This window comes from Pyxicephalus adspersus, chromosome 5, assembly GCF_032062135.1.
Source record: "Pyxicephalus adspersus chromosome 5, UCB_Pads_2.0, whole genome shotgun sequence".
Taxonomy (NCBI): Eukaryota; Metazoa; Chordata; class Amphibia; order Anura; family Pyxicephalidae; genus Pyxicephalus; species Pyxicephalus adspersus.
The window spans coordinates 37,225,548-37,359,547 of record NC_092862.1 but is presented as its reverse complement, the minus strand read 5'-3'; the positions used below and the strand labels follow the sequence as shown (position 1 = coordinate 37,359,547).

Here is a 134,000-nt window from a genome sequence, read left to right as displayed (position 1 = left end):
ATATCCAATAAAATATGAATATTAATTCAATAATAATTCCTGCCGTAATTTCTGAGATGGTCATCAACAAAGGAAAAAACACACAACAATTGTGGATAAAAATGGTATATGGGCAGCACGGTGGACCAGAAGTCAGCATTCTGGTCTTTGCAGCGCTAGGTCCCAGGTTCGAATCTTGACCAGGACACTATCTGCATGGAGTTTGCACGTTCTCCCCGTGTCTGCGTGGGTTTCCTCCAGGTAGTCCGGTTTCCTCAAACATTCCAAAAAACATGCAGTTAGGTTAATTTGCTTCCCCTCAAAATTGACCTTAGAATATATTAAAGACAGATGACTACGGTAGGGACATTAGATTGTGAGCTCATTTGAGGAACAGTTAGTGACATGAGTATGAACTTTGTACAGGGCTGTGTAATATGATGGCGCTATATAAATACTGCATAACAATAATAATATTGTTAACCAAATCATATATGCAGGAGTTATATAAACACAAATATATATAACAAATACCAATATTGTAAACAAGACCTACAAGCAATAGCTAACTTCCCTTGTCCATAACCATTTTGTGTCACCTGTCTTCTGCTTCTTCCTCCTGTGTTGGTTCTCCGTGTTCCAAACACCATCTTTTATCCTGGTTTTACAACCCCTTTTTGTTGTGTAATACATCTCCCCAGTGTCATGTCTCTATCAACATAAACCATGAGTCCATCACCTACGCTTCCATGGGTTTGTCAACACTGATGACCACATAAAGATTCTTTATCCAAGATATGATAATAAGATACTGGAATTCCAACTGTTCCCTCCAAATGTGACATTAAACACTGGATTTATTAGGTTTCTACCCATCTCAATGATCACTAAGATAGAAAGACAGAAAAACTTGGATGCAAAGGATCTACAAACAAAAGATACAAACTCTTGTCAACACAATGAATACACTATTACAAGCCTGGTTAACACATAAACAAAGGGTATATAAAATTTATATTACAAGGGTACATGACATAATAATATTTAGCCATACCCTGAAAATCTTACAATGTGTATGCAAACCTTCTTCACCTGGTAGTTTAAGATATACAGACCAAAACTTACAATACCATTAAATCCCCCAAAACCATTTTATTTTAAAAATTTTCATGTTCACACAGGAAAAAAATCACTACATTTCAGCCAAAATGGCCTTAATCAATACTTAAATATCTTTTTGCTTTGCTGAGTGCAGTGTGTACATGTTGTCTGATGCTTCTCTCCCAATTCTCCCTGTGCTAGTATCATTGTGCGTGTCTTGTTCAATATTCTTTTATCTCTCTCTGTGGTGATAGACTCGTGTTCACAGTATATTGTCTCGGTCAGTACATTTTTGTAATATAGTGCCCTGGAAGTGGGGGGACAGTCATAGCACAGCACAGAGACACAGGCATTACACTGTGATATGCTGGACGCTGAAGATTTTAGAAACTGCTATAGCTAAATCAGTGCTGATGTGAATGACAAATATGTTTTTATAATCTGTGCTTTTCTATCATGAATGTTGCTTTATATCTGAGAAATGTATATGCAAATAGTGTCTACTATTTTTCTAATAGAGAATTCAATCTTTTAACATATTGTGCCAGCATACTTATAGGTAGGTAGTTAGAAAAAAATACATATATATAATATGGCCTAAAGTTTCTAGACACCAATCAAACTTGTAGGAGCTTGCTGGACATCCCATTTCAGAACTTTGGGCATTGATATGGGGTTGCCCCAAAATATAACATAAAGCAGATAAAGACAAATCTTTAAAATAGTTATATTCTATCAAAGGCCAGATACAAGTCGCTTCCTTACTTCTACTTTAAATGAACAAAAAAACTGTGATTTGGTTTTAGAGATTAGAAAACCATGGGTGAACCTTTTTCTATGTACCTTTACAAGTTTGTAATCCTATGCGATCCCTTTAGAGATTCAGATGAATTGTCACCAGTAGCATGAAAGAATGTGACACATTTTTAGCCTTAACATCAGTCCAAGCAGTTGTAATAATACCAGAAAATGACCTGGCATCTTTACAGCAGTGAGAATGTTAAAAGCAACTAGTGAAAAATAAAACACATATGGCATGCATGCATTTTTACTTCAAGCCCTGTGCAGATTTTGTGAAAAACGATCAGCCAATTGCACAAACCATGTGCCATATTTGCACTAAAGCAACATATTTATTTTTGTTAGTTTTACAAAGTCATAGTGGATGTAGACTGATAACAAGAAATACTTTTCAAAAAATTGGATCACAAAAGGTATAAAATAGACTCTATTCAATAGCTTTATTATTCAACTGACTCTCCAGAGGCTGCTAGGGGTTCTTTGAGTAATGAGCAATTTGTGGCTCTCAGGTCAGTTATCACTAACACCCATGATCTTTTTGGCTAATATTATTATTATTATTAATAAACAGGATTTATATAGCGCCAACATATTACGCGGCGCTGTACAATAAATAGGATATCTTTAAGCGTGCCATTCTTCCCACTGATTACCACACTAATATACTGTAAGCTGTGGATATAGTAATTTTTGTAGGGGTTCACTAAGAAACCTGAGGGTTTTTTCAAAGGTCCCCTGTATTAAAAAAGTTGAAACACTGCCCTGGAGAATTAGTATTGAAGTTTTCCAAGCATTAAAGCTCATGCTACCTGCTGAATATAAAGAGACAATTGCTTCCACACAGAGTAAAGCTACGTACACACGTCAGATTTTTATCGCCTGATAATCGGCATCGGCCAATTATCGGGCGAAAATCTGCCGTGTGTACAGTCGGTGTCGTCCATCGTCCGGACGACCGACCTGCCGGATCCACGGACGATGGACGACAGCCGATCCTAATGAAAGGGAAGGGGAGAGCGCGCAGCAGGGTGCCGCTCCATCGCTCTCCCCCTCCCCTCTCCATAGAGCATGAACGGTGCTGTATGTACAGCACCGTTCATGCATCGTGCACTCCCTTGTCGTTGGAAAGGATCGTGAAAGATCCTTTCCAACGACAAAAATTGCAAGTGTGTACGCAGCTTAAGGGTCATTGTTTACAGAATAATGGCAGAGACAATTATTTTTAATTGTTGATGCTTTCTAAAAGAAATAAACTGTAAGACTTTGAAACCAAACTATACCTACCTAACCTTAAGGAATGCAAAAGTAACAAGCTCCCTCCCCAGCACTGTATGCCTCTACTGCATTAAAAAGCCAATCTGTGTGCAGGTTCAGCTTTATACACTTTTTGTTTTACAGGACTCGGAATGTATTTAGTTAATTTAAATGAAAAGTCGTGTTGGGCTTTAAACATGTATATGGCAAACAAGAGCCTGGAGCATTCAGGGATAGGGTAGGTATTACACATTTCATTCATTTACTTTACCAATTTAGTTTGGAAGTTGAATTTAGAAAATCAGACGTTTTAGGACATGGGGGGTTAGTAAATAATGTGCTTTCCCCAGAGAGCATAATGTTTCTATAGGTCAAGCACAAGGTCAGTAAAAGGGCATTAGGAGGAAACAAGCGGCAGTCATTGTATAAATTTAAAACCCAGTTGCAGGAAACTTTACATTGTATACTTCACAGCTGTTCAGTCTGCTATCTACAGAAACAGCCCAGGAAGCTGAGAACAAAGCCGGCTTGAAAATATCAGCACATATCTGTATATTGTGCCACTCTTCTTATGTGAAATGTGTTAAAAAAAACAAAGTTCTCAAGACTAAGCAGAAAAACCTGTCTTCAGATACTTATGGTCTGTGTAAATCTTTTTAATTATGAAAACTTGTTTCTGTCAAATCCCATGAAGTATGGCTAATTTTCTCCAGAGTATGGAGTTTTTAAGGCCTTGTTTACACCATTATGCTGTGGTAACACATGGAATGCATGGCACCCCGACATCTTGTTCACAGATGCCCTGGAAAATGATACATGCACCTTTTCTGTGCATTTTGCAGCTCATTCAAATAAATAGGTTACCTTGAAGTGAGTTAATAAGGAACAAAATGTGTGTTCTAATGCATCCTAACAATGTGAATGGGCCTCAAGTCTCTGTCTTAGTACAGATGGAAATGGAAAAACCTCTCTAAGGGCACATTTTAGTAACCTAAGGTCCAATGTCTTTTAATGGAGTGCCTGTTTCAGTGATAACCACACTCCCTATCTTTTATTAAGAAAGTGAGAAAAAATCTACCCATTGAAGTAACAGATAGATGGCTAAGTGATTAGAACACTGGGCCTTACTGAGTGTTTGCGTGAGTTTCCTCCTGTGTCTTAAAAACATAGTGGTGGGTTAGTTGGCCTACCCCCAAAATAAGCCTTAGACTATGATTGGAGCATTTTATATTATATTAAATTTTAACGTTTTCTGGGAGACAGTTTGTAGTATTATTATGAACTTATATGCACATGTTCTCCCTGTGTTTGTGTGGGTTTCCTTTAGGTTTTGTCCTTAATTCCAAAAACATTATTTGCTCCCCCCCCCCCCAATTGACCTTGTGTGCTAATGACATATGACTATGGTAGGGACATAAGTCTGTGAGCCCTTTTGAGGGTCAGTTAGTGATATGGCTATAGACTATTTTTAAAGAGCTGCATAATGTGTTGGTGCTATATACAGTTAGGTCCATAAATATTTGGACAGAGACAACTTTTTTTCTAACTTTGGTTCTGTACATTACCACAATTATTTTAAATGACACAAATCAGATGCACTTGAACTGCAGACTTTCAGCTTTAATTCAGTGGGTTGAACCAACAAGATTGCATAAAAATGTGAGGAACTAAAGCCTTTTTTTTTTAAACACAATTATTTAACTTCAGGGGCTCAAAAGTAATTGGACAATTGACTCAAAGACTATTTCATGGGATGCAATCTTTTTGTTCAACCCACTGAACTAAAGCTGAAAGTCCGCAGTTCAACTGCACCTGAGTTGTTTCATTTAAAATTATTTGTGGTAATAAGGATGAAGACAATATTTATGGACCTAACTGTAAACACTGGATAATAGTAATAATAATGTAATATAAAATAAAAACTTACTTACCTATCTATCTATAAACATCTACAACTTTAGCTGGAGTTAGGCTTTAATTAGGAATTCCAAGCAATTTTACTCTTAACAAGCATATTACATAAGTAGAGCATATTGCTAATGTAAAATGATGCTAGCAGAAAGGCAGTTGAGGCAGGTACTCCCTCTGTCAGCCTGTTTTTATTGAGGATGAAGACAATTTAAAGTGTATGCAAACACAAACCCATGGGTTGCATTTAAACAACTAAACCTAACCCGATGAACAGTCACAAGATTTCCACCTGAGATGATCATGGACGTTCATCTCTAGTGTTCGTACATGACTTTAGAATTCTCTGCCCTGCTGAACTGAAAGTGTCTCATCTTCAGCACTGGCCAACCACATCTGATTAAAAAAAGGGGAAATGAAAAATTTCCCTCCCAAAAGCAGCAAAAAAAAGGAGAAAATCACACATATATATATATATATATATACATACACACACACACAGTTATTGTTATGCCCGGATCTCTGGACTACGTAAAATAAATCGCTGTTGTGCACGTAATAGCAGATCTCATGCCCTGGTGATCTCTATGAATATATAATTGATGCCAGATTGTAGAGTGAAAGGACATATAAAATGCCCCCTGGGCAAGCCAGCAGATGTATAGCAGGAAACAATGCCTTTGCAATCCCTACAAAAGTAACAAGTAGAGAAAACCACACTTTATGAATTTGCATTCTGTGCATTTGTGTATATATTGTGGATTGATGAATACATACCTTTCTGAATAATGCGCCTTCTCCATGTAATTACTTAAAACTTTGTGTGAATTCAGACTCTTGGTCATGCTGATCAGTCATTTGAATAACAATAAGTAGACCTAACTTGATGTGAGTGCATGACCCTAGGTCACTGTGAGGTCATCCGTTTCCACCTCCTATGCTTTGATCACTGTTAAAGGATCTTGACATCCCTTTTATGGCCATCTTGCATTTCCTCATAAATAGATCCCTACAATTTGTCAGCTGTCTTTAACCCTGTTGTGAACCACAGTTCAGTTCCTCACCGGTGTCATTAAGTAAATAAATTGCTCCATATCTGACAATTTTCCATATATGTTACAGTAAACCTAAGTTCAGCCAGGTATGCAGTGAACTGTTAAACTGTGAATTGTTTTAAGGTTACAATTTTCAAGGCTGTTATCATTACATCAGTGCTTACTAAGAGATATTAAAAAAATGTTCTTTTTAATTAAACATCAACAATCAAAATGTTTTGGAGGTACATACACCCCTATATTCTTTAGGGCTAGGGCAAGCAAGAAGCCAAATGCTAAACAATGATGACACAATGTTGTACCTTGAACTTGGAGTAAAGCCAGGATCTGTTTAGTAGTTTCCCTTGTCTTTGTTTTGTGGCTACACCCTGGGAGATTGTCTACAGTCTCCTAAACCTTAAACCTCTTGCAACCTTGGGTCACAGGATCAGGAAGCTCTTTAGAGTTGGTTTTGCAGCCTTTACTTTTACCATGCTTGTCTACTACATTCTTCCCTTCCTCCTCCGAAAATCTTCTGCCTTTCATTCTCTAGTCCACTGCGCTGCACACAATAGAAACAAAATGCTTGAGTGAGAACCATTCTCCATTCAAATAGGCTGAGTGATGGATTATTGGACTAAAGGCACGGATGGTAATTAAGGAGAATAGCCTGAACATCCAGTGGATTATCAAATATTTTTTGCAAGGCCTTTTTTTTTTAGTTTTACCATTTACGAGAATATCTTATGTCACAATGCAAAAACCAACTATTTGGTCTATGAAAAAAAATAATGGTGGATTGTTTACTATACATACAGTGTCATTGTATATAATGGCAGATTGGGATTCTGTGGGAAAAAGTTTTAGTGTACCAATGCCTTTGCCCACGACTATAGGTTAGTCAAACTCCGATCATGTTAGTAAAATATGTAAGTGCAAACTCTGTCTAGAACAAAGACTTATGTTGAAAAAAGCGGACATTTAACTACACCTTTTAAACATGGGGGAACCTCTTCTATAATATAATCAGCTCATTACATTGTACTTTAGTAAATTGATCAGTGGTGATCAGTGGATCATTGCTGGCCAGAGGGAAGAATGTAACCCTTACTGATAGCCAGAAAGAGTATTGGTGTCAGTTAAACTGGCACAAATTGCTCATTGTTCAAGAAACCCCTAGAAAATGTGGAGGAAACCTAGTCGAGAAACACTGCTGTATAGCCAAACATTTGAGAACACCTGCCCAACACATTTACTGTATATGAGTGTGTGGGACATCCAATTTCAAAACAATGGACGTTAACACAGAGGGCCTGATTTTTTAAAGCTCTCCAAAACTGGAAAGGATAAACTATCATGGGTGAACCCAGGTGATCCAGCAAACCTAGGCCAGATCAGGTCTGGGATAGAAAACATTTGCCAACTATTAGCAAACGTTTTTAGGAAATCCATTCCATGTAAGATATATTACCCAGGTTCTCCCATGACAGTCATCTTCTCCAATCTTGAAGCTCTTGAATAAATCAGGCCCAGAGTCGGATTTAGCCATAGCAATTGCATGGCTGTTGGCTAGCTTTAACCTACCTTTCACGGATATTCTTTGAGCTTCAGCTATGCATAAACATGACAAATTTTACCAAACCTATGCACAGAGTTTGCTTGCAGTCATCTAGTTTATTTGCAATAATAATCTTAGGAGAAGTGTCGTTTTTGCTTTGAAAATGCTTTTTTTCCTTAGGGCCATAGAGATTGTTGTCATGCCACTATCAGCATTGTCTGCACAATGCATAAATGTAAACTTTTACCTAATACATGCCACAGAGTGTATACATTGATATGTATTGTTATTAGGCACAGTTAATGCTGTCGAGAAATCAGTGGTACTATGCTTGATTCTACTTGTCTTCCAAGCAACATCCGTGATATTTTCATTTGGGGGCAAAAGGCAGCTATAACCTACAGCAGAGGGTGCAGATGAAGCTACACTGGCTTAGAGGGCAAGGACTATAAATAATACAGGGAGCAGGAAAACATTGTAAAAACCGAAAATGTGAAACATTAAAAAAAGGAAAGGGGGCTGGGGACACTGCTGACATTATAATACATCTCTGTTCTCCAGGAAGTCAATATAGGTGGAGCAGGCAAAACCGTGCCACAATTAAAATGTTGTTTTAGGCCAATCCTAAATACCACTACATATGGGTAATGAGTAGTTTTCTGACTGGGCAGGTTACCTTTATTTTTATTACTAGAGCGTAAATTCATTTAGCACTCTGGTAAATTGGTGGAAAACAGACCCAGATATAAGAATAACACCAACAGCATAAAAAGGCCATATTCTTACCAAGAGTTCATTACTACTGACCTCTTGTTAGCAATATATACTTACCTTACTTCTCCTCCCCTACTGCTGAATTCATCCAGCAAATGAAGAGTCAAAGCTTACACAATGTTAATGATTTCACAATTTTGAGCTACCACATCACAAGCTTCCTTATATCCTGAATATTAGACAATTTCTTTGGCAGGTGGTGGTAAATGGAGTGCTGGGGGCACAAAGACACATTTTTTACATGAATAAAGTCCACAAACCACACTTTAGGTTGTTATCAATTTCATCACGTAGAAATTATAAATACTTTATTCTCAATGCCTCTCTTTTTAGAGCACCACAATTTTTGGGACCAATTAGTGGTACTTATATTAAAGAAGTCATGTTTAGTACTTTGTTTCATATTCCTTGCATACATTACCTGCTTGAAGCTTGTGATTTAAAGATATCCCCACGTGCTGAGTATATTCTCTGCAAATGCTCTCCCAAGCCCCTACTGCAGCCACATCTACTCCTGCTTGTTCCCTTAAGTTTCTTCTTCTGTATATAAAAGAAATGCTTAATTAGATTTAAATCAGGTGATAAGTACTGGAACTTGAGCAGATATTTCTATGCACCACAGAATTTATTGAGCAACTGCAATCAACAGTTACATATTAAATTAATAAGTGTGCCAGTACCTGTATCATAATGCCCCCAGCACCAGCCCCTTATACTTTCCATCACTTGCTTTGCATCTTACAGTAAATTCTCTATTTCTGTTCACTTCTGTGGCTAGTAATCTCTAATAAGGACACATCTGACTCTTTAGGACTGTTTCTAAATTGTTGGAAAGGTTTTTGATGATTTTTCTTTTTCATGAGGATTCTTCCCTCACCAGGAGTGGAGGTCTTCCTTGGCCTACAAGTTCCTTTATGATTACAGAGCTCTCCAGTGCATTTTCTTCTTGATATTAATTCGGTAAAAGTTTCTCTAATGGCTTTCTTTCTCAAAAAGTCTCTAATGGTTTTATTCTTGTTCAGCCTCATAATTGCTTCTTTGACTTTCATTGGGACAGGCTTTCTCTTTATGTTGAACAACGGCAACCATAACTGGTAGTAGCAAGCCTGTGTACCTTATCCCTGGACTAATGAAGGAACACACCTGAGCAGTCACAACCACCTGTAAAGCCAATTGTTCTAAACATTATGGTCACCTGAAATAAGGGGGCTAAGTATAAAGTATTATTTCTACATGGCAAAACTGAAATGTATGAAAATCATTTTAAAGTCTGGAATATGTACTTTTAGTCATGACTGACTCGTTTAGTTAAAAAATTTACACTTAGGAGGCGAGGGGTAAATGAAAGAAAAATGTGTCACAAACACTGTATGCTTTTGTAAATGATAAGGTTAAGAAAATCTGTTACCAAAAACAAATGTTTCCCAAATCTAGATCAAAATGCTGGACATGTCCTGGAGAGAACTGATCACACAAAACATCCCTAAATTATCAAACAACTCTTGTTGTACACATTTCTTCCTAACCACAAATCTGAGCAATGGTTACAGGAAAATGAATTCTCCAGTCTGGATTATGAATGTTTAATCAATGCATTCAGTGAAAACATTCAAAGATACAAATATTCAGGCATTTGTTTTAAAGGATCTTGTTTGCGTATTACTGAGACGTGACAAACATACCTTTCATGCAGAATTCTAGAAGTTTCACAAAGCATTACTTACAGAAGTATTTCTTGAATTCAGCACTAACAGCTATGGACAGCACATGTCCTAGTTTGACCTGTCTTTAGCTGGCAGTCATAGGGACATGCTTCTTATATTATACCATATATCTGCTCTGTGTACAATGTCTCATTAAAGTGTAATCAAAGACAAAATATTTTTTTAGATAACCATAGCTGTGGTGGTGGCTTTAGTTTTTGCTTTTACCCCTAGTGATCCTGCCAGTAACACACTTCCTGTTTTTGAGTGACAACATTTACAAACTAAGACCATGTGCTTAGACTGCTAAACATAAACAAGAGGTTCAAGCTGATGAGAAACAGCCATGGATATAGGAATCTTGTTTTCGCAGAACTATTTTACTTATTCTGCTGCTGGACAGGGCTCCTGTGCCCCAATTTAGAAAACAAGTAAACATACCATGGTTTTCTTTAGGAGCTAAATATATTTTTTTCCCCATAAAAGCTTGCCATGAAATGTTGTGACTAAAACACAAAATCAAACATGGCAAATTCTCAGCACAATTATGTCAATTATTATAAAGCATTATCTTATAGGGAACTAAAAAGGAAAAAATGTTGTATAGGTGTGTACCTATCCACACAAGCCTGACCTCTTGTAATACCAGATTGAGGTTACACAATTGCTAACCACTTCCTTCATGTAAACTATAAGTTCTGCCAGCTTATGCAGATACATTAATTTAAAAAATGATACTGGAAAATGTAGTCTGGAATATATTTATCATCCTAACTTGGATGTCACAACTGATTGAGCCCCAGATTACCTAAATTCATAGAAAAGGGGAAATCGCTGTAATACTGTATGCAAGCACATAAAACCAACCTCTCCACCTCATGGCGTAAAGCTGATAACTTTTAGAATTTGTCTTTAGTCAGCCTTTTGTTTCTCTAGTTTTCCACCTAAAATAAAACAGCGAGTAATGTAATCACATGAAAAATAGTTTTATCTACAAAAAAGATGAATGTAGCTTACATTTAATGCAATATAGGGAAAATAGGTGATCTAAAAAATCAGCTTCATGAACTTAAGTTAAAGGGTTTAATTTAGAAAAAAAACAAATCAACACATCTCTGCAATACATGCATTGATATGAAACATCAGGAATTGTACAAATACAGGTAAAGTACCTGACAAAGTTACCGTGCCCCTGTTTAGACCAACAACCCTGCCATAGAACTTCTAAGTGGTACCCTCAGCTTTGTTTGAATTATTTGTTTACAGGACACTTCCCCTCTTACATTCGAGATATAAAGAGAAACTGATTCTGTGGTCCAGCAGACTGACAACACTGCTTGTGATCTTAGAGCTACAAAGGGGTTGTGTTGTCAGCCTATACAGGTAATCAGGAACACAAAGCAGCTTTTTTTTTTTTTTTTAAATCCACAAAATATAAGAATGTGGATGTGATACAGCAGTGCACTGAAGAAAAAAATGTATATTATATATCTATATCCCCCACCCACTCCTTAAAAACACTTTAGGGTAGCCCATCCATAGTAAACAGGCATTGAATGCCCCTAAATCTAATACTATGATGTACAGAAAATATCAGTGCCTTGTGGTGCACTACAGGTCAGGTGTCCTTCAGTATATGAGCATCAAACTGCTACCCACAAATCACAAAATAACAAGCAAACTCAAAACCAACACAAATAGACAAAATTTATTTGTTATAAAAATATACAAATGAAGATGTAGAACGGAGTCAGGGAAAACCCAACTTTTCCTTCATTAAAATAGACCGAGTCATGTACGAGTCTGTGCAAACATAAAACCACAATACTTATCACATACAAACAATTATCCTAAAAAGTAGAAGTGAGTGGAGTTCACATCTCCGCATTGCACTTTGTTATAATACACAAGGTAATGGTGGAGCTTTAGATGTATCAAATACTGCTGTCTCTAACACCTTGGTACAAATACATGCTGTGGTTGGCAGATGCCGTTCATTATACACGCCAGATTAAATTCTAACATTCTAGGGGAAAAACATGTCTAGTATTCTGAAATAACTGAAATAAACAGAATTAAATAGTCCATGGCAGGGTAAACTCTGGGTTTTTTGTTGCTTAAAAGGTTTGATAAAGTAAAAAAAAAAAAAAAGACTTGCTTCACTTCTACCACTCACATACCTCTATAGGGGCATTAAGATGTCCAGCTTGGCTGGCTTCGTAGAATGAAATGAGCAGGGTGTTTTACAGTAAAAGACTTCTATACAATCTGCCCAGTTTGACAATATTCAGGATTTTTATCTGACATTGCTGGTTTCATGCGTCAGTGACAAAACTGGGTCAGATACAAAGTACATAAGCCAGCCAAGGAAACTATTTTCAGATGTTCAATGGCGGCCTACACAACTCTTTACCTATATGCTTCCTATAACCCTGGGGTTTTGAACATCCAACCAAGACTTCTGGCGGGGGTATACCTTCTACTGAGCTTTTCATTCTGGCCATGGACAGATTTCTCTTTGCTTCCTGTTCAGGTGAAATGTCATTATTAGGACAAGAAATAAAGGAGACCCGATGTGACAAACTAGATCATTTCACCACTTTTGAACCCACAGTGGAGGCCCTTTGCTTGCTGCCAATATTGCCTCAAATAGGACAGAGAAAGTGAAATCTATTAACATCGACACAGCCAGCAATACAAACCCAACAAAGGTTTACTTTAGTGTGCACAGACTATTTTCACAGATAACATTCATGAAAGATTGCTGAAATAATCAATGCATAAAATAGGCAGAAGCTTTGTTCTCATGTAGATTTTGTTCAAAACAAATGAAAGTAATTCAGAAGTTTCAAAAACCAGCATGGGATATAGATGGATCACCAAGGATAAAGAGTACTGGGCCCTGTGATATATAGAGGGCCACTCCACCAGACAAGGAACCTGTGATCTACAAAACACATTTAATAAACAAGACACCCAAAATAACATAAAAACACAACAAATAGCAGCCACAAACATGGCACTGTGAGTAAGCCTGGCAAGAAGCTCAGTGTAAAGCCTCTGGTCCCTGATGGAGGTCATTCATAGTCAATCCCCTGTCTCAGGAGACATTGGGGGGCAGTCAGCACATGGGGGCCCCCCCCTAGGACATGGAGATCATCCATAATAAATCCCATCTCAGGGTATAGTGAGGGGTAGTAGCCTGCACATGAGGGGCCCCTCCTAGGGCATAATGGAGGTCATCCATAATAAATCCCCTGTCTCAAGATATATTGGGAGGCAGCCAGCAGATAGGGGGTCCCTCCTAGGACATGATGGAGGTTTTCCCATAATAAACCCCATGTCTCAGGATATATTGGGGGGCAGCCAGCAGATGGGGGGCCCCTCCTAGGACATGATGGAGGTAGTCCATATTAAATCCCCTTTCTCAGGATATATGTGCCTGACATTATACAACACCATCACTTTACCTGTGTCTGACACCTCATACAAATCACCTCACCTGTGCCTGACATTATACAACACCATCACTTCACCTGGGTCTGACACCTCAGACTCATCATACAAATCACCTGTCTCTGACACCTCACATCTATCATACAACACCATCACCTCACCTGTGTCTGAGATTATACAACACCATCACTTTACCTGTGCCTGACACCTCACACCCCTCATACAAATCACATCACCTGTGTCTGACAGTATACAATACCATCACTTCACCTGTGCCTGACATTATACAACACCATCACTTTACCTGTGCCTGACACCTCACACCCCTCATACAAATCACATCACCTGTGATACCATCACTTCACCTGTGCCTGACATTATACAACACCATCACTTTACCTGTGCCTGACACCTCACACCCCTCATACAAATCACATCACCTGTGCCTGACATTATACAACACCATCACCTCACCTGTGTCTGAGATTATACAACACTATCACTTTACCTGTGCCTGACACTTCACACCCCTCATACAAATCACCTCACCTGTGTCTGACACCTCACACTCATCATACAAATCACCTGTCTCTGACATATCACACCCATCATACAACACAATCACTTCACCTGCTGTTTAATAATGTCACACACCTGTGTCTGACACCTCACAACACAACCACCATAACACAACCCAACCACTTCACCTGTGTATGACACCTCACACCCATCATAGAACACAATCACTTTACCTGCTGTATCACTACCTATATATCCAAATCACATCAAAACACAGCACAAACACCAAAGCCAAATCTTACCTTATAACCACATCTCCTCACAACACTGCACAAATACCACAATACAACAAAACACTTCACAATACCAAACAACACAGCTAAACCACTTCACCTCACAACACAGTACAAACACAACAGAGCAAAATCACCTCACATCACAGGCAGAACACAGCCACGTCACCTCACAGCAAAGCACAACACAAATCACTTCACATTACAATACAGCACGATCACCTCACCAAATAACACAAGAAAGCAAAGCCAAAACTCCTCACAACAAAACACAACACAGCCTAAAGCACACACCAAACGGAACAAAGCTAGATCTCCACCTCAGTGCCAAATCCCCTTAATTCCTCCCAAATCAAAATCACCCCAAATTGCAGCCAAATCACATCCCCTCATCTCACAACGCAGCCCAAGCACTCACCAAATGGAGTGTATGTAGCCAAGTCACCACATAGCAAAACACAACACAACCAAATCCACAGCCGTACTAAACAGCACAGCCAAATCTCACATTACAGCCAAACCCCCTCAATTTTACCACACAACCAAATGACATCCCCTCACAACAGTTTGGGTTATATAAATATAACAATCACACAGATCCTTATTTTTGCTCCGGTGTGGCGCTTTATGCAAACAAATTGAATAATTTCAACATTTTGCTGAACCTCTCATCTATCTTTTAGTGGTAAAATGGCAGCAACCAACGCTGAGCGGTGTATGCACATGCTCAGCAAAATATTACACCTGGGCTGTGATTCAGGCAGAAAGAAAGGCGATGCCCACTCTGTAATAACTGTTCTTATTGCCTGATCACCGCCCAGGTGTAAGATTTTGCTGAGCATGTGCATACACCGCTCAGTGTTGGTTGCTATGGAAACTCAGCAATCCTGGCTTGTCTGGAGCATGTCAGGAATGATTGAACTCCCATGCACCTGTGTGGGATTTACAGTTAGGTTCATAAATATTTGGACAGAGACAACTTTTTTTCTAATTTTGGTTCTGTACATTACCACAATTCATTTTAAATTAAATACCTCAGATGCAGTTGACTGCTCTAATTCAGTGGGTTGAACAAAAAGATTGCATAAAAATGTGATGAACTAAAGCCTTTATTTTACACAATACCTTCATTTCAGGGGCTCAAAAGTAATTGGACAATCGACTTAAAGGCTATCTCATGGGCTGGTGTGGGCAATTCCTTCGTTATGTCATTATCAATTAGGCAAGCCATCCTTAAGCTGCAAAAACAGAAAAAACCCATCCAAGAAATTTCTACAATATTAGGAGTGGCAAAATCTACAGTTTGGTACATCATGAGAAAGAAACAAAGCACTGCTGAACTCAGCAATATTTATTGACCTAACTGTATGTCATCCCGGCATGGCTGATGATTGTCCTCAGGAATTTAAGAAGATGGCGGTGCCCTGCGATGGTACACTGATAGGTAAGTAAACAGGGATTACTTACAATAGGACAGAACAATAGGACAGAATATAATAAAGTGGGTTACAAGTAGGGGTGCCACGTGGCTGGTATGAATGGGATTTGGTGTCAATGTTTATAACAGGAAAAAAATCATAGGACCAATATTTGTACCACAGAAGATATAGTAACCATAGCAACATCTCCCTTCCTAAATATCTGTGGAAAAAACAATTCAGTGTTATTATAATCGCCCTTTGTTTTAAATTACAACTCAAAAATAGTTTTACAATACAGAGTTTCCTCCTCTGATGTCTGATTGGCTCCATCATTAATAGCCTCGTCTCTGATTCAGCAATGCATCGTCTCTCCTTGACCAATCACAGGGAACCTTGTATTTAGTGAATAGCCAATGATTGGCTAAGAAGAGGCGTATAAATGATGGCATTACATTACTGACTGAGAGTTAAGAAATTGAAGTTTCCACTAATGCACAGCGAGGGAGGGAATTCCTAATATTTGTTTTTTATGTAAAGTGTTATTAAACCAGCTTTAGAAAATGCAATATATCATTTTTGTACTTACAATATGTTAGGCCAGTGTTATGTTTTCAGCTTCTGGTCTCTGTTTATTTTGCCATTGAAAGGTAATTTTTTCTGATTTCTTGTTTTTTAAGGTGTCTGCCATGAAACCATGGAACCCCACTGTAGCTACCCTTAGAATCATACTGCCATCCATCTATCTGTCCTCAGTCACAGACTGCTCAAGGTTACCCAGGAATCCATGCCACTTTCAACACAGCGTTGACACTTTATATATATTTGTTGGCACTTTGGAATTGGTGAGCTACAATAAGTTCCATTTTTGTTTATGGGCATAGATATCCTATGTATAGGATAACATAAGTATGCATATTATGTAGACACCACTGTCACCTCTGTGAAACACATACAACAGTAACACCCTGAATAGAACAAGTAAATACTTATCTTTATGTTGGGCGGCGTGTTAAACTTCCCTTTCATCTGTATATAGTAATCTGTTAGTTCTACAGATAGGGTATCCCCTGCTGGTGCCCCCATGGACCCTATTTTTTTTACCAGACACAGTAGTGACCTAGGGCAGTGGTCGCCAACCTTTTGGATGTCACGGACCTCTAAATTAACGGACTCCAGACCATGCATGCGCAGGGAGCCATGTGTCACTCAAAGGGGAAGAAACTTTCCCCAGAATGACGTCATGATGCCAAAACTCGTCCAGAAACACAACCCACCCACCCACCTTAGTCTGTGATGCATACAGGAGACATGGTCGGTGGCTCTTGCTGGTGCCCCCCAGACGGGGTCCTTCTCCTGACTCACTGAGGGGGCGCACCAGCCAGAGACGCGGACCACCAAATTTTCTCGCAGATCGGATCACTGGTTGGCCACCGCTGACCTAGGGGGTGGTGGGAAAGACCACAGCACAGAGCCAGGAACTTGATCTAAATAGAGTCCTTCTTTCTCATGTCAGCAAGTCAGGAGAAAGAAGTTAAGCTTTTTTACCTGCCTCATTGCTGCCCAGATGTCAAATGTTGCTTCATTTCTCAGTTTCTTTTGCATGTGCCAGGAGTAAATGAAGTGCGGGGGAGTTACGTCATCCCAGAATGACCAAAGATGGTGCTGCCCTGTGGTTTAATGGGCACAAGTGATTACTGAAGGTTTAGTTAAACCTTAATCTACAGATTGTGGCCGAGAAGCCTATAGGGTAAAAAGATAAAAAAGATACCTAGCGTTTTTCAGTCTCTTGCTGTACACACTGCTCTTTGGAATTTAAATTCCTTTTTTAAAAATGCTGAATCCGACAGGTCATTTGCCTTCTAAATTAAACCTTCCTACCTGCCTGATCACTGTATGGATCTGTCAAAAAAGCAAAGCGGTTTGCCAGGATACCAAGCAATCTTGGGTTACTGAATGAACTCCCGCACAGTTTACGTCATCCTGACCTGACCAAAGAGACTAAAGATTGCTAGGAGGAAACAGAAGAAAGAAGACGGTGGTGCCTGCAACAAAAGGGGTACAGGTGAGTTTAGTGGATTTAGTTTTGCTTTAAATTAGGGTTTACATGTTAAGTGAGTTGGCTTTTACATAAATTGATTTATTAATGCAGAGAGCACTGATTGATTCTAACTGTAAGCAAGCTGTTAAGGATGATTTTCTGACTGGATTGCTGGTAAATGGTGTGTGTGCATGATTGTGGTATTAGGCTAAGCCACTTTTGACTGATCAAACCTAATTTCATTTTTGATTTCAAACTTAATAAAAATTATGTGGATGTTGGTATATGTACCAAATATAGTTAACGTATGTAACAGTAAATTTCTTTTGGTACTCTTGGTAAAATATACCAATAAATGTTGTTGTTATATCCACAGGGTAAATACACAAAATACCAGATGATCATGTGTCCAGTGCTCTCTGTTATCTCAAAGGGAGAAAATGGCCTTCTCAGTTGTTATCTTAGGACTACAGAAAGATAAGCAGTTAAGTTGTGGAGAGTTGGTGGCTCTGAGTAGTAAAGCGAAAACTGGACGGGCTGACAGCGCTTAGTCCACAGAAATGCTGTGTGTTGTAAGCCCACAACAGAACTTAGGTGCTGAATTCATTTAAAGCAGATTAATAGATATTGTTTATTTGCAGGGTCCTTTGGTATAAAAACATGGAGAAATGAGCGATTACTACAGAGATGTAATGCATGTTTTTTTTGTCCTGATTTACACTGTAGAGGCTATAGAGGTCTGAGAAGGCATGTTTAGTTTTTTTTAGTTTTTGTTATTTAAAGTTTTATTGAGGAACTAAATTAGGCATGACAGCATATAAAACAGACAATACGTGAAATTTTTGAAGAGAAGTCCACATAGTGTTTAAAATACATAACAAATATCAAAGATATTTGGTTTAGAACAAAAAGCCACCAGGAACAAGGGAGTTAGTTCTTTGACAAAAGAAGCATTGCATGCCATCTCTTGTTTGGACTACTGTAAATGTCCACCTCTCTGGTATTCCAAAACCCGGCTCTCTTCTCTACAATCTATCATGAATTTTGCAGCCAGACTTATCCATCCTTCCCACAGCTCCTCTTCTGTTTTGTAGTTCTCTTCATTGGCTTCCATTTAATCTTAGAATCAAAATCAAGCTCCTGTGCTTTGCCTTCAAATTCCTCCACAGCTCCTGGCCCATTTACCTTTCTGACCTGATAGATAAATACTCCCCCAGCCTCTCTTCTCAATCCTCTAATGACCTACTAATGACTTCTTCACTCATAACCTCATCACACGCACGGCTCCAAGAGTTTCCTCATCCTATTCGGCTTGCTCTTACTTTCCACACATTTAAAAGAGCTTTTCAGACTTGGCTACCCTTCTTCTTCTGTCTCCTAAACCCTTACTACTTGCTTACCATTTCATATCCCTCCTCCTTTAGTGTGCTACTTCCTCTACCTCTTATATTGTAAGCTCTTCTGGGCAGGGTCCTCTCCTTTCCCTGCGTCACTGTCTGTATCTGTCTGTCATTTTCAACTCCTATTGTACAGTGCTGCATAATATGTTGGCACTATATAAATACTGTCTAATAATAAATAAAAATAATAGTACTACCCCCTGGTATTTTTTTTTATTTTTCTCTTTTAGTGCGCTTGAAAGTCTGATTTCACCATTTTTGAAGCACTGCACTGCAATGAAACATAAAGATGGTAATCATTCCATTAGGAAATGAATACTTTTTAAATATGTGCATTTTAAAAATGTGTGCTATGACACATAAAAGCATACAGGTAGTATTGTTCCCATAGACCAAGTAATTTGGTTACAAAGTTGTCACACACTGCCAGGGTGGGGGTAATCCTTTTCCAAGGTTCCAGAAAGCAGCACAGGCCAATCAGGGAACCAAATCTTACTCCATGTTTATGAAAACTCAATTTTAGGGTGTTGATTACACAAGGGGGCAAATTAACATTTTTGTTTAAAGGGAGTTCGTAGAAAATCTGGAAAAATGCTGGCTTGGCAGAACTCCCTACTGAAAATGTGATAGGAGCATTAAGGTGCAACAATTTTAATGTATTGTTTATAATAAAAGGGGGTGGAACATCACAATTAGTATAAATAATGAGAATGCAAAGAAAACAAGTGTTTACCATAGGCTCTGGCTCTGTTGATCCCAAACATTGAAGGCTGTACTTGGATGGGCATGTGAACCATAACATAAATAATATAATAAATAAACAGATAAATAACAACACAAAGGCTAAACTTATTTATTGGCTTTAAACAGCCCATACCTAAAACCTACAAATAACGTAGCTCTAAAAGCTAAAGCTAATATTTATAGAAAAGACCAGAATGAGGGGTTTGTTCATTTTCTCTTTAAGACACCATAACTTTATAAAGCTAACCAGGTAGGTAGGACGTTCTATGATGTTCCAGTCAGGACTGAAGCCAGCCTACGACATACTCTTCTACCAGCTAATGAACCCATCCTGCAATGATTAACAAAATGAGTGAAACATACTCTGTGCGCCATCCTACCACTGATATATAAAGGTAGCAGATGAATGGCACAGGATGGCATGCATTTCACCCATAGCAGTGGCAGGTCTTGCACCTACTATTGACTGGAGAGGGAAATGAGCATGCTGTGCAATTGTTTGAGTTGTCTGTTATGTTTACAGGGCCCTGATATTCATCATATCAATACAAATAATCAATTTTATGAAAAACTATTCATTAAACATTGAGTAGGTGGAGGAATTTCTTAGAAAGATCAAGCAAAAATATATGAACACTCAATTTAAAATGATAAACGTTTATGTGTAATCACTGAAGGAATGAATAAACAGAACATACCAATGGCTAATTTTTGCTGAAATATGATTGGTTTCTATATAGGTTCTATTACATTTTACTAATGTTTTTTATACGTCAGCAGCATTGCTAATAGTCAGAAATTCTTCTTAGGTGGGGATGTACTAGACACATCATATAAATATATACATGTATTTATATGCATTTTTATCCCTTGCTAACTATAATTCAGTTATTTTTGTAGATAAATGTTAAAACTGTTTTGAAACAAATCAGTTTATTTTCTGTAGGTATTTAACATCTGCTAGCATGCAATGAATAGTCCAACTAACCCTATTCTACATTCCTTCTTAGATCCTAACTTGAAGTTTATGAACTGTGTAGAAAATACCTTCCCAGGGTTTCTGGTTACATTTTTGGGGGAGGGGAATGAAATAGGCTTGCACTATTTATTCTAGCTTTGTATTCTTAGAAAGAGCTCAAGACAGAGACCTGGAGAGATTCTATAGCCCCTAAGCATCAGACATACAATTCATGTTCAAATGGTGTAAAATGCAGAATTAATGCAAACAGATGCAAGCTTTGCAGCCAGCTTAACTTTCTGCACAATATGCAGAGAACACAGCGTTACGGTTAGCATTATTTGACCTAAGTAGGAAGCCCTGGGTGACTTTATGATTAATAGACAGTTACCTCCAAAGAATAAACTTCCATTAGGGGTGGCAGATGCTAAAACAGTAGGAATGCTAAATACGTTAATTTGACTTAGTGCTGTCTTTAAAGTAAAAATAGATAAAGATTCCAGTATAGCCAGGAGTTTAAAACTGGGCTAGTAACAATTGTAAAACTAAAGTCAAATGACAGGAAAAAAAATAAAAAATCTTAAATAGAATATTGCTAACAGTTGCACAATATATACAAAGGCAAAGGATGGAAATATTTGATAGTATATCTTGCTTTAGTGTAAATGTAAGCAAATTTAAAAAAACACAATTAAATTTAGTTATATTAGCAATTCAATACCTAAACTACAACTGCATATTTACTCTTAATCCCCCTACCAACAGTGCCTGTGGGACAATAGCTCCTCATAGGCTTGGATAGAACCATTCTCCCACAGTAATGGTCCTAGGGGTACTAATCTATTCAGATATGGTACAGGAAGAGGTATGTAGGTGCCTAGGTAAGGATAGTGGGCAACTCTAAATTAGGTTTGTTTAAAAAGTTTGTTAATTGATATACACAGTACAATATTTAGTTCCGTAGGTTAGGCGAGGGATTAGTAATGCTGCAGCTGTAATTTGAAGACATTCTTCAATAGTACCCCAGCATTCCTTTACGTTAGTCTTTTGTAATTCCCTGTGTATGAGCATGTAGAAAAAGTAAGAAGAAGCAGCACTGTATATTAATAAGAATTTGTAGAAATGGACAGTGATGTGAACCCTACTCTTGGAACTGGCAGCTGGATGGAGAATTTACAAGTACTTTCCAAATCCTGTGATTCTATTTGAAAATATTTTTTTTATTAATATTTAATGTCATATAAATCAACATGAACTAATATTACATGACGTAAGCAATAAACCATTGAAGAAGATATTAGATCATATAGTACGAATGATCAATATGCATAAATATTATATATTATAATATTTATAAAACCAACGGAAATACAATGAAGCTACCTGTTTTTAAATGTTTTCATGCAACATGTACCCAGTATTTTTATGCTTTACAACTGAATTCGAACTGAATCAAAAAATGTGTGAATCTTGTTCTAAAAAGTGTATAAATATCCTAGTGAAGCAGGTGTGTTCTTTTGGAGCAGAGACGATGCAAGGATTAGTGCTGTTTATGGTTCCCTTTATTTTGATCTAAGTTAAAAAAATTCACATCCAAAATCTCACTGTCTTTTTACTTTTTAAGGATAAAGCAGTGATATTAAAGCTGCACAACCACAGCTTTAATACCACTGCTTTATCCTTAAAAAGTGAACTCTACAGCAGTTCTGTTGTAGAACTATTTTTAACAATCTCCTAACCAGATGTGCTATTTTTACCAGGTACATTTTTAGTCCTGAACAACTAAGACGTATATATATATATATATATATATATATATACACACACACACATATTTACACAGAGTTGTGTTCAGAATAGAAGCAGTCTGACATCACTAACCTGATCAATCACTGTTTTTGATTAAATAACAACCAACAAAATAGAGACAGAGGGTTCTTTAGGGCAAAAATAAATATTGTATTCAATGATAAATGTCACAGAGTACATCAATATAGTACATGTAGTTTACAAAGTGCAACATAAGGATCTCTGAATAGAAGATCCCATATTCATCCAGTAAATTATTAGCTATACATCAGTTAACCTACTATCATGTCGACAGTAATGATATGTAGCAGGTACCCGTGATGCGTTTCACCCGGTAAGGGCTTCCTCAGGGGTAGGAATGGAAGTTGTTGCTGAAATTACACACAGTATAAGCCCAATTACCACCCAATACCCGTTTTGCTATTGTTTGTGATAGAAATAATGCTTCTATATGGCAAACATTTCACTAACAAGTGTATCGGAGTAAAAATTAAAATAAATGAAAAACCAATGGACCCAACAGTCATGACATGCAACCTGCTGATTCTGTGTAATTAAATCATTATTTTGAAAGTGCTTGTTCAAAATAATAGCAATCTGGAGTTCAGCAAATGTTGTACATTATAGTTATAGTGCATTTCTCTCTGAAAATCTGAATAAAATGGGACATTCCAGACATTATTTAGAAGAAGAGTTGATTGGAGAGGGGAAAGAAGTACAGAAAACAATAGCTAAAATCAGCTAAAATCTCATCTCAAATGCTTTAAAATGGCAACCACAACCTGAAAGGCATGTGTAAGGTACTTACCCCACCAGCGATCCCGCTTCGTCCTCGCCCGTGGCGATTTCAGGGATCGCAGGCAGCGTGGAGGAGACTGCTGCAGTAGGCAGAGCAGCCGGGGCTGCCACTGCTCTGCTCACAGCGTGTCTCCTTTCACTGGTGGAGGGATCCATCCTGGACGACATACTGTTCAGCTTATTGGCATCCTCAGCATTCTTGCAGATGTGCACAGTGCTGCGCACGCCCTGAGCATTCCTCTCTGACTACGTCTTCTGCCTCATCCTTTTGTACCTCGCTTATCGGATTGATCTTTTGTGTTTTGACCTTTCCTTGTACCTGGATTACAGAATAAAGGTTGTTGAAGGTGTACCCCGGAGTTGGTTGTGATTTGTGTGCCCAGGCGCATTACAACATTAGGAAAACTGTCAACTACCATTCAAATAGATAGAAGAGTAGGGAAAGTGGCTAAAGTCTCAATGGTCAGCTCCAGGAAGATCAAAGAAGGTCTAAAATTACCTGTGAGTATTGTTACAATTAGAAGACGCCTTTATGAAGCCAAGCTATCAGCAAGAAGCCCAATGTTGAAAAAAAACATGTGCTGAAGATGGTACAGTTTGCCAAAGAACACAACTGGCATAAAGAGAAATGTGCAACATTTAGGCTACGTACACATGTGCAATAATTATTGTTAGAAAACAAACGATTAACGACGGATCAACAATTATTTTTAACGATCGTATTGTGCACAATTCTGTACATGTTGTAACGATACGATCATTTACATATATTCCTACAATAATGTACACACACTAGATACGATCCTTTGAAGGATGCAGGAAGTGACATGTACAGGAGAACAATCCAGGTTCACTGAACAACGGTACACACAATAGATAGCGAGCGATCGTCACTCAATCAGACCCGCCAGGACGGTCGTTTCTAGCGGACTGTGGACTGATGAAAGAAAGATTTTTCTTTGGAGGCTTAGGGGTCACAGACAGTTTGTCAGATGGCCCCCAAACACTGAATTCAAGCCACAGTACACTGTGAAGACCATAAAGCATGGTGGCGCAAGCATCATGGTATAGGGATGTTTCTCATACTATGACATTGGCCTATTGTTCCCATACCAGGAATCATGGATCAGTTTAAATGTTGCCTTATGGTGAAAAGGAAATGCCCTTCAAATATGTGTTTCAACAAAACAACAACCCCAAACACACTAGTAAATTGAATAACCTCTTGGTTCCAGACCATCAAGATTGTTGTTATGAAGTGGTCAGCCCAATCTCTGGACTAATCCAATAGAAAACCCTCAGGGTGACAAATCATGCTGTTTCTGAGACAAAAACTAAGAAATGCAGAATTGTGAAATGTAGTTCAATCATCCTGGGCTGGAATACCTGTTCAGAGGTACCAAAAGTTGGTTGACTCCTTGCAGCACAGATGTGCAGCGGTTCCCATAAACAGTGGTTATACAACTAAATAATAGTTCAGAGAATCAAAGGAAAATCTTGAAACATTTTTCAGTTTATACAGTAAATGTTTGAGTTTGTAAAGAAGAATGCAGACATTGCTATATATATATATTCCCAATATATATATGTTCCCAATACATTTGCATGTATGTTAGCAAAAGCTATTAAGGGCTATAGGAGCTATATAAGGACTTTGAGCATTATTCACTTTTTTAAACTTACTGTTAATATTCTGAACACGACTATGTGTCCAAATTCAAAGCCATGAAGACCCATGAGCTCCTCCCCATTCGAAAGCACATGCTCCTCAATAGCCTCCACCAGAGGACAAATTTCAGTCATTTACTCGGCCCTAGTTGCCCCTGCCAGCAAACTACAATATATATTAGACTGGGAATCTGAACTGGGTACCACATGGGAATTAGAAGAGTGGTGGGACATGATATATTCTCTTTCCAATGTCTCCCTGAACTCTGCTGTGGTGAAAGCCAACTATAAGGTGGCACTTAGGTGGTATCTCACTCCGGCTAGACTAGCAAAGATGTTCCCATCAGCCTCACCCCTGTTTCCGAGGCTGCGATTCTAGAGGCTCTATGTTGCATATCTGGTGGTCTTGTCCGATTGTTAGGGTATTTTGGGGACGAGGTATTTGGATTGATTTCCAGAATTTTAAACAGGAGATTCGTAGCACAGTGGAGGCGGCCCTGTTTAACAAGCTTGCTGTGTCCCTCCCTGGACCAACGATAAAACTGATCAAATTGATCTTACTGGCTGGCAGAATTTCACTGGCTAAAACTTGGAAGTCACCCTCGATAACTCTGGATCCCATTGTCACCAAATTAAATTGGATTATGGTGAATGATAGACTTACTCATACCCTAAAGAACTCTTTGGACAAATTTGATATTTTGGAGCTTTGGATTTCTTTCAACAGTACATAGCTGTTGATCTATGTAACATTGATTTTGGGTATAGCGAACTGGTCAAGTTCGCCTTTTAAACTTCCTTTACTTCCCCTTTCCCCTTCCTTTGTGGTTTTGGTTTTTTGTTTTATGTGTGTTGTTTTCTTTGTCTTATAGATAGGACACGAGATTTGTTCATGCACTGTTCAAACACGGTTTATTAATGTCGTTTTCTCCCTTCCCGGTATAAACGCATCTGTTTCTAATGTGTCTCATACTTAATGTATACTTGTGGATGTGGCAAATACTTTTGTTTGGGCACTGTTTACAGTGTTCTGTGTTTTAAATGTATGTGCATATACAATGTGTCTTTGTTTACTGTAATAGCACTATTTTTGTTGATTTATTTTTCTGAAAACTTTAATAAAAATATTAAAATACAAATTCAAAGCCATGCTCATTGTGACATGACATGAAGGGCATGACTTTTAGCAGAATAGGTTACAGAACCCCCACAGTGTACCAAAATAATTATGAGGAAGTTTTGACAAAGCCGAGAGAAAGAGTCAGGAAAAGGCCGTCAGGAATGGAAGAAAATGGTTTATTTCTTCATTAGGACAATGCTCCTTCTGAAAGGAGAGTATATTGATTTGATAAAGCAAGTTTCTACATCTAGATCTCCATAGCATATTATTGGGGTGTCACGATTGGGGAGACGGACCCCCTAGGGGGCGCTATGGCTTGTGGTATGAGCCTTGAGAAGGGCCAAGACGCAGAGTCTAAGCAGTAACCAGGTCTTCTCCAAAGCCTCCAGTGGTGAGGATGTTGTACTGATGGTTAGTGCCAGGTTGTGGTTCTAGGGTACACCAGGGTGAGCAGGATGAATAACAGTATCAAATCACTAGGCAGAAGAATTGTCAAAAAAGGCCGGGGTCAAGGCAGGCAGCAAGCAACAAAGGTCAGGTCACAAGCCAGGGGTTAAATACTAGGGATACAGGTAATAGAAACTGGTGACACAGGGCCACTGCAGACACAGTGATCACAAAAGACACTGGAAACAACAGGAGGCACAGGTAACACGGGCATAACCACAGACACATAGGAACACTGAAACAGCGCAGGAGAGAGGTGCCTGCGCTTTAGCGAGGAAGAGGTGTGACATGGGGGTTGGAGGCACATGTGGGAACATGGCCAAAAAAAATCTTTTTAGTTTAGTTAGCCAGTAAACATCCCCATGCTTCGGTCTACGATAGATTTCCCCCTACCCCAAGTTAATTGTTACTTTCATTTATTGTGATTTTATTCATAAATTGCCATGTGGGGAAAATACTATTGTACTGAATCATGACACTAGTGGCTTCCTTTATTATTCCAACCAAATCCTTATCCAGTAATGGAGCTTGTGTACCAAGAAAAGGCCACCAGACCTTGCAAGGAGAGGTAGCAAAGGCAGGTTCCACCTTTAAAAAGTACCCTTGCCCGTCATTGTTGAAGGGCAAAATGTATTTTCTTTACATCCTGACTTCCCAAAAATTTGGAGGTTGTTAGAGATTCATGGTGAAATCTGAAAGCCCTCTTTAAAAAACAAGATATCAACTTCCTTCCATAGAAATTATTTTGTGGTATTACTGTTACTTTTTGTTCAGTGTTAGTGTCTTTATTTTCATTGTACTCTTTGTGGAAATAGGTGGGGTACTAACAGTACACCTTTCCTTGGGAGGGGTAAGATTTTCAGTTTTTCCATAAGCTCCCTATAAAATCTTCCTTTTTGTAGGTAAGGGCCTTACCCTCATTGGGGATCATGGCTACTATCCAAGAGGAAAGGCTTATCCGCCCCCCACCTTTGCAACATTCACTTTGTGGTTCAGTGGCTTGAGGAACTGTTATTCACACAGCAAACCTTTACCACTAGTCTGAACATGGCTTCAAGATCTAATAGACCCCTGATATCTCCTTTATTCTATGTTCTACAGTACATTCCCGAGTGGCTGTAATGGGCTTGGTTTCCTTCTGCTTTGCACCCCCTACTCATTTGATGACTTTGACTTATAACTATACCTTATAATCTTATAACTGGTAATGGCAATGAAAAAAATGACAACAGTAGTAGAATAGGTTGTATATGGTGGGGGACTCTTTCCAGCAAACAGTACAAAAATGCCAAAACCTTGTGACAGCAGGAGTTACAGGCAGCAGTGTTTCTCAGCAGATATACAGCTGTATGAGGCTTTTTGATTAGACTGATTAGACACTCATACACGACAGGAAGGGTATTATTTAATGGAAAAATTCTAGGCAGAAGGTAGATTTAGGGTTTTGCATAGGCACAATTATTATTCTTAGATGTTCCCTATTACAGCAAATCTTCACTTTTGAGTTAAGTCCACCTAAATGATTGAAAAGAAAAGTGTCCCAAGTGATGGCCACATAAGTTAAAACACCAGTAATAAGGATAACCAATCTTGTTTGTTGCTTTTTCTGTAGACATCAACAATTGTAGGGAATATTAGATTTAATTTAATACAATGTATAAATTTGTAAATAAGTAAGAGCAGGTTTTATTTCTGGATTTCTTGATGAATCAGGAAACAATATTTTATATGAAAAATGTAATGGAGACAATTAGGCTGAAATAGAGAAACAATGTTTACGGTATGGATAGTGAAACAAAACTTGAGCTGTAAATCTAAATGTAATTGTCATATATATGTATTACAGAGTCATGGAATCTGATTTCAGAAAATGGAAGAAAAGCTTTCCAATTGTATAAAAGGTAGGGGGCAAACCTATAAAATGGGTATATGTACAAATAAATCTTTAAAGTAGTATAATTAAAACTGATTAATTGCTAATTGGACTGGATGGACTTTGAATAGAACAGTATAGAAATCACTGTTTCAAATGTGAACCCCACATCCTAGATCATATGATATTCTATTGCAGAAGGGTCAAGTAACTCATAAACTGAACGTTTGAAGGGTCTTTCCAAATCCTATTACAATTCCATTTGATTATAATTTTTTTCTGACGAGACATGTTAGTTATATTATTCAGATTTTAATGTTTCTAACAGGAGAATGCTATAGGTAAATTAGATTAAATATGGCAACAGTGAAATGTACATTTTAAAAATACTTTTTTTTTTTTACTTTGTATCTATACTAAATATTATATAGTCTTTTTCAATTCATTATCCGGTTATAACCAATTGTATTATAAATATTTATCTTGGTTATTCCTTCTTCACTTTCTGTAAACTGTAAAGGAATAACAGGAAATGATACATTTTTATTCATGTTTTGATTTGGAATAGAATGTGTGTGTTCCCAATGCATTTACAGGTATCAAAATAAAAACTGTTATAAGAATTTTGAGCTGTATATAATATATACAATATTAAAATAATATAAATATTTTTAAATATATATATATATATATATATATATATATATGTATATTCTCATATGCCTTCAAAGTGCATAAGAAAACCTATATTGTGTTATTCTATCTAGTTTGGATACCGAGAGGTCACCGTTGCCAAGTGCATCCTGGCTTATGTGGTTCAACAGGAGATGAAGATGTAGTTGCTTTATTTTATCCTATAGGATTTGATAGTATGGGCTGCTGCTGAAGGCAGTTTTGTGAATGAGTTCATTCAGTCCTGGCAGCTCTGGGGGTAAGTCCTAATCCACTCAAAACTGCTTTTCCAATAAAAGCTCTTCCAGGACATTTGTATTCCTAAAAGTGGCATGTTAATTGTTTATAAAATTGTTTATTAATTTTCATAAATAAAAAGTGTACTGGGAGGAGGCGGAAACAGGCCAATGCGACAAACAATGTGAGGACTAAAAATGATTTTACGCAATGGTAAAATGCCAGTGTAAAATATTTCTGCCATGTGGGTATAAATAATTTACAGCTATGTTCTGTGGTTTGGGAGGGTGGCAAAGTGCATTGCAATATAAATATTTGTGCCTCCAACAGAGCTGGAAAAGTCACCTGTGGCATGAAAGTGTGTTACCCCAAACATGCTACCATGCTGATAAAACACCATGGGCTCGCTTTATAAGACAGGGAATCTGACATTCCCTTGAAATTTCCCTTGTGGAAATTAATTACTTCCATTGCAACACAAGGACCTGGAAGATTCTCATGAGAAAGTGTCAGACCGCCTGTTTTATAAATAGAGCCCTATGATTTTTACCTTCTAAGTACCCTTAGCAGTAATAAACACAGCATGCCCTTCAGAACATTCTGGACAGCAACATGTTCATACGTACAATGGAGTCTGCTGCTGTGTTTCATTTAGCTAATTACTGCCACTTCCTGCATGTGCATTGCCTGTTCACTGGACAATACTCTTTCCAGGCTGGTCCTGTGTTTTAGCCATGGCAATAGGCAACCGAGAATGAGACTGGTAAGAATATCTGAAGAGTACTCAGCCCCTCTAGGCACTGACCAAGTACGCAGATGAAGAATAGAGTAATAATTGGCAGTGTAGAGGGTAATTTAAAAGCAAATTGCTATATTGAATTAAACGGTTATCGGTGGTTGATGTCTGCTCTGTCAGGGAAAAATTGGCTCTGTGTGGGAAGAGAACTTAAAACCAGTCGGTCCCTAAAAATGCACATGAACCCAAGACATTGCAAGTAAACATTTAGGGTCTGCATAAAAGTGTGGACATTTGCATCACAAATTAATGGGCACACTTATACACGTTTACTGTGTCATTACATTAAAATATGCACATTACCTGTTCATCTGAAATCAAATACCAACTATCAAACATCATGGTAGATCTTTAGGAATCTCAGTGTGGTGAAAAGGTATGCCTATGTCTCTAAATTTGCCTACCCCAGGTTACAGTTACTCATACAGGAGACATTGTGTGTTATATCCGAGGTCAGGCGGTTAGGAGCAGAGGGCCTAGAATAATGTTCAAAATACAATGAATGTAAATTTCTTAAAGTTTAACTAAAAATTCATTTAAGAAAGAATATTTGGAATTGAAGACTCAGCCACAACTTTATAGAATTTAGTATTGTTTTGAGTATGTACATACCGAACCAACCATACCAGCCAAGCAAGTGAACACTGTCTTTTCAATTTTTAATTTTATTATATACTTATCTATATTCAAAAGAAAAAAAAAACAATTCATAAAACACATCTGAGACATTTATATGTTATCTAAACCATTCTGCAATTTTATTGAGTTTTGTGGAGTTCACATATTTTATACAGCAAACACTGTAGGCCTCAAGAAGCTGCAGCTCTATTGTTTAAAATAGCAGCAAGGTATCTTTTAGTATCAGAGATTCTGGACAATAAATAGTCTGTCTCTTTGGATGTAAATGCTTAACATGACAACCCGCTGCAGCTTCATAATGTGACTGCTATTTTACAGAGCTTATACACAAAAATATATATGCAATCTTTTTGTCTATATTTTATACACATACAACAGTAGTTTGTGAATACATTGTAAGTACATTTACATGATAAGCAACACAACTTCCCATATCTCTTGATAACTTTTTTTTAATGCAAGAAAGATACACAAAATTCAGTCTGGAATGCAATTTCTTCTACTTCAACTTTTAAAACCTTTTATAAACTAAAATCTTTTTTAGCATTTGTAAGTTCAAACCTTTTTTTCCATTTATTAAAAATATAAATTTCAACAATAAGTCAGAAGAGATTTTATCAGTTCCAAAAACTTTTTCAAAGTGATATACAAAGGCACAGGATTTTTTGTTGTGTAATATACAGAGTGATCTTCACACCACACTATATATTATGCCCAGTTCACTTATTTGCAGCTTAAATGAAATGAAGAAAAAGTTGGGTGTGTTTGAGAAACCAATGGCATGTCCGTGGATTTTCCTTTATTTTTTTTTTGCTTTCCAAGTGCATATTAATACGCTGTGGTGTTTTAAAAAGTTCAATAAAAGGGTAAACTAAATCACAGTATAAAAATATATCATACAACTATTGCTATAATAAAATAGTCCTTTTTTTCTATGGTAAAAATACATCTGTAAGTGACAGGAAGGTTGTAGCACCATTAGAGAAGGTTTTCCCTAGTTACATTAGCAGCATGATGATCCAATAGTACAATATTGCAGGAGTGTTTTTGAGAAGATAGACATTCATACTGGTTGGATTGTACCACTGAAGCTTAAACTGAAAAGTGTTTACACACAGATCAATGATGGGATCACTTCTATGGCAAGTTTTCCGGTCAAGAGACACTGCCCCCGTGTAAGAAAATTCCCTCTATATGTAGGTGGGGACTTTTCCGATGTTGCCTACAGAATTCCTTTCCTTTTTTGTTAGCTCAGAAGCCACACAGGAGTAAAACAAAAGGAACTTGAAACTTTAAGAAAAAAATGTTTAATATGAGCAACTTCTATTTTGGTTTTTTGCTTATATTATAATATATAATGAAAAGAGTTCCTATAGACAGCGATACCTTGATAGGAATTGTTAGGGCTGACCGTAAAAGGCAGCTAAGTGCTGCATTAGGTTCCAGGGTTTCTCCTGGCTAGTAAATACTGGAATATGTATCAATTATTTGTGGTTGTAGTGATTGAAAATGTCATTTGGTTGAATATAAACAAGTGTTGTGTATATATGTAATATTACTTGAATTAGACTTGTAAATGAAATAACTAGAAAAAAAGCTAAAACCCTTGTCTAATTTTGCTGTTCGCGTCCCATCTAGAAAGAGTCACTTTCTCTACTTGAGTTGGTGAACATTGGTATTGATGGGACTCTTTAAATGGGGACAATTGTTGCGCAGACAGCTAAAGGTAGATTTTCTTATGAGAAAAGTGGAGAAATATCCACTTTTTTGCATTGGCTTTGCATATACTTAATATGCAGTAACTGTTGTTTCTATTTGCAAACAATAAAATATATATGTCCGTTATTAAAATTAGGATGTGACATGTCAGATAACTCTTCAGACTACAGTAATGTGAACATTTTTCTTACTTAAATATGCAAACATTAGATCTTAATCCAAACAGTTACTACAGATAAAGGTAATATAAATGAACAAATCACACACGAAATGAACAAATTGTAATAATTTCTATATTCCAAATCACTAAAAAAAAAAAAAACAGGTGTTCCAGAGAAGGTGTAAAAAATTAGAACAGTACACCCATATGGCACAACTAAAGAATTAAAGAGTTATGGACTGGCTCAGTCAAAGCACTGATTTCGCACTGATTTACTGTAATAGAATGGGATATGTGAAACTGGTATGCAATATGTAAAAAAATGAAACATCTTGCAACTGAAGGAACTTTACAAGAAGTAGTGGTCAAACATTTCTCCGAGTTTTATCAGAGAATGGTGTGCAGTTATGCAAAATGCATACAAGTAGTAATTTGTTCTAAAGTGGGCAATACCAGCTTCTGAGGTCAGGCATGTACCTTGTGGGGGTGTGTTTTTTTTATCTGTAGGCATTGATTGAATGCAGATTTAATGTTTTTCTGTTTAGATATGTAAAAAACAGCCAACAATTTCAATGAGGTGAATTTTTGTTTTACTGTATGATTGTATACATGACTATATCTCAATAAGTAAGGGTAAAACAGGTTTACAAAATCAGTATTTTTTTTCCAATGAAATCTTCCATAATATAAAGTAATATTCTATTTATACTAGCATTTTAAAAATGGCTAAGTTAGTTGGATAACCAAATTAACGGATTTCTTCAGTGTTGTACTTTAATATGCTAATCGTAACATGTAACAGCCAAACATATTACTTCCTAACTAGCCCTATTATAGTACATAATGAACAAAAGCTTTGGATTGCTTTTCTTTGCACAGCCTTATTGATGAAGCCTGTTTGGTTTCTAAAAGCTACTTTCAATCTGTATTTTAAACCAAATTTACAAATCATATTTGAACATATTAGGTTTACGCAAAATGTTCATATGGTACAGTATAAGTGCTATAAAAAAAGCTTGGGGCAACATTGGAGAGGCATTTAATAAGTACAATATTTACTTCCATTGCACTTCTGCTATTTCTTGTAAGCCCATAAATCAATGCCTGCAGTTCCCGATTTGTTGGGAATCTACAAGTCCTAGGGTGCTCTTCCAATATGGTTAATATATGGTGGGATGTTATCTGGCATATTCACCAATTGTGTTTCCCTCATATGGCTTTATTGTAGAGAGCATTTCCCTTTCTAGAGAGATCAAATATACATAGTTTCTGTTTATGAAACAGGGTTACATTTGGTAATTCACATAACCCCAAAATGATAAGTGCATAAATCCAAGGCTATAAACTATGTTTATCTCACCTTATTCTGATTTATATTATTGGTTAGGAAGAAGAAAATAAGTGCAGCAAACGCCTGAAGAGGGTAAAGGGACATATCTGTGCTTTTGGATTTTTGGGTATTTACAATGTTTAACATAATTTAAACATACTGCTTTATTCCACTTATTTATTTGAAAATGATTCTGCCACACATAGATGCTTGGCAACAGTGGGCCCACAGTGACTTCAACCCTACTACAAAAAAACAAAAACAGACAGAACTATGTGTTCAAAATAAGAATAGCTGTGTCTGAGTAATATGGTTACATTTACCTAACCCTGTTCTAAAGAGGGTGCAGTAAATATCCAGGCAATAATGCCAGAAGTGTAGCCTTGCCTGCCAAATGTCCCACTGAAGAAGGCAGTGTGTCTTGAAGTGTGTAAACCTGATCAGTAGATATTGAAAACACTAATACTTGTGTGAATGGAATCCATTGTGGAATTCTGCAATACTCCACAAGTATATCTGGCAGCAAGAGTTATTAAAAATACAAATAAAAAAAGAAGAGACACTGGTTTGTGCAACATAGCAATCTGATAAGCAACACTGTAAATTAAGTTGTACCTGTTCAAAACTAGGGATTCTCATAAAGCATTATTACTATAATCTTACATCATTTTAACCTAATGGAAATTGAACACATTATTAAGAAAAAAAAATCTATAATAGAAGCATAACCTTATTTCTCTCAGAAAAGGTTCCACATTTTTTAGCTTTTTTTATTTTTTTCCCAAAAAGTGCTATATGTTATAATATGTGTAACATAGATGTCAACCAAGCTTCATTTTACAAAATATTGGCCTATGACACACATTAAACTAACTAGGCAAATCATCCTGAAAATCTTAACATTCATAACCTCAACGCAAACAGCTCTGGCTCATGTATCAGTCAGCATATGGTTCTTTAAAACAAAACAATTACTGGCAAAATTAGTATTTCACTGTAATCCACAATTAAGAGTTTGGACATACAATAAATGAAAAAAGTAAAATTATATTTAATAAAAAATATGCATTTTGCCAGTGGACTTCTTCCACGTTTAAAATCTAGTAGAATACATGTCCACTATGAAAATAAAAATGGGTCAAAGTGGCCAAATGTAATTGGATAGAAAAAAAAAATATGCTGCCAAGAGTGGGGCTAATTTAAAGGCATTAAAAATAAAATCAGCAATTGCTTATATATTTTAGATCTAGGGTAAGACAACTGTAACATTATAGCCTGTCTAAAGCCATGATGACCAGTTAAGGTTCAACATATTGTCTTGATTATTTTTTATAATTTTTTAATGGAATATAATCCTTTATGACAAAATCCTTCCAATAAAATGCAAAATTTTGGCTATTTATTCCTTTAAGGGTGTTGGCGCAAGTTATATAAATTTTTATATAATATATACACGCATACAAATACATAAAACGTTTTACATCCAGGTACTGAGACATAGTATACTATAATAATATAAATATATGGCACTTTTATTTACCCAAAATATCCAATATAAGGCCATGATTTAGGGTGTGTGGCAGGTTTTAGCCTATATATGGTGTTCTTTTTTTAAAAAATATATATTAAATGGCAGGTTGAATGTGTCTTAGGTAGTCTGCCTAATACATGGACAAAAAAAAAGGGAATTAAAATGAACTGAAATTCAGAAATATGGGTTGTGAAACAAATCACAAAAAATTAAATAAAAATAAAATGCAGCAGTTGTGAGTTTACACAAAACTAAAACACAGAAACTAAACTCTCCAAACATTTCTAAACAAATGGCATTCAGTGATGATAAAGACGTGTTTCAGTTTTTCTTTCTATATTTTGAGATATCTACAGCCCTTTCAACTACCTTTCCTCGATATGGATAAGGCTAGCTCTTAAAAATGTTTTTAACTATTCCCTTCTGTATTTTATTGCTGCAGTTTTTTTCTTATTTTGTGAAGAAAAGGCAACCTTGAACACTAATTGCTCAATGAAAGCCATCAATTTGTTTCATAGAAACTATAGGATGAAAATTAAAAAAAAATCAGAGCTGTGGGTGCATTTCATATGCACACTGTTATTTTCACTCTGAAATGTTAAAAGCAGTTTGCATTAAAAAAAAAATACAATTCCTACCATATAATGCCTTTAGAAGAAAAATACTGTTAGACATACAATGAATATTTACAAGTTACTGGAAAACAATAGCTAAAAATGACTTACTAAGAAAATATAATGGAAATCCTTATTTCCCATAATGTTTATATTTTTGCCCTGCCATATTTTTTCAGGTACTTTATTATAACTAAAATTATTTTATATATATATTAACCATGTAACTCTTCGGTTATAGTCTTTGCCTTCCCTCCTAATGCCTAAAATCAGATAGCAGAGCATGTTAATTGGGGCAGGTTTAAACAGTTTCTAAGCAAAGTGGTGTAAGCAATATGCTTTTACATAACTCCTTAGAGTCCTGTTTTGAAACCTTAGCGATAAAAAGAGGTCCTAAACCAAGTAAAAAAATATCTGCAAGTGCTGGCGGCATGTATCTGTTAAATGGCAGTACCATACCATATAAAACAGATAATCACAAAACTATAGATATATATTTATATATTTTCTTTTTGACACTGGCTTAATGAAGGCACATACGTAGTAGTCAATACTACAGACTGAGGCATATTTCATACAATCTTCTGGCAACAAAACTTTTTTTTTTGCCCAGGCTGAAAACAGCCTAACGTGAATTGATAAAATAAAAGTTTTATACAAAAGTGCAACCAATTGTGAATATTTAACATGCATTGCATAACAGTTGCAAAGTTGAAAGTTTACTTCATCAATACGTTGCATTAAAATAGTACTAAAAGTTTTTTTCTTTTCAATAAAGGCAAATTATGTTCCAATATCCTTTTTGTGAAATTGTAATCTTACAATCATGAATTAATTTGGCATTTTAACATATAAAACTTTTGTTTTTTACAATTGGTGATAACTTTTACATTATTACCTGACCAATTTGAATAATTTAATAAGAAATTGGGCATTAAAGCTATGAATATTTCCTACTAGTAAAACAAATAATATCAGCTGGCATTATAGCATACAGCCACAAACAGCAAGGAGTCTAAAATGAAAGTAAACAATTAAGACACATGTAAAAAGGTGAAAAGCTAACAATGTACTGGCTTAACAAGGTTGTTAAAGTATAGACTACTAGAGGTGTTTCAAATGTCTTTTCATTGGCACTAAGATAAAAAAAAAAGAAAGCTATCTAATGCAATCCATAGTATAAACTCTTACTGGAAAGCTTGATGAAATCGTGGCAATGTTGTGGTTGAATTTAGATTACTCGTAAAAGCAGAGGACAGTGAATGTAAAGGACCAAAACATATATTATTGCTGGGATCTTGAGGATCCTGTGGTTGTGGGGGAAGCTGAGCCATTGATGAATTAGCGTCTTCTTGGGAGTAACCCATTCCTAAATTACCAACTGAGACTGGTGCATTATAAGGGGGACCATTGGAAGGTATGAAATTGAACAACTGGTTAAAGTCCAATGAAGAAGGGTTTAGAGGTTCACTAATTGATACAGAACTTTTAGAGAGGGATACTCCATCTGCACTAGCATCTAATGGCCCAACTTGAGTATCCAAACCTAGCTTTGAAGAGGATGAAGGGGATTCTTGAGAGGAAGGCGTCATGCCACTTTGCAATTCCATAAGATAACTTTCGATTTCCACTTTCAAAGGTTGTTCTTTCTCAGGCATGGAAATTGCATATGAGGTAGAATTGAGTGGGTATTTCAGAGAAAGTTGGTGAGAGGGATGGACAGGATCCATATCCATTGGACATGGCATACCCAAAGGCAAGGTTGGAGCAACCATTTGGTGTGTAGTTGCAGAGCTCTGCATGGACTGAAGTTGTGTGTTATAGAGGTTTAACTGCAAACTGTTTGTGAATGGCTTTGATATCAGCTCATTGGAAGCTAAGGACATCACAGGAAGCAGCTCATCTTTAATAGGAACACTGCAGGTGAAGTGATCCAAAAGGTCCATAGGTTCCGTTTTCACTTTAAGCAGTTCTTGATTGTGACTTTTCTTCATATGACGGGTTAGATGATCCTTACGCCCAAACCTTTGTGCACAATACTGACAAAGGAAGTCTTTTCTCCCAGTGTGCACTACCATGTGTCTGCGGACGTCTTTGCGGGTGTAAAAGCGTCGGTCGCAATGCTCACACTGGTGCTTTTTCTCTTTAACACCACTGGAAGATTTGCCTGCATGGGTCTTCAGATGCTCCAACAGCACCACTGTGCTTTCAAAAGTCTGCAAGCATACTTTACAGGTGAGGTCTCCACTTGTAGCAGCATGCAATGCCAAGTGACGTTTAAACCCAAGCTTGGTATTGTAGTTTTTTCCACATTCTTCACACTTGAAGGCTTCTTTATTGGGATCATGGGTATGAAGGTGATTCTTTAGATGGTCTTTACGGTGAAACATTTTCTCACAATAATTACACTTGTGGGTTTTCTCTGGAGAATGTGTAGCCATATGCCTTTAAACATAGATATAGTTAGGTAAAATAATTGTTAGAAGGATAGCGCAAAAGTGAAATAATTTTAAATCTAACAAACAACATTGTAAATCAATGCTTTAAAGTGAACATTGCTTTTTGTCTTATTGGAACAGATTAAACATTTTACTCCTTTCTACAAATAAAAGTAAAACTGTTCTGTGATATCTGTTGGACAACATTCTTCATGGACAAAATGTTAACTTTTAAATCTAAATTACAATCAAATCAAACAGCATGCAATAAATGAGCAAAAAATAGGCTGGCAACCCCACTCAGAGCCAATCAATGAAGCAGTAAGCCTGGGGCATGTCCAGTGTTTAAATAATACTCATTCCAGCTATCAGACAGTAATGTTTTGGCTTGTGCACTTATGGAAACCATTACTATTCCTGTCTAGACTCACCAAGAGTCCCCTAAAAGCCTTTTAGGGGACTCTTGGCAGTAATAGTAATAGTTTCATGGTTGGGTTTTTGAAACTTTTAATTCTTTTTTTTTCAATTCAAAAACCCAACCGTGAAAATCTACTAGTCAACACACTCCATTAAGTACTTTAATGCAACCATGTTTTTAAATATACACTGTGATTTTATTTAAGTTTATGAAAGCATTATCAAAGAGGTGCCATTACATAGCCTAAATAAGGGGACTATGAGAGACTATAACCTTTAAAACCTCTAGTCAGTGGCGAACAAGCAAGAAGAACCTTTTGGATAAAATTAAGCTTTAACCTTAGTGAATGGTAGGAGTCTGTATATTGTTCACACCTGGGTTCCCAGGACACTAGAAGGCATTAAAATAGAAAAACTAATTCCAAGCCAAACGTTCTGTTAGGTGCTGGGTTTCAATAAATAAAATCACAGTGTCCATTTAATAAAAGATATTCTCCTAAAGGCAAACTCCAACAAAACAGATACAAGTAACAACATTAGCAGCACTTTCCCAAAGACATGGTATTTCTTCTCCCTCCCACTACAAGACACATTAGGGGAAGGTACAATGCCATAGTTTGACCCAATAATGGCCAACGTAGTTTAAAATATCTAAATATTCTGTCCCAGACATTTCTAAAAGTGTTTTATTGGAGTTGCCATACAACTTCATTAAAAAAAAAACTGCTGACATGTAGAAAGGATAGATAACTGTAGTAGTCTTAAGGCCACACTCTACCCAAATGCTGGACCATTCCTAGGCAAAGGAACAGGCATTTTCTGGTGGTGGTAACACATGCTGCCATCCTCCTGCCTCCTACAAATTCTTGGTAGCCAGTGCGACAATCTAACATAGAGACAAATTTATAGAAGTGAGATAGGGCAGCAATAATGTGGGCAGGACAAGGCAGTGCCAATGCTTTGCTAGACAGTCCAGCTTTTGGGTGAAGCTGGAAGGCTGTTAATACAGGTTTATCGAAAACACTTCTAGTTAACTTTTTTTTTTATACCCATCAGCAGTTTTTCTCTTTTTTTCATTCTTCAGCTAAGCTCCTCTAATTGGCACTGAACAGAGTTGCCCTTTAACAAAAGCTGAAAGATAAAAAAAGGTTTATACCTTAATAATTTGTATTTAGAAACAAAGGCCTTGGTGCAGTCTTGTTGTGTGCACTTGTAGGGCCTCTCTCCTGTATGAGTGTATGAATGGACTTTTAATTTTTCAACACTGTTAAATGCTTTGTCACACAGTTGGCAAGGGAAGTTTTTTCTTGGTTTTGTTTCACCACGTTTACGCTTCCCTGAAGGGACTTTCTGGGTATCTCTTACTTCTGACAAATCACCAGGAATGACAGTGGCCATCGCAGCCTATACCAGGCCTTCTTGTTGGACAACTGGCAACTGCCCAACTCCACTAAGTGACAGCGTTTTTGGTGGCTTCAGAAGTTCCATGTGGTCGAAAAAAAAACAAAAGGGGACTGAAAAAAGAAAAATAATATAAAATAACTATGGAGAAATGGAGCTATATGCTAAAATTTGATGCCTTAAAGAGCAGAAACATAAGAAGAGAAACAAAGCTGTTGTTATTGCAATAAAAGCTGGTTTATGGGTTCTGGCATTCTGTAATCGTGCTAGAAGGTAACGGTATTTAAACTGACTCAGAGGGCAGAGCTAAATAGCTGTTGTTTTTTTTTTATCCAAGATTTTACTAGCTGTACATGGTTTCCTTTCTGATATCCTCATTTTCAGAATGACCCTGAATTTATATTGAGAAAAATACAGACCAGTGTTTTCCTTAGTTCCAGCACAGCTCTCCCCCCACACCTCTAACCGTTCCCTCTCAATCCAAAGCTGCCAAAACACAAAGTGGAGTAGGAAAGGAAGGCTACATGGCATAGTATCATCTCACAGGAGGCCACAGTGCTACTCATAATCTATGTGAAAACTCTGCTAAATCGAAGGTGCTATTCATTGGAGTGTTTCTTTGGCTGAAATGGCTTTTTACAAGTTTTGTGATTAGCAGCTCTTTATTGTTGAGCTCCAGAAAGCAACTTATGCAATCAAGCCCCCCCCATGGGGCAATGTAGCAATGTTCCTAAATTCATCAGCATAAGCATCACAAAATGCAAGAACAGAAAAAAAAAACTGCCGTTGCTAAAATGATTTGCATAAGGGTACATGCTCCCGATTCTGAATTTACTACTTAATGAATTAATTGGCTGGAAAAAACATATAGGAAGTTTAGAATTTACTGACTATGCTTGTACCAGGTTAGTGACTTTGTATTCAACAGGTGTATTTCATTCAAGCTTTAATATTATATTTTTTGATCAATCATTGTATTTCTAAAAACTAGAATAAAAGGTCAGGTTCACCCAAAAAGACTTGTTGGCAGTAGATGTTGGCAGGCTATATCATTATCTGGCCTTAATATGGGAAGCCTTTGTAGAAACTAATGTAGAAGTTGTGGACATATATTTGACGTATATTTTAGAATTTAGGCTGCAACTCCTATTCCTGTTTTCTATTTAAATTAAGTAAGGAAACATAATCTGAGAAAGCATAAGGGGGTCTTAGTGGCAAGGTTAGTCCCTACTAAAAATCCAAATAAACACATGACTGATGATACCTGATGACATTAATTATTTCAAAGGGACTAACATACATACAATGTTGAAATTCTGATAATAGACTCAAATGTGTGCATAAATAATCTGTTTCCAATAATTAGCTTAGATGGTTATCAATTTTATAAAACCTTCACATACACTATAGAAAGATTATTGTATTTTGTAAATAAGTGTAATGTAACAAACTACAAGTAGAGTCAAACTCTGCTCCCCGTCTTTCAGCAAGAAGGTCAGAAAACGAGTATATACGGTACATTTTATAAATACTTTGTATATAAAAAATTAATGATTTTTTAATTGGGATAAAAATAGGAATAACTTTTAATAAAAATAATAATAATAAGTCATACTTAAAAATGTAAATTGACAGATTCCGTTCGTTTCACACCTGATGGTTGTCCAGTAGGGTCTTCAGTTCAGTTCTGGCCTTAACCTGTCCCGCTAGCACGTCTTCGAAGAGAGCAGACTCTAGTAGTTCCCATTTTCTTAGATCTGCATAAAGAAGCATAGGATAAAGTAAAGTCACTATTTAAAATTGTTTATTAGTATAATGCAAACAATAGGTAACTATTCCTACTATGTTGATCAAAGAAAGGGTTTTGGGAGGAAAGTACATTTATAGTATACCATGTCTAATTTGTCAGAATTTTAGAACATAATAATATTATTATGAAGTTGTAGCTAACATTTGTACAATATTGTCTAAGGAAGATGGAATGCTTCATAAATAATCTTGCATTGTTGCCAAACCATTAAGAGTTATTGAATGCTTTATAGCAGGGGTCATTAAACCTTTTTGGCCACTAGGCCATTTCAGGGGTGGGCAGGACCACACTAGGCCAGACTCTGGAGTCTATGCATGTTGATCTTGCCTTTTGACATCGGGAAAACACAAGTCAAGAAAAGTAAAGCACCTGCTATTTTGCATTGTTATGTAAACCTTTACTCTTGCACACCTTTTTTCTACTTAATCGACTACAAGTTGTTACAACAACAATATGTCCAACCTTATCATCACTTCAAGATACCTTCTAGTTCACATGCATTTATGCTACATATGCAACTTTTTTGTGAGTAGGAACAGGATTTTATTTATTTTTTCTAGCTCTTTTACAGACCGTACAATTTGATATAAATCCAGTTGTCATAGCAGATTATGCACCAGTATCTGTTCCCCTTTTCCACTCACTTTGACTTACCAAGCATGAGATGACTCTTTCCTGCAATACCTTAAACATCGGTGGATGGAATTTGAGTGTTACAACTCACTTCATAAATCCGATCCTCTGCTCTATTGGGACACCACTAAAGCAGTCCTGCGAGCCAAAATCATTGCATACTGCTCTGCACTTCATAACTATACTTTGGTTTGTCAAGGTGCTGCCTACAAACAGTTCAAAGTGACTCTACTGTCAGTGGACAAGGATTGTTGGATTCAAGTGAAACAAACTTGTAACATTTGGATGACTCAATGGGACCAGATCATTTGTTCTTAAAGTGGACTTTTTCAGCTTTGGAAACAAATCAAACGTCTAGGAAATTTGACAAAGGGCTACTGTAATCCTCCTCATGTACTTTCTATTATGGATACCAATGGCACTCTTCAATGTTCTACAAAGTCCATTGCTGAAACTTTTATACTGAATGCTGAACTTTATTTACCTCCTGTGGTGGTGACCTTAAAAAGGAAACACTTTTTTGAACATCATCTGTATGCTAAAGCTGAAAATGATTTTTACAGTGTCCAAATTTAGATAATAATATAGCAGAGGTGATGAATGTCATTAAACATTCTTCCAATGCCAAAGCACCGAGGTTGGATGGTTATGAGTTCTACAAAATCCAGAGGGATACACCCATCGCTACCTTGTACAATTTTTTATACACCCACCACAAATATATCTGGTCTAGAGGTGCATATAAATTCAATACAAAAAAAATAATAAAAGATTATGGTTGGTTCTTTCTACCCAATTTCCCTAAACAATCAGGATGTTAAAGATCTATTTTGACTGATCACCGCTAATCGACGGCTCTAGATAAAGTGAGGGAGGGCTAAATAAACAATCTGAAATAAACATAGAGGGCACAGGACAACTTTGAATTTCTGACCAATAGGTATTTCAAACAAAACAAATGCTTTTATTGGTATTTTTCACAGACTACAATGAAGCAAAAAAGTAAACTGTTAGGGTCCACATCTACTCTAATATATTTGTTATATATTTTGCAATACACTGTACACCTCACCAGGTGGCACCATACCAAATAAATAGTGTGCCAAGAGCGTCCTTGCAGCTCTTTTAGGGCAGGTTAGGACCTGCAGCGCAAACAAGCATTCCTGTGTGGCTCCCAGAGACTGGCACCTTGCTTTCTGCTCAAAACGTTCTTTTTAAAAGAACCAGCATCTGCAGATCTGACAGCAGAAGGCAGTGAATAAGAATTAATGTATAAATGTGAAATAAATCTAATGTGAATGTGTAGCATATCAATCTAAATTCTTAACTTATGAAATATTTTTAGTGTGTTTCCACAAAATTATATATAATAAATATTTTTTAATGCCATTTGCTGGTTCATTGGGAGGGGGATTATGGAGGAACAAGAAAAGGTAAAATATATTAAGTAGATAGTTTAGTTTTTCTTTAAAGCTGATATTGTACTCATTTGCTTACTTAAAAATATTTTACAAGAAGGCAACAAACTGTGGTGTAAAACAAAAAGGTATTTTAACCTTCTTAAAGTAGTCACTTGGCTCCTAATGTGTTTTCCTACAGTGCCGGGGCTCCAGAAATTGGATCAGCAAATGTTGGAATAGTTTAATGAAAGAGTTGTGGAACTTGTGACAAACAATAGAAATGAAGATTGTCCATTTATGGACAGACTGCATTTGTCCACAGATGACCCTAAGAAATGCCCCTACATGAAGCAGAGACTAAGTGACTGACAAGTCAGAAAGCAAATAAGCCATATAATGATGGGGAAGGCCAGGACATGTACTGGATGATCCTTGTAGTATATCACACAGGAAATGAGGCAGAATCAAAATACCTGCTGCAACTTCTCAAACGTAATTGTGTGAAAGTCACAGTATCCAGAGAAATGGAGCTAATCACTTTCAACACATAGACGAACTATCTACTACTGTGCATAAAGAAAGGTAAGGCTGGAGTTCACCTGCAAGGGTAGCAAATATTACTACAATGTTTAACTCTGGTTTTACAAGGTCATACGTGAAGTCTTTTGTTTAACTTTTTAAATAAAAAAAGTGTGAATGAAGAATAGCTTTATAGGAGAGAGTTATGACGATTTTCTCATTCTGCAAATATCAATCTTTCTGGTTATTCCTAAATTTTTATGCTTGTCATGCATATGAAATAATGGCACTCACAATTTCATTAAGCAAAGTATGAAATAGCAATCAATTTACTTATCAATAGTACAGTTCTTTACTTTAGAAGAAATGGTTTCTTTTTGTATGCACCTGGGCAAAGTTCAGAGCTAATTGGATAGTAACTATTTCAACTCTGTACATATTGTAAGGAGGATAGCTCACCTGGTAGTAGCAGAGGTAACCATTTACATGACGGGGACATTCAGAGCAGTCCAAACTGGTGTGACTTGCACTTTTATTTAGCAAGTTATAGGTTTAATGCAAGATGGCGTTTTTACAGTTTCACTCTAAAAATTTGCGCGCAGGCAGGACTTTTTTTTGCAGAAAGGGACAGGCAATGTCAGGATACCCTTCACATTCTTGCTTCCCCTGCAGTTACTGGGACTGGTTAGGACATCCCGCCCCAGCCAATTAGGATGGCTGAAGATTGCAAAAAAGAGAAGGTAAAAGATATTTATAACAGGGTTTAGTTTCAATTAAACAAAAAATATCTGCTTGTCTGAGCCACCACCTAATTTTTTTGCCAATTTCTGACTATTGGGGTGCCTGTATATGTAATGCCTGTATAGAAAATATGAATTGGTAAAGACTTGAGAAAAAAACATTTCAGCATCTCTCCACTATTGAAAACAGTTTTGCAAGATCAGGGACTGCCATTAATGTCCCATAACGTGTGTCTATTTAGTAAAACAAATATGGTAATCTATTTATTGTTGTGCATTTTTCCCCCATCAAAAATATAATTGTGAGATGTGAAAAAGATTTAAAATATCTATCCACATCAAATGCAAAGACCAGGTCTAATCGTATAGAAAAGTTGGTGGTATAATGTATGTTGGGACTGTTATCATCCCACCACCCTACACTATATTGCAATTGTGAGGCCAAATAATAAATCCATGGATTTGGGACAGCTAATCCACCATTCTCTGTGTTTAGTTGCAAAACCTATAATCAAATATGTGCCTGTCTCTTTTTTCATGTCAAAAACCTGAAAACACAAATTTTCTGAAAATGCTATACAGAATATAAACAAGAACCTTCTGTAATGCCTACAGAAGTTGGAGAAGTCAAACCATCTTAACTATCACACAACCACTAACTGAAATGGTAAATCTGGTTCAAGGAATACATTCGTCCTTTTAAAATGTTCAAAAGTATTGATTATTAGTGTAATATAGTAAATGTAAATTGCATGAAATTTTTTACCTACATACATAAATTTAGTACAACTTCTACTTTAGAAGTCTAAGTGGATCTAATGGCATAAGACCTGATTTGTCCCAGTTTATTTTAAGCCTCATATTTACTATGGGTAAAGAATAAAGTGTATCTGCCAGATGTCACCAGCAAAAAGGAATATTTTCTTCATTTCACAACCCTTTCTAGGGACTCTCTCAGTAGTCCTTCTGATGGTTCCATTAATCATGCAAATATGGAAGACAGTAGACAGCCCTGTTTAGTCCCTCCATGCAAATTAAATGTTTGGGAAAGCAAATCAATCAGAATCTTGGCAATTGGTCATGCATGCATCTACAGTTAGGTCCATAAATATTTGGACAGAGACAACTTTTTTTCGAATTTTGTTTCTGTACATTACCACAATTAGTTTTAAATGAAACAACTCTTTCAAACTTTCAGCTTTAATTCAGTGGGTTGAACAAAAAGATTGCATAAAAATGTGAGAAAGTAAAGCCTTTATTTTACACAATCACTTCCATTTCAGGGGCTCAAAAGTATTTGGACAATCGACTCAAAGGCTATTTCATGGGCTGGTGTGGGCAATTCCTTCGTTATGTCATTATCAATTAAGCAGATAAAAGGCCTGGAGTTGATTTGGGGGGGTTTTGAGCCCCTGAAATGAAGTGATTGTAAAAAAAAAAAGGCTTTAGTTCCTCACATTTTTATGCAATCTTTTTGTTCTACCCACTGAATTAAAGCTGAAAGTCTGCAGTGCAAGTGTATCCGAGTTGTTTCATTTAAAATTATTTGTGGTAATATACAGAACCAAAATTAGAAAAAGTTGTCTCTGTCCAAATATTTATGGATCTAATTGTACTTTACAAAAAATTACAAAATTTTAAATCAAACACAAACTTAGCACATAGTGCTCAAATATGTTTCTACTAAAAACATTTGAATGTCTTAGAAACAAGGGTAAGGAAGATATTTTCAAAAGGAAAAGCTCACTGGTGGCCAAGATGTTCCCAAAATCTTGATGTCGTCAGAAGTAGTAAAATTAGACTGTACGATTAGTCAGGATTTAATAAATTCTACTTCTTCTTCTGTAGTAATGTTATATTATCTGTCACATAGATCCTAATGTCATCAGTCGTATTATGAGGGGAAAATTACATTTCTCACGGAAAATTACATTTCTCACAAAAAACAAACATTTCAAAAACTGATTGGGCAGCTAAGTGGCAAGTTACATTTATTATTGATAAATGTAAAGTTATGCTCTTGGGGGCTAACAACATGCATGCTTCATAGAATCCAGGGGGAATACATGGGGGGGGGTTAAAAAAAATGGAAAAGGATCTGGGGGGTCTGGGAGGTCATAGACTTAATAACAGCATGCAATGCCAAGCTGCAATATCTAAAGCTAGCAAAATACTTTCTTGCATTAAAAGAGGAATAGACTGCATAGATGGAGACATAATCCTGCCCCTGTACTAAGCATTGGTCAGACCACATCTGGAATATGCAGTCCAGTTTTGGTCACCAGTTCACAAAAAGGACATTGTGGAATTGGAAAGAGTGCAGAGAAGGGCAACTAAATTAATGAAAGGAATGGAGGAGCTCAGCTATGGGGAGAGATTAGCTGAACTGGATCTATTCTCCCTTGGGAAGAGACATTTAAGGGGGGATATGATCACCCTTTAAGAATATAAAAATAGTCCATAAGGAGATCTAACTTCTCAATTATTCATTATAAGGGTATTTGCAAAGAACAAAGGGACACTCTTTGCATCTGGAGGAAAAGAAATATAATCTACGCATAAGGAAGGGTTTCTTCACTTTAAAGTCAGTGAAACTGTGAAAAAGTCTCCCTCAGGAAGTAGTTTTAGCAAGTACTATAGATTGCTTTAGGAAAAAGCTGGATGCTTTTCTAGAAGCACAAAATATAACTGGGTAATAAAGTTTTAAAGACAAAAGAAACTGTTAATCAAGAGAACATTCAGTTGCCTCACGGGATCAGTAAAGCTTTTTTTCCCCTGTTGGAGCGAATTACACCATACTTTATAAGACTTCTTTTGCCTTCCTCTGGATCAACTATGTATATAGGATTTTCAGCTGGGATATGTTTATTATTAGTGGTTGAACTTGATGGTCTTTTTTCAACCTATGTCATTTCCATTTGCTCTGTACTGAAATCTCCAATTCTTAATTCTGTATGTGCAACAGCTTCTTCTGCAACCTAACTCACTCCTTCCCTCCTCATAATTTATTATTATAATATATTGCATTTTCATAATCCAGGCTTGGGGTGGACATTCAGCTTCCTTTCTCATAATGCAGAATGAGAGGTCTTACACTGTAGGGAATGATATCATTTTCTGCGACTGAAGCCTGGATTGGCTTTTGTAACAGACTGTGAGAACTAGTAACACAAAAATCACCCCTAGACATAAACAAGCATTGAAACCTTGTATTAGGGCTAGTTTGTAGTGAACCTGGAGTTTAGCTTTACAGCCAAACTGCAAGAAAATATAAAACCTAATCTTGCAGTGGAACAACTTCTGCATTATATGTATGTGTTAAATGCTTTTTTTTGCGGTGTAGGAGGATGCAAAAAGGACTTTTACTTACCTCATTCCCTTGCTTTTTCAGACTACTCCTTAGGTCTACTGGTCCCCCGTGGCCTCTTCTCTAAGATGCTCTCCGCTGTGGTTGCAGGTGCTGACATCATCGCCTACAACGCAGATCAGGTAGTATAGATATCAATCACATACATTTACGTATATCAAATGTATACACCCCCCCCCCCCCCCAAGGTATACATATTGCTTAACCCCCACTCTACTGTGCACAAAATGGTGAAGACAGAACTACAAATTCCAAAAAACACTAAAAAATGCTGCATATCAATAGGGGCATTTTTGGGCGTTTAAGAGTTTCAAACACTGCAGGATATATTTTTCCTAGCTCTCAAAGGCTGGAAAAGCTCAGTGAAATGAAACCTGAAACTGATTTATTGAAAGTAATTTGCTATTTGTTAGCAAATGTTTTGAATCCTGGACCAGATCTATTCTAGGTTTGCTGGATCACCCAGCTTCACTGATGAAAGTGTATCCTCTCCAGCCTTGGAGAGCTTTAATAAATCAGGCCCAATATGTTCTTGTTTCCTCTATTATACAGAAATTGTGTATTAAAGAGACCTTGCTGAACCAGTTACTAATGATCCTTACATGCTGTACACTAGTCTAAATAAGTATAAAAAAAAAGAAAAAAAAAAAAGGCTACACTTCCAGTAAAGTACATGTCCAACCCAAAGGCTTTTATGTGTTTGCATAAAAATATAAAGGTTAGAAACACTAATGAACTAGAGATTCCCATGCAATTCATGGCAGCTGGCACCTTGCCAACTGTACCAAATTGTTAATTTCTAAAGAAACAACATTCGGAGATTTGACAGCGGGCAGCAAAGAGAAGTACTGAACCACCACCCACTGCCATTCTAATTTATTCTCTATTTGGCTGCCTTTGGTAAACGCTACATGTAGGCGGCAGATTCATTGGAGTGAGGAAGTGGTAACTGTACTGCAATCTCACCGCCAGTCTGAACATAGCCTTAAGGATTTTACTGCTATCTTAAGGCAATTTCCCCTTAATTTCATCAGGGTGACTCAAGGTAAATCTGCAGGACTTTCAATTCAGTTTTCACGAAATTGCTCAGTAAAAAAAATATTTTGTGGGTAAATAAGGTATTCTGAATATTTAACAAATAAAATTGTTACTTGCAAGAATCCTTTTCCCTGAAGGTACTTTATTTTAGATGCTATGCTGAAAGACTAAGTGAAGGGACAACACCTTCCTTTGAGGATACATAAACATCAGTTACCATATTAGTTACCAACAAGACTTCAGCCAATATCTGGTTCACTTGCTTAAGAAAGTAAGTGTTTTCTGCAAACCATCACAGATGTATTCTCATTAACTGTTTATAAATTAAAGATTGTATCCAAGAAACGTTTAAAAAACTGTAACCTTTCAAATTTATGTTGAACAAAAACCATTAGCTTCAGAAGCTCTTTTGCAGTTTTTCCCTGGTTTTCAGGGACAGTGAAGAGTTCTGAACTTTAACAAATGAAAAATGTTGTCCCAAGTTTCAAATTTATAATCCGTCTCCAATATTTTATTACATTTCTTCATTCAGCCCTTATTAGAATCTACTGTTTTACCCTTCTGATTCCATCTCCAAGAGGAGATGAGATTAAGGTTCTCCTTGGTCAAGGCTTTAACATTAAAAGGGTCCCTGGTATATAAATATAGGCAAGTAAGAACCACCAAAACATGTCAGTAGTGACACACTAAAAAGAGCCTATGTATATACCATATCAGAGGAGTTAATACAAGACTAAGTTGAAGCACAAGTTTTTAATGCAATGCTTTTCTGTCATATCTGTGTTTACTACAGCACCTCCGACCCACACTTGACACACAGCATACACATTTCTAAACTATGTACATATTTTACATGTCTGGAAATACTGAAACCTCAGAAGCCCACATTTTAAATGCTTACAATGGCCCTTCCAGGGTAATTCTTCAGCATGACTCTGGTATGTGTAGTTTTGAACAAGCAACACAACTCATATTTCATACCGGGAGAATTTTACAAAAAGCGTTATAAACTCCAAAAACACCCAATGAAAAACAAAATCAGCTTAAATATAATATAAAATTAGATGATGGTTGACTTACCATTAAGACACGCCTAAAATGTTGTCAATGGGCATTATATTCTATGCTTAAAGAGTATTTTGGGCTGCTGGAGCCTGGAATGGGAAATTGCCTGCAACCAATTGTATTACTTTAACTTTTACCCAGTTATCTTTTACTGTGATAGTCATGGAATGCAAAACAGTGTTAATTTAAACTAATGCTGCGACAACCAGATACAATTGAAAAACTACAATGAAAGTAATGCATTTATATTGTGCCAACATCTTCTGAAGCACTTTACATGGTCCATGGTGATGTCAACATCTCTCATAGGAGGAGCTCAGCCTAGGATTGATTCTAAGGCTAATTTAGGGGTGTGGGAAGAAACCAGAGTGTACCAAGGAAACCCACACATTCATAGGATGGACATTCAATCTTTCAATCAGGATTCAAGTCTGGGACCTGTGTGCTACATACTAGAGTACTAACTGGTGAATTACTATCCTGCCTATATACTAACTCTGTGTCCTTTACCAAAATTACTCAACAATTTAGATGCCATAAGGACATTAAAGTATCACAACCTGTATACACCTTATTCCATACCTAGCCTAAGCTCTAATTTTTCAGTAGGACATGTTATAGGTACAAGTTGTAAATCATCAGTTCCTCAAAGTTTGTAAACTCAACATCTTAGCATCGCTGGTATATAAAAAAATATCTAAAGTATTAGGCCTTGTTCACATTATGTGTGGTGCAGCATTTCTATAGTTGTTCCTGACCCACAAAGAAGCAAACACTACAAAGAAACACCAACACATGGCTGCTGGAAAATCAAACATTTACAACAAGAGGATGACATATAAAGCTTCTTTACTGGCTCTTCTCTGGGTGCTGACCACCTATTTCAAAGTCTAGACAGTACAATACATTATGGCTGTTTACAAGGATGAAACACTACAATTTACAAATCCTCAAAACTCAGATGTTTCCTATTAAATAAACGACAATCCTAAACCTGAACTTTATTACCAATGCTGAATAATAATTAATGTTACTTTTGGATACCTTTGGATATCCTCTAATAATTCTAAATAATCTTTGGGAAGAAACCCTCAACCTTTGCTTGGGTAAGCGTGTTCTTTTTATCAGTAGTGTTGAAACCCAAGTCCACTTTGAAAACATACATGTGACATATGTGAATCAAGTCAGGACACAGAGTAAGTAAATGGTATCACTGTTGGTTTCCAGTTTTCACTAAAGTGGATCACGTTATATATTAATAAATAAGGCTGGTAATGTTTACCAAATAGTTTTGGTCATGGCCTGACAATATATTTATCAAGAACCTATATATATTTTCAAGAAAAATACAGGAGGGCACGTGTGTACATTTTCCAATCATGTATATTACGCATAATATACATATAGGAGTGTTGAAAGTAATGCCTCCACTTTCATATTTTATCAACAGATAGGTTAACAATACAATGTTGTGCAGGTCCTCTTCCATGGCCTCATTTGATGGCAGGTCAATACATGGAAAGGTTGTTTTGGTGCTTTGTATTAAATGGAACCTGGTGCTGAAATTTTTAAAGCCATTTAACCATTTCCTGTTTTTACTACATTATATTTACGTCACCAATGTTCTCACTTAAGCCTCAGTGATGTGAATATATGACTGATTCAGATCGCCTTTTTTACCATTAAAGTTTTTTCCCCATTTGTTTTATTAATTTTGTCATTGTTTGTAACATTTTTAAAAGCCATTCCCCCTATCTGCAAATAATTTTGCTATGCCGTTTAGTGGTACAGGTTAAAACAGGTTAACTTATAGAATAAAAAGTTAAAGAGTTAAGATCAAAAAAGTATACTTTAATGTACTTTTTGAACATGCACTAGGTAAAACAGAAAAAACTAATGCCTTTTTGTACTTTGTCTAAAGATTCCATAGAAAATAACGTTTTTGCAAAACGTTTACCAAAATAAATAAATCCCAAGAATATCTGTTGTTTTAATTACATAAAAAAGGTCTATAGAAAAAACATTTAAAGTTCCCTAAATCATAAAGGGTACTCACCCCCTATCCAGTCCATTGTCATGTGAATACATTTATCTTAGAGAAGCTTACAATCGAACCATACAATCTTCAAACCATAGTCATATGTCATTAGCATATTAAACTTATTTGAGGCTTTGGGAATCGTTAGTTACCCTACCAGTATATTTTTGGGAAGTGGGAGAAAATGCAACTTAGGGGTCTTTTTTATAACACAGCGAATCTGACATTCACTGACCCACTCCCTGGTGGGGAATCTTCCAGATCTTTTCACAGTAATTGATCTCCACCAGGTAGTGGTTCAATTAATTCAGTGAAAAGGATGCTTGATTTGGTAAAAAATTTAATTTGATAAATGGCACATTGGATAGTATGCGTCATTGTCTTACAAATTAAGCCAAACCAAAAAGCCTCTGTGTCACTTTTACACTATTTGGATTTCATTGATACAACACAGATGTTACTCCCTTCAGGAATACTTCTGCACCACATTATAGGGTTGAACATACAGTGAAGAGGAAAAAGCTACTTAAATTTCATAGAAGACCAATGAATGATCAACAAAATATCAGTAAAATACCTTATGGCCTCATTAAAAGGAAGAGACAAAGACTTTAACAAGTGAAGAGTCAATGAAAACCATGATCAGGGGAAGATTACTATGGCTTTAAATGAGTGGAAAGCTTTCAGCAGAGTTTACAGATAATTACAAAAATTTGCAAGTGGTTCATACACACTTGGAAGGATAAAGTTGGTCATAAAAGGGCAAGTAAATCTAAATTACCAGTTAGCTAGCAAGCTAAATGAGTATTATATATACAGACTTTTATGTAAGGGAATTGTAAGCATACCCAAACTGCAAACAGTTTTAAACGTTACTGTGGGGAGAGACATTTTATTTTACTCATTTCGTGCCTAGTAAATAAATACAATATAGGAAAATTCTCATTAGTGTGGGTGAGCCCGATCTGGCAGGCACTTATAACACATGCCATGGCACTGTTTAACATATCATTTGTGAACATTGCTTTCAGTTCTTTATGCTAAAGTGTTAATATTGCTCAAAACTATGCACGTTAGAAGTAACCTGCAATTAGGATTTATTAGTTCTTTAAGGATTGTTTTTGCCAATGGCATTCTGTACTACATTCTATCATATTCAGCAGGTATCGCGTGATACAGAGGCTTCATAAATGTTTGAAAGCAAACAAGATTTGATCTACCATTAACACAAAAAAAGGAATATAAAGAAAATGATATATATGATTTTTCTTTCCGTTTAATCTGAACTCTTTCATGGATATCATAAGAACAAGTTACAATATGGCAATTTGGGGATTGCATTTATACGAAAATAAACCAGAAATCGTATGCATGCAGCTACTGCAGCTCTTCTTGTTACCGCAAAAACAATGTGTTAGGTGGTTATAATTGAGGCAGGGTGTTATATTTACATAATAGTTAAAAGAAAGGACAGTAAAAGAACAGTTACCTCTTCAGCACAAAGTTTCATATATATATAGTTTACTAGAAAAGTTTTTTTTCCCCCAATAGAAGTGGAAGTTTTTTTTACACTTTTGTAGGGCAAAATTTTACATGTAGACCATATTTTGCTTTTAAAACAGAAGGCTGACATTTTTGACTCCTATGATAAAATAAACCCAGAAGGTAGAAATATATGGAAATACAGAGAACAAACATGCTTTGACTGAAGTCTAATCTGCAAACGTATTCCAATCAGTTGCTTGTAAGATAATAATTTAAGATAGATACTGCTTTAGGTTTGAATGCTTGACCTCCTATCATTTGAGATCATAAATCTCAAAATATAGCCGAATTGTGATTTGCTCCTGCAGGTAATTTTTGAAAATGGCTTCAGGCTCAACAAATTCTGTATACTGTCACAACATTAATTTGGACACAGGGACATAGACACACTCAGCAGAAACAAATTACTTTATCTAATTAGTGCGCTGCAGCTAGCATTCTATTCTTAGATGCATTATATTTAACTATGACATGATAGTTGAAAACAACTGTTAATTTATAAGCAGCAACTTTAAAGCATATTGTTTAGCATAAAGAAAGATCTTGAGGAATATTAAAAAGTGTTTTTGCTTTAGGTATATTTTTGATACAATTTTCACAACCAATAAAAAAGAATTCTGCTTACAAAAAACAAATACTATTTCCATATAAGCCATTTTTATAATTGAAAAATATTTAGAATTCCGTCATTGAAGATACCAAAAGGTAGATACCAGACAATCCCAAAATGGTTAACACATTCCCATGCATATAAATTGTAATATACAATAATCCTAATGGCACGCTTGAGCAAAATGAAGGCATTAGGATCAACAATCCATCTTCTATAACGCACAGAAGAAAGCTTATGCAAGAACACACATAGATATGCATACATATATAAAACTTGATAGTTTGCTACTGCTTAAAATTTAGGTTTCAGTAATCTGGAACTCGATAGATGGTTTGCTCTCTAGTGAACATTTATAAGTTGATCATGCCAACCCTGGGACCATACATACAATGCTGGAACTAAGGCATCCACATTTCCCTACTGGTGTTTTTTTTTTTCAAAAAAATTCACAAATTGTCACCCTATCCCCTTAACATGAGCAATACCCAAAATACGTACTACAGAAACCAACAGTAAATTGGTGGTCACTACTTACTGTCAAAGGTATATCTCTGCAGAAACTGCCCCCCTGGAATCTCCCCCACAGCAGATTGAAAATGCATGGTACGGGTTTCTGATTGACGAGCAGTGAAAAATTTTGGCCTCTTTTTATTAAAATCTCTGACTCTATGAAATTAAAATATATTGATGTGGTCAAACAGGAACTTAGTATTAACATTGTAACAATCTATATGTTAACAGACTTGCTGAAACTAATAAGTTGTTGCATTATTGCTTCTTTCTTTCCTTGCACACACACGCTCTGTATGGGCCAATTCACACTGGCAGTGAGAATACAGTGCGTTTACCCCTTCCTCACACCAGGAAATGCTGCCACTTGGGGAGATGCTACATGGGGATTGAAAAAAGGCTGCAGTGAGCGGTACTAACACTGCTCACTGCCATCAGCGGTAAAATGTGCAGACGCTGGTTCTTTTTGAACCAGCACTGCTGAGCGAGTACTCGAGTGGCTGGCAAGGTTCCAGCTACGGTGTGTAGTGCTGATAAAGAGGCAGGTGTGAACCTGCCCTAAGCTACCTTTGAATTCATAAGTAGGTATATTTAAAAAAATGACAGTAGTTTGTTTTTAAGGAAATTAATAAAGACATGGCAAAGAATGAGCGTGAACAATGATAAGAAAAAAATTAGGTATTCCTTATAAAGGTAATATTTTCATTGTGGATTGAATAGGGAGGGTTAAAATCTGTGTCCCTTTATTTCCTGTCTTGTAGACTTAGAGAGATGATATCTCCAATGTGAGAGAAATCCCCCTCCAACACAGTTGGCACAGGAACAAGCATGCTTATTTAATGATTACCCCTCTATCCCTGTTCTGGTGGAAACTCAAATTTTTGGAATTACCTTCACTTTTATTCCCATTGACATTAGTGATCAGGACAATTAGAAAAAGTAAATCTGCTTAACATGAACACAGAAATAAAAACTTTGTACCCCTCTCATTGCTATAAAAAACAAAAGTGTTGTCTTTGCAGATTAACCTGAATTGATTTACCTAATTTAGTTTTTTCCTGCTTTTAGTACTTTTATAGTTCTATACTAAAAGAAGGTCAAGACCTACCAGCTGTGTCACTTTTGTAAAAATACATTTAGATTTATTTTGAGTGGAAGTGCATTACATTAGTCTTATGTACACTATACGAAAGCTTTACAAAGCCCTAGTTTTGTCTTTTCTGGGTCTTTTCTAGAAAAATCTTCACACTCACTATAAAGATGTCAGAAATCGCCATAAAACACACAATTTTACAATAAAAACATTTTCTTCAATAAAGAACCTTCTTTTTTTTAATATACTTCTACTCCAACAACCCTTAGCTGAGATATTGTATTTTTAGACCTAAATTATAGTGAAGATGCATTCTGCTGCCAGAGAAAAGCATTCTGAGATCCACACATAAACACACCTTTACAGACATAAAAAGATATTCTTTGTTCTGCTTATTTAGTTTATGAGAATACTTGTTCTCTAAACCATTTACCAGACTTGTTCCACATGAAGCCCATTTATAACCACAAATGTTTACCATGTATCTCCATTATTACATTTAGCAAGTACAGAAAATACCTGTTTATCTTGCCAGAAATGCAGTGTCCCTATCACTTTCTGTAGGTAAAACAAAAGCACAAACATCCTTATGTTTCCCATGTAAGTTACTGATCCCATCCATCCACCCTGGTATGGAGATGAACAAAATCAGACAGGTTTAAAGCCCATTCTACGGACAACCATGACTACTTCCAGAGAAACAGTAAAGAAATGAATGTAGTTGAACATGGACAAAAAAAATATGATATTGAGAATGTATATATAATTGTTTTATTTATTTGTAAGATATACAAGTGTGTATGTGTATTCCCTATACTTTTTAAAGCAAGACCATTATCTAAATCAGGATATACAACACACTTAAAGCAAGACCATTGTCCAAATCAGGATATACAACACACATCTACATGTCTGCTTTGTATAGCAAAGAAATACACAAAATACAATTAAATAGATCAAAGCATGTACAATGCCTGGCATCACAGTCTCAGTTTCATGGAACAGTCTTACTTTAGGACTGTTATACAAAACTAAGTATAAGACCAACTGCCACTGTTAATTTATATGGATTACATTAGAATCAATATTCATGTACAAAAGAAGACAGCTAAAAATCTATACTAAAGTCTTCTATACTTAAAAAAACAAAAAACAAAAAAGGATTAAAAGTTATATTTATATAGTAAATTATTTACCAAATTAAAGGTAAATGAAAAGAAAACAAGACTCATCCTGTTATCTAAATATACAAATGATATTACCTGCAAAATAAACTAGTACAAATTAAAGTTACAATTAATTTGAAATTATAATTTGTTAAATTCAACAAGCAGATAAAAATTTGAAAAACTACCAGAAATACCCCTCCTATGTTTACATGTATTACTAACTGCAATACTCTAACCTCAATGTTGTCTATAGATAGATAAAATATTTTCCCATTTACATAAATATCCAGGGAGTTTACAACAAGCAATGTCCTGTCTAGACACACAGACATATTTATAAAGATATATTTGACAATAGTCAAAGAACATTTAGTTAAACAATTGCCCTGCTGATGTTTCTCAACATCTGTTGTTCAATACTTTTTACCCTATGGTGCTATGGACATTTCACATTAGCTGCTCATTCACCCAAAACTCTGATAAGCACATTAACCACTTTCAGTAGGGAACTTTGGTTAAAAGGGAATGCAGTGGAAGGATAGTGGAAGCCATTTGGTAATTAACAACTCAAAACCAAGAGGAAGGAAATATGTAAAACAAATTATATTGAAACAATTCTTATTTGTACACTATATGAACATATTTATAAAGCAGTGAATGTAACATTCATTGCAGGTAAATCATTAAAAATGTAAAAACGTGCCAGGAAGATTTACCAGCACTGAATGTTTGCTTATTGGCTGTTTTTTAAATATGTTCTTTAGGTTTTGGTAACAATTAAAAAGAGCACATATATATATATATATATATATATATATATATATATATATATATATAAAAAATATAAAAAGCAGGATGCATGAAAAAAAGGGGTGAAAGAACAAGCAGGTGAAAAAATATTTTGAAAATATATTAAATCAATTTAGACAATCATCCCTGAATAATAGGTTGGTTTATATTTGTAAGCAAATAATTATATTTCTAGAGGAAAAAAAACTCGGTACCAATAACTTATTTTATTTAGGCAATTCATAGGCAATGGAACTTTTTAAGATTTATCACACATTCAACCTAAAAATTACCCTAGTGAAAATGACACTAGTGGGTCTATTCATAACCCAAAATTTCACCCCATAGCATACAAACTCTTTTCCAGATTAGTTCAATTATAAAAGTTATGTAAAACAGTTATCCATATATCCTTTTAAATAGGTTAAATCTCGTTGGCGATTATGCAGCAAAATTAAACCAAAATATTGGCACGGATTTCCCAATACAATGATCCTCAGAAATCTCAGCACTATTACAAATTGGTACAGGAATGGATCAGGTGCGGTTAAAATTTTAGACAGATGAGTTACAGTTAAGTCTTCCATAGGATCGAAGAGCAAAACGATAAGGTTGGGGGAAACCAGGTTGGGAATTAGGCACTGATAAAAAGTTAAGGGGTTATTTGTAAGGGGTTTAAAACTATAAATGTAACAATTAACCTAAACAAGGAAGGTTTTATTTTAATTGAGGCGGGGTTAAATGTTAATTTTTAGACAATACCTTATGTGTTAAAATTAAGGACAGTTGAAGCTAAATGAGTGAAAAGAATAGTATAAGGAAAAAAGAATAGTTTGGTGAAATAAGTAAATACGCTAAAATGCACATTATTGAAAATCTCATTCAGGTTTTATGCACCAGGAACTAATGCACCAAATTTACCTAGGTTTTTCTGCTGCAAATGGATATAGATAAGTGTTGCAAAATATTATGAGAAATGTAGCAAATCACTTTACTTTTATGTTTAGGTCATTCTTGTCAAACCACTGAAACCAATAATTATCAATGTGATAAAATACCAGCGTTAAATAAATTATAATTGAACTGCGTTACTTACCCAAGATTTAGAACCTTCCCCCCTTTATCTACTTTTTAGAAGGAAAGCTCATCTGAAGTCTGAAGTTCCTGTCATTTGTCAACTGCCTGACCACACGTACCGCAATCTCAGGAGGCTGAGAGACCGAGTGACTGTAGGCAGTTGACGACTGATATCAACAGACTTCAGGTGACCTTTCAGTCCCTGAATCATACTGAACAGTCAAACACAGGAAGGACATGAAGATGAAAAAAGGGAAACATAAGTAACTCTGACCTGTATAATATTTTACCGTCTTTTTTAATTTAATGTGCTGCAATAACATTTTAAACCTGCTCTTAAAGAAAAATTTAGGCTGCTGTTTATTTCCTTCTAAAACTGAGAGATGCCTAGCAGTCTTTGAGATCAGTAGTTAAGTTATTGACCTGGATTAAGCAATCTGTAAGCAAAGTCAGAACTGATCATCTGGATCTGTTACAGGGGAGTGACTCACAGTGCTGAAGCCATTGGAACAAGATTCTAGCCAATCAACTACTACTTCTATAAAGGAGAGGTCAGCAATAGAAGCCTGGGTATTCTTTCAGTACAGGTTTCCCTTTTTTTGTTAAAAATCCACCATGCACATGCAAACCTTTTTGTTTCAAAGCATTTAAATATAGTCCAGGAGGATATACAACCATTTATATTATAAGTTGCTGAAAGGTGGAAATATCTTCTGAATGGACAACAGATAACTAATTCACTGCCATTTGGTCTCTCCTACATATACCATTAAAATGGTTTTGTTAGATCTGACGTAGATGTGTAATAAATACCAGTTGTATACCTGAAATCTAGTAAACTGGTCACTTCCTGTACTCTCTGATCCTGTATAAGGAGTGGTTATGGAAATGAGGAAGGGAGAGCTCTGTGTTTTTTGTAATTCATCAGAAATGAAGTAGGCAGGGCTAATACTTAGGGCTTAAGAATTCAGAGCTATGTTGTTATATCATAAGGAAGGTAAAAGCTCACTATATTTTTGGCACATCAACAGTTATCTTTCTGTACTTGCCATGTGTTTAAAGGGATAAAAAACAAAAATGGATATATGTGCATGTATTCAGAGAAGTAGAAAGTCCCTTTTTTTTCCTTGACGCCTTAAAGAGAAACATAAGATAATTCACAAAAAGTAGAATATTGAAAACTTGAAACAGTGGAATAGATGCCTTTGATAACCAACAAGTTTTTATCTTTGACATGCAGCAGGGAAGACAATTAGTCACTATGGATAACAACTATAGGGTTGCACCAGTTTCATGTTCTTTCATTTTTTTGTCTCATATATTAGGAGGGGGATACTAAAAATTAGATAAAGAAAAATATAAACTTTGTTTGGTGTGCCATGTTCCTCTAATAAATGTCACACAAAGATCTGCAGATTTCTTCAGAGTACCTGAAGTCCTACACTACTATTGCACATTTGCAACTTGGTAAGTGGTGTCTCAGCAATGAAGTTCAACCATAGGTGTGTGTGTGTGTGTATATATATATATATATATATATATATATATATATATATATATATATATGAAAAACAAAACTTGTTGTCAGACTTGTAAACAAGTGTAGGGAACCTTGTTATACTTTATGTTCAACAAACTTTAGTCAGCATCATTGCTGAACAAATATAGTAGCCTGTCTGAATGACCCTGGGAATGAATTCAGCTAAAGGAAAACCCACCTAGAAGGTGTATATATGTGGAATATATTCACAGTGCAGAATGAATATGTAACAAGCAAATATAGCTGCCTTCATAAATGGTTATACCTAACCAAGTATTAAACAAAAGTAAAACTATTTATTGAAAGAGTGAATGTCACCTATGATGAAATATTTGATCATGAAGCCTTTTATTAAAATACAATTGTTTTACCAATTCTTTAAGAGACTAGATAAATGTTATCATTAACAAATTGCATCTGAAATGATAAGCTGGCTTTTGAAACAAAAGAAAAACCATCCCTAAAATGCAACGTGTTTTAAAGTTATCAAAAAAATTTCAATATAAAATATCTAATGCCTTGCTCAGTCAGACAGTATTTATATCATAATACAAAATTATTTCCACCAAAAGGCTTACAAATTAAGAAAACAATCCGCCCACTGTGTTCTAGTTCATGAAAATGAAGCAAAGTGGATTATAAAATAACACTATTTGATCACTTAAGATCAATGCTACTAGAACCACAAAGCACTTTTACAGGGCTGTAAAAACCAGCAGCTGAAAGATCAGCTATTCTGTAAAACAATCATTGTTTAAATCAATAATTACACTATAATGAGCATGTCATTTAGAAACTGCAGGATTTACAGGGAAAATTATGTTAATTAAAACCCACGTAGCAAGACAATCTTTGTGACACTTACAAAAGTGTAATTTATACCTTGTTCTCAGCTACCTCTAATAGAAAGAGATGCATCAATAGCATGTAGCTGCTGATGAACACTAGAACACAAGGCTCCTGTTACATTTGTCTTTTTCCCTTGCTGTGCCATGTTTGCAGCAGTATCAGATTACGCTGCCTCTACTTGTACCTGATTGGTTCAATTTATCAACAAGGGTCACATGAGTGTCATTTGAACACAGTGTGTACCCCATTAGACAAAACTGAATATTTCCAAAACATTGCTTTATGTGTTATTACTAAAAAGGATACATTAGTTTTTAACAGATCACAATTTAAAGTTACTTAAACAGTAACATTTAAATAGGCTTTAAATAAACTACCCAGATACAATAAATCTTCTCCAATTCAAAGAACTTCAAAAAATGTCCATACCATGCAAGAGCTTCTATTAATATCCAACACTGAAAGGTTCATTTACAAAAGAAATATGGTCAGCTCATTTTGCAAAGAGAATGTTAGTAAATAAGGAGGACATCTCTTTACTCTGCCTACCTTAGCTTGGGTAAAGAAGATCTAGATGTTCTATTATGCTCGGTAAATTGTCTTTAATACTTTAAAAAAACAGAAATACTAGCACTAAAATTAAAGCAAAGTATGGGATATTTAGATAAGCTTTGGCTGCCATTTTAGACAAACTGAAACAACAAAATGACACTTGGTAGTTTTCTCCATAGGATATACAGACAGGATGTCAGCTAAGTGTTGAAAATTATTTTTATTACACTATACCACCTTCAATTGAATTATCTTGTTTGATTAAACTATAAACCTTGTCAAAAAAAGTTCTCATCATACCAAAAAAAAAAAAAAAAAATACTAAATTGCATTGATCATTTTTTAGCTATGTTGAACTGACAATAATACTGAATAAAGAAATTATTTTATTGGCTTTAAAGTTTCATGAATACACTTACATTGTTATAGCACATTCATGTGTACCAGAGATCCTTTGAAAATAGAGACTTTTCAGTTTCATTTTATGTAAAAACCAAGTCAAAACTGAAACTTTAATTTTATAACCAAATTCATCATGTTGTGTCAGTTTGTAACACTTTATTCAATAATCTAAAACCCCTGTAGGTAATAAAGCTCAAATGGGAATTGCATTAGGAAAGCAATTAACATGGAGAGTATTACAAATGTAACACAACTTAGATTACACCTTATATCACAAAAATAGCAAAACAGTTATCAAAATGTACTTTAACTTTCTCCTTCGATATCAAACTAATAAACTATAAAAAAAGCAGTATATTAAATTAGTTTATTACAACTGCAAACTTTCACAAATCTGAATAAATAAGAAGCAATAACTTCTTCAGTTTTTCAAAGTACTGCACATCAATCAATACAAATCACACTACTCTAACGCATCTCTAAAGTTTAAATACTGCCATTTAATCTTGATAGCTTAAATATACAGCTATAGTTCAACCATGAGAATCTATACAAAACTAATTTTCATTCAATCAAATATTTACTTTAATCAAGCTTTCAATATAATGCATTTGTTCAGACTGTACATATGACCATAATTTACCTCCTTGAAATGTTAATGCATGTTACCTTTACATGGTAGTAATTAAAAGGGTTGGAAGAGGCCCAATATAGAAGGGATATTTAAAACATGTCACTCAGTCACCAGCAAGGCATATACACATAGATGTGAAGAACATGCATGTACTGTTCTAAGAATTACCAGAACAACAAAACTCTGCACTTTACATCATCAGCCACAAAAGAAAGAAAAATAAAATGTAACAAATATATAGAAACTATTAAAATGTAATAAACTATATATATCAAATGAACCAAGTGAGCAAATCTGTCTGAGCACTGTGACTCACATTGCAATAACTACACCAACTAAGGAACTCTTTACATTCAGTTTCCATTTAACTTACTTTAAATATTAAAACACAAAATATAAAACATTGCAAATGTATAGTTCTTTCTAAAATAGCATTTACTTCCAAAGTCAAGATATCTTAATGTAGAACTATTAGACATTTAAACATCAGATTAAGACCATGCATAGTGTAACTGTGTCAAGAAATTTTTCTATAAATATTTAGTATAAAGAAATATAATAATAATAATAGGATGGCATATTTTGCATATTAACCTGGAGATGTATTGATCAATTGTGTTTTAACAAATCAACACACCCTGTGTGTTCTCTTTGGACGTAAAGCAAAGCAACAGACTAAGTCTAGAACCTTTGGTTAATACAAATCATCAGATTAAAACCACAAACACCATAACTGTGTAAAGAAATTATTTATAAATATGTAATATGTATGAAATGCACTTGGATAACAACTGATCAGTTGTAACAACACATCCTAAGTGCTTACTGATTAGGTAAAACAAAGCAATATACCAGGTCTAGAATCATCATATATTACAAAACAGCAGATAAACAGAAACATTGTAAATGTGTAATTTATTTATAAATATGGAATAAAATGCCATATTTTGAAAAACTATTGTTTACTTGTACTGTAACAAAATGCTTACTGGTAAGACACAGAAATGCACCATGTCTAGAATCATCAGATATTACAAAACATAAGTAAGATCATAAACATTTCAAATAACTAAATAAATTATTTATAAATATGTAATAGGATGGCATACTTTGATTAACAATTTACAGAAGTACTGATCACTTGCATTGTTAAAATCAAACACATCCTATGTGATCACTAAGGAGTAAAGTACAGCAATGCACCATGTCTAGAATCATCAGATATTACAAAACATCAGAGTAAGATCATAAACACCAACTCTGTAAAGAAATTCTTTATAACCATGTAATCAGATGCCAAATTGTGAACAACAACTTAGAGAAGTACTGATCATTTGCATTGTAACAATCAACACATCCTATGTGCTCACTGGGGATGTATAAGCACAGCAATGCAGCATGGCAGAAACATGAGGATCAGGGAACAGAACTTGATACAGCATAAGGAGGAGAGACTTTTTAAAACCTCACAATTGCCCTTCTAAAGGTCCAAGGGTAACTACAGTTTTTGCAGCATAAAAGGAGCATTTTAATTACTTGTTTAAATCCTTACCTAACCTAATATATACTTAGCCTGTCCAATAATTTCAAAGTCATAGTTTATTAAAATAAACATTAAAATGATGTTTTCTACTGAACATCCACAGATTTACTAAAGAATGTGCTTGTAATGATGATAGATTTACCAATCAAATACTGCATCACCCAATTTAAGCTCATTATAGTTATACACTATTAAGATATATGTTACCTTTTGCAGGTAACCCTCTGCATGCATGAATTGTTTCAGAATAAGGTGATCCCCTAGGAAGTGTGTACATGAAACTAACAGCCAGCTTTCTGCTACTGGTGCTAAAGTCACCAGGATAATGTTGCTTAAGAATGATCATTAGACATGGGTCTTAGAGCTACAGTCATATTTCAACATTTTTACTTTGAAATATTATCACTTGCATATCTGACCAGTTTCAAATGCTTACTTTGCATGTTCACAAAAATATGGAGCCCAACACAGACCTCACCAACAGTTTGATTAGGACACTAACAATGCCAGAAAATAAACTGACATGGTAATCCACAAAGCATTAGTAATATAACACACAGAGCAGCAAAGTTGTATTGTCTGGGCACAGGACTCATTTTCAGTAATGGGCACAATTATCATGAAATTGTACAAAATTAGTTTATACTGCAAGTTACTAAATAAATGTTCACAGGAGACTTTTCCTAACCATGAAGAGGTCTGTGACTGCTGCAAGTGAACAGAAGGACATCAGTGCAGGAGATGGTTTAAAAAGACAGAAGAAGCATGATGTCCATCTCTTCTATGCCCCCAACCCCACGTGGAACCCAACATCAGCAGCAGCTCCATCTCCTTCCCATGCATACAATGCAATAGTAATGGTGCTCTATACCAAAGGGGAAGGAAGCAACTACAGGAACTGGTGGCTCTCTCCTAGCAGGTGAACTGTAGAAAGTGTAAAAATAAAAAAAGAACTCCTAAGAAAAGCATTGATGATGATCAGTTAAGCAGCACACATCAGCTCAGCCCTCTGCACTATCAAGAACACAGGCTTGCAGCTTTTAGAAGAGCAATGCAATGGCTGAGTGTTTCACAGCAGCAGCAGGGGGTGGGGGGAGGCAAGAGCTTGCTTTGCAAAGATAAGTTTTTTTTTTTAGCATGTAAAAAAGTGACAAGGAAGATAGTTTACATCACCTCCAAAACCACTTCAAAACACATTCATTAATTGCCTGCACACAGAGTTCTTGCCAACAGGCAAAGCCCAGGTTTTACATCCAGATTTCTTTTCTTTTTTTTTTTTTTAATTAAAAAAAAAAAAAGTAACACACATATACATCAAAACCGGCAGACTTCCCTGGGATTTACTAAGCATCACCAATGTCACAGCCCCATTCTCTACAGTCTAGATCTGCAACTTCTACAAACTATTCAACGTGGAGAAATAAAAAAAAAGAATATATTTATAAAAAATAATTAGATGCCTCTGGTGACTCAATGGTTAAGGAGGCAAGTTGGAAAAGATGGGAACTTGTGGAAGAGAAAAAGAACGGGACTGATGGGCAAAGCTGGGATTTTTTAGTAATTTTTAGGGATTTTTTTATTTAGTTATGCCTCTATTCTCCCTCCATTTTGGTTGTTTATGATACTGACAACAAGCTGTCCCAGTAACCCGTCCTCGATCCCCCCTGTGCCCGATCCAGGCTCAGATCAGACATGCGCCTTATTTTGGGGGTTCACATAACGATCGGTACGGACACCCCATCTTAGCGGGTGGAAGAAGGGGGGGGGGGTGCCCAGCTACGTCCCTGCAACCCTGACTTAACCTACCCTGAAAGAAGAGCATGGAAATTCTGCAAGGAGCCATGAATTGAGGATCAAAGCAGTGCAGGGTGAATGGAGAGTCCCCAGGCTGTCCCCCCATGGAGTTAGGAGACTTTGGGGTGATCAGAAGAATTTTTAATGATTTTTTCTTCTTATTTTTTAAAGCACGGTCTGTCTGTGCTTTAATGTCTTCCCCTCCTCTCTCTCCCCCTCTGCAGCCTCTGCTCCTGTCACAATATTAACTGAAAGAAAAGCTCACAACTTTCACACTTGACTTTTTTTCTTTTATTTAACTTTCCCAAACTCGTGTTGGGGTTCCTGACACCCCCACCCCCCAAAAAATTGGACAGACATTCAACAAGAATTAAACAACAAATGAGACATTGCAGTCTGATCAGAAAAGATCATTACATTTATTTCACCCAAACTAGCACTTTTCACCCTAAACTTTGTCCCCTTGAACCCCCTGATTTTCTCCCAATAAAGTCCTTGCACAGGAGGAGAGGAGGGGGTGAAGTGCTAGAACTTTTTTTTCCCTGCTCTCTCTCCTTCCCCCCCTCCTCCTCCTTTTCTCGTCCCCCCCTTTCCCATAATTTAAATAACCCTGATTTTTTATGCTTCAGAGGTGACTGCGCCAGTCCAAACCCCCTGCAAACTCACCGCGGGAGCCTTAACATCCTTCCTACGGTCGATTTTCGGGGTTTAGATGCCTTTCCGATTTTTTAATAATTTTTTTCCCATATTTTTGCCTGGACGCTGCGGGCCTGGAAATTGTTTGCTTTCCCCTCTCTCCAGCAGCCATTGTAGTGTATGCGCTGCGGTGCAGCCACACTTGCCCCGGGAGACGCGCCCACCCAAAACTCCGCCCCCTTCTTCTTTTAAGCTCCTCCACTGTGCCCGCGGTCTGAGGCGCTCTAGCCAATGGCTTTGATGGTGCTGTCACCGGGCCGAACGGCGATTGGCTAGCGGACGCGTCAGTCTTTTTTGGTTCGCTGTTGTGAGGCGGTGCCCAGGCGGAGAAAGGCTAGGGGAGGGACGTGGCTTGATTGGATGACGAAGTTGACACTCAGGACAAAGCTGAGGGGGATTGGCAAGGTGACCTGTCAATGTAGTAAAGGCTGGGTTTATCCAGCAGGTTAGTATGTGGCACTACTTAAAGGGGAGCGAGGCTAGAAGTTGACGTATTTCGAATTGGAGTTGTCCGACTTGTTAGAGGGTGTTGTTGTCACCTTCCTGGTCAGAGGTACTGTCACCCCGCTTGCTATTCGGGCCTCCTTGTCAGTGTCTCCCGCCCGCTCGGCCGGGCTTCTTGGGGTTTCCCAGCGGGGAGGTGAGTGCGGACTCTGCACGGCTCCTCCACAGTCAGCACACCCGGTCACCTCACAAGGACGTGACACACACACACACACACGCCTGTCATTGTCACCCGCTGTGTCATGTCCTGCAGCCTCTGTCAGGCTCCACACACGGCCTGCTCATTCATTGGGGGTTCAGGACAAGGTCAGGGCTTGGTGGGTCCCAATCTTCTAATTCACCATTTCCTAGGAAACTTCTAGCAAAATCATTAACAGAGGCCGCCTTCGTTATAAAATGCCAATTGCCCGCCAGTCATAGTTGGTTTCCTGAGTTCTCCAGAGCTTGCATGCAGCAAAGGTTGCCTTATTTTTATGTCAGTGAATCAGGAAGTAGTGAACCATTCACTCAGCATGATGTGTATAGCAATGGATCCCATCACCTTAGTGGGGCCATGTCAGACCTCGGGTCCATGTGTTGTGGGGCCGTTCATTGTCAATGTCACCCCTGACTCCCATGCCTTTCAATGCACCACAACACACAGTAATGCACTGCCATGTGTTGTGTGCGGTGTCAGGAAAAATGGAGCATTTTTTCACCCGATCTGGTGCATTGACAGCTTATTTGTTTAATGATGAGCCTCCACATACGATAGACAGGTCTGATTGTTACCTAGAGGAAACCATCATGAGGAAGTATGGAGCTCCTTGCTGCTGATTTCTATAAAATGCTAGTTTCCTGGCCACGCTGCAGAGCCAGTGGCTTCAGTACAACCCGAGTCACTGAATGTTATAAAACGTTGATCGTGTTGTAAATCTAACTCTCCTTTCCTGCATTTGTTATAGGTCAGTGACTCGCAGTATTGAAGCCATAGACAGCCGGGCATTTACCACTTTTATTTTGCTTTTGAAGCCACCCTGCAGAATACCATGAAAAATATTTCTTTCCCTAGTGACTTTTGTTTGCGCTGTGTTGAAGAGCAATGGCAAGTAAAGAATCTTCTGCATTCAACATACTTTAGGCTAAAGCTGCGTAAACACGTCAGATTTTTCTCGCCCGATAATCGGCATCAGCCAGATGTCGGGCGAGAATCTGGCGTGTGTACAGTCGGCGTCGTTCATCGTCCGTGGATCCGTCCTGGCGGAATCTGTATGTACAGCACCGTTCATGCATCATGCATTCCAACGACAAAAATTGCACGTGTGTACGCAGCTTTAGTCTACACGGACTGTTTCCCCAGCGTTTAACCTGAGGCTCTTAAAGCCCATGTTTGGAATCCCCATGCATTACAACGAGTTAATCTACACCAGGACGTTTCCGTGGGGCACGTTTATGAGCTGTATCTTAAACCTTGCTTGCAACGTTTTAAAAAATTAAAACTGCGTTAAAGGTGGAAAACACCCCAAAACACGGGTAAACACTTCCATTGATTTCAATAGGATGTTTTCCCGCGTTTTTGAGGACTTAATATGCAAAGTAGTTAGGAACACGGGGAAAACTTGGCATTGGCATTTTCCAGCATTTTAAAGGCAAGCTTTAAAATGCTAATAAAAGTGCAAATAAACCCAATAGGAATGTTTACATGTGTTTTTAAAAACATCCGTGTAGACCCAGCTTTAGGTGATGTGTGCAGTATGATTGGGGTGTGAGGGTTGCTTATTGAACCCCATTCTATGGCAGATGACTGGGCATCTAACACCCTCTCTGAAATATGTCAGATGCAGAAAATTCTTTTAATAAAACATAATTAGGCCACATCTAAAATGTTTGGGCACAGAGATGGGTCCTTTCAGCCTAGTTGTCCTCTGATCCTTGGCCATCTGGGGGCCCAGTTTGGAGTTTTGATGCAGTTTGAGAATGGGGGTGGTTGGGTAGATAACCATATTTGTATGTGTAAGTACAGTTATGACTAAAACCATATTGAGCAATGACATTGTAACAAATAATTGTGCCACATCTGGTAGCCAAGGTTAAATTCCCTGCATGCGAGATTCACAGAAATATCAACATATAAGCATCAGTTGCCAACTGAGCCAATTTTGTGGTCTGCGGCTCTGGCCAGTGCGGCGGACCATGTCTCCCGGAGACATTGCAGGCTCAAAGCGGTGGGTGGGTTGTGTCTCTGGGCTCAGACCTGCGATGGGAGAGGGGGTGGGTTCTGGAATCATGATGTCACTATGGGGGAAGTTTCCTCCCCTTTGAGTGCCACACATCTATACCCGCGCATGCACGGTCCAAAGCCCGTGAGTTTAGTGGTCCTTAATTCCAAAAAAAGGTTGTCAACTACTGAGGTAAAGGGTCTGTATCTTGTAAGATGAATGCTTTTAGTTTTTTTTTTTTTTTTTATTCTTTTTGAAAGCCAACATTACTCAAAATTCTTGTTTTGAAACAAATGTGGAATAGTTATGTCTCTTTGTATCTTCTTTTTTTTTTTTTGATGTCTTTTACTATTAAGGAAATATGCCCTCAATTCTTGTTTTGGTGATAGGGGTCAGAAAGACAGGAAGTGATAAAAGCCATGTTTTGAGTGGACACCTTCCAAGTTAACATTGGAAAATCTTTAATAGTGAACAGTAAAAAGCTGTCAGTGATTGTTTTCTTCCCCCTGTGTCACTGAGATTTTCATTGCTTCATTGCTTGTCACCAAGATAGAAGGCTAGTGGAACGCTTTTCAACATACAATAGTAAAAACCTAACGGAGATTCTCTTCCTTCCCTACTATATTTGAAACTATTTAGTGTATATTTAGTGTAATTTTGACCCATGTTAAAGATATCAAGGACAGATTTAAATAAAAGTGATAAAAATGGCAAATTCTCATTATCTATTTTAATAGAACAACACAATTTGGTATTAAAGTGCAGAATGTATTTTGTACATACTTGTGTGTAACTTACATACTTTTGATCAGAACTTAAATTACATTTTTTTCCTAATCTGGCAGTTAGGAAGTATTGCTTGTGATTGGTTTAGATTTTCATATTGTCAGTGGTTACTATATTATACAACTAAAAGTATAGCACTTGTTCTAGTAGGCTTGTATCTAAAATCTGGTATGTTCTTTAGGTTAATTTCTATATCAAGTTAGGAGGAATTTACACCGACTGGGTGAATCTTAAAAATGGTGATTGCTGCCTACATGAAATGGTGTATAGAAAAATGATTTAATTTTTTGTTTTTCAGAGGTATGTCTGCATTTAGAAATGTTGATACCAATCCATGCATGGAGGTAAGTCGAAAGCTTATAACCTAAAAGCATCATTTTCATATTCAGGTTTGACAAAACTGCACAGAAGAACACATTTTTTTTGGTGTTTGCAAAGTAAATAGGGAAAATGAAAATATTATTTGTTTTCAAGGAAAGTGATGCCTCCAGAAATTGCTTGAATGTCAATAACTACCAAAAAGAAATGTGTTCTCGTTACTTTGCGAAATACAAAGAGTGCAGAAAGTTTTGGGTAAGTAGAAGATAACTAAAATATAGTTAAATATGTATTGGCTGTGTGTTATTGAGTCTGAACAAAGGAATATGTATGTTGTGTGTAAGCATTACAGCCCCATGGACACAAAAGCTAAGCTTTATAGAGACTGCAAACTGGTACACAGGCAACAAGGTGGAGAGGCAGCTGAAGGATGTGCTGCTACTGGGGTCCTGTCAAGGACCTGCACTGTAAAACTGTTGACTGGAAGAGTAGGTAGAAAAGTAATGATCCGGGCTCAGGGGCTAAGATATGAGAGGACAGGCCAGGTTATCCAGCCACACATTGCTTTCTGTAAGTAGAAAGGCATAGGAGGTCAGCATGCCCCCCCCCCCCCCCCAAAATCTGAACACTATGCCTTTCTTATGACCACAGCTAACCCTCATGGTCTCTGACCACCACACCTATTCCCACCCTTACCCTTTTAACATCTACTCCTAACCTTACCCTACCACTGCTTTCTGTGCCTATATCACTTGTGCCTACATGCATCTCAGCTACTTCACAACCCCCATCTTATCCCACAACCTGCACTCTCCATTATCCCTGTAGATGGCATTCCGTTCTGTACTATAGCACATAACTTCTCCCAACACAGTGCCTACAGTCCTCGGACCTACATATGCTTCTGTCTTTGTGCCTACATGTCCCCTTTAACCTGCAATAATTTTTCCTTTCTTTCCCCTCTTCCTCCTCTTTCACAATTTCACTCTACTTCAACACACTAATGACATTTTTTAAATCATTTCTGTTTTTAGAACATACTTTATAATTAGACTTTATTACTCATTAGTCCCACTGGGTTGTTGGCCTTCTTTTTGCAATGCAAGCAGATCATGGCTGTTGGGATGGAACAACAGGGTGCTGTACATAACTTCTGAAAAGCACCAGCATCTTGCCCTAATTCTACATGGAAGACAGTTGTAATTTGGGAACTGGAAGGTAGGGACAACCAAGTAGCCTTTTTAGGATACCGAGGGGGTGAGTTAGGTCAAAAATAGGCAGGGCTACATGCTGCAAACATAGTGTTCCAGATTCCCAGTTGCTCCATTAGTATGGTGGCTTTTCCAGGCTTCCAGTTTCTAGTTTTCACCATAGTTTGCTTTGGCTTTCTAGTGCGCTCTATACAATGTTGCAGCCTTACATTGCCAGCTATTTTGTGCTCCTGTTTTCCAGTACCCCAAATGTGTTTTTCGGCGTTACAGTGGCCTTTAAATAGATCTCAGCTTTCCAGTCCTCCCCCACAGTAAACCTGAAACCTGGCTGGTAACAGATTGGGGGACCACACTGAGTGCTAATAGACTGCAGAGGGGAAGAGGGGGGCCACATGTGACTGCTACAAAGATGCTACATGTTCCCATTCTACCAATAGGCTATTACTAATGCCAGTCAGGTATTGTACCATGCAGATATCAACAAGAGAAATTGCATGAATTGTCATCTACATTAGTGACAGTCAAGCCCCCATTGTTAGAGACCTTACAAAAACAACTTTACAATGATATTTTGCGGTTAAGAAATATATTGTAAGTTTTTGCATTTCAGGACAAAATAAAATAAGTGGCCCCCGGCTGATCCTAATATTAGGTTAATATAACCTCAAAGACGAGTCAATATGCCCAAGCAGTGTGTTTAAAAAAAAAAAAAAATTTAGTACACGCTTACCACTTAGTAAGTAGCAGCCAGTTGGACATCCCAGCAAATGTACCCCCAAGGTCACCCCAGGCCATGCAATGCTTGGAAAATTTTCAAAAGAAAGCCCAAGCTATATCTTAGACTTTACAGGCCATAGTTGGTGTAATAAGTTTATCCATGACAGTCCAATTGGGGGAAAAACGATTGAACAAGTATGGCTCGTTTAGAAGGGTTGCAGGTGAAAGCCTCTTCTCTCAAAAAAGAACAAGGCAGCATGGCTTAGGTTTGCAAAAGTTACTGAACAAATCACAAGACTTTTGGAGTAATGTCCTTTGGACATCCAAGACCAAGATAGAGATGTTTGGCCATAATGCACAGTTGGCTCTGTGCCAAGTGAAAGTCACCCAGAAAACATTACTTCCAGTTTTTGCTGCTAAAGGTGCTTCTACAAGCTATTAAAATCATGGATGGTACTTAGTTTTTTACACAACTTATCCATTTTAGTTTCACTTTTTAGTTTCACAAAAAGAATTTAAAGGCCTGCTTAGGTTTAGTTGATTTAATAATAATTATAATAATTTTTATCAGGAAAAATATACAATAATATTTATACTTTTATATGCAGTGAAGCACTAATCTAAATAAAAAGAAAACACATTTTTATCCTTTTTGTCTGTAGATTACAATAAAACAAACATAGTTGGTCCCTGGAAAAAAATAAAACAGTACATCTATATTACTATATCTAAAGTACAGCCGAAGATCAAATGAACAGGTCCATAGTGGAAGTTGTTCTGGTCTACAAGTGGTGTGCAATAGTTTTTTAAATTTGAATGTAATTTTTGTAACTGGTTTTAAACTTCATATAAGTTGAAGACTGACTGATGTGCTCATTTATTGAAACCCAAGTCAAGTATACAGGTAATACACCACCAACCCAAGTATACACTGTGTTTACTTAGAATGTTCAGTGGAGCATACATGTGGGTGAAGGTATAAGCAGTTTGGGATTTTTATTGGTGAACTGTAGCTGAAGGTATTTTTCAATTGTGTCACACAGTTTGGTGATTTCTGCACGTATGATCCTAAAACTCTTTTTGTAGATTAGAGCTGGGTCGTCCCCAGGACCTTCATTGTTGTGACTACTTTCAATATGATTAGCTCTGGATTGTTTTGACTAAGTATAGAATTTCAGTGTAGTCATTGCTGACCTTAGGTATCTCTCCCAAGCAATATAAAAAAAATCTTTAAATAGAAGAGCAGATCAGCTGGAAGCAATGTACCTTCTGATATTGAATGGTTTCAATGTTTGGTAGCAATAAATTACATTCAATAATGAAATATTTTGAATCTTACCACATGCTTTGAAACTCCAGATTTACATTTTGAAATTAACATTACAAAAATTAATGTACAAACATTAACGTACGTTACAAAATGTTTAGGCAGTATAGCAATTATTCTGTTTTCATTGTACTTTTCAAGGTTTATAGCACATTTTCTAAATAGGCATTTGTGTGTGTTTTTTTTTTTTTTTTTCCTGCATATCAGAGATATTTTTTCCCCTCATTCTCTGTTCCAGTGACCAGTCAAAGCACTACAGAAAAATATGGCCCGTAGTTCTACTTTTGCAAATTTTAATTTGTGCATCATTTGAGCGATGAATTCTTCTGTTGGGCAAGGTCTATGTGTTTCATTGTCTGTAATTTCTTCCCCACCAGGGAATGTCAGATTCACTGCTTTATAAATAGACACCTAAGAGTGTTTTGCTGAAAACTGCTTAGTAGACCGAAGCATGTTGCAAGATGATTACTTTAAATTTCAGGCAGGATAATTGTTTTACTACTAGCTAGTATGATCAATGGAGGTATCTTTGCATTCTACAGTTATGAATATTCAGCAGGGATTCCAAAGTTTGGCCCGATGACTATAATGGTATCTATGAGGCATTAGTACTCCAGGGGTACTTTTTAAACACTTCAACTTGCAAAGTTGCAGGGGAAGTAATTTTGCTAACCTATTTATATCTGCAAAACCTACTGATTCAGGTAAGAAATATTAAGTGAACATTAAATGAATGTTATATATTCTTTTATAGCCATATTGATTATACAACACAGTGGGAAACATTTTGGGATCTTTGGCCTTTCACTAAAGAGCAGCAGTGAGATGCTCGTCTTTATATAAAAATGGTGGAAAATGCCCAGTCACACCCAATAATAATTACCGTATTTTTTGCCGTATAAGACACACTTTTTCTTCCCCAAAACTGAGGGGGAAAAGTTAGTGCGTCCTATACGACAAATGTGTTATAAAATAATAAAAATAATATACTCACCCGATACCCGATCCTGTGTGTGTCTCTGGCTGCATGCAGCGTCTGTCTCTTCTCTGCCAGCATCGTGTCTTCTCCTGTCTGTAAAGCAAAGTGAAAGAAGCCGGCACAGCGCCACCTGCTGTTCCCTGTCCTAACTGCCGTACAGTGGAAAAAGAGCACAGAGTGATCAGAAGGGGGATTTGAATGACAGAGTGATCAGAAGGGGGATTAGAATGACAGAGTGATCAGAAGGGGGATTTGAATGACAGAGTGATCAGAAAGGGAATTTTGAATGACAGAGTGATCAGAAAGGGAATTTGAAAGGCACAGAGTGACCAGAAAGGGAATTTGAATGGCACATGAGTGATCAGAAGGGGAATAATCTTTCAGAATCTTTTTTTTCTAGATTTTCCTCCTTTAAAATTGGGTGCGTCTTATATTCCGGAGCGTCTTATACGGCGTAAAATACGGTATATAAACCCCATAATATTGGTTGGCAAAGGATTATGTTAAAGATTTTTGTTTACAACACAAAACCCTGAAGCAAATTCACCCCAGACTAGTTCTGCTGAGTACCATTGCTCAATTTATTACATTTAGAAATCCTCCAATCCAGTTGCCAGGACCCGGTTCTGTGCTGGGAAATCTTGGGCTGATTAGACTTTTGGAAAGTGTTTTGTGTTGGGTCATTTAAAATTCAGAAAACACAAGCAAATATGTTATCAGGTATTCTCAAATTAGGAAATAAAGTAGGAACAGTATATGTTAATTATATACTGCATACATATACCAAAGCCATAAGAATATCAAATCCTCAAAGCTTGTTATTTAATATGCTGTAAAATTTGTGTGGATCATTCCAAGTAATTATAGCATTTCTTAAACTACTAATACCCATTGGTTTTAGTCATCCACAGGAGTCGGAGAGATACATGTTTTAAATTTTCCATTGTTCTTAGAATAGCGAATAACCATATTGATGGATTGGGCTAATAGGTGCAGAGGTAGACTATGAAAGAAACTTAGATTGGGCCACAATTTATTTACAGCACTGCATATTAACTTAATGCTTTAAAAAAAGTTTAAAAATAAAACTAGTATTTAATAATAATTGTTGTTGGACATTGTAGGTTCATATCTGCCACACATTCTAGACTTCTTGTCATCAGAAGATTTTGGATGTGAAGTGCAAAAACCAGTGTAGAACTAAATAATGCATGTTAGAGTGGATATGTTTTCATAAACCTGGATGCATGGATCATATTTACCCTTTAATGTTTTTAATTTTGTTCATCAATAAAGAAAGTAAAAAGTTGTAGGTCATTTCTTACCAACCTGCAGGTGATTGTGTAGTCATAGTGGAAATTCCTTGTTTCTTGCAATTTTAACCTTGTTACCTGTGTTACTTTGTTAACCTGAGTTACCTGTGTATATTGCAAACTTATTACACATTTTATTTCTCTGAGCTGTTACAGAAATGTTGAAATGTGTGAATTAAACAAAAATGTTTTTTTCTAGCACAATATCATGTTGAGTAGAAGAAGAGATGGTGTGAGTCCTGCCATGCCAACAGCTGAAGAAAGAAAACAGATATTGGCATCATTTAGGTCTATGCCATATTGAGAGCAAAACTCTGCTTTCAGTTTTAGACTGTTTTTGTTTTGTTATTTTTAATTCTCCAGTTTCACTTTTATTCAGTCAGAAGATTGTACATTTTGTATATTAAAGCCAGTGAAGCTTGCTTGGGTTTTCAATTTATTTAAGTTGTTTTTCATGAACAGCATTGGCTGATTACTCTGTGGAACTGTCAAACATGCAAGCTATGTGTGCAGCACAGTGTTGTTGCCAGTGTACCCTGCAATCTCTGTATCCCTTGCTCTTGCCAAGACTGAATGAACTCATGCGTGGGAATTATGTCAGCCCTACCAATAAAGGTTGCTGAAGATCCCATCTAGGAAAAGCAGAAGGAAGAAGATGGTGACAGCGAGGAGAATATAAAGGTTTATGTGGGCCCATATATTGCTGAAATGGTGTGTGTGTGTGTGTTTCACAGACAAACCTGGAGTGCACACTAACTTTACATTCCTATGGCCCATATATATTTGTTTTGTTTTCTGTGGTTCTATTTTAGATTTTATCTACCTGAACAGTATAGACAGCTTGAAATGTGCCTCCACCATGTACAAATGTCTGCCTGAATTGTGACTTTGAAGAAAGTTGAAAGTTTGTAGGAGGGTGATCTGTGTCAGACACTAGTGAACACAAGACAAAAACAGCACAGGCAAGAAGGTTTACATAATTGTGTCATCTCTAAGCTAAAATTGCAGTACAGCAAGTCGATCCTAACCCTAGCATTTGCCTGGACAAACATGGCACTGATGGTTAGGAAATGGTTAACTGGCAAAGATGGTTATACTTACATATTACTTAGCATACATATGTTATCAGTAAATAAATATATCTGATGTTAGGTCTACCTTAAATACATTTGTGCACCACCTAATATTTGTGCTGAAGGACCAGAACTTGGTTTGTGCATTACTTGCCAAATGCATTTCTACATATGAACAGTAGATGGCAAATTTTGACCTAAGGCGATACATCACCAATGGATCATCACAGGTGAAATAGTAAATGTGCATCTTTCATGACCTATTCACACTTCCATTGTGGTAATATGCATAACAGATATAACAAATTATAATCTGTGTGCTACCCTGCCATATATTCAAAATGCACTTGTGCTCCTGAAAATGGTAAATATGCCTATTTCTTCTATTTCAATATTTTTTTTAAAAGAAGTCAGTACATCAAACCAGGTACAGCTTAAAAAAGTACAAATAGTAGTGTAATACAATGCTATTAAGATACAGAATACCTGTATAGTAGGGGAACATACATTGAACCAAGGGGGCTAAAAGGAAAGAAAATGGGATGAGGGAAAAAGTTTCACGTCGAGGAGGTGCTAGAGATGATGCACAATGGTCAATCAACGGATTCCAGGTGAATACAAATGCATGGGGCGTGTCCTTGAGAGTGTATATAAGTTTGTCACTGATCATGTGTTTGGTTGTTAAGCTTTGGCTAATGGAATTCTGGCAGCCAACAGCATATAGTAGCATAACTTTTTTGGGTATTTTCGTAGGGATACTTCCAGTTTACTTAGCAGGGTGTTTTCTGGACTTGGAGCAGTAAGGAGATAAGCTGGAAGACTCTCATCCAATATGCCTGTGCCACTGGGCATGATCACCAGATATGCTCCATGCTGCCCACGTCTCTGCCTCCCCCCGTAAGCATTGGTCCAAAGGCCCAAGCTACCCTTGTTGGCACTAGGTACCACTGCAACATACCTGTTGTTCTGCTCAACCAGTCTGATCTTAGGTGAGATCTTACATACATACATGCCACATTGAACCACTCCTCCAGCTCCCAGAATTTGTGTATATCCCACTCCCAGACTTTCCTTTAGGGGAGTTTGGAGGAGGGGGCCAACAAGGCCACATAAAGGACAGAGATTTGACCTTTGGAGTCTGCTAAGGAAGTGCATGATCTCTGGAATGGAGGCCTGGTGTGTGGGGGGACCCTGGGCCATCGTGGATCGGATAAAGGATTGTAGTTCAGAGTGGCTATAGTTTTTTGAGGGGGCATTTTTTTTTATTTTATTGGATGGTTAGGAGCTAAGATAGAGCTATCGAAGATGAGGTCAGCCCCAACCTGAAAAAACCCTTATTTTGCCACCAGCGGAACTACTGAATGAATTCAGGATTACCCAAGAGCAGAGCAACAGTAGAGTGTTTTGAGCATATATCAGGACAGTTTCTTAATTTCTCAGATCTATAATGAGTATTGAAGGAAGGGGCAGACTATCCTGGGTCCACATGATTGCTGAAATCTCTGCCCTTCGCAAATCAGGGTAGTTCAGGACGCACCTATGTTTTCATGTGTTAAGGTGCATTGCTGCCTATAAATTTTTAATACAGCAATACATGGGCCCCCACAAATTTCACAATTTTATTTGTTAATAGCAGCCGCAGGTTAGAGAGGTAACCTGGTTTGATCTTGGATATTCCAAGCTGAAAGTACATTGCATTAGTTACCTTTAGTGAACATGCATGTGACCACAAACTGTAAATCTAGAGACTGAAGTAGCTGTAGTTATATACAAATTTTTACTTTCCTTTATAGCTTGCCACTGCCTTTCTGTTGGGAAGTATTAACCCCATTATCAAATTTAAATCACAAAAGCAAAGTGTAGTCTTCCTAGAAGGTCCACCCACACCAGTATGTGTGCATATTTCATTGCCGTTCACTTTTGTACCAAAGTATATAATATTCAGAACTTATTGAAACAAGTGTTTTGAACACCTATTTAAAAGAGGGTTATTTGGTTTTCACGACCTCACTTTTCTTAAACCCTCTGTTAGGCTTAGTCTACACTGACTGTTTCCCCAGCGTTTAACCTGAGGCTTTTAAAGCTCGTTTGAAATTCCCATGCATTCCAGTGAGCTAATCTACGCCAGGGCGTTTCTTTGAGTGTTTTGAGTGTTATCTAAAACGCTCCTTGCAACAATTTAAAAATTAAAATGCGGGTAAACACAGGTTAACGTTTTCTCATGTTTAAAAATGTTTGAAAATATAAACGCAGCATAGATGTTTTCCAGCAGTTTAAAGGAAAGCTTTCATTTCAAACAAGGGCTTTTAAAGCCTCTGGTTAAAACGCTGGGGAAACAGTCTGTGTAGACCCAGCCTTAAATACTTGCTTCTTTGTAATTACTTAGGAGTTGGCCAAGTAAACTAGTCTGACCATCAAAATAGGGGGAACATCCATGTTTGGATATATTTCATACACTGTGCAGTACTCATTTTGTCCATTGGTCACTAGATGGTGATATGGAGCTGCCCAAGCTTCAGTCTCTGGAAATACGTCCTTACATTCACTTTTATTGTTTTTGATAGTTGGTTTATTGTATCGTTGTTTTTAAACATTTTGTTCCAAATTAACACCTCAGGTGTTATAGAGCATGGCGGAGGCAGCCATTGCTGACTATTCTTTTAGGATAACTAGTTCCTTGGCTGACCTATAAGAAAAGTAAGAATAAGGAATTCCATTTATCTGTGCACTGTTTCTGGTCTTTGACTTTCAAAACTTTCAGGAGATGGCTAACAATGGCAACCCTTATTTTTTTATTTATTATTATTAAATATACACAATCAATTTATGGCTGACATTTGGTATAAAAACTTTTATTTGAATATATTCCTTGTACACCGCACACGGGCTACGTTTTATTTAGTAATATTGCACGGATTTGGAAGAATACACAAACTGCACTAAAGTTCACGTGTAAAAATATATATTTAGACAATAATTACTTCTCCTGAAGTTGAGGTTAGAAGCAGTTGAAAATGAAAACTCAAGAATCTCACTTATTGTGTACAGACAGCACCACTAGTTCGAAACAAAAAAGCAATACTTTATACTTAAAGCCAAACTGATGTTTCACTTTAAAAATCTGTGATCAGGCAGGGTTTATTTCATAGAGGGACAGGCAATTACTTTCTTCAATAGGCATACTTACCTACCTGGTAGCACCATGGAGCTATGGAGTAGGTAATAAATAGTTAAGAAATATATATATAAAACCATAAAAGCAGCCCTGTACAAAGCCATCTATCCAAAGACATCAGCATGTGTTTTCAGTTTTTTCCTGGTTTTTTGACCTTTGACTTGTCCCTGGCTACTCTCAGGATTAACCCTCTGTGTTCTACATCCTGACCACCAGTGTGGTAATCATGTGGTTTGTTGCCTAGGTTTGCTACTTGCCCAACCAAAATAAGGTAATATTTTCCCTATATTTTCAATGATCACAGTCAAAAGTTTTATTAAGGCTGTCAGTGTTTCATTCTAGGTACACATAGGTTTTGAATGAATAGAATTCATTGCCTTAGGGACAGCATTCTGCATATGGTTGCAATTCTCTCCAACTGCTGGGCCCTCCAGAAAAATCCATAAAGAGGTATGATCTGAATGCTACATAGAATATCATACCCAACTGCCACCAGCATCTGTGCATGCTAAGAGACCAGGACTTACAGGACAGAAATATCTACCACGTGCCCCCTTAAGGCAACCAGTACATACTGTAACTTGCAGACTGATTGCATTGTAGGGGCAAATCAACAAATACCTTGAGTTAAAATTAAATGGCAATGGTGGAAATAAGTGGGGAGAGGTTGCATAAAAAAAGCCATTGCTTTAGTGTTTTTGTAATTAATTTATTTAGAGAAGCTCAACACATTAGATTTTTTTTTTTGGTAGCTTAACCATACTACCTTTTTTTCTCTCGAAATCAAATTATTTTTATTAAGAGCTGCTTCACAAAATATGCAGTAACCCAGCTGAGCAACCAATCTCTCACCATAACTAAGTGCTGAGGGTTGGCTTCTCTTCTCTTTGATACATGGGAATTGGGAGTAGATCCATGGGAGTAAGGTTTTATAAGGACATTTTTAACCACAAAATGTGACAGAGAAAAGATAGAATAGAGAAAACACATCCCAAATGTCCCAAAAAGCCCAAACGCCCATTCATTCCAGGTCAATGGGGATGTTTGTAAGGTATTTTTGAGCATTTATAGGTGTTTTAACACCCATCAAAACCTGGCGTATACAGGCCCATGGGAATGAATGACAATTTAAAAAAATGGCCATTTAGGCACTTACACATTTAAATGTTGAAGAACAGTCCGTGTACACTTAGCCTTAGATGGAAATGTATAGAAAAATGAGTGTAGAATCTATAACGTTATTTTACAGGTGTAGGTCATATTGTATATTTAATTACATTACCTTAGCATTTACAGTCACAGTGTATTAATAAGTTGTTTGCAGACATTTGTGTGTGGTGTAGCAGAATGTATTATATAGATGAGATATGGTCGAGAAAAGCAAAGTGGTCTATTACCGGTAGGTATTCCCATTGTCATGTTTTTATTTGCTTTTTACATTTTTGTTCATGTGTTAATTTATGTGTGTTCCAAACATGTTTAAATTAATTTTGTTTGTTTGTTCAGACCTGCATTAAAAAACATAGGTGTTGCTGCTCCTGGAAGCTTACTATCTAGAGCTTGACCTCCAGCATCTGCAACTGCTCGTATAGGTGTTTTTAGACATTTGCTAAAGCCTGGTTTTAAAAAAATTAGCTACTAGGTACTTAAGAGGCGTATTTTAACACTTCACATTGAAGTCTATGGAGGCATAGTTGGCAAACCGCTCCTGCATGCTGCATCGAGCATCCAGAAAACCTCATGGAAATGCTGCTGCCTTCTGCCACCTTGTCAAATAAAGAATAATGAATGGACATCTTTCACCCAATGATAACGGTTTTTTGCAAACATTTTTGAGTGGTAAAACTTGAATCTTGTCCAAGCACCAGTTATTCTTTTCAAAGCCTAATACTAACCCAATACTGCCCTCCTGGGTCCCTTAATGTATTTAACAGTTTTATTCCTGCCCCCCCTCCATTTCCTTCTTTCCATATAGCTGTACATTTTACATTTCTGCAGTCTCTTCTGATATAATTTATCCCTCAGACATTATACTCTTTTTGTTGCAAACCTCTGGACTGGCTTTTTTATCTCTGTTTTTGTAAGTTCTCCAGAACTGAACAGAGTATTCTAAATAAGGTTTAGCTCAAGGTCTATATGGGCAAATCAGAACCTCCATCCTGGTTCCAGTGATCCCCCTAGTGATATATCCCAAAATTCTGTTCACGTTCCCCACTATCTGCCCACATTGTTTGCTTATGTTGCACCAAATCATTTTCTATATAGATGTAGCCAAAGCTGCTCCCACTAAAATATACTCTCTCAGGGGATTCCTATTTCCTAAGAGTATTGCTTGCATTTAGAAGTATTGAACGGCAGTTTCCATTTTTTGAGGGTTGACAAATCTTGCAGACTCAGTGACATCACTTACAAATGAAATAAATAGAACAGGATTTAGTACAGAGCCTTGTAGTACACCACTGGTGTCTGGACTTGTTTCCGAATGGACCCCATTTACAACCACACTTTGATATCTACCAGCCAACTGTGCAATTCTATTTAAACACGATTTAAGTCCTAGCTAGTACAACTTTGTATGAGATTGTTGTGTGGAACCGTATGAAATTATTTGCTGAAATTCAGGTAGGCTATGTCAACAGTATACTGGTACAAAACGTTTTTGACATTAGTGTGACATGATCAACTTTTGGTAAAACCATGCCTTGAGTATAGCAACTTATATACAGTGGTACCTCCGGATAAGTCTGCTTTGGAATAAGTCCAACTTGGTATAAGTCTTGTTTGGACATAAAAAATTTTGGTATAGCTTTGTGCTAGAACTTGTATGGGTGAAAATAAGTCATAACACCGCACGCTACCCTTATTTACCTCTCCTGAGCCAGTTGCTACCATTCAGTGAACATCCCGCTCTATAACTCTCTGTGAATTACATAACATCTCCTCCTCCTCCCTTCTCAGCACCATCCTGGTAGCCACTTGACTCTTCTCAGCAAGGTAAAGGAAGGTTAAATTTTTATTTATTTCATCTATCTGCTTTTGTATTGATGTATTTTAGTATTAAGCAGTGTTTAAATTATTGTATACATCAATGTATAATATGCCAATAACAATAGGATTTTTTTTCCTTTTATTTCTAAAAATTTGGTATAAATCATGTTTGGTTTAAGTCCAAGGATGTGGAACAGATTAAGGATTTATATCAAGGTACCACTGTATTTGTAAATGATCTTCTATCTTTTTTTTAGGAGTGATCCCAAAAACTTCACTATCACAGATGTTATACTGACTGGTCTGTAGTTGTCATTATATCCTATGCCACCCTTACTTATCCTTACCCTCCCTTATTTACTAGAAGAAACTGAATAAAATGATCAGTTAACAGTTTGGCAACTATAACCAGAAGTTCCCAGGGAACTGCAGAATAAAGATTTTCGGAATCCATTGCTTTTTTAGACTTTAAGTAGTTTATCCCCCATGTTTGTCTCTAAAAGCCCTGAAAATAAACCTTCACTGCTAGAACCAATGTGATCCTCTGACTTGTTTTAGTTAGTCATATAAAACCATACCTATATAAACCCATCTCTGTACTAAGTGTGCACATAATGCTGTCACATTACATTTTACTACCATGGCTCCATCTAGTGGATTACTTCAGGTATGGCAGAACATCTAATCCTTGCCTCTTATCCGCTATATTTGAAACGAACCTTACAAAAAATAAAAAACTGTGCCCAGACAGGTCCTTGCAGAAGGGACAGGCCATGCATACTGAATGTATACTGCATCACTTTGTAGTGCCTCAGTGTAGAATTAAGGTAGGCCTTGGAACCCTATAGCTTTATTCTCATGTATAACATGCATGAAATAGTAGTGCATGCTTTATTTAATTTTGGATTAATCCTTGTAACGCTTGTCTGTGTAACCTTCCGATGAAATACAATTCTAGTTCAGCCAGAAAGGTTCTGCAGTAACCTTTTACCTACTATTACAAGAAGGCAGTGAGCATTACCAACTTTCACTGACATTGGGAAAGCCGCATATTTTGGAAGTGTTATGTTTACCCCTTCAAGTGGAACTAAAGATATGCTTTAAACATTTACAATAACGCAGGTCTTTATTACAGAAAGGGATAGACGATTTCCCTTCTGCAATAAAAATACCGCCTGATGACTGTCTTCTGTCAAAATTGCTGAGCTGGACACGCACAGTTAATGGTTAGGTAGCTTGAGATATCCAGCATATTCGGATTCCTCTGTGGTTGCTGGAGCTGAATGTGTAGGAGTTACATCATCCAAGTAGGAAGGTGGCACCCACAGATGAGTGTATTTTTAAAAAAAATAATCAGGCAGGTAAGGGTCTTTTATTGTAGAAGGAACACCTTCTGTCCGTTCTGCTAAAAGGGCCCGCCTGAGCACAATTTGGTATTTATATAACACCGACATATTACAAAGTCCATATTCATCTCATTACTCAAAGGGGCTCACAATCTAATGTCCCTATCATAGTCATATGTCAATAACACAGTTTAAAGACATTTTTTAAAGAGAAACCATTTAACCTAACTGCATGTTTTTATGAGGAAATTGGAGTGGCCGGAGGAAACCCACACAAACTCCATGGAAGAACAAACAAACTCCTTGCACATTGTGTCCTGCCTGAGATTCAAACCTGTGCTAACCACTGAGCCACTGAACCACAGAAAGCTGGTGATCCTGCAACCCTGGAATAGATTTCTTCAAAATCATTTGCTAATTGCTTGCAAATATTTTTAATTAATTCCAGGTTCCAGGTGTATCCCCTCCAGCCTTAGAGATATTTATTAAATATGGCCCAATGCATTTAAGGACATATCACTTCTGGTGCCAGGTGGTCTATACTTTGCCAAAGGTGTTCACCTCCATGGTGGCTGATCCTTCCATCCTAGCTCATCTCTCTATCTTTTCTGTGACTTTCTCAATTCTTCTTCTCAATCTTTTCTTCAACTCTTTTTTTCAGGCTGTGACACCTCCATCTATTCTAGCAGATACTTTTATCCTGGAGAGTGGTCAGGGACACTCCAGGGAGCTGGGAATACCATTCGTTTAAAAAAAAATCAGTGGAGATAAAGAATCTGGGTAAATAGGACTTGCACTATTATTCACACTGCAAATCCTACTGCAAGAACCTGCAGCTAACTTCAGTGTGTTTTTCACAGGCATTTAGGGTGCCAAGTCAAATTCAGGTTTTACTAGAGGTCGATCAATGCAGTAAAATTGGAAATTATTGAAATTTTCACTGGGTGTATTGAAGATCAATCCCATGACAAGAAATAATGATTGATCAAGATGATCCCCTGCATTCCATATTTTTATTGTGGACTTTTTTGCATTGGTTGTAGCTCCATCGTTCTCAGGCATTAAATTCCAGTCCTGATTAGATTATCAATTTCTATAAGATGTTGGAGTACCAGTACAATAACATGGCAGCAGTGTGCACTGGCGGAGAAACCCTTCAATGACATTAGTGCCTCTTTACCTCTTTATTACCTTTGCCTATAATGACTAATTGACACCATAGTACCTCATTGCAACAAATTTCCTCCCATTGTCAATTGACTATATCAGATAATGTTAGTATGGACCTTTGTGACTATACAAGGTTGAAAATGTGATATTTTTCAAAATTTTCTTTGTTCAGTGTAGACATTTCTGCTGGCTGTTCGAGTCATTATGACCGGGAACTACACCCATAACTTTTCAATGACTGGCACTTTTAAAAAGGAACCATCCACAATGGGAACCTCCATTAAAACTCTATTTTCAAAAGTATACTTTAATTACAAGCATATCAAGCCCATAAAGGTTCAGATTACAATACTAGAGTTTCGATCAGACTTGCAGTTAAAGAAAAATCTTGATTAGTGAGATCAGATTAACCAAAGAGGTTGGCCTAGGCTTTTCTTTTCTTTTGTTTTTTTGAATGACCTATTAGTCAAGGTGACTTAGCTGGCATTTATTATGGGAAAAATATCAATTATTCCCAGCACTATATTCACCGCACATGCTACATATGGAATCCATGGGTGAAAGGTTATTGTAACTATAATGAAAAAAATTTCCAGGTAATATTATCAGACAAATGAGAAAAGGCTCTTAAAAGGCAGACACCAAATCAGTGACACTTTGGAAAATCTGCCACTTAATGTATGAAATGCCAAACACCACATATTTTACACAGGTATTTAAGCAGCAAATGTAAACTTATTTAAAGGAAAAGGAGATCTTTTCAATAGAAGCAATTATTCTCAAATGAATGTGCATATAACCTCTTCCAAGCTATGCGGCAGTCTTCATCACTTTCACACTTGAATTTTCTCCACATGTGGAACATTTTGTTGTAAGAGTCATTCTGCTCGTGGTAGCTTGGGCTGTGCTTCAAAGTGTACGTTTACCAGCAATACATTACGCTTTTTTTTTTTTCTTGTATGGACATCAAATTGCAGAGTTTATCTTTGGTTGACTAAACATACACATTCCACTGGCTGCTCCATCATTTCCTGTGACTGGAGCTGAAACAAAACCTTTCTGTTCTCCCCACATTGTTCTGATTAACGAGTCTCTTTGATATTGAATTATTCTGAATGTAGAGAGATGTAACAAATAAATATATGGTATTTTCAATAATTGACTTTATACATTTAATGTTAAAACTCTTTTTATGCTTATCATTAACAATACCATTTTAGCTACACATCTGGTTCAGATAAAGCTTACGCTACATTCTAGGTGGAATTCTACTCTTTTCCCTGTTAAGTTCCCTAAGTAATTTCCTTGACTCATTCATAAAATCTCAGTCTTGCACTGTGTGATTTCTTCAGGACTGATGGGGGTGGTTAGAATACCTAAAAGGCAAACATAGTACTTCTAAGATATACACACTTAAACACAAGGGACTGAATGATCCATTTTGTGACCCCCATCACCTTTAAGGCATATTTCTGTACTGTGTAGTGGATTATTGTACTGCTTGTTTGTGATTAAAGAGATCCTGTGTTCAGAAACCTTTCAACAGAAAAAAAGACCTTTTAAAGGGTTCTCATGGTACATATAAAAAATAAATGTAATAAACTAATAAATAAAATGAAAATCAGAGCCAAAGCCACATATTATCAATATTATCACAATTAATTTATTAACCAAATAAGATAAGATATATAAAACGGTAAAAAAAATTTATTTTTAACATCACATAATGACCCTGGTTGGCTTCTTATTTCTGTGGATAAATACATTTGTAGAGACATACATTTGTGAAATCTGACTGGGAATGCCATTCTAATGCAGTGTCATGCCCTTTGTACTGGCGTAGTTACTATTGGATCCATTCCTTTATACTCCACAGTATAATATACTTTTAATGTATACACTCTCCTGATGAAGATGGACACATCAAGTAGTGAGCACAATATTTTCTTTAATACCTTAATGAACAGAGGAATGAGCATAATGTCTCCCTTGGTATCTCAAGAACACATATCCAAGTTGGTCTATGTTGACACTATGAAGTCTCCTTTTTAATAGAACTAACATATTATGTGAAGTTAAAAATAACTAATTTGTGACCCTTTATATGTGTTATCTAATCTGGGTAATAAAACCATTCTGATAATCTTCATAATATGTCGCTTTAGCCCTTAATTTTTGATACGTGTCACTAAAATCCATTGAAAGTTCTTTTTTTGCTCGGTGCCTATTCACATTTTCTTCTATAGTCAACAAAAACCTTGGTATGACTTTTTATGTTTGTATTACTTATTCACATTGTATTCTATAGTCAACAAAAACTTTTTTTTGACATTTTATGTTTGTATTACTTATTCACATTGTATTCTATAGTCAACAAAAACCTTTTTATGACATTTTATGTTTATATTACTTATTTTGTGCATATTAATTGTAGCTTTACAAAGGCGCATGTCTCCTGATGGATGTATGCTACTGCTACTTTACTAAAGTGACCTGTATGCCACAATGAATTCTAGTATGTTTGACAAAATGCCCCTAAATTTAACAACCAGTCACCTTGTGATGCTTGGTTTTAAAATTGGGCTTCCCAATCCCTTCGATTGGTGTCAGATATAGGCGAATTAATAAATTTTTATTTGTATATTTGCAAAACTAATCTAAGCATTTACTAAATACAAATTTTTCCAAAAAAAAATGCTAGAATTTCTCTTTTTATTCCTGGCCTCAGATATAATTTTTGGTTTAACTTGAAATGATGATTGGGTGATAATTGAACATATGTGACTCTTTCATTACTCTGGTCACTGGTATTGGTTGGAGAAGTAACAAGTTTTGGATAGGACATACAAAAGGGTATGCAATGCGTCCATTACACCTTTGGAATGGTTAGTTACGTACAGTGTTCCTAGTGATGCTAAGGCATTGTAGTGCCAGCAGCATTGGTCTCACTTTTAAAGGATGTTTGACTGAATTGTTGTGGGAGTAGATTACTGATCCTATCCTACACTATCCATTGGGTTGGTTGACCATAAAGCCAAACAATTTCAGATTGGTCAGAAGGGTTTTGATATTTTTTTAATCTCTGGAAAGTAACAGGATGATGGAGTAGTTGTGGGTTCTCAGACCTTCTTCTCTCATCATCGTTGAAAGGCTGACTGGTAGGCATTAAAACTGAGGATGTATCTTGGCTTCTGCAAATCAAAGGTATCTTTCCAATTTTTGGTAAATTAAAAATATGTACAGTACATTATTGTCTGATAAATCTTTGGACAGAATGGAGTCCCTGATATTCACTGTAAAGAGACCTGACAGATGAGTTTCCATCTTAAAATTCCTGTATCTAAAATAAGTTAGTTGAATGACACTGACCATTAAAATGAGAACATCTAGTGGCAAAAAGTACTGCAGGTAATACTTTACTAAATATTGCAGCAAAACTGATTTTAATAATGTGTTGTTTGATTAATTATTCATTTTTATCCTGTTTGGCTGAAGTCCTTCTTTAAAAGAGTAATATATATGGCTATATATATGGTATATGGCTAACCCATTGTAAAAATCATATAAACATGTATTCTTACATGCAGAACAGCCGTTACCTCTAGTGTTCTCAAACTAGTTCTTGTGATTGCTTTCAGCTATTCTGTTTTTTTTAGCAAGCTGCAGCAGCAGTATCGTGGCACCTACCTATGATGCAAGGGTACTGTTCATAATCACTTATTTTCTAGTTTCTTTCAATTCTGTGATAGAAGAAGGGTTAATGCTGCCAGCCTCTGGAGAAGAGGAGAGATGGATGAGGGACGTGCTGAGAACACCATCAGGAAATTCTCAATGGATAGTAAATTATCTCTCCTTAGATTTTAACTGGTCGGTATTAACCATTTAATTCAATTGTTTATTGCTCGGCTCATTCTGCCAGCTCAATTTAAGCTGCATTGGTACTGTAAAGGATAATTTAGGTAGACAGGTAGTCCCCGGGTTACATATGATAAAAGGACTGTAGGTTTGTTCTTAAGTTAAATTTGTATGTAAGTCGGAACAGGTACATTATTTAAATAAATGCAATTAGGACAGATGTTTGTGCAGCATGGTGTCAGTTACTGTATAAAATCATCACTGTGAGTTAATCACAAATAAAGAAAGAGAAAATCTTTTTGGAACCTAGACATTCATTAGGTTCTGGGGCAAACTGTGCTTTAATATGCAAAAAAGAAACAACTGCAGAATTTGCCTTGGTCATTAATGAGTTACAAGATGTTCCTAAACTGCAAAAGACTTCTGCAAGTCCTGCAAAGAACCAGCAGGAAAGCCCTGTCCATATCTAGGAGTTGTCCGTATGTCGAACGTCCTTAACTTGGGGAATACCTGTATATTATTTGATTAGGTTGACCACATTAAAGCTATGTTCACCCACAACCTCAGCTGTGTTTAGCAAAAGATTTCTTCTGCAAGTCATGCAAACCGCCCCCTCCCCCTCTCCAGCCTCCGTCCTGCACAAGAACAAGCAGCGAAGCCCCATTCGTACCTAGGTCCGGGTACTACCTGTATGCATGTGACAATGGTGCTGTCATCACATGTACAAATACTTGACTCAACTGTTGAGATGTCAGTGGGTTCCCCCCCATTATTTTCCCTGACTACCCCCCCATTACTGGCCTGTTTATTCTGTAAATGTGTGTTGATATGTTTATTTCATTTTAGATTTTTGTGTAAAATGTTTTTTTTATTTTTGAAAAACAATAAAAATGTATTGAAACAGAACAAGGAGTTCTCAGCAGAGTGACACTGGACCACAAGGATCGTCCAACTCATTCTTCTCTATCTGTGCTGTCCTGGCTCCACCATTTGAGCTATTTGCTTTTAGTCCTGAGGGGGGGTTTAGGTTTTCAGTGTTAACACAGGACAGGTTGTTCTGATTTCAGTAAATGAGAGATGGTTGGTTGTACACTATAATGTACAGCATGCCTGCAGAATATGAGAACCATAGAAATAAGCAGGGTGACCATGCTGGGCTGTGAGAGCAGAACAGATCCATCCCTATCTTCTCTGCATGGACACTACTCCTGCTTCTGATTAATCACTGGTCACAGAGACTGAGGATGCCTCCTCCTGGATCCTGAAGAAAAGTTTTGCAGCACCTGAATTGATGTCATAGGGGGTATAAAAAAGGAAAATGAACATGAATTTGAATTAAAAAAAATTACTGGACATTGAAATTTAGGGTCACAACACATATCTTGTTTTAAAGTTTGTCCACCCATAAATATTAGCTGCAGCAATTGCACACTTCAGATCTACTGAAATACTTCATTGTGGAGTTTTAAAGCAAACCTGTCACAAGCCGGTGCAAACTAGTGTATATTATTAATAGTGTATATTATGTATGAACAGATATCATACAGATGAGTATCCCCATCCTACCTCTCTACTGGTGAATAAAGCCATATATTGTATTAAAAGTCCACATCTGGCCCCAACAGCAACCTTATATGATCTTGCAGCTAATACAGAACACACACTTGCATAGAAGGTGTCAAACACCATGGAAGCATATATGTGTTGTTTTTACTGCAGTCCATTATCTGCAAAGTTTTATGGTATATAAAATCCTAATAAACTAACATAATTAACTGTAACAGCAATGCATGTCATGTTCATCTGTTTCTTGTTATGCAGATTGAATTTCAGTTTCAGTTTTTCAAAGAACTGTTTTACAGAGGAGAAAAGTCAGTTCAGCATTTAACTCTCCTTACAATAGACAAGCCAAAATTTCACCTTAAAATACCTCATTTTTTGGGAACACTACAGTTAAAAAAAAGATATTTTCATTCACCACTGGATGGTTTTACAAGTTTTTTGTAACTTCTATTGTTCTTAATGTTTTTACTAATTAATTCATACCATGTTGATATTCTATTGTTTAACACTGCAGGGTGCCCTAAGACCACAATTATTGCCCACATGCTCATAGGATCACAAATCCTGACTTGATCCATAAATGCAGGTCACAGGACACTTTTCCTAAGTAAAATTATTCATGTTTTTACGCTTATGCAAGAATGCAGTAAAATTAAATTCAAGACCGAAACAATAAGTGTACAGTAAGTGTATCTAAACCTAAACACAAACATAAGTTGTTGCACATGTTCATGTAATGTAAAAAAAAGTTTTATTATGTGATTCTTTCAATTATATCTATAAATATTCACACAATTATTAAAGGTAGTCCTCGGGTTACATACAAGATAGGGACTGTAGGTTTGTTCTTAAGTTGAATTTGTATGTAAGTCTGAAAAGGTACATTATTTTATTAAATGCAGTTAGGACAGATAATTGTCTCAACATGTTATTAGGCAGCACGGTGTCAGTTACTGTATAAAATCCTCACTGTGAATTAATCACAAACAAAGCATAGAAACACGACAAGAAAAAAAACTTTATGGAGCCTAGACTCATTAACTTCTGGAGCAAGCTGTGCTTTGATATGCAAAAAGAAACAACTGCAGAGTTTGTCTTTGTCATTAAAGAGTTACAAGATCTTGCAGAACTGCAAAAGACTTCTTCTGCAAGTCATTCGAACCACCCCCTCCCCCCATCAAGCCTCCGTCATGCACAGGAGCGAGCAGGCAAGCCCCGTTCATATCTAGGAGTTGTCCGTATGTCAAACATCCTTAACTCGGGTACTACCTGTATATTATTTGCCTAAGTTGACCACATTAGGGCTATGTTCAGACTGTTGGTGGGATCAGATGTCCCCATGTGACTCCTGATGGCTGGCTCCATGCCAGCCGTTTGGTTTTTAAAGAATCAGTGTTTGAACAGTTTACAGCAGGTGGCACTGAACCACCTACAGCCTCTTTGGCCATTGAGGTAGTAACACTATAGGAGAAAAATAGGTAGTCTGTAGTCTGTGACATGGTACCGAGACTCAGGGTGTTCCTAAGAGTAGAATAGTAGCAAAGATTTAGCTCGTGGGACAGCTGACTGCACAAGTTGAACTCCAGTAATCAGTTAGACATATTCATTATGTAGGCTGTGTACACTAAAGTTCCTAGCACATTTTTATTTTGTGTGCAAATAATAGTTTAAATCTGAATTGTAGTCAGCACCTTAAAAGTAATTCAAACTTTCCTCTTCCTTCTTCATGCAGTGTTTATTTAAGTCATTACAGGGGCTGCAAAAGATCTGTCCTTAGGAGCTAGGAGGAGCCGGGCAGCACGGTGGCCATTGCAGTTCTAGGTCCCAGGTTTGAATCTCGGCCAGGGCACTGTCCGCATGGAGTTTAAAGGTTCTCCCCCTGTCTGTGTGGGTTTCCTCTGGGTACTCCGGTTTCCTCCCACCTTCTAAAAACATGCAGTTAGGTTAATTGGCTTCCCCCCAAAATTTACCTTTAGATTGTATTAAGAACATATGACTATGGTAGGGACATTATATTGTGAGCCTCTTTGAGGGACAGCTAGTGACATGACTATGGACTTGGACAGCGTTATGTAATATGTCAGCGCTATAAAAAAATACTGTATATATAGTAATAATAATAATAATAAATAATAACTCTTTATTTCTCCAATTTTATTAAATCAGATTAACCCTCCCTCATATGTTAACATTGAACATGGCAAACCTAAAACTTGCTTCATCTTCCTCTCTCCTTATGCTAAGATATGTCTCCTAAACAGTCTTCCACTATTCTTTGTTATCAGTTCTCTTCCACCACATAACAAACCTAAACTTGTTGTTGTATTGTGTCTGTACACAGTCATTGCTTTGAGACTCCACTGAGTGTGCATCAAGCAGTCTGCATGAATTAAACACCATGTCTAGGAATGATAATGTTTTCATAATTCTGACTTTCTGATTAAAAACCCAACTTTCAAGTTTCATCAATTCTGACTTTACAGTGCAGTCAATAGGAAAGTTGGCATTCCAGTTTTGAGGGTTACATTTTCACCAACCTTTCTGGAAACATCTGGAGAACCCAAAAGCCCATGTCCAAGAAGAAAAAATGCAAAAAAATCATATCATTTCTTTTGCCATACATTAATAATAAACTATAGGCTTGTTCTTTACCAACTAGCATTGTGGTACAAGTGACAGAGCTGGGAGCTGTGTGGGATCGCTTGAACCTACCCTAATGATTACACATGTGACACTTTCACATATTCACAAATTCCAATGCAGAAAACACCTATTGTATTACGATAGGCTCCACACACAAAAAAATTATTAGAACCAGATCTTTTATTAGACCTAGATACTTCATGGATAAAATAAGAGGGCAGGGAGTATGTGTGTCCCCCCTTCTAGTAATTTATTAATATTATTATTATTGTTAATAAACAGTATTTATATAGCACCAACATATTACACAGCACATTACATTAAATAGGGGTTGAAATGACAGATGAATACAGACAGTGACACAGGAAGAGAGGACCCTGCCCCGAAGAGCTTACAATCTAGGAGTAGCCAGATTGCCAATAAAAGGTCTTCTGCAATCTAGCTTGTCCAAAAAAGAAGAGGGAAAGAAGTAGGCAGCCCTCTTCCTTTTGGCAAGACCAGGCCCCGACCTAGTCCCAGTGGTGGCAACGGCCATCGCTGAAGAAGAAGGTCTTATCCCTATAATGTGACCCCAAGTTTAGGGAGTTTACTGGAAATTTGGAATACCCCTTTATTAGGGGCCAAGATATCCACCCCCTCACCCCAGAAAACGAGTACAGTGGTTCCCTGATGTTGTCTAGTGATCCCCTTTGGTGGATTGCTACATGACAATCTAGGTATGACCATTTTTTTATGGTGGAGGATACAGCAGGATGCTTCCTGCTGGTCCTCCCCTTTCCATAGAACTGAACTGATCGTGTGTACAGCGCTCGTTTATTCTACCGTTACTGGAAAAGGATCATAAAATAAATTCAGCATCTGTACATAGCTTTTAGACTAGTGTTTTAGAAGATTAAACAATAGCCGGGTGTGCATGACGTAACACAATTTAAAATACAGTTTATGTTAGACTGGAGTGTATAGATAAATGGTATAAGGTTGAGAAATCACTTTTTGCTTTCCAACCAGTAAAAAAAGAGTCATAACCATATAAACATATTATGTGTCTGGGTTGTAAAATGCTTTGTTTGGTGTTGCAGAGAATAAGTTCCCTATATGAAATGTAAGCAGCATGAACTAACCACCATATACTTGGAATTTGAAAAAAAGCACAACAGAAACCTTCAACATTGCATCATTTCAGATATAAAATCTGCTTCAGTTGTGGAATTACCTTCACAAGAGCCGGTTTTTCCTCATTTACACATTTATTTCCTCATACTATGCCAACTATGCTAAAAGGTTCCTGGTATTGGTCTATTTTCAGAAAACTAAATTGTGGTATAGTAAAACAAAAAAGTTATATAGTACCATGCAGGTCATTTCACCCATCCAAGGCTGCACTATAAATACAACTCTTAGTTCTCCACTTAAAACTGTTATTTCTCCATTCAGAACACGGGATTATGATGGTGAGATATTTGCACTAGTGTTCTGGGCTGCACCCCTGCAGTGGTCAAAATGGGGGACATTCCCTGTGTGATTGGTTTTAAAGCTAAACTTCAGTATGTAATAAAACACACACACAATAATGAAGCCTAATATTGTATAATATCCATAAATGTACTTCTTGAATGCAACTGTCTGTTTGTTCTTTGCATTCTCCTGTAAAGTGGAGAATAAATTAGGAGGGGGACAAGCAGCACCACTCAGTTGTGCTGCAGTGTTCATGTGCTAACAAGACGTATGCTGATAGGAATAAATAGTTGACTAATAAGTTTATTATTCTGTACTAAGTATGTGCATTTATCTGTTTGTCTGGAGTGTACGATTTGTGGTTTAATATGAATTAAAATATGTCTTTGTATGTTATAATGTATTTACCCTTTCTATATGAATACTTGAATTGTGTTGGACAGTTTTAAGCCTTTTGTTTGGAGATTTGGATTCTGATTGGTGATTCTGCCAATGGCCCAAGCACACTTTGCTGGTACATGTCACCAAATCTTTTATGATCATTTCCAGTGACAGATGAATGAACGAGCACAGCACATACAATGCTGTTCTGTCCTACAGGGAGGGGAAGGGGGGGAACGCACGAATGGCAACTTGCTGTGCTGTTTTCCACAAAGACGAACATGACCGGTCATCTCAGGCGAGAATAATTTGATGTGTGTACGCAGCCTAAGAGTCTGTTGGTGGATAGATTTAAAATTCTTGCATTGGATAAGATAAGATCAGCATCTTGTAGGGGGCAGTTAGGATTCTCACATTTCATTTTTAGAACTGTTCATGATTAGATCAACATGCGGGAGGGACAGGAACTCTTTGTTGATGATAATATGAAATGTGTGCAAGAAAGACTTTCAGTGTAGCAAAAAAGGGGTTAAAAATTGCTATAAAACAAAAGGAGTTGGTCTATAGAGAAGGGAGCCCAGGAAAAATTTAGGCAGGGACTCGGGACCCCCAAGGGCTGAAGAGTGCTGGCCACAAGAGCAAGAAATGCGAGGATGGTAGCTATTGTCTGCATTATTATACAGAGTTGTCCTCGATTATAATATTGTCTTAACATTTGTACTTGTTGCAACTCTTTTCCTGCATGTACGGTAGGTCTTTGTACTTATTATCATCTTTTACATACATTTGTTGTGTCCTCACTCCTTCTCTGATGACAGCTTTAGAACTTACAGGAGGAATTTTATTATTGAAATATGTCATTTAATTTTTTCATAATTCTCAATAATAATTCCCATACAGTTTAGCTTTAAATGTTACAATCTGTTAAATGTAGAAATTGTGTTAAATGGTGGGTAGGAACATCAAAAATTCCATATAGGATAGAGAATTATGGTAGGTAATTCTTGGAGTATACATGGCGTATTAGGAGCAATGAGCTCACTTTGCCCACCAGGAGTCACCTATACCTAAAATATCACTTTAGTGTGAAGTGGTCCAAAATACTGTGTAATAATAATAATAATAATTAAGACCCATTGCTCATGTCAGGGTCTGCTTTTGAGATTGTTGAAATAAAATATAATATACTATACGTTTTGGTTATTGATGTTTATAAACCGAATCAGCCTTTCCGCACAATGGTTCCATTTAGCAGTTATCCTCCATCTTTTTCCTCGAGCTAAATAATGATGGCAATTGGTAAAAAACAGCAACAATCTATAGAACTGTAGTAGCAAAAAAAAAAAAAAAATACCTACCTACCTGACATGCACATGGACTTGCAATCCTTTTCCTGAATGGCTGCAAACATGTGGCCCACCATTCCATGTTGATACCAGCTTAAATGGCATTTACCATTGATGCCAAGGGCATACAAGCTGGTATGAGCATTTCAGGACCCTTCAGCTAGATGGTTCATATGAGGTGTCCCTTACATAATATAAGCAGTGTCACACTTTGTGGTTACATTTCATGCAACTTATCCAAAAAGTTTTCCAATGTTATAAATTATTATTATTATTGTTGTTTGTATTTATATACAAAGTCCATAATCATGTCACTAGCTGTCCTCAAAGACACTCACAATCTAATGTCCCTACCTCAGTCATATTTCATTAACACAGTCTAAGGTCAATTTTTTTGGGGGGAAGTCAATTAACCTAACTGCATGTTTTTGGAATGTGGGAGGAAAGCCACGCAAACACAGGGAGAACCTGCAAACTCCATGCAGATAGTGTCCTGGCCAAAATTCAAACCTAGGACCTAGGCCAGAGTGCTAACCTCTATCCTATATCTTTTTTTGCAGTGTAAAGATCCCTTTGGCAAACCGTCAGATTTCTTGATGACTGAAAGAGGAACTATGACCACCAATATTAATTTGGAAGGAGCCTGACCCTGATCACCTGGGGATTTCAGCTGATCACTCTTTATGAAAACCTCAAAATAAACAAGCCGCCAGTGAGCAACTACAACATGTTTTCAAAATGTACCAATAGCCACAAAAAGGAATTCAATACCATATTGTAAACATTTATTTATTAGAAATGACACATTGTATGCACAGGTAATGATACATTAGAATAAATTACCTAAACAATATCAGAGAAAATGTGATATTAAGGCTAGATATTACCAATAAACCAGAAAAAAAACATCAAGGTAGACTCACTATTTTCTAAACTGTATTTCTGCAGATATTGTGGCTTACTGGACTCAATTAGTAGTATACCTGTTTTTTAGCCAATGACCCTCCTGAGTAGAATGGAGGGGCAAGTGGTGTTTTTTTCCATAACAAATTGATTCCAGTCACCATTACCCCAATGTAGGCAACTTGGTGTGCAGGGTATGGATAAATGGTTTATTATTTTTAAATGGTATTTACAACATGGGTTGCTTATAGCAATGACTTGTGAACAACTGAGTCATTATGAATGTTTTTTTTACCACTGTAGGTCGCCGCAGCCTGTATAGCCAATTACATTCTACTTAATGCATTCCATTGTAACTTTGATATTTTGAGCAATGTCTTAAAAAAAAGTATGACCAACGGCTTGTGCCAGGTCATGAAATATTGACGGCCAGACGGCCATAGAACTAGAATTCTTCTAACGGGGGTTAGCAGTGGCATCTTCATTAGTTCTTTCAGCAGTGGTGTCCTTTGAAAACAGAAAGTAGTGTAAAGGATGATGACCCATATATGTGTATATATATATTTTTATATATATATATATATATATATATATATATATATATATTGACAGCTGCACTTTTTATTGCTTAGCTAAACTCATACAATATGTGATATGATATTGAAACCCATGCTTGTATTTTAGCTGTGACGATGGTTCAGTTTTTCCGCAGTTTGTGTCTTTAAAAAGCTTTTTACATTTTCAAATGACTAACACATCCCAAAGAGAAAATCTTAAAAAGTATTAAAATAAATGTCATTTTTTTCTATATAAACAACTAAAGATTAGTTTATTGTAAAAAGCCCAAGTCCTTCATAGATCTAGTTACAAGTGATTTTGGTCAAACATTCACCGGTCTTGTAAAACCTGGAAGGAGAACTTGATTGAGATTAATCCTTCTTGACTCTTCCTCTGAAATGATCCATGAAATGAAAGGCTCCAAAATAGTCCCCAAGTACCACTCCTAGTTTTGCTGATATAATGCTAAACAATGAAAGAAAAAAAAAGAATAAATATAGAATACAATACAATGAAAAAACTGAACTGGGACTGAGGTAAAGTAGTAATCCTAGGGTGTTACTAGTCAAAACAAATAGATCTCCTCTCTCCTCGTTTAAACTGATATCATCAGTTTACATCCCTTCAAAACTTAAAACTATCATATTTTTTGTTGCATTTATTAAAAATGGGGGCATTGCCAAAAATATTTTACTGATATGTGCAACAATCTCTGTTATTATATCAAAACAAATTAATGTTAAAGCCGACCTAAACTCAACATTTTTACTTTACATAAAAGGGTAGACAACCCTTATATGTAGATTAAACATTTTTTTTTAAGTGCAACAAAAAAGAAGGTGCAGCAACAGCCCTTTAAGTCTTAGCGCAGAGCCTCCTGGGATACCTACGTCATGCATCCCGAGAGACACTAAGGGTAAAGAGATCGCAACGCATGCGCAGTAAGATTGCCCCCCCTTGGCAGTGGGTTATGTAATTGGATCTCACACCTGAACAGTGTGAGTTCAGATGATGTAGGAAGAAGACCCGAAGAAAAGACCAAAGATGGCAGCGCCTGTCGCTTTCCCTGGGCCAGGACAAAGAGGAATTCTAGGACGTCACGGGACCAGATCGAGGGAAAGTCCAGCACCATCGAGGGATCCGCGGGATTGAAGTTAAGAGTGATTTTTATAATTTTAGTTTAGTTTCGCTTTAAACAAATTTAAATGGAATTCTAGAAGTTTATTCTGGTTTGGTGGCATCTCAGATAAGCCAATTAAAAGCAGAGGCCTGCAGGTGACATCAATGTTGACTTGCCCTTGCTTTGATACCTTCCCTTGCCACCTTGTTGGGGATTAGGGGGTGTCTCTGTGTCATGGGTGGGAATCAGATCCATATTAGAATGTCCTTGGTCCCCATATGTTTTCACTTGTTTTCTCGTGTTTGCATATCATTTTTTTTTGCTATTGTTGACATTGTTCTTTTCTTCTTTCAAAAAGAACTCAAGAAAAAATATTGAGCCAAAAATTAGGACCTCAGTCTCCAAAATGATAAACGTCAAAATTTTACCAAAAATGTTTACAAAACTGATCCTAAATTTGATCCATAGTACAAATACCTACAGTTAAAAAAAATAAAACACATTATTTAGGTATTTGTATCTATTAGGCTAGGTTTAGATTAGCGGTTTTTGAAAGTGCTTTTACCACTCACTAATTACCCTTACAGCTCACATTAAGCCTCTCTCTATCTATTTGTGGAGTAGAATGGAACAAATTCAAAACCTACACCAAAACACATCTAACACAATCTCCTATGTATACTCACGCTGTTTTATTATAAGATTCAAGGGGATTAAGTTAATGGATTCAACATTTAACCAGTGAAACCACAAGAACATTCTCGTCTCTCCAAATTGTCTAGGAATCACAGCAACATGCTACAGAGAAATGTTGCTCACAATATACCATTACTGCTAGATTTTGCTTCACATATCTCATCTTATTGACCACAGAAGTACTTCTGTGATGGGGAATCATTACTGGAACTTTATGTAACCCAATAAAAGTGTTAGTACTGCTGTTAGCACTGCAGGTCGTGCCGGCGCCGCTGCTCCTAATTGCAGGCATGGGCGCCGGGTCCTATCTTTCAGGTAGAGTAACCCCACTACCTGTGTTCCATGCCTGAGTTTCCTTCATGCTGAGACTTGCTCTGGTGTTTGAGCTGGCGTGGGTGTGTCTCTCTTAATCTTTGAGGTAACACATACACGCCCTCTGTTTTCTACAGCCTATGGCTGGTTTCCTGCAGGTATTTAAAGGCACCTCTTACTACAGGAAGTTGCCTGAGCAATCTCATGGTTTTACCCTGTGTAACTCCTAGTGCAAAGGTGTTTCCTCTGTTTGCTTTTCTGTGTACCAGACCTTGTTTACTTACCCTTAGACTTTGCCTGTTTGCTGCCTGACCCTGACCTCGGATTACCTTTTTGGACCTTTGCCTGATTGCCACCTGACCCTGACCTTGGATCTTGTCTCTGGACTTTGTCTGATTGCCATCACCCTCTTGGCCACGCAAGCCCCTCAGTGCTTGCACCGAGTACCCTGACCTCTCTGGTCAGCTGCCACTGACCTGGGGGTTGCTCTGGAGTGGCACCTGGCAGCTGCCCTGCGGCCCAAGCCTATCCTCACCATTAGAGGCTCTAGTGAAGACCAGGCAGCGGCTTAGTTACGCCCCTCCGGAGTATACCCAGTCAGTGGCACAGTGGGTCCACACCCGCGTGCATAACAAAAAGTCGACGTCCAGCACCACTTAACCTGTGAAACTGAGGCCATGCTGTCTGTGAACCAACCATGTCATGGCCAACGTGTAAACATCTTTTAAATTCCAAGATCCTTTCTTACACACTGTTGACACCTTTCATTTAGCTGCACTGTGGTCAGTTAGACATGTCTGAACATTGGAACTGATTCATCAAAACATGTGTAAAGACAATGCATAGGTTTATCCTCACTCACTTTTTGAAGCCAAATATAAGGTAGAGACCGCGAGGCATAATGAGGTACACTTGTTCCTTTAGGATGGCATCCACAATCTTCTTACTGGCATAATCTGGCTCTAAAATTGGCATGAACCGAGGCCATCTGTAAAACAAAAAAAAAACATCCCCTGAGAATGCTTCCTACTAGTGTTACACAACTTCTTTCATCAATTTTAAGAGTAGGAGGTTTTAGGAGATTAATCAGCGTTGGTTTCTTTTTTAAATTTAGCTGGTGCTCAGCCCATAAAGCCTTGCCTTCAGTTTTGCACAGTTTCACTGGTTTTTGTCCTTTACTGATATTGTTTACTTTGATCACACTGTACACGTTAGTTACAGTAAATCAAGTCCAATTTATTGTTTTGGCTGCAGGATATCAAACATCATCCAGCTCTTTATCCCCCCAACCTGAATGCCCATCGGCCAGCCCTTTCATTTCTGGAGGCTCAGCATCACATGGGGGCATTACCTAGGGTTGTCTGCCTGCATTAGGATGGAAAGCTCTGCAGAAAAGTACTGAGGATGGATGCTGTGATATTTTCAGGAAGTTATTACAGCACCCTGCTGACTCTGCAATAAATAAAGGAGCACAAAGACCTAGTAATGGTGTCAATGGCCCTGATTTACTAAAGCTCTCCAAGGCTGGAGAGGATACACTTTCTTCAGTGAAGCTGGGTCATCTAAAAAACCTTGAATGGATTTGCCTAAAATCATTTGCTTTTTGCTGGACCGAATCCCTTCCATGTTTGCTAGATCACCCATCTTCACTGATCAAAGTATGTTCTCTCCAGCCTTAGAGAACTTTAATAAATCAGGGCCAATGTCTAAAATAATGTATATTATTATTATTAATAAACATTATTTACATTAGGCAGCGCTTTACAGTACATAGCTATGATGAAAACTTAAATGCATGAATATACACGAAACAAATTTACTTTAGTTTTAAATAAGTGCAATTATTACATGCAAAATACTTTACTTATAGCAAGTAGAATAATTGGAATCAGATAAAGAAATAAGCAATTATCTTACTGATTGCCTTGGGTTACTACACCTTGCATATGATTATTACACTAGGCTTTCCATTAATTAACACACCCTTATTATCTGTACCTTATATCCCCTTTTAAATTATTTAATAAAATACATGGAGCTCAATAAATGACTGGAAACTCTGAAAAGCCTGTCCAAACACGAATAGAGGTGGAAACAGATTAGTAAAATAGATAAGAATTGTTTGTGGGTCCTGTCCTATAAAGTTCTGGATTAGCAATATTACACTTCCGTTTTTCAATCTGGGAAAATCATAATTTTTTGTGGCACAGGGAAGTAAAGTGTTATTAGGGCATATATGACATATAGCCTTGGGCACATACAAGTGCCCATACTGCTGCCCCTGCTGCCTGTACGGAGCCAATATCAGTCTATGGTTATAGGATGAACTGGCACAACAAGGGAATGCTGAGGGACTTACTGAACAGATATTCAGCAAACATAATGAAACAATGACAGTGCAGACCAAGATACACATCATGAGTTCTAAATTCTGATTTTCCATAACAATTTGGGGGTCAATAACTCCCCAGGTGTCGGGATTCCTAAGCACCTGGCCACTATACCAGCAAGACTGCCGAGCGGTGAACATCTGCTGGGTTAGCACAAAAAATAGAATTTCCTATTTACTTAATCTGTAAAGAAGTTAAATAACGCTTCAATTCTGCTCTCTGCCAAATAACAAATGATAATAAAATGTACTGTTCTTCTTACTTACTTGGTTGTACACCCATCAAACATTCCTGTGTTTATAAAGTATGGACAAACAATTGTGGTCTTGATGCCAGTTTTGCCCAGGGCCAACATCTCAAGGCCAACTGATTCTGCAAACCCGATAGCTGCAAACTTACTTGCACAGTAATCTGCAAAAGAAGGATATCAAACGTGAAACCAAATGAATTTATATTCAAAAGTAGATTGTACAATCACATTGAAATGTGGGTTCCCAGCTTTAGGGGCATGGAGAAGACTAGATATGAGAGAGATGTTCAAAGATTTGTTCTTTCTCCTAAATTGAAACAGCATTATAACAGTTTGATATTTACTCTGATCTTCTCCTCTCCTGTAAATATCTTATCACAAAATCATTTTGAAATACAACAGTAACATTTTTTGTGACAAAGCCAGCAAGTAAAGTTTTGAACAATACAAAATGTGTACAACAACATAGCTGTAAGCTTTGCATATATATGTTCACAGATACTTCTTTGTTCAACCAGTGTATTATAACAATTCACAAATAAAGGAACAAGAGACACCTATCATATATATATATATATATATATATATATATATATAATGACAAATAGATTAGCTTGTGATATAATCTATTTTGAGTCTTTAAGTAAACCTGATGAAAAAGAGATATGGGCTGGCATTGCAGATCCCCTTCTTAGAATACTAGTTGCCCAACTATCTACTTTCAACACATTTTGAGTTATTTTCTTGGAACAAGCATGCAGATTAGAAAGTAGAACTCCTGATCTGCATACCTTTTCAAAGTCAAGGACTCACAACAATAAAAACCTTCATATTCTCCTGAAAAACTAAAATAATTATCCCTTCTTTATCTTGATTGTAACTAATATTATTTACTTGTAATATTCTTTATTTCTTTTTCTATTACTTTGTAGTTCCTATAGCTCTTTCTTTGCTTTTGCATGTCTTCTTAAACTCAATAAAGCCTGAAGAAAAAACAATGCGTTTCTGAGTTTTCTGGTACTTGCCCAAGGAGTACAAACCTTCAAATTAACGTGGACCTACACAGGATATCGTAATGTGTAGACAGTGCTAGGCAAGCAAGCCAAACATGGTCACACAAGTATTCACTTGCAGTTGATTTTGGTATGGGCCATGACAATAGATCAAATATTGAACAATGTAACACACAATGTACTGTTTTGTGAAAATATTGGCTTGAAATACAATTGAACAAAAATGACCAGTTCTTATGGCTTCAACTGATTGTACGATCAAGCTATACTAGGACTGGTACTCCTGAACACATGAGCAACTAAGTTCCATAGTGGCTGACTTACAAATGGGAGTCGGTTATATTTAGAAAATTAGCAACAAAATTACAAAACTAGACATTGCCATACAGGTGAAGGATCGGTTGTGCAGAGACTAATGTGTGTCTTATCACACAAACACCCAGTCCTGGACAACACAATGAAAAGAGAAACTTTACTACTGCAGAAAGAGGGCAAAGTCTGCTGAACTGAGCTTCACTCTCAGTGCTGAACCTCCAGACTGTATGACAGAGCTAAGTGAGCAGAGTCCATAGGGAGGACAAGGACAGGGATCACAATGCTGTGTTGTGTGACTGCAGACTGAGGTTATCTAGAGGAGGAAATATAAAGCGTGTGAGGAGAAAGAAACAAAAAATGTAAAATAGTGAAGAAACAATAAATGTAATGCATACCATCACTGTCAGGTTATTAGTAGGTGCCAAATTGGGAATGTGATGTTTTGATTTATTTTATGAATGTGTTTTTTACTTGCATAAAGCGGTTTTGGAATTAGGTGACTTTTTTAAGTACGGTACAAAATAAATTGATTTTAATGAATAGTTAAATTGTGTATCTGCAAAGTTTCCTAAAAATTCAATATTGCTTTTTCCTTGGTATGTGCATTTCCATAAAAGGACGAGGCATTTTTTTCTGCAATCAGTAAAATGACCACAATGGACAATATCTGGGATACAGGGAAGACCAATGTGTGTGCTGGAGTGGAGTTCGGTAGGAATGACAGGGAAAAGGCTGATTTACAAAGTGACAGTGTGAAGGTAGTTTGGATTTCATTTATATAATATAGGATAAGCTACAGTATATTTCTTTATAAAGTACTTATATCCCACCGCATTGAACAGCACAACAATATTTCTTGCACAAATCGATGACTAATAAAGGTATTTTCATAAGTAACAAAGTAAAGTCTGTCGAAGCCTTGTGGTTTTCATGTGATTATAGATTTTACAGGCACATATAAGGAGGAGAGGACCATACCCTTTGTTCTAGTTATGTGGCTTATGTACTTTAGCAGTGTCATCATGCAGCATGATAAGATATTATTCAACAAAGAATCAAAGGTCATCTTCTAACTAATAATATGTATAACAGAATAAAACGATAACATCTGCTATGCACATTTGGGCTTATTTATGTAACTTATTTACATCTTAAAAGTTAATTTTGTATTTTAAATAACAATTAGTTCTGCTTTGTATAACATAAATGTAGCTTTTGACTTAACTGTTTCTTCTTGGGATAGGCTTTTAGATATAGTGACAACAGTACTGTTTTTTATGGAGGGACACCAAGGGAGCAAGGTAAGTGTTTTTTTTTATAGTTAAAAGCAACTCCGAGTGTGACTTGGGATTACAGCTATTTGCCTGGAAAATCCACACTTGGGAATACTGCTAGGGAGGTTAAATTTATAACTATGAACAAATATAATTCCCTTCTCTTTTACCCTCTTTAACTCCTCTAAGGCGTATTTTTCTGATCTTTTGAAAAATTCTATAATCCATTATTGCCATTAATCCATTAAAGGTACCTGCACAGCCCCACCTCCATTTGCCAGTGTCAGTCAGTCTTGGATCCGGTTCATGCTATGCGGGCAGTGGAGTAGGATGATAACCTAAGGAAGGTCCCTACAATCTTGTAAACAGTTGAGAGAAGATTGGGGACTGGAACATCACGTGACTGCAGAATAAGGTAAGTAGAAGGGGCATGAAGATTTTTTCATTCTATTGATGATTTAGAGAGGGGTTTTGGGGTGTCCTAGGGGAAGTCAACAGTTACACTTTAAAGTGACAATTTAATATGGGACGTTGGAGCTGCATTTGCTGGCAATTAATAAAATACTAGTTTCCTGGACCAATCTGTCTCAAGTGATTTTAGGTATTAAACCTAGAATGGACATATTTTAAAGTGACATACTTTATATTAATTTGAGGTCAAACTACAGTTGGACTATAGCCAACATTTCTCTTTTATTTCCTTATAATTGCAACAGCAACATTACTTCAGAAACTTTTTTAGTAGGCACCTGAAAGGACTTAATAGATTAGATTCACTTTTTCACAAAGGCTAAACCATGTGGAAGTATGCCTGGGAAAGTTAAGAGGAGAAGAGAAATATAGGTCAAGAAGAGAGGATAAGTCTCTAATTGCAGTGTAAACAAACTAGGAAGACTACAGAGATAAGTGAAATGACTTATTGTTGTTGCTTCTAATACCAATGTTCTAAGAAAAGGGTGGGGGTCCATATCAAGAATTAGTCAGTTTCTGTAAATAAGGAGGCTAACTCTTCTATGTGACCTATGAATGGATAATGCCTGTATTCACCTAAAAATAAAAGTAAAAAATGTAAATTATTAATATTATTATTGAACAATCTTTATATAGTGCCAACATAATATTCAGCGCTGTACATTAAATGGGGGTTGAAAATGACAGACAAATACAGACAGTGACACAGGAGGAGGAGAAACCCCTGCCCGAAAGAGCTTACAATCCAGAAGGATGACTGAAGAATGGTTTGTTCAGTTTGCAGCAACCTGTTTACTCCTTTAAATCTCCTGGATAAAACGACTGTATGACAAATATACTCCCCCAGAAAAAAAAAAAGGTTAGTTTTGTTCTCCGCATCCAATTAATGTGCCTTTTTATTCTTACTGCTGTATTCTTATATGCAGACCATTGTCCTCACCTGCAAGTCCATTGACTCCTATCAGCCCAGCAGAACTTGCAATGCTCACCAGATGCCCGTGATTGGAAGCCATCATCGCAGGCAAGAAGGCTTTATATGTCTGCATAACAGAGACACAATCAGTTATTAACCACAAATAGCATGAAATAAGTTAATATACAACAACAATGTGCTCCAGTAGATATTCCCCCATATTAGTCTATACAGAGTAAGATGGAGAGAAGTAGGCAGAACATCTAACTTCACAGTTTAACAGATTATTCCAGACCTGGATTGGTATGATTTATAACATATCACTGTTCTATCTATATATCTGGTACTCAAATATGACTCTATACAATAATAATAAACTGCACATTTAAACTACTATTGGAACCCTACAAATTTAAAATTTTCAATACATTTCCTTTCCTTACATTTTCAGCTTTTTAATACGACTAAGCATCAAAGCCACACAAAAGCTCAAGTTCTAAACTTTCCTTGGTTCTGGGGTGCCAAAAGTTTGGGCAACATATACTGGGTCAGGTAACAAATGAATAGCTTCCTTTTGTTAGCACTAAGGTATATTCATATCTTCTTAGACTTCTCCTATGCTTCAGCAACATGAATATAAGTCTGTAGTCTGCAATTCCTAGCTGTCAAAATGACAACAAAAGTTTCTGTGTAAATTAAACAGCTGCAGAAGCTGCTTCTGTCAAAAAACTGTCTAACACACTAGTCAGACCTACCTAGCTACCTAAACGCAGACAACTCTTTTATTCTAAGTAAAAAAATTCTTTTTTTAAGGGCAACACCATTTAAAAAAAAAAAAAAAGGGTGCAGCACCCCCTCTCATTTTTGATCACCTAGGCCAGGGGTCATCAAACTTGCTTGGCTTGGCTCCACCCCCCACCAGGAACATCCTCTGAAGGTAATTCCCTCTCCTCCGCAATGCATAACACTGCGTTAACACTTCCGCGGCCGGGGTAAATAGGGAACACTTCCTCTCCTCAGTATGCATTGCGGAGGAGAGGGAATACCCTTCAGAGAGCCACAGCAAGAGGAGGGTCAAGAGCCGCATGCGACTCCAGTATTTTGTTCCAGCCTAATCCCGGCCGGAACAAATTACCGGCTAGTAATTTAGGCCGTATCTGGCCTAAAGGCCGGAGTTTTCCGACCTCAGACCTAGGCAGTCAAGAACTAATGGGAGCACAGAGCCTCCTGGGATACCTACGTCACACATCCCGGAAGGCTCTTGGCTGCCTTTCATCAATAGAAAAAAAACTGCCGATCTTACGAATGTGCAGTGAGATCTGCAAGTTTTTTCCCAATCTATGTCAGCCGATCTCACGCCTGCCCAGTGCGAGATCAGAAGAAGAAGAGAAGGAGAAGATGACAGCGCCCGGCACTCCCCCTGCGGTGGGCCAAGACAGATACCGGGACGACGCGGGACCCAGTGAAGAAACCTCCCGACGGATAGACTAATCTGTATTATTGAAGGTAAATGTGTTTTTTTGTTTGTTTTGGGTTTACTTCCGCTTTAAGATAGAGATACAGAGTAACAATGTTAATTTTGTATCCTCCCTTTCTTAGACATCTGCAGTGTTGTCAGTGGAAGGACACTTGTTATGACAGATTTACGGAAGGGACCATTATTGACTGCCTTATAAAAATTATAGTTACCTGGTTGGTGTTTATGTAACTATAATAACACCTAACCTGCATACTCATTCCAGGTAACCGATATATAAAAGCAGAATGGTTTGAGGATCACCACTGCAACCACAAAACTAGTCCCCCCACCCCTATGGCCACTTTTGTATTTCTTTTGATGACGACAAGTGTGCTTTAAGGCAACTGGACAAGTGAAAAAAAATGTATTTTTTTAGCTTTTAGCTACAGTAACTATGTGTGTGTGTGTGTATATATATATATATATATATATATATATATATTACTGAACAAAGCGGAAAAAGTGAATTTTTGTTACGATTTTTTGTCTTCGCAAATAAACAGCCTTGTTGGAGCTGTATGTATAATATGCAATTTAAGTATTACTTTGTTATGTCCTATAAGAATAAACAGGGCTATCATAGAAATTGGAATGTACAGGTGTAAAAGCTGAACTGGTTAAATTATTTCAGAATAAAATCATGACTTCAGACTATCCTGCATATCTGAATCAGTAACTGTATTTACTCGTTCATTCCCAATGGCTGTTTCCATGGAACTCAACAGAACACAGCTGAAATGTAATTTTGAAAATCCTTTTGACTGTTTTTTTTTTTTATTTTTTATGAAAACGAAATGGAAAACATAGCCAAGAGACTTGAAAGAAGAAAACATGATGCATTTGCACAAAGGCAAAACAGAAACTGACTAAAACAAAGCTATCAAACCCTCGTCCTCTGGGGGCAACTGCAGGCCAGAAGTTTAATGCACATATAAAAGTTTTAATTTATCAGCTTCACATAAATTTTTATTGTTTTCAATTAAACAGAATTCTAAACAAGTCCAGACATCGGTGACACTCCCAGTTTAGGAGACAACCAGCAAACACAAATGACTTCTGAGGACAATCTTAGCCTCATACAAGGCTTTCTAAATTCAATTTGAACAATATCAGCAAGGCTTGCAATACCAAAGATTAACAGTTATTAACAAAGACATGATCATTTTGTACAATTGGCCAAACTGCTTTCTATCAAAGTGACCAGTTTCACAATGCCAAGAAAATAAATAAAGCTTATCTAAAGCCAAAACTGTTCAGATAGCAAAGTTGTGAACTTATTTGCAATATGTTGTTTGGATTTAGATACTGTATCAAACCACTGTTTTCCCTGGTAGATAAATTACAGCTTTTTTAGATTTCAATAAGTTTTTATTAAAGAATCAAGCAAAGAACAGCAATAACAACAGCAAACCGCGTGTACAATATTAAACTGTGAGCAGTGGATACAGTAATTATAATTGGGGAATTAGTAAAAGTATAATCCTTACCACTCTATGTGGACTATTGTAAAACATTTCCCCAAAAGAAAAGAAGTAACAAAGGTCTACAAAGGTGATAAAACCAGACATCTAACTGCTTGATGATGTGAAAATCTAAGGATAAATATTTACTTAATTGATTACCTCTATTGGTGTTGTTTACTTCAATTGGGTCCACTAAATCAAGTCAAACAAAGGTCAGGGGGTGAACTATAGATCAAATATACCTCTAAAACTAAAGTTAATTAGTTCAAGCAGAAGGTCTGTTGATACAGGCCCTCACCCAAATCCTGAAGTCCCTTTTCATTTTCTATATGAACTAAAATCAAAATCTGAAGTGGAGAAATAAAACTAATGATATTTATACCTGCACCCCAGCAGGACATTTCTTAGTTCTGGACAAAACTATTCTTATGTTTTATGCACGTGTAGTGGACTATTTTTATGGGGCAGACCTGACCTAGAAATCCAGTTGAAGGCACATCCCTAATCACAGATATATCAGCTCATGGCAATTGCTTATGTGTAGTATTACTGATCAGGTTCAGTTTGAACATCTGACATTTAGTTTGGTGCCATTATAACAAACCTGCTTGAGTCAAGTTTAGTTAGCTCTTTTATGGTACATAGCTAGTAACTAGCTAGAGTACATTAATGGTATATTATATCACATCAAACACTCCCAGGTTTACAGCGGAGTACTTAGTTTAGTTACAAGCGTCTAGCTCGTGTACATGTTGGACCCCATTGCCAAGGAAAATGTCAGAAAGCTTCCCCATTCACTGGTAATTGTTGGGTCATTGGAGTAAACATGGCGCTATAAGTCCAGCAGTGTTCCTATCAAGCCCGTTACTGTACACAGAACATAACTGTTGTCTGCTGTGTACAGTTAAGGGGTTTACTTTGGTTTGCATTCATAATATTTCAACTCCGACGGCCTTCTACTTATGAGGAACTCTAACATGCTTAGGGGTTAATGGAGGGCAGCATCAAGGCTATCATATTTCGTAAATATTTTATATACATTGTAAGCAAAGATAAAAAACAGAATTACCCAAAAATGTGCCATTGTGTTCACTTGCATGGTTTTCTCGACCAGAGCATCAGGCGAGTCAATGAATTTCTTTCCTGTGACAATGCCAGCATTGTTAATTAGGATCGTAACATCTCCAACCTCTTTCTTTACCTGATAGATGGAGGAAAATCTGGTTAAAGAAAATGTAAAAGATATCTGCGCATTGTTCTTTAAAAAACAGACAAAATAACAAGAACAGTAAATGGTATGCACGGACTAAAGACATCAATATTATGGTGCCCACTGACTTAGGCTGGCTGTTGGTGATCAAAGTTTTGGATTTGAATTGCCATCCTCTCCTAATGTAAAAATCTATATGGTTGGAATTTTTGTGATGAATTGTTCCTGATGTCTCTCTTATGGTGCTCTAGGCCAAAGTTTTGAGGCACATGCATTTACTTAATTTCAAACTATACCCATGAAGAAACAGATATGATACTTTCTTCTATGAAACGCGGCGGATCAACACTATTATTGAGATTATATGTTACTCTTAACCACCCGACCGTTAAACCCGACCTTGGTTCGGGTCTATTGATTTTGCAAAAATCGATAGACCCGAACTTTTCGCACTACCTAATTTCCCTTACTTACCTGGTCCCCGCTGCGATGATCCAGAGTCGATCGAAAAAAAAAATACTCACCTTCTCCCCGCAGCTCCTCTGGACACGTCTTGTATCTTCTTGCTTCATCCGGCGAGTGCAGTGACGATCACCGGGATTTCCAGTCCAATACAAAATAATACAAAATATATTTATGTGGTTTTGTCTATAGGTATGTGGCGTTGGACGGTTGGACACTAGGGAGGTGTTTTAGAAAAATATATTACTAAACAGTATACCGAATTATCGCATTTTCAGTATTTTTCATTTATTTATGTATTCTTGTTTAAGCTGATTTTTGTGTATTTTAATTTTATTAAAAGTATTTTTTTTTTTACATGATTGTGTGTTTCAAACATTTTTTATATTCATGATATCTACTAGACCCTTGTTCAGACATATTTCTGTAAGTTACAGGTCTTTAATTTTTGTCCTGCTTTTGGTACAGAAATCTAGACATCAGTGTAACGCCCAGGTGGTTAATATGTAAAATTGTTTAATGTACACTAATAAAGTTTGCTGGCATTTTATATTTGAATTTAGTGTTTTTTGTCTTGAAATTCCCATTTTGTTTTTTTTTTTCTATTCTTAAAGAAAATGTAAAAATATGTCTGCACATTGTTCTTTAAAAAACAGACAAAATAACAAGAATAGTAAATGTTATGAACAGACAAAAGACATGGTAACCACTTACATTATGGTTGGATGGACACACAATCTGACCACAAAAATTATCAACTAGTGGCTCAATAAACTGAACATCTATTAATACAAAATCAGATCTTGTTTAGAATAATGATTATTGTGTTTGTGTGTCATTCACACAATTGTACATTTGAGGGGAAAACAAATAAAAGTTTGGCCTGTCATATCCCTAATCAGTAGGGGCATATGAGGATAAAGGATGTCATACTAATTTTAAAGCAGGCATACACAGATAACAAATTATTCTAGTTGTCTGATTAGGAGGATCCACCCATCTGTCTTTCAGCAGCCATTTCAGCTTCAAATATTGAGGCAAACATTTTACCAGATCACATTTAACAATCCAATTTCTTGTCTTTCTCTGAATAGATAAATACCCGTCAGTTGATACATTTTAAATAACATTGCCAACCCTATTCTTGTTTACATTGTTTCTTTATATCCCAGTGCACACAAACCCATTCAGCTTCCTTATTCAAATAATCATATTCTAAGGTTATATTGTATTGGAAGACATCCAAATTAATACTACTAAAAAAGGAAGGTGTAAATCTGTAAGTTAAAGAATATGGGAACACCACTGCTTGTGAGAATCCTATTTTCCTGGCTGGTATGCTGAACTACTGGTTTTGGTCATAGGCTATGTACATATATACAGATATGTACACACGTGCAATAATTGTTGTTGGAAAGGATCTTTCTCTCTCTCCTTTACTTGCATTAGGATCGTTCGTCGTCCATCGTCTGTAGATCTGCCAGGATAGACGTTCGGATGATGGATGACGGGTGCTGTACACATGCAAGATTCTCGTCCGACATCAGCCCTGAGCCGATTATCGGACGAGAACCATTGCACGTGTTTACATAGTCTTAAACTCATCTCAAGTATTTTGATAGTGAAAATCCAAATTGAAAGTAGATTCAGGAATCCTCCTCTACATACTTGCTTCAGGACTAAAAATATTATAACTAGCATTTTCAGAGGTCAGCAATGGAACCCTCAGTTCTTCTCTCTTTTTACAACAAAATAAGCAGCAGTTCCTTTACAGCTGCTCAACAGCAAAATGGGAAAGAGGGACCTATGTATACAGTGCCAGCAGATGATGCAAGGAACAATTGGCCAACATGTCACACCCTGTCCTGAGTATTGTAGGTCTCACAATAAACTAAACCCACAAAACAGCAGAATTTTAAATCAGCTCTAAATGTTACATGAACCATTAAACATTTTTCCCATTTCAGGTCTTAGAATTTTTTTTCCAGTTACATAGTTTTACGCAGATCCGTCTTTCTAGGAATCTGTGAGTAGTGCAGTCAACATCAAAGAAAGAGAAAAAAATGATTGAGCCAAATCTTTTCTGCTTGCCAAACTTTCTGTATTTCTCAGTACAGTCCTAGCCGGAGAGCTGTGCCAGGGATCTAAATTGGGTTCTTGTCTGAAAATTACACATGTAACAAAACTGCAGTTATGTAAGATGCTGTTGGAAAATTCCAATTATATCCAAACCTAGGACAGCGCAAAAAACATATATTTGTAAAAAGGGGGTTAGGAGACTAGCAAGTTAAAAAAGGGCCAATGCCTAAGGACTTAATTTTTTTATTGCCTTTATTTCTGCAATTTATATATTTTATTTTACTACAACTTTTCCACAGTCATACTATTTAGGTACTGACTGAGGGAACTGAACATGGAAGGACCCTGACAGGAGCAGTGATAATAGAAGGTAGGGAATATTGTAGGGAAGTGTGTTGGAGATTCCTCTCTGTGAAGTTTTTACAAAAATGCTGGCTTCTAGAAATAGTAGTACAACAAAATAAAAAAACTTTCAACTCAGCAACCACTGTCCTTCTGCTGTTCAGAATCCATGGATCCCTGACCTCCCCTGAAGAAGCCCTATGGTGAAATGTTGAATTGAAAGTCTTTCATTTTGGAAGGTAGGTAAAACAACATACGTGCGACTTATGGGAGAGCTACCTCAAGCAAGAATTAAAAAAAAGAAATATAGTTAAACTGGTTAATCAGGATTAATTGGGTAGCAGGTATGGAAAGGTATGAAAACAAATACTGGACGCCCCAGTAAAAGCCTATAATCTTTTCTGGATGGACGAACCACCTTACATCTTACCACCTGAGGCATCACCTTGTTTGGCTGTGACCCACTCTGGTTTCATTTATTCCTATAAAGATATAAACCCATATAAAGATATAGACACCAAAAGAGAGAAAGAGATAAGAGTTTATTTATCCCGGCTCACCTTTTCTCACCTTAGGCCTAAGATGCAAATATACATTTCACATTCGAACAAACCAGATCTAAGGGGAATCTAGCAGCCAACCAGAGTTCCAGGGTTTTTTCTGGAGTTCCCGTCAGTTGTTCATAAATCCGATGTGTTAATAAATATAAATAGAAAGTACACAAGTTGTATCATGTCTATTGACGATCCAGTATTTCTGATCAAAATACAATCATTTTTTAATCCAATAAAAATAACAGAAGGGGCAGAATCTTACATAGATGTGTTCAAGGTTTTGGGGAAGGGGGGTGATTGTTTTTACTCTTCTTCCCGCCCTACCCTCTTTCCACCCCTCCTACATAAAGTGGTGTCCACTTTCCAAGCATGTAATGTGTGCATTTATATAGTAAGGCTGGTAATATTGCCGTGCACCCATCGACTAGCACATCCAACATTCAGCCGGGAAGCTTCCTAACAACCCTAAGCCAATGGAAGTGCTTCCAATCATTTATGATAGCAAACATTATTATAATAAATGGCAAAGAGACCTGCTAATGTTTGTTGGTGAGCATTCCCAGCTAAATATCGAGCAAAGAAAAGGAATTCCCAGTCAATGTTGGGTCAATATGCCAATAAAATATCAACTGGGAAAACCCTAAGTTTTAACAGACTTCTGTTAACTATTTTTTTTTTATCTAACTTCTAATCTTTTTAAAATACTGTGTAGCGTATGGCCACCTTTACACGTTGTCACAGGAACAAGCTTTTTCAGTGAAAGATACCATGACCTCTTTTTTGGGGACAACTCCGAGTGTAAGACTGTAACGTACACACGTCAGATGATTCTCGTCCGAGATGACCCTCAGGGCTCGTTTCGTACAAGAATCTGACATGTGTAGGACCGCAATAGAAGTAACGGGAGGAGAGTGCAGTGGGGTGCCTCTCTGCGTTCTCCCCCTCCCCTCGCCATTGATCAGAACGGCGCTTTATGTACAGTGCTTGTTCATTCATCTTTCACGATCATTTTTAATGACAAAAATCATGTGTACATGTACAGGTGGACTCCACATCTTTGGAGTGCAGAGGTATGGCAATGGGCATCTAGTCCAGGGGGAAAGTGCTAAGGGTATGACCTTTGCTAAAATGTTTTGAAGCAAACTGAAGAAAACATACATGAAAGAGCAATCAGGAGTGGCAAAGTGTATGACAATTAGCAGTAAGTACAGGAGTGTAGAGGGTATGAAAGCAAGCAGTATGTCCAGTACCAAATTGTGGAGGGTACGACAGAGGTTGGTAAATGCAGAAGTAAGTGGGAAACAAAAATTCTCTGACTGAAGCTAGTGGATATTCCATGGAAAAATTGCCACAAGCTAAAGATTCAGTGAAATAACCAGGAAAAACACAATGAAGATTATGTTATTAGATTAAGTGGTCTACACTGGGGGTGTTTAGTAAACAGTGTCAAAAATACATTTGAGAAACACTTACCTGATTTGCAACTCTGTAAATTTCTTCTTTTTTGCTACAGTCACACGTATATGTATGTACACGGACTGCTCCATTCTTCTTGGCTAGCCTGCTTGTTTCTTTATTTCCCTCCTCGTTGATATCCCATAAAATAAGCGTAGCACCAAGGCGTGCAAACTCCAGTGACAAAAGTCGCCCTATTCCACTTCCTGCCCCAGTGATGAGAACAAGTTCACCAGCAACATTTTTTTTTCGGGATGGGATAAACCAAAGAATGATAGATTCAAATATTAAATAGATTGTGAGAAACAAAATTTTCAGAGTCTCCAGGAAAAAATTCATGGTTGTAGGTCTTCCGACGTGGCCACAAACTGAAAATAGAAAAAGGAGTATTAGCCGTAGGAAAATAATTATTTACACAATTGTTATTTGTCATTTTTTTAATGTTGCATTATAAGCAAATACAATTAGAGCCAATTCAGGCCTACAGGGTTATGCCACGGGCTCAACTGCAACCCCACCTCCTCTATTCAAGTGTATGGGAGAGGACTGGAACCAGTTTCTTTACATATGCCTGTGGCACAGGGCGCGGTTTCATGCACCTGTGTGCACAGCACCAGTTTTCTGCACAATCTAGTGCTTCTAGCCTCAAAATTTCACACTGCAGGTCTGAAAGGGCCCCTAGTCTTCTGATTTTCAATCCCTGTGAATTGAAAAAAATAAAGCTGAAGGATTGGAAAGGTTTCCTTGAGTTTCTAACACATTAAATAATCTGAGCAATAAATAAACATTTATGATGGCTGCAAATAAACATAACCTGCTCTGGCAGCCCTGAAGGGTCACAACATGGGTATTATTGGCAGGATCAGTGACAATCACTCTCTGGGCCTATATAAACAGGTTTTTGTTTACTTTAAAACTGAATTTATGACAATGGTCCTGATTTATTAAAGCTCTCCAAGGCTGGGGAGGATACACTTTCATCAGTGAAGCTTGGTGATCCAGCAAACCTGGAATAAATTTCATGCTTGTTAGCAAATGTGTTGAATCCTGGACCAGATCCATTTCAGGTTTGCTGGATCACCCAGCTTCACTGATGAAAGTGTATTCTCTCCAACCTTGAGGAGCTTTACTAAATCAGGCCCAAATGTCAAGGGGAATCAAAAAGCAGCTTAAAGTAAAGAGCACAAAGCTAACTTCATGCCAGAAAGATCTCAATTGTCGGTTAAAAACATTTTCTAAATAAACTCTGAATGCTCTTAGATCGACCAGTCTAACAATATGGAAGAGTAGTTCTGTGTTTTAGAACAGCGGTTGCTAACCTTTCAGACCTCACGGACCAATAAATTCATGATTTTAAAACCTGCCGACCATTAATATGAATTTTTTTTAAAAGATTAATACATTTGTAAAATAATAATATTCCTAATAGTGACAAGGACTGTGCAGCTCTGATTCATTGATCAGCCCATGGTTAAGTGAAGTATTACTATTGTCACTATTATCATTAGTTACATTATCTTTAGTATTACTAAAGAAATGCAAAATATTTGTTTGCTTTTTCTCACTCATTATGGGTTCATTTCATTGGAATCTAAGACCAAAGAATGATAGTTATCAAAGTCAAACTATTTGATGTCATTAAATATAGGAGTTAAAAGACAATACACAGTTAAGGTCATACTTATCTAACAGAGCATCTGAGGAATAAACAAATCAAATAAAACAATCAGATTAGAATTGGTATTCGCGGAGTGGGGTGACTGTTGTAATGGTGGAAACAATACTGAAGAGTATGGTTCGGTAACGGTTGCCTCATACAACATAACACTACACTGACAACTCTGCGCCTCCCTTGTTTTTCTGTCTCTAGTACAGTTTGTGAATTTAGTGCAAAGCAACACATAAGTGGAAAAATGATTGGACAGAGAACAGGGCATGTGAAAATACTTCTATTTGTAAATCACTCATCTGTCTCAGCATAGTGTGGACTACAATCACTCAGAATGCTATTGTATCCGTTTTACAGTTTTGTTAAACATGAGCAAAGTCCTTTGAGTTAGGCAGTCTGCTATTTCACAGACCTGACCTTTACATACACACAGTCATAGCCAAAGTTGTGAATTTTGGATTTTGTGCATGCTTGCTGAACTTCCAGATTCTGCAGTATACAATAAAAATGTGTCCACACGTATGTGGAAGCTGTTAGTGCACATTTGGATGTTCCATTCTGCCATCTGATATAGCAGGAAGAAAAGTCCTATTTCCATACGGCTACAAAATGCTTAAAATTTCAAATATAAAATTATGCCAAGAAAAATAATTTCAATGATCAGAATTATGCCTCCAACCACTACACAGCCTGGACAGCAAATTAGATATCATTAGCATTTATAATACCTGATCTCTCCTGGTCTCACAAAGGTACAGGTAATAGGTCTCCTCACAACTGGTGAGCTTCTGTGAATAAAGTTTTAAACCTGGGTTTGGATACTGAAATTCAGACACCAGGGTAAACATGGCTATCTATATGAAATGTCATCACTCCCAGGAGCTAAGGTCAGGGTAGCAAGATAAGACCTCACTATATCAAAGTCTATAAGATAAGCAAAGAATCCCAGTGAAAATACTCTTTACTTTAGAATGGGTACTTATACCATCAATGGTGAAGAATGTGAAAAAAGAAAACAACTCGATATGCTTCAACAACAGACTGGCTTCTTCTAGGTGATATTACTTTACTGGACTGTGGGTGACCCAACCTGCAACAGATCTAGCAATGATGATGGCCTCATAACTACAGCCTTTACTATTGGAAAATATTATGTAATGGTATAAGGTTTGTTTCAGAAGTTACAGGTTTACAGTTTACAGGTTATCCCAATGACAGGATGATTCCACGGCTGCAATCATGACATGAGCACAGCCATGGGACTCTTCCTGACAGTGAAGGATCCCCGGGCATTAGGGGTTAAATGAGGACTAGGCTCTCCATTCACCTCTAGTGCTCTGTGATGAGTGTGCGATGTGATGGCTGAGGTTTTCCGTTTCACAGCCATTCAGCACTAGACTTGAATGGGGAGACTTAACAATTTTTTACACATATTTTAACCCTTTCAGGGAATGAGTAAGGGTTTTTATGTACCCCTGTACTCATTCCCCAGGGTGGGGTGGTAGAGATCTGGGAGTCTCCTTATTAAAGGGGGCTTCCAGATTCCAAAGTCCTTCTAAAAATGCTTATAAAATCCTCAATTGTTTTCAATGGAAGACTTCATAAAAAGCTTAAAAACGCTAGTAAAAGCCTCCATTGAGTTCAATAGGAGCTTTTTCAAGCGTTTTCCCGCGTTTACATTGCATTTTAATTTTTTAAACATTGCAAGCAACGTTTAGGATAAAGCTCATAAACGTGCCTGAAGGAAACGTCCTGGTGTAGATTAGCCCATTGGGGATTTCAAACATTGGCATTAAAAGCCTCAGGTTAAACGCTGGGGAAACAGTCTGTGTAGACTAAGCCTTAAATCAGGGCTCTGACAAGGTTATTTCATAACCCTCTATGTCAGGCCATTCTTTGGTAGATATGTTCAATTTTAGACAGAAGGCATCAAATTCCCGTTTTGAACACTTTGATGCAAAATTTTTAGCCAACACACTGGGCCTAATTTATAAATGCTCTCCAAGGCTGGGGAGGATATAATTTCATTGGTGAAGCTGGGTGATCCAGCAAACCTGAAATGGATCTGGTCCATGTTTGAAAACATTTGCTAACAAATGACTTTTCCAAGTTTACTGGATCACCCAAGTGCACTGATGAGAGTGTATCCTCACCAGCCTTGGAGAGCTTTCATAAATCAGGCCAATTTGGGCCAAATGTGTCTACTGTTATTGATAATTGATTCACCAGTCAGCTGCATGTTGTTGCAGAAAGCCTTTTTTTATCTCTATGTTCAGTGGCAGACTATAGTCTTGCTTTTATACACTTTTGGGACCACAAAGGCTTTTCTATAGCATACCTTTACTGCAGGTAAATTCATGCAACCTTTTTTTGATTGATGATGCATGCACTTTGACACTATAATGAAAAGGTACAGATCCTGTAAAAAAAATGTGGGGTGCTTGGAGACCTCTTCTGATGTCAAACAATCAGCTCCTAGGCCGAATTTACTGAGCTGGCTAGTCCATGGAATGACCAGTTTCCAATAATTTTAGTGATTTCTTTTTAATCACTTGACATACACAGCCATCCACAATCTTCTTTCTGACAGCCTTTGAAAACTCTTTTTAGTATGTTGTATGTTAGTATGCTCCTCTTAGTATGATGATACCGCACACGTTAATAGCAAAGATACCACTTCTATAGGCCCTGGATATTTAAGGTTTAAAGAAGAGCAGTTCTATCTCCCCAATCTAATTTTTTAAAAAGTGGTGGTAAACATAAAGGTTTACTTTACTTTTCACGTGAGAAAAATATGCAATTGTATGAGTCAGTCAATTGTTTAGATTCAGAACAAACAATATGGCAAGTTTCACTGCACTTGTGACAGCTTCACAACCATTATCCTGAAGGTGCTTCCATAAATTACAGACCAATATCTTGGGATGGGATTTGTGGGCCTAAAATCTATGTAAGAGGTGGGGAAGTGTCAATATTAAAGCTACAGTCAGGACTTCAAGTGCTACTCATTGCTAGTGATCCGATCTGGGCGTGTTGGAGTTTCTCTCTGAGGAAGAGCTATCTTCAGTCTCCTCTTCTGTCTTCTTCTTGTCACGTCACCCGATCATGCACTGGGCAGGTGTGGGATCGGGTGATGTACCCGCTGTAAAAATGGAAAAAAAAAGAGAGCCGATCTCACTGCACTTGGGTGATATCTGCATCTTTTTTTTTTCTAAATAGCACCAAGAGTCTCTCATTCAGTTGCGGCAATCAAGACTTAAAGGGAAGGTGCTGCCTTTTTTTTTAAAAAAAAAGAAAATAACATTTTTCCTTTGCATATAAGGGTTGTCTACCCTTTTATGTAAAGTGAAAATGTTGAGTTTAGGTACCTTTTAAGGTTTTGGGTAATTGAACATACAAAAATCGTCCGGTCCCTAGCAAGTCTTAAAATTAGGTAAAGACAGCCTCAGATGAACAACACCACAAGATATACTACATGTGTGCTAACACAATGCCAAGAAAGAAAGCTATCAGCAATGATTTTAGAAAAGCAATTGTTGCTGCCCATAAATCTGGGAAGGTTTATAGGGACATTTCCAAACAATTTTAAGCCCATCATTCTCCAGTTAGAAAGATTAGTCACAAGTTGAAAACATTCAAGACAGTTGCCAACTTTGTTAGGAGGTCTAGCAAATTCACCCCAAGTTCAGATTATGCAAATAAAAAAATGGAGAGACATCTCAAATTCAACAGGCCTCAGTCAGTATGTTAAATGTTAAAGTTCATGACAGTCCAATTAGAAAAAGACTAAACAAGTATGAATAACCAGAATAAAGTCTCTTTTCTCTAAAAAGAACAAGGCAGCACGACTTAAGCTACGTACACACGTCAGATTTTTATCGCCCGATAATCGGCATCGGCCAATTATCGGGCGAAAATCTGGCGTGTGTACAGTCGGTGTCGCCCATCGTCCGGACGACCGACCTGCCGGATCCACGGACAATGGACGACAGCCGATCCTAATGAAAGGGAAGGGGAGAGCGCGCAGCAGGGTGCCGCTCCGTCGCTCTCCCCCTCCCCTCTCCATAGAGCATGAACGGTGCTGTATGTACAGCACCGTTCATGCATCGTGCACTCCCTTGTCGTTGGAAAGGATCGTGAAAGATCCTTTCCAACGACAAAAATTGGAAGTGTGTACGCAGCTTTAGGCTTGCAAAGTTGAATTTAAACAAACGCCAAGACTTCTTGAACAATGGACAGATAAAACCAGAGAGAACACAGCATATCAACACAAACATCTCATACCAACTGTAAAGCATGGAGGAGTGGTGGAGAGATGATGATTTGGTCTTGTTTTGCAGCCACAGGAACTGGGAACCTTGCAGTGATTGAGCCAAACATGAACTCCTCTGTATACCAAAGTATTGTAGAGTTAAACATGAGGACATTTATGCGTCAGCTAAAGTTTGGCTGAAATTGGATCATGCAACAGGACAATGATCCCAAGCACATAAGCATATCTACAACAGAATGGTTGAAACCTGATCAAAATGCTATGATAGGACCTCAAGCAAGCAAAAGCCAAAGAAACTTAATGAAATTAAGCAATTTTGCAAAGAAGAACAAAATTCCTCCACAACTGTGTGTGAGACTGATAAAGTCATACAGAAAACATTTACTTCAAGGTATAGCTGCTAAAAGGTGGTTCTACAAGCTATTAACCTTCCCAGCGGTAAACCCGAGTGTGAGAGTCACACTCGGGGTAGCTAAAACATTGAAAACCAATAGTAAATACAACGTTGCCTGATCCGCCAGCCGTCCTCCTTCGACCTTCCCGTCTTCTCGCTTCCTCCGGCTGGCGTCCTCTGCATCTGATAAGTCACCAGGGAGTTCCTCGTGACGTTGGTGCCTGCGGCTGTTGCGGCGGGAATTTCAATTGTTTTTGTATTGCATTCAATACAAAATAACTGTATTGAATGCAATACAGGGGATTTATATGTCTAAACACAGTACATTGTCTTTCATGAAAATTTTTATAGTATGAGTATAATTCTTTTTTTTTTTTATTAAAAAAAATTAATTTTTTTTTTAATTTATTTAATTTAATATTTTGACATGATTTTGTGTTTCAAACTTTAATATACTCATACTATTATATTATACTGTAAAATAAAATTTCATGAAAAACAATGTACTGCTTTGAGACATATAAATCCAGACAGAAATGAACTGCCCAGGAGGCTTAAATCATTGGGGTGCTTAGTTTTCACACATGGCTTCATTTTTGTTAAATAATGACAAGATTGAATCTGTTGGGTGTTGTTTTATACCTGAGGTTAGATTTAATCATTTTAGAACCTGTTAAAGACCAGATGATTTGTTATTATGCCCTAATACATGAAACTTTAGAATTGGATGTACTTCTCATCACTGTGTATCTCTTTCTCTATATCTCTGATGACCCTATAGCAGTGCTTTAAAAATGGAACTTGACTCCTCCAACACTGACAACATATGTGTTCCTCTTTCCCCTAGTATGCACCACACAGTGTACACGTCTATCTTATTCCTGCTATGTGTATGATGCCAGGAATGGAGATAGGTGCGGAAAAAAGGGCGGAAAAAAGTGTCCAAGGAACCTGGATGGCATGGCTAAGGAAATGCTGGTGGACAGCACTGGGGGTACTTACATTTGTAGGGTGTGGGTGCCATAATTAGGTTGTACATGTTTGCTTATTATGACTGAAACCAACACACAGTGAATAAATTTCAGTTGGCATACACTGCAGACAATCCAAATGTCAAGCGGTTCCAAGATACAGAAGTTCACATAACATAACATGCCTAGAGGAAGTGAACCAGCATCCTGCTCTCGTTCTGTTTCCTTCTAAACGTCTGTTGAGGATTACAGAATATGATGCAAGACCCAAGTTTTGTGATACAAAGCTTCAAGAACGTTGGAGGTCTAAAACCAACACAAGTGGCATTTTTAGTTTGTGACAACTATTTAAATCGAAAGGACACTGAAAATATTATCATCCAAATTGTAAAAATACAACATTCCTGCATAATCTGTACTGAAGGGGTCACCCGGGGGAACACAGAGTGCCTACCAACCTCACTTCCACCTTTTTGTTAAGCTTTGCTGCTGTTGTAAAATACAATAAAAAAAATTGTCACATTTTCTCTGCAGTTCTGCACCAAGACTGTTTGCGGTTTTGCCTAACGCATCCACTACTCAATGTTGGTTCTCCTGACTGGGCATTTAGAGGCTAGTGATTCTAGTGCTGAGCACTCTGTCGCTTCTCCTTGTGACCCTGTATGTTCCTGTAATCCTCTGGCAGTGAGGTTGCAGTGTTGTTACCACTTCCTTTCATGGGCCTCTGCCTCTGATAAGATGATATAAGAATCTTCTACATGCGGCAGCCCCTTAGTGAAAGAATGGGGGCCTGCTATAAACTCTGAACTAGTGCTGCAGTGTGGCAAGGTGCCAGCTACCATGATTCCGAGGCAGATCTGAACCTAGACTTGGTACTCCTGTGTTACCCCACATACCTTTCTGCTGGCTAACTGAATCTGCTCATTGGTCACAATGACCTATGGCTGTTCCTGACGAGATCATCTGTCGTTCTGATACCACATTTTACCTGCCCTTCTGTGCCTGAGGGCCACAGTTCACAAATCCATCACTCCTCATGGGATGGTATGATGACTCCATAGACTCAGCACCTCAACTGCACCATCCTCAGGTTACACAAGCGTGCTCACCATGGATCCTGGCCCTGGGACATGAATTGGGCATGCACAGAAGGGACATTTTCTTCACTTCACAGGGTGCAGTTGTGGCACAGAGGCTCTGTGTGCTCCGAGATTGGGGCATGTGCAGGAGGGGTATTTTTTCTATTAAGGGGAAAGAGATTCCAATCTCATGTAGGCACAGTGAGATCGGCTCTCCTTTACAGGGGTATCTCAAGCCTGCGCAGTGCGAGATCGGGTGACAAAGTAAGAAGACCAAAAAAAGACAGAAGGTGGCGGCGCCTGGCGGGCACTGCTTCGCCGGGACAAAGAAGAATTCCAGGTCGGCGTTGGACCGGACCGAGGAAATGTCCAGCGCCATCGGGGGATCTGCGGGATAAGTGTCATTTTTTTGCTTTAGTTCCGCTGTAATGACATGTCACTATGGTAAGGACATTAGTGCGCCCCTTTGAGGGACAGCAAGTGATATGACTATGGACTTTGTACAATGCTGTGTAATATGTCAGTGATATATAAAATACAAGTAAATAAAAAAATGTTGGTGCTGGATGGAAAGAAGAAGGAAGCTGAGACAGCGCAGGAGTTGCTGAGCTCGATTTGTGAATAGATATTTTTAGTGAAAGTTACCAGTACACTTTAAAGCAACAATAGACATGTTAACTTTTTTTAATCATATAGGATAAAAACTCTTTTCCAGAATCCAACCACGAGTTTGACTGTTCGCCTGAATCTGAGTAATCAGATTAAAAATTGCCAGATCCCCCTCATCTCCTTGCTGATTATCATTACAGCCCAATGGAAAGTGGTTGGCGGTGCGGTTGGCATCTGAATGGGCAGCCTTAGGGTTGTTTTATAAATGTAGCGAGACACAAGCAGTATACATCTGCAAACTATCATAATAAGAATGTCATCTGCAATAATAATAACACAATGTACAATGTCCTCTCTGGCCAATGCTATCCATACACAGATCAATGTCAATAACTTTACATCATGATTAAACAGGATTTATATGGCGCCAACATATTACACAGCGCTGTACATCGTAATACCAACCCAACAGATCTACACCCTCAGCATGTTGTGTGAATAGTGCATTGCACTGATCTGTTCTACAATGCTCGCATTCTTAATCCATTGCCTGGAAATCCCTGTGTGCATATGCAACAGACAGGTTAGGCAGCTTTATTCGGCTAAGAGCAGTCAGCAGGAAATAAATAGGGAGAGGTCACAGCATGGAGTATTTATAGCGCTGACATACCTGAAAATTAAGTAATCACAGCACAATCAAGGGGATAGCCCGAACACACGAGCAGGTAAGGAACAAAAAATAACGAATTGTGCAATGTAGGGAACAGGAAGATCTGCGCATGCGCAAAGCTCACTTCCCTATCGCTAGCAAAGAGACTTGGACCATTCAAATAAGGGGCGTGGCTTGCGCGGTACGGAGGAGGAGAAGACAAGAGCTATTCAGGCACGCGCAGGGAGGGGCTATCCGTATGGAAGGCGATGCTCAATTAACTAGGGGCGTGACTCCAATTTTTTACAGAAAAAGAAAGGCGAGTTCATACAGTGAGAGGAGGAGTCTTGTTGGTGTATGGAAAACAGGGGGCGTGGTCTAGTGTGAGGGCGGGAATGTATTTCTTTTAACCGAGTAAGAAATAATATGTCAGGATTGCGGACTACCCGGATATGTCCTCTAAGTAACTGATAGTTGTAAATTATAGTAAAATGGTGAAAAAGGTTTCGCCTGCCGTTGAAGTTGCAGGTTTACCTTAAAGTGGGTGTGACCACAGTGGGCGTGGTTTCAGGGAGTTCTCTTTGTACTTAACGCAGAGTGTAAATAAAGGTGTGTTTGAAGGAGGGTGCTGTGCGGAGAATTAGGTAAAAGGTGACATTCACCTGGAACCATGCCACGAATCCTTATTATCTTGCTTTACATAACACATAGATTTCCATGCCACAAGGATGGGTGGGGTCGCCCTGCAAACTTTGTTTTGGGAACTTGAAACGCCACCATGACTCTGCGCCCCAGCTGGATGGGTAGAATATTCACACCCCTACTACAAAGAGTGGTTCCTTCCTCCAAATTGTATGTCCTATAGTGATAAAGGAGTTGGCAGGAGGCCTGTGAATAATTATTCCAGTGTGTAAATACTTCTCACCCTTTCATGCCACAGCTGTTTTTTTCATTTTTTGGCACACATTTTGGCTCATTTTAACTAAAGTTGCATCATCAGGCCTGTCAGAAAGACACAGACGATGACCCTCCTGTAATAATGTGTCATATCTGCCTGATTGCTCCGAGTATCCTGCATCAAAGCTGAACTCCACATGCGCAGCATTGTCTTTGGTTGCCAGGAAAACCCAGCAATCCCGGCTTTCCCTGCGTATGCGGTGAAGATTGAACACACCTGCTCAGGTTTTATGTCTTTCCAGCATTGCCAATACAGACGGCCAAAGATCATCTGGAAGAGAAGGAAGATGGTGGTGCTCTGCACTAGAACATCGATCACTAAATCGCAAGGGTTTTGTTTCATTTTAAACCCTCAAAACTTATCTAAGTTATCAAAACTTATCTTGATTTCTGCATAGGTTTGGGTACACAACCTGTAGAATATATATTTTCCAACTGTAGTACAGAGTAGTCTTGGGTGACTAATTTTGAGAATCCTGGATTCCCCAAGGCTGGTAGTTATGTACAGAAAAGGAACCAATGTCTTCTGCGATGGCAGAGAATTAATTTTTTTCCAGTATCACAAATCAGAGTGCTTGCCGATATGTTCAGTTTTTTTCCTAATTAAAACCAAATGTATTCTGTGTAGGGGGCTACTAGGGGGCTATATTTTGTTACATGACAATCATTTATGATCATTTTGAGTAAAATTCTAGATTGTTTCCAAAGTGTTGGATTATGATATTCTGGCAATGACTGCTTTTATTTTATATATTCTTGATTATCACTTACCTTTCTGACCTGGTAAAAAAAATACTCCCCTAGCCGCTCTCTTGGCTCCTCTGATGACCTACTAATGACTTCCTCACTCATAACTGCATCACATGCACGGCTCCAAGATTTTTCTAGAGCTGCCCCAACTCTCTGGAATGGTCTTCCTCGTCCTATTCAGCTTGCTCCTATTTTCTACTTATTTAAAAAAGCACTCAAAACCCATCTTTTCAAACTTGCCTACCCATCTTCTTCTGTCATTTAAAACAGTCACTACCTCCCACCATTACATATCTCCCATCCTATGGTGTGTTACTTCCCTCACCTCTTAGAATGTAAGCTCTTCTGGACAGGGTCCTCTCTCCTCCTCCTGTGTCACTGTCTGTATCTGTCTGTCATTTGCAACCCCTATTTAATGTACAGCGCTGCGTAATATGTTGGTGCTATATAAATACTGTTTATTAATAATAATAATAATAATAATAAAACTATCAGTTCAGCAGCATCACATTCATCCTTTACACTCCATTAAATAGAACAGACTTTTCAATATAATCTTACAGTCATATGCTTCTATATTTACACCGACAGTAATTGTGTACCTAATATAACTGTATTTGGTGTATTTTAAATATTTAAAGTTTCACTTTCAAAGTGAGCTATCAGACAAGTTCCTGTTGCAGGGACAGGCGATGTCTCTTCTGCAATAATTATTTGTAGCTGCCTGATCTCTGTTGTTGAGCTTCCAATGCACAGCTCAGCGGAGGAGTTGCAGCTACCGGGACTGAATAAAGATGGCTGAGGATCGAAACAAGAAAGAGAAGAAAGAAAAAGATGGTGACACCCTGCGACCAAACAGGGACTAGTGAGTGCATTTAAAATTTTGCAGTCAGGCAGTAAGGTTATTTTATTGCAGAGGGGACAATGTCTGTTTCTTTTGCAGTACCTACCTGATCACAGTTTTTTTTACACAGATCACAGATTTTAGTTCTGCTTTAAGGCTTCTACTTAGATATCATATTCTTACTAGGTATTATCAATAAAAAAATATAATTGTAGTGGTGGTGTTCTGTAGTTCTAACACAAATGTGAGAATTGTCACATTTCTACTGGAAGTGTGTTCCTTGTTAATGGCTCCACAGAGCTGTCACATTTGCACCTTATGAGTTCCTGCTGTTCTTATTACATTTGTTGGGCACTTATACAGCTTTGTTGCCATAGCATTTTTGGCATTTTAAAGGTTCTTTGGCTGGGGGTGCAGAGAGGTCATCTATTACAAGCATCAGCCAAATGCAAAAAGTCCTGAGGTTTGGTAGTCCTATTGGAAGGGACCAGGGAGTACCGGAGGTGTGACAGGTCGGACTTGTCATTGGCCCATTATCATGATTTATCATATCAGTTACATCATTGGGTGATTGATGCTGGATTTAGATAGATAACACTTTGGTATTTTTTTGGTATGTGTGCTTCAGTGCTTTTTAAAATAAAAATTTCTTTTAATTATTTCCCATGGGAAGATGTATTAATGCACCCCTGAAAGCCTCTTAACACTGGTTCAATGCAATATTGAGGGATAGCATGTGGCCTGGACTGGAGGTGGGAAAGCTGGAAGCTCGCAGCCACTTCCCTGGCCACCCATACTCCATGTCTGAAAAAGGGTTTGGTTAACATGTAAGAAGAGCTGCATTCTACAAAGCACCCCCCCCCCAAGGTGCCTTCTGAGTCACATGATTAGACCATCAGTACTCTTTTGATTGATACTAGTCAATGGTAAATGTACCTTTCCCTCAGTGCCTTTTATTTGACATTAGTTTACCCATTAGCCATACAAATAGGACATATTTAACTGTGAAATTAATCTCTAAGAGACTTCATTGGGGTTTGCTGTAAACGTTGGTTTCCCTGTGCTTCAAAGAATGCTTTGCGATCCTTTGCACAAACCAGTCATGACCATTCTTTCCCATCTCTACTCCATGCCTGCAAGAAAAATGCAGTTCTGCAATGCTGGGTGATTCCGTTTGGGGTGTGGATGAGAGGAACCAGTGAATAGTTGAATAGAAAGTGATTAATGTCAGTCAGGTTGTAGCTAGTATGGACATTTTTGCCTGTAGCTATCTTCCCAGACAGTGGTAAAGCTAAACAAAGTTCCTATGGGATGGAATTAGGGATTAGCGTTCGGCATTCTTGCGAAAATTTCCTCGATCTTTTGGTGGGTCCGTAAATTTTCAAGGAAACGATTTCGCTGACCCATCGGAAGATCGAGGAAATTACAGGAGTACTGCGGCTATAATGCAGCCATGGGAATCCTCCTGTGCGCGATCCCCGGGCACTAGAAGTTAAATGAGACTGGTGTTTTACAAATTGTATTAGCTAATAGCTACTAGCTAATAGCTAATAGTTTTCTAAGTGTGAACTTAGATTGTGAAAAGAAGAATATGAAGCTCCCCTGAGGGTAAGAAGTCCCTAAGAATAAGGTAAATGAAGGTGAACCCTTGAATCCTGAGTACAGATATGGAGTCCCCTGAGTGTGTCCACCGAATATTTTATTATTAATAAACAGGATTTATATAGCGCCAACATATTACGCAGCTCTGTTCATTAAATAGGGGTTGCAAATTACAGACAGACACAGACAGTATTACTGGAAGAGGAGAGGACCCTGCCCTGAGGAGCTTACAATCTAGGAAGTGGGGGAAGTATCACACAATAGGAGGGGAGATATAGGGTGGTGGTAAGTTGGGAGTCGAAGCAGCTCTAGAAAAGTCTTGTAGCTGTGTGTGTGATGAGGTTATGAGTGAGGAAGCCATTAATAGGTCATTGGAGGAGCGAAGAGAGCGGCTAGGGGTGTACTTTTCTATCAGGTCAGAAAGGTAAGTGGGACAAGAACTGTGGATGGATTTGAAGGCAAAGCAGAGGAACTTGAATTTGATTCTAAGGTGAAATGGAAGCCAAAAAAATTCTATAAATTCTTTTACAAGAGTAGAGTTTCAATAATCAATACCAGTAATTCATTGGTTGTTTTCAGTACATACACTGGAACCAGAAAATGTTTGATGCACCATCCTTTGCCCAGGGATTGACTCGCTAGGAAAGGACTGTTGCCCTAAAACTGCACCTGCTGATTTCTAAAGGTATCCATACACATTCAATATCCATACACACATAAGTGTTGCCAAAATCAATAAGATGAATTGACTGTCATCTTATCTTCTGTCAATGCAGTTAACATTAGTAATCCCCGTTAATACTTTATGTACAGTGCCCTAAAACTTAGCCCGCTATCAAAGTATATTGTTAGAATTTTTCATTCTCCCTTGTTAATAGTTTCATTTTGAGCAGCTTATGGCTGCCAGTATTGAACACAGTTTGATTGACAGCAGAAAAATACTCTGCTTATTTCTGCCTTCATTTGATCTTTTACAGCTATTATCTTTTTCTCATTTCCAGACTGCACACTTCAGCATCCTTTCCAATTATATTTCCTCTAATCATACTGTGAACCTGTGTCTTCTCAGCGTTTGAAGTACATCTAGCACAAAGAATTCTAGTATTGCAAGCTGATAAAAGTCTCCTGTGTGACAGCTGAGAATTCAGTAGTCTTCTATAGCTGCCTTCATTCTGAACCTCTACAATGAACTTATTTGGTCACTTGAATCACCCAGTAATTATGGTGGTATGTTTGACCCAATGCTTTTGTACTGAGATACTGCATTTTTTTATGTCTCTCTCTAACTGTTCTGTCATCCATTTTTTTCCAAAAAAGTAAAAATCATACATTTTTAATTTCAGTTCAATACACTAGAAATAATGCATGTTACTATAGTACACGTCACCAAGAGCTTGTTTCAGCTGGAATGCCATAACATCAATTCTAGCATAGAAAGTTGAGATTCCAAATGCATCAAAACAAAAAGATATTAAATGTGTCGCAGTTCATTAGAAAAGCCTCTAAATCAGCCACAGTCTCATTAGAAAATCCTGTCCCCTACTAGCAGCTATAGAGCATGACCCTTGTTCTCTGTGGGGAAGCAGTGGTCTCAGTGCAGAGGTCTAGCACACCCCCAATGGATCAAGGACTATAGCTATGCATTTAGGAAAACTTATGGTTTCTGCTTTTTGAAGAGCCCAGACACAGTCGAGGCTTTTCAGACCATTGCACAGAGATATCTTCTTCCCATCAGAGAACAAGGGACCCACTCTGCAACATGGTAGTAGAATACAGGCCTTTCTAAAGAAACAAAAAAACTATGCAACTTTACACACCCTTTTCATGCACCAATATTGTATTTGACTAGTTTAAAAACTAATGCAACTCTGTTGCAAAAATGACATTTTAATAACAAAAATGTTCTTCAAATTAGAAAGTAAATATCAACCTCCTGCTACCCGTGACATCAAATGCTGCTGTAATGAAGAAGAATACACCTGTGTATCCATCCCCTATGTCCACAGCTGTACTCAATGGTCCCTCTCACCAGTCCCTATGTTATCTATCTAACTAGCCTGTGCTAATATCACAACTGGAAGGACAAAAGTCTTTTGGAAGATAGACAGCTCCATTTATGTATTTCCAATGTGGATGTAGATGTTTGTTTAGGCTTTATTAGTGCTCATTTGTACAGGAAATCCACCAATCCATGTATTATTCAAAAGTAAGTAAAAGAATCAGAAACAGTTCTTGGAACCCTGTAATTATTCTGTATTGTGTATATTTTAGAAAATAAAACATAAAACACATACCTTAACGTAAAAAAATGTCAGCAGGCATTGCTGACCACCTGAAACAGCTAGTTTTTTTAGCCTATCAGGTTGGCTGTATGGCTTTGGTGCATTCTGATTTCACTCTATTCACATTCATCTTACCAGTAATAATTTGCGCATTCTACTTTTGAATCAGTAGGTGGAGCTGTAGGTTCATTTTCCTACTTTTCCCATTCTTCCTTTGCTTTTATTGGGAAAAATTGCACACAAGCAAA

General features: G+C 37.3%; 3 protein-coding genes and 1 long non-coding RNA gene across 7 annotated transcripts; 2 read left to right on the top strand and 2 right to left on the bottom strand.

Moving 5' to 3' along the window:
• Window positions 1-31,093: 31,093 nt before the first annotated feature.
• Window positions 31,094-68,129, bottom strand: PLAG1 (PLAG1 zinc finger). Of its 3 annotated transcripts, none has more exons than XM_072411178.1 (4): window positions 67,997-68,129; window positions 42,226-42,367; window positions 40,366-40,723; window positions 31,094-38,799 (listed from the first exon to the last, which is right to left on the bottom strand). In XM_072411178.1, the coding sequence occupies exons 3-4, from the start codon at window positions 40,605-40,607 to the stop codon at window positions 37,542-37,544; spliced, it is 1,500 nt and encodes a 499-aa protein (XP_072267279.1). In that variant the 5' UTR covers window positions 40,608-40,723; window positions 42,226-42,367; window positions 67,997-68,129; the 3' UTR covers window positions 31,094-37,541. The 3 variants fall into 3 exon arrangements, with proteins under 3 accessions (XP_072267279.1, XP_072267280.1, XP_072267281.1); XM_072411179.1 differs by having other exon boundaries at window positions 42,264-42,367; XM_072411180.1 differs by lacking the exon at window positions 40,366-40,723.
• Window positions 68,130-68,518: 389 nt separating this feature from the next.
• Window positions 68,519-77,801, top strand: CHCHD7 (coiled-coil-helix-coiled-coil-helix domain containing 7). The gene is made up of 4 exons (XM_072411175.1): window positions 68,519-68,666; window positions 71,813-71,858; window positions 71,989-72,087; window positions 77,579-77,801. The coding sequence occupies exons 2-4, from the start codon at window positions 71,817-71,819 to the stop codon at window positions 77,681-77,683; spliced, it is 246 nt and encodes an 81-aa protein (XP_072267276.1). The 5' UTR covers window positions 68,519-68,666; window positions 71,813-71,816; the 3' UTR covers window positions 77,684-77,801.
• Window positions 77,802-99,144: 21,343 nt separating this feature from the next.
• SDR16C5 (short chain dehydrogenase/reductase family 16C member 5) lies at window positions 99,145-127,485 on the bottom strand. 2 transcript variants are annotated; one of them, XM_072411173.1, is made up of 7 exons: window positions 127,339-127,485; window positions 117,692-118,041; window positions 112,641-112,772; window positions 108,617-108,716; window positions 104,620-104,764; window positions 102,826-102,951; window positions 99,145-100,300 (listed from the first exon to the last, which is right to left on the bottom strand). In XM_072411173.1, the coding sequence occupies exons 2-7, from the start codon at window positions 118,010-118,012 to the stop codon at window positions 100,207-100,209; spliced, it is 918 nt and encodes a 305-aa protein (XP_072267274.1). In that variant the 5' UTR covers window positions 118,013-118,041; window positions 127,339-127,485; the 3' UTR covers window positions 99,145-100,206. The 2 variants fall into 2 exon arrangements, with proteins under 2 accessions (XP_072267274.1, XP_072267275.1); XM_072411174.1 differs by lacking the exon at window positions 127,339-127,485 and adding an exon at window positions 120,071-120,169.
• A 2,019-nt stretch (window positions 127,486-129,504) lies between these two features.
• LOC140330772 (uncharacterized) lies at window positions 129,505-133,779 on the top strand. Its single transcript, XR_011920799.1, has 2 exons — window positions 129,505-129,889; window positions 132,472-133,779. It is a non-coding gene; the product is annotated as an uncharacterized lncRNA (long non-coding RNA).
• The last annotated feature ends 221 nt before the right edge of the window (window positions 133,780-134,000 follow it).

Coding starts and splice junctions, on each gene's coding strand:
- PLAG1 (XM_072411178.1), bottom strand. CDS start 40,607: ATGGCCACTGTCATTCCTGGTGATTTGTCAGAAGTAAGAGATACCCAG. Junction 38,800..40,365: donor TCTAAATACAAATTATTAAG/GTATAAACCTTT, acceptor CTATGTTTAAAG/GCATATGGCTACACATTCTC.
- CHCHD7 (XM_072411175.1), top strand. CDS start 71,817: ATGTCTGCATTTAGAAATGTTGATACCAATCCATGCATGGAG. Junction 71,859..71,988: donor ATACCAATCCATGCATGGAG/GTAAGTCGAAAG, acceptor TTTGTTTTCAAG/GAAAGTGATGCCTCCAGAAA. Junction 72,088..77,578: donor AAGAGTGCAGAAAGTTTTGG/GTAAGTAGAAGA, acceptor GTTTTTTTCTAG/CACAATATCATGTTGAGTAG.
- SDR16C5 (XM_072411173.1), bottom strand. CDS start 118,012: ATGAATTTTTTCCTGGAGACTCTGAAAATTTTGTTTCTCACAATCTAT. Junction 112,773..117,691: donor TTTACAGAGTTGCAAATCAG/GTAAGTGTTTCT, acceptor TCCATCTATCAG/GTAAAGAAAGAGGTTGGAGA. Junction 104,765..108,616: donor AGGAGTCAATGGACTTGCAG/GTGAGGACAATG, acceptor CTTCTTTTGCAG/ATTACTGTGCAAGTAAGTTT.